This window comes from Onychostruthus taczanowskii, unplaced genomic scaffold, assembly GCF_017590055.1.
Source record: "Onychostruthus taczanowskii isolate IOZ18803 unplaced genomic scaffold, ASM1759005v1 scaffold50, whole genome shotgun sequence".
In the NCBI taxonomy this organism is placed as follows: domain Eukaryota; kingdom Metazoa; phylum Chordata; class Aves; order Passeriformes; family Passeridae; genus Onychostruthus; species Onychostruthus taczanowskii.
In genome coordinates this window covers 3,874,988-3,996,883 of record NW_024502569.1, presented here as the reverse complement: position 1 = coordinate 3,996,883, position 121,896 = coordinate 3,874,988, and the positions used below count along the sequence as shown (strand labels likewise).

Sequence of the window (121,896 nt, the reverse complement as noted above, 5' to 3'; positions counted from 1 at the left end):
TTTGCAAATTCAAAAGCAAGGTCAAAGCAGCAGTAATAAAGCTGTGCCTGAGTTCCTTTCTTACAAGATCTAGATGTTATTAGAAAGGGCATTAAAAATGTCATGAATACAGAGGAGAAAAATGAAAGCTAAGAAGTAATCCAGGAGACTGGGAAGCAGCCAGAAAGAAATAAATGTTAATTAATACCTTGCATCTCAGAGGCTACTTACTTGTATTGATGGAGCAGAAAAAAAGTACTGGTAGAGATAGGTCTGTTTGAAATTAATATTTTTAAAACCTCAAGATTCCATTTTCAGCATGAAAAAAGAACCACTGAATGAGCATGAGTGCAGCTGTATTTTAACAATAGCAAGTAATTTTCCTTCTGTTTTGTTTTACAGTCTTTGAAGAGTTTCCACTTGCTGCATATGTGTTTCAGGAAAAATACTCTTTTTTGGATAGAGAACGAATTTTTCTGAAAACCTTGATAATATTTTGCTTTTAGGATTTTTGTGCCACAAAACCATTATGATGAGTAAAAAGCCTGCTGCTTCCTTCTTTTAGGGTAATGTTACTTAAAGATTTCTTTTCTGTTTACTTTGCTAGTGATCATAAAACTGTCACCATCAGCAGTTCAAAGCTGGCTTGCTGCTTTTTGCTGTGCAACCTGGAGTGATTACAGCACAGCAGTGGTTCACAGCTGTTGCTTCTTACCACGACCGACACAAATACCTCAAATACAAATATTTTTTTCTGAGAATTATAGGAATCCCACATATTGAGGTTTTGTGTGTGGGTTTTTTTTCTTTTTGTGTGTTTGTTTGTTTGGTTGGTTGATTTTTATTTTTTTATTTTTTTTGAAAAGGAGGTGTTTCTGAACGTGCAACTTTGCTGTAAGGCAAGATGTGGGTAACTGAAGTGGTTCAACTGAGTTGAGTTCAGTAAACTTTTGGTTGCTAATTGACTGGAGATGGTGTTTAAAAATTCTACTTTCAGCTGTGATTATTTTTATTGACTAAAAAGGATTTATTTAATATGACTCCAGAGAGAGTGGCTGCCCCTTCAGCTTTCCACAGCCTGAGACACCACTGCCTTGCCGCTCCTCGGGGTCCAAGTGCCTGCAGCCCGAGCCCCCATGGATGAGGGCAGGCTGCTGAGCTGCTTACATCGACTGCTACCCATCATCGCCTGCTCCTCCTCTGCAGGGCATTATTCCATGACCACGGGGGTCTTGCTGACCTTTTCGTTCCATATAAAGGCCAAGCAGAGACTCTGTCGATCTGGATAGCCTGCTGAAAGGGGCAGAGCAGCTGGTCGTTACCTTCATGAGCTCGCCGGTCTTGGGTGTCCTGTGCTTGCTCTCATTAGTTATTGAAGCCGCCCGGGCCATTAGAAACCATTTAGCAGTTGTTCTACCCACCCTGCCCCTCCAAAATCTGATTCACGTGATACTACTTTTTTCATAAAGGCTTTGCGGCGCCTAACAAAAGCCCTCGCGACAGGGATAACCACAAAGGCCGGCAACTCAGGCCCGGCTGGAAGGGGCACATCGCTGGGGCCCGGTCGGCAGCTGCAGCGGCCGCAGTGCACCTGCCCAGCGAGGCGAGAGCCCGTCTGGGTAAACATGGATCCCGTGGGGGCCCGGATGCCCAGGAGCTGGATTCAGCGGAATTGGGTCGCAAGGGCAAGAAAAGGGCAGCGGGGGTGGGCGTGCTTGTGGCAGTCGGGAACGAGGGCAGAAGCGCCGCAGAGGCCTCTTGCGGGCAGAAAATGGGCCGGGGCGGTGCGTGGATGACAGCACCGACCCCGCGGGAGACGTGGGGGAGGCGCCAGATGGCCTCGGGGACTGCGGGGGACTGGGTACCGCTGTCCCGCAGCCGGGGCCGGGCGGGGAAGGGGCGGCTCGAGCACTGAGGGGAAAGGCGGCTGCTCCCGAGGGGCACGTGGGTCTCGGGGGCTGTCAGGGAGCCCCAGGGCAGCCGCCACACCCTGGGCGCTTGGGCGGCCTCACGGGGCCAGGCGGGACACAGACCGGGCAGGGGCCGAAGCGGCGGGTATTGGCCCGCCGGCCGGGAGAGAGATGAAAGGATGCAGGGAAGGAGGGATGGATGAGGGAGGGAGGAGGGACAGGATCACCATCCCTCGCGCCCGGCCACTCGCCAGACCCAGGTGGGGTCGCTGATTGACAGCTGACACCGCCCCCCCGGCACTCTCATTGGTCACTCCCCACGCCGATCAGCGCTCAGCGCCTCCGGGACCTGCTTCCCATTGGCGGGCTCCGCCCCCCCCCGCGCAGGAGTCATAAGGGCGGCGAGGGGGCGGGGCCCGCGGCTGAGGGGCGGGGTGGCAGCGGCTTAGCCCGCGAAGGCAGCGGCGGCTGGAGCGCTGGAACGGCGGCGGCTGGAGCGGGATGGGACGGAACGCGGCGCCAGGTGGGTGCGGGGCTCCGCTCCAGCCCCTCGTAGCCACTGTGCAGGGAGGGCAGGAGGGCGGGCGGCGGCCCTCACAGGGTCCTTTCCCCGCCTGCGAGGAGCGCGGAGAGGGAGCAGCCGCTTTTTAGCGGTCTCCAGCCCGCGGGGATAATCCCGGCGCTGCCCTGCGGAAGCCCCCTTTCTCCTCCCGGCCACGGCGGGGGCGCCGGTGGGTCACTCGGGAGCTGCTGGCTGTGCTCCGCTGGCCAGGGCTGAGCTGCCCGTCCTCGGGCCCTCTCGCCTCAGCTTTGTTCCGAGTCCTCCGCCGGCCTCGGCCCCTCGCCGGTCCCCGGAGCCGCGGGCGCGTTCCCCTTCCCCCCGCGCTCTCGGGGGGAGGCTGCGGAGCCCTCCGTGCGTGGGGTCGGGGACGGGCCCCCGAAGTGTTCCCCGTGTTCCCCGCAGCGCTCCGCTCGGGCAGCGGCAGCGCGGCGCCCTGTGCCTCAGCCGCCCGCCGCGGGGCTCGTTCCCCGCTCGTGCTCGCCCCCAGAGCGGCCCCGCGGCACCGCCGGCGCTTTCTGATGTCCAGCGCTCCTCAAGTGTTTAAGAAATAATCGTCTTTGGCTTTGAAGGGCGCTGGGAGTCCTTGACAGCTCGGGAAGTTTTAAACCCTTCCCCGCCCCACCACGTTTGGGGTTTTTTTTTAATTGTTTTTTTTTTCTACTTGGCTCTTAAGTAAATGTGTCGCTGAGAAGAAGCCTGGAGTCTGAGTGAGTGCAGGCTTGCGAAGACAGGGATTTATCTCAACTGCTCAATGTCTAGCACTGACCTGAAACCAGTTAAAAATGCTTTGTTTATTCTCTTTCTTTCTGATATAGTTAAGTATTCGCTGCAGATAACAGGAGAAGGGCTCATAGTTTTAGGCTGAGCAGCAATCTGTGAAGTGGGGCCAGTGCTTGAGTGATTGGATGCAGTTGTGAGATTCCTTGATAGAAAACACTTCAAAGCACAAATGGTGTAGTGTGTGTGCTGTTTGTGCAGGAATAGGAAAAAGCTGTAGTTCTTTGTGCCTCTTTTGTAAACTGCAGAGAATGAGGGGACAGTATTCCTATTAGAAAAAGATGGGGCAGATGATGAAAGCAGCCAGGAACTTCATGAAACTTTAAATCTGGGGATGAGGAGGTTCTTTTTTCTTGCCTATCATGCAAGACTGGCCTTCTTTTTAAAACTTGACTTAGGGAATCAAAAAATATTACATTTAGAGGAGACAGACTGTTGTTTTGACTTTGGCTGATACAGTATTTTCCATAAACTAATAGCGAGTGTACTTGAAGAGAGGAATGAAGTAATGGAATAAGGCTGCAGTTCTTATCCTCCAGTAGGCTGTCCCACACTACAGTGCTCTGTAGTTCAGATGCGAAGTTATGTGGCCTCTAATACATGGAAGCTGACTTGATACAAAATAGTTACGCTGCAGTAGTGCTCAAGCTGGAAATCTTTGAAAGTTACTGGTTACAGTGCTTGCAAACTTCAGTGATGGAAGATTAAACTCTGTGTCTGAGCCGTGGGACTGAGCTTTGTCAGTTGTTATGCTACGGCTTTTTGCCTTTTAAGTTCTCATCAGAAGAAAATATGCTAAGATGGAAAGACAGTTATCTGCCCACGGGCCCCAAGTCATTCTTAGTAAGAATTAGGATGTTTTATCTGTAGCTATTCATTTGAGACTAGGACCATACTATGTTTCCCTTAAGTGATGTGGAAACTTGACTTGTTTCCAGCTGAATTCTAGGGATGAGTTGTGCAAAGCAAACTTTTTCTGTCCCTTGCTGGAAGATTAGTTTTGTGTTTATATAGCTAGCGGCAGTATGAATGGAGTTATTAGGCAGTGAACACAGAGGTTTTGTTGTACATGAAATAATGTATAATTGAGCCAGTCCTCTTCTCGTTTTCCATGGCTATTTTCCTCAAATAAAGAGAAAATAGAAAACATTTTTTTTATCAGATACTGAAACAATAGTCCTGATTATACTCAATGGTTACAGAAATTGAATAGTCTTTGTTAATCTTCCTATTTGTCCGTGGAAGTATTAAAAATTACTTTACATGCCAGAAATAGAATTGCTTGTGCTTTAAAAAGGTATTTTCATAACAGGAATGAGTTACTGTGGCTTCATGTTTTATTTATATGGTATAACATGTGACATTTTGTAGTTAATAGCAGCATAAACCTGTTTTGTCTTTCAGTATATACCTTATGTGTAAAACATGCCTCAAGGGATCATGATTTTAGGAGTAGCAATATAAACTCCTAGTATGTCAGCTACTCTTTAGTGTGCCTACTTTAGCTCAGGTTTATTTACTTTATTCTTCAATGAGAAGGTACATGCCATTTATTTTTCTGAAACAAGAATAACACTGTCTGTGGGCAATATTGCTGCATGGAGGAAGGAGAAAGAAAAGCCATCATTTGACAGATGATAGAGTGTTTTGAAGTGTCTTATAAAGTGATGAGAAGGACAGGGTTTCTGGAAAGCTAACCAAACCAGAGCAGATACTTTGGTGAAGAATTCCAGAAGAGCTGGTGGTAGTTGAGTGTTTCCATCACTGTATCATTGTGACCTGGACATGAATTAGCTTTCATGCCTTTGCAAGTCTTTGTTTTTTGATTAAACTTCCTGCATGAGCAGTCACATATTAGTGTACTCTTTGTTCTTTTGAGCAGTCTCAGAGCACTGCCTTCCAGAGTTCTCTTGAGTGCTTTGTGTGAGGAAGAAGCAAAAAATACTGCTGCAGGTAATTTCAGTCTGCTCTTGCAGGCAGGCCTGTCTTTAGCTGATGTGTACTTAATGTTGTCTTGTAACTGCACTGCAATCTTGTATAATACAACTCTGCTTGGACTTTTCCATTCAAATGGAATGTGTTATTACTTCCTGGTTCATGTGTGGCTCCAGTTAAAATTATTAGACAAGTTGTGGTCATTACTTTTGAATTGTTTTTGTTTTATTTTTGCTTGCGTAGGATCCTGAGCCACAAGAAGTGTATCACATGAATTGCACTGCTGGTGTAAGATACTGACCAGGCTGTGCGTGCCCAGTGGGTTATGATACTAAGTTTTGTTAATTATCTCAATAGCAGAAATACATTATTATACAGTACTGATGGGGAGCAATTGGTTTTGTCAGGCTAATTTCTTAGTTCTCTAATCTTAATGGCATGCAGTGTGTGGAGATCATTGATAAGATCAGATTACGAATGTCTTCCAGTGTAGGATGTAACTGTACTTCACTTCCCTGTACAAGGAGCATGATGAGTCGCAGGCTGTCACTGCTTCTTCTCTTAAAAGAAAAGGTGGAGGTGGAGGGTGGCTATTAACTTCTCCATATGGAAGGCTCACATGCAGAATACCTGTAATCTAAGAAAAATTAGTGTCTCGACTGAGAATTAAATTGAAGCATCTCAAGCCTTTGCTCTGTAGCAGAGCTGCCACAGCACTTACATTCTCTCCGGAGAGCTTAGTCTGCCTTTAGAGGCAATAATGACAGTAACCTCGAGTTACACCAGAATTATTTGTTATATTTTAACCAAATGTTTTCCTTCGCATTTAAGTATTGTTTAGATCTAAGCCAACCTTTGATAAAAGTTGTTGAAATGTTGCATTGGGTTCTTTTCTTAACTGTAAAGCACAGTTGGTTTTTACCCCTCTTTTGAAAATTCAAATAACTGAAATATTTTTAGCTACTGATGGATGTAATTTCTTCTGCCACAATTTCTTCTTTCTTGGGAAGAAATTAAGAAATTTGTACAAACAGCTGGAGATGAAAATGGCAGCTTTTGTGCTGATTTAAGCTGCAAACTTGGAGCTTATCTTTGATTTCTTCATTACTGGTAGGTGAGGTAGCTGGAGAATTATTTTGAAGACTTCTAAGTACACTGGTAAATATTTGTTGGATTTGCTGGTTTTTATTTGTGTTAAGGATTTATAAGTGTCTGGAATTTCAACATATTGTGAATTAGTTTTTCTTTTCACATACTGAAATATTCTGCTATTGAACTGATGGTGTTTTCTGCATTAAGAAATGACCCAGAATGTATGAAGATTTTTTTTTTTTGTGGACCTCCCAGTTCAGCAGAATTTTAGTTACTCCTTCAAGATTCATGGAGCCCCTTCCTATCTAACAAATATCGTCTCTTTATTCTAACAGAGATTTGGTAGCCAAATTCAGTGATAGGGAACAGCATGAGTTTCTACTGAGTATAAAGCATAGCATGCCACATTTATTAAATATATTGGTTTTGAGTATTCGTTATACTCATGTCACTTGCATCCTTGAACTGATTTACATTTTCAAGTATATGTTTTGGAAGCAGAAAAAATTGAGTGTTATTCAGTACTTCAGCTGATGGATCCCAGGTTTCTTGGGCATATTCACAGTGGCAAGCTGCTTTGCTTGTAACAAGTAATAGTTGGAGAGCTTGTGTATGTAATGAGTGATGCGTAATACATCAAAACATGCTAATAGTAGCCAGTGAACGTTGGAATTAATTTCTTGATGTTGGTTTTGAAATCCCATAGTTGAAAAGGTCGGTATTGAGTGATGCTGAGGAAAGCCATTCATTTACTATGGACTTGGTGTTGTTGTAACAGAGCAACAGGCAGCTGTGGAGACTAATGTGCTAGAAGACAAGGCCGGCAAAGCTTGTTTTATTTTGAAACTTCAAACAGCCTTTGGAAACACTTCTTCAAGAAGTTCTTCTGCCTCATTACATGTGAATGGATAAATGAAGTTTGAACTTGTGAATTAGAAGGGGGGCATTAGTGGCAATGTGGCTTTTTAGTTTGTTTTTCTGCAGCAGTTAGGTCTTGCTGATGAGTTTTCTATAGAATGTTGAAATTCTCTGGAACTTGTATCAGCACAGATTTACTGCAGAGTTATTTCCTGGGAAAGTAGTGTTTTTCTTTATAAAGCTTGGCTGCTGCTTTGAATGCTTAAACAGCTGCAAACATGGACAAGAATGCATCACTTCAAATGAAGCCTTTGATTTCATGCTGAATTTGAAGACACTCTTGTATCAATGTTTTTTGCACATGGAATATTGAAGTTTCTTCTCACCTCTGCCTGCCGGCTTGAGCTGGAGAGGAGCTGCAGTTAAATCTTAGGTCATATTTAAATAGGACGTCTTGGTACAGTTACACAAGTGGTTTGGTTACAGTGTCAGGTTATTTGACTGAATAGTAGGAGAAGGGTATTTGCATTACTAGACAAGCAGATGTGCAAGCCATGTGCTTTCTATCCATTCTTCTTTTGGCAGAAGGAACCAGGAACTAGCATTTCAGCAGCTTCTTTCTTTTTTTCTTTTCTTTTTTTTTTTTGTCCCTAGATGGAGGAGATCCTGTCTCCTTCTGCTCAGCTAGCTTGCTTCTCTTGAAATTTTCCCTTCCAGTCCTGCAGGTCTTGTGCATGTTCACTGTAGCAGTCACTATGTTTATAACTAGTAAAGAGTTGTGAAGCTTGGGCATGGTAAGTGTGATATATCTGAAGGTTGAAAGGAGGAGGTGCAAGTGCCTTCCAGAGGAATGCCTGAGAACACACTGAGGTATAATCTTTCAGCCCTCACATGAAGTGTAGCATTTATAACATTTGCATCTGTCTCCAAGCACTGCTCATGCTCTTGTAGACTCTGCTGAAATTTCAGGTGTCCTTTGATTCAGTATGGGTAGCTCCACACAAGCACATAGTGAATATTAGGAGCTATACCTAGTTATAGCTCAAGCTATTCATGCTGTAAAGACAGACGTGCATGTCTAGTTGCTGAATTTCTGTACTGGATTTGCACTGGTATTGACAAGAGAAGCTTCTGTGTTGGTGGACTAAGTTAAGTGGGTGGTTAAGTTTTTAGCTTTAATGATTTTTATCATTAAAATAGCTGAAATAGCTGCATCTGAAATACTAATGTAACATCATTGGGATTCTGATTTTTTTTTTTTTTTCTAGCATACTTATCATCTTAGGGGAGAAGGTGTGTGTTTTGCAAAGTGCTGTTCTGGTTGCTGTACTAACAGTTCTGAGGTTCTTGGATCTGCAGCTTGCTGTCATGCTTAGTCACACAGCTGGCTGAAGCACTGTCTGACTACCTGGCTTGATGCTGGAGCAGGTTTAGCAATCTGCAGTAATTTCTGTGTCTTGGAGGGTGATGGCAAGTTTCTGTTCAATGGGATTTAGAACTATTTGCAAAAAGTGGGGAGAGGCAGTTAATACTCCACAGTTGGGGAAAATTTCAGACCTTCTGTTGTCTTAGCTGCTTGGAATGGACTAAATATTTTACATTATTTAGTAAATTGGTCCAGTTACTATTTCTGTGCATTATTAATGAAGGACAGAGTCAAATATTGTAACAGACTGAACTCTCATCTTAAACCTCTGGCTTTCTGAAATGTACAGAAATAAATCTTACATAGTATATAGTCCAATCTGCATGTTTCTGTTAGCCATTTTGTCTCTTAATCTGAAACTATGTGGCAGCAGTGAAATAACCACCTTTACTGGGTGGTATGTATTACTGCTGCCTGTGACAGCGACTGCTGAAACCCCAAATTTGTTTCCTTCTCTCCCTATTCCATGCTTTAAAATGAAGCTGTTAAATGTTTTGTGTGCCACTTCCTCATTTGCATTTTCTGTTCCACTTCCTCTTGCTGCAAACGCTCGCTGATGCATTTTTTCTGAAGTCTTTTACTTCCCTTTGAAACTCACTCCTATATCCTAGTACTCCCCGTAAAAAAGACAAACATTATGATGAGCTTCTGTTTTGTGTCATTTCTAGTAAAACCCACTGATGTCTTATATTTAGATAGTGAAATACTTGGAGATGTAAAAAGTCTCCAGCAAAAACCACAACAAAAACCCTTCCCAGTTGCCACGTACATCCCCGAAAAAATTTAAAATGGAGGGAAGTAGATGCAAGACATGAAGTGTAAATCCTTGCCAAGTGTAAATCCTTCTTCCCTTAGCTGAGTGAACTGCTTACTATCAAATTTCTTTAAGCCACAGAATGTTGGTTTTGGCAGGAACATCAGAAAGAGTTTTCTTTCTTTTAAACAGTTGTTGTTTGGAAAACAAGCATATGTTTGGCATCATCATAGACTTCTAAAAGAGGAAAAAGTGATTTTATTTTTAAAACATGTAGTAGAACTGTATTTTCAGCAGAATCAAATGTTAAATGCTTCTGGAAGCTTAAATATAATAGTGTGTCCATACAGTGGGTTGTCAAGGTTGAAACAACAAGCACAGTTAGCCCCAAAGCTGCTAAATGCTAATCCAAGTTTGGCAAGTGTTTTTCTCAGCCAACTGAGCTGAGGAAGTGGGAGAGGCACATAGGCAGCTTGTAATAATCAAGTTTTTTAAAGTGAACTTAAATTTTGAGGTTCAGTTATTAAAAATGCAGCCTTATTTTATACTTTTGGTAATGATGATGTTGACTGCAAGACCTGTGACTCCAAATCTGTAGTTTGAGTATCCCCACTATTATTCATCTTGGTGGAATTATTGCTGTTAGTGCTTTTGAATATGAAGCATTAGAAAGTATACTGAATTAAGTTTTGTGAACCTAAGGGATGACAGTCTAAATAGTGAACAGCTTTGATTTGTTGGTCAAAGATCACTTTGTTCATGCCTCAGAACAATAAGCACAGCATAGAGCAGTGTGGGTTACTCAAATGAGTTTGTGTAGGTTCATTCACTTAGAGGGATAGGCTAAGAAAGGAGAAGAATGACATGTTTTAGCACTGGGTGGGGAAACATCAGGAGATTGAACTGTTAGGGTGAGAAGTATGGATGTTCAGTCTAGAGGAATAAAACTAGTGAATTTAATTTAGGTTACTGAGAGTTGTTATAATCTCTTTAAAATGTTTAACCTGATATTTTAGAGCTAAAATATAGTGGAAACCTTCAAACAAAAGCTTGTCTGAAATATGAAGCTTGAAGGACAAGAGTTCTTTTGTCAGAAGTGTATTTTTGAGGCTTCTAAATCCACTTTGAACAAAATACTAAAATAAATGTAACTGTAGGAAGATAAGACTGTAGAAGTAATTGAATTCTACTGTGGATTAGTTAATTTGCATTATATTAGTAATGTTCTCTGAATACACCTTCCATACTTTTTTTTGCTCATTTCTGCAGGTGTATAATGAAGTGTTCATCCTCTTTTCTTGTTCAAAGCATATAGGACTTGATGATATAAATCAGATTCTTATTGGATATTAAATGAGCAAACTTGGCCAAAGTGGCAATCTTAAGCAGTATGTTTTTTTTGTAGGCTTGAAACAGCTTCTGGTGATTCTGCATATAAGTGACCTGTGGAACAGCTGGCCTATAAGAAGTAGTTTTGTTGCAGAACAGACTTATTTACATGTTAACTTGGTAATAGGCTATGCCTAAATAAATGTCTTTCTCAAGGGCAAAATATCTCTGTACTGTTGTTATACTTGAAAATGAGGTAGTTGTGAAAACATCGACTCTTGAAAGTGTTGAGGGCACTCATCTCTTTAAAAAAAAAGTGTGATTCCCATGATAATCTGCCACAAGGTTTTCTAAAATAACAAAGCCAGTATTCATCTGCACTGTGCAGAAGGAAAGACTGTATCATTTGGGATCAGATGATAGCTTTAAGTGGTACTTCATAAAGGGGGCTTTGGGAAAAATAACAAACCGACAAACCCCAAACATCAACAAAACCTCCAAACAAACAAGGTTCCGTGTCTTCTTGGATGAGCTGTTATAGTTCATTTTACTTGATGCAGAATTTGTCAGAAGTTTTATAACCTGTAATAACATGAATGATCAGCTCAAATGATTGTGGTGCTTACACCTCCTGAGCACTCCTTGGTCAGAGGTCACATCTGAAGAGCTACATGAGCATTTCAAACCGAGGTCAGGTGTGGTAGAAGAGTAAAGGCATCAAGTTCTGCATCTGCTGTGGCTTTACTTGCAACCTTCCACCCATCTGCAGTGCATGTGCTGGTGCTCTTTGAGCAAAAGCTTAATGCACGGCATATCAGTAGTTTTAATTGAGCCTCCCTGTTTGGTTGTATTTTATTCCTGCCCTGCTCTCTGGCCAGCACCAAGCAGCTGTTAAATAAAGAGGGAAAGAGGAAGCCATGTGTCATAGCTGGGCAGCTCTGGTCCTGCCCTTTGGGAAGTGGAGCTGTTACTCTTTAAAGCATTGTGTGGTTTCTGTATTTTATATGGAGGTGGGAAGAGGTGGATTTGAAGCTGTGCCAGGTTTCTTGTGTCTTTTCTCTCTTCCCATCCCAGAATGAAGTGGTCAGTAATATCCAGAATATTGTTGCATCCATTTCCAAATGTAAGCCACACATTGCTCTGGAGCTGTCAGCTGCTGCCTGGGCAGGCATGGCATTGCCCTGGGACATGGCATCCCTTCTTTCCTGTGGCACATCCTCTGCCTCCACTCCTGCCTATATAGGATTAAACAGAATAGCTGCTCTTCAAATGAAAAAAATTCTTGCATGTTTATTGGCAGCCCATGTTTTTCAGACACCAGTTTCCACATTAAATGTTTATTTTTTTTCCCAAAAGTCAAGATATTTTGCATCTTACATGATGTAAATCTTTATTTAACTATTGGAAATCTAATTTATTTATAGTTTTCAAAATGTTAATAGAGGAAGGCAAAATTGAAATGGGTTTTTAGAAGACTGAGGAAGGGATGCAGACAAGAAACCAATCCAGAACAGGATAATTTACCTGCAATCACATTATTATGGAGATATCTGAGATGTATCTGAGATTACTTGTATGCATTAAGTAATTTAGGTTTTCTTTGTGGTCACATCATATCTTAGTTATTGTTTTGAAATCTGTTAATAGAAATTACTTTGTAAGATGCTGGTTTGTGGCCGCTAACTGCCTCTTCTTCCTCCTCCCCAGTAGAAAATACTAAACATGGCTGTGAATGTCATAGTGAAGTAATCTGAAGGATAAGATTTATTGAATTTATGGGAATATGTAGTATGAACAGGTAAACTAGTCTCTTTAGTTAGTATCAACTGTGTGGTGTTGAATCTGATGGTAAGGCAGACCTGGATGGGTTATATGATTAGGATAATGGAGTAGATATTTTTCATTACCCATGTTAAAAAAAGTATTTTAAAATTCCTTTTTATGAAAACAGGTCTTAATTAAAACCATAAAAATCCCATGGTAACAGCAGGCATGATTGTTTTAAGCCACTTCAGCCTTCTTTTCAAAAGAAAAAGTGGACTTTATTTCACATACTTCTGGATTTCTGGTGATTTGTTTGATCTTCCTAAACTGCTAAGCTCCTCTACATTGAGTGAGATTTGAGGTCCAGATCCATGCTAAACTGCTTTAGTTTAACTGGCTTGCAAATAAAAATGTTTATAACAAAAAAGACCCAAAAGAAACAAACAAAACTGTCTGTTGCATTTGGCCCTTTAAAAACAGGAGGAGGGAGGGAAAAAAGCCCTAGAGAAACTGGGATAGACTTGAAACATGTAGCTAATGCTAAGGTATGCATGGGTAAGGTATGTTAAGGTATGAAAGTCTCTTTCAAGAACAGCTTTCCAGCTGGGATGAAATAAGGAGTAATTCAGTACATAAGTTTCACCTGTTAAAATGCTTTCATTTCTGTCCCTCCCTTCTCACCCACCTTATTTCTTTGCATAACAATGTCCTTGATTGAACCCCATAGGTCATTAACTGTTGAATTGCATTGAGTTTTAATTTTATAAATGGTGGCTCTTTAATGATTAATCTGTATGATACCTGTCTGAAAACAATTTATATGGTTTTTAAGACTTTAAAATTGCAGGAAAACCCAAACCCCATGGTTTTCACAAATATCTTCCTAATGATAAAAACGTACTGGTTTTATGAATAGAGAGAGATCTGTATCTGTAGGTACACAGGGCTTTATAAATGAAATAACTACAGCATTAGCTACATGCATACATAGGTATGTGCATATGAGAGAGCTGTTTATGAGAACAGAATGTTTCAGTTGGAAGGCACCTACAGCCCTTGTCCAGTCCATCTGCCTGACTGCTTCAGGGCTGACCAGAAGCTAAAGCATGTCCTTAAGGACATTGTTCGAATGCCTCTTAAACACTGTCAGGGGTTGAGGCATCAACCACCTCTCTAGAAAGCCTGTTTGAGTGTGTGACCCCTCCCTTGGTGATGAAACACTTCCTGCTGTCCAGACTGAACCTCCCCTGGTGCAGTTTTGAACCATTCCCAGGTATCCTGTCACTGGGTCCCAAGGAGCAGAGCTCAATACTTATCTTTTGACATCCCTTCCTTGGGAAGCTGTGGAGAGCAATAAGGTCACCACTCAGCCTCTGTTTCTCCAAACCAGACAAACCCCAAGTCCTCAGCCACTCATTACAGAACTTTTCCTCACAGGCCCTTCTCCAGCTTTGTTGAACCTCTCTGGACACATTCAAGCACTTTCACAACCTTCATAAATTGTGCAGCCAAGAACAGTAGACAGTCCTTGAGGTGAGGCCACAGCAACACTGAATGCAAAAGGGCAATCTCCTCCTTTGCCTGGCTGGTGATGTTGTTTGATGCATCCTGAGATGGGGTTTGCCCTCTGGTCTGCCAGGGCTCACTACTGACTCAGACTGAGCTTGTGCCCACTGTGTAATCCAGATTCCACTCTCTCCCAGTTTATACTTGTGTCTGGCATTACTTTGTTTATAACACAGTCTGGCATTTGGACTTGTTAAATTTCGTGCTACAAATCATAGCCCAGTGTTCCAATCTCTGTAGATCCCCCTCCGCAAAGCTCCCTGCTCCTCAAAAAGCCAAAAGCACCTCCCAGTTTGGTATCACCAGCAAACTCAGTAAAGGTGCACTGCACTCCTGCATCCCGATCATTGGGAAGTACAGGAACAGGACTGGCCCTGGAACTGATCCCTGAGGAGCACTGCTGGGGACTGGTCACCAGCTGGATGTAGCCCCCTTCACTTTACAGCCCTTTGAGCTCTGCCCTTCAGCCAGTCCTTCACCCAGCACACCATGAACCCACTCGTCCTGCAGCTGGACAACTTGTCCAGAAGGATGCTGTGAGAGTATCAAGTTTTCCTAAAAACCCAGAAAAAGACATCTACTGCCTTCCCTTCACCTACTAGATGTGTGACTTTATAGGAAAAGGTTACCAAATTAGTTTATTAGTTATGACTTTCCTTTTGTGAGCTCATATTGACTGTGCCTGATAATTGCATTATTCTTTAAATGCCTTTCAGTATTACCCAGTGTAATTTTTCTTCCATAATTTTTCCAAAAGCTGAAGCTACATTAATAGGTCTGTAGTTTCTTGAATCTTCCTTCATACCCTTCTTGTAAATTGGAGTAAAACTAGATCTGGACCAGCAGGGACCTCTATCAACTCTAAAGACTTTTGGTAGGTGATGGACAAGGGTGCTGCTGAAGCATCCACTGGCTCCTTCAGAACTCTGGGATGAATCCTATCATTCCCCATGGAATTGGAAATATTCAGCTGATACATCTGATCCCTTAGAATTTCAGTGTCCACAAATAGAAACTCACTGTTGCCACACTCATGGTCTTCCAATTTGGGACTGGGCAGCCCCAGATCCATCAGTATTGTGGCTGAGGCAACCTGACCAGCAGGTTGAGGGAGGTGATTTTTCAACTTCTACTTCACTATTGTGAGATCCCACCTGCAGTGCTGCATCCAGCTCTGAGGCCCCCAACCTAAGAAGGATGTGGACATGTTGGAACAAGTCCAGAGGAAGGCCATGAAAATATTCAGAGGGCTGTACCACATCTCCTGTGAACACAGGCTTGGAGAGATGGCGTTGTTTAGCCTGGGGAAGAGAAGGCTTTTTGAGACAGCACAAGAGGTAAGGGCTTTATACTGACAGAGCGTAGATAGGAAGAAGTTCTTTGCTCAGGGGTGGTGAGGCACTGGAACAAGTTGCCCAGGGGTGTTGTGGATTCCCCATCCCTGGAAGTGTTCAAGGCCAGGTGGCTTTGAGCAGCCTGGGATAGTGGAAGGTGTCTGCCCATGGCAGGGGGTTTGGGACAAGATCATTAAAGTCACTTCCAACCTAAGCCATTCTGTAATGGAAAAAACCACTGAACGCCATTGTTTTGAATTCACCCCTAGCAGTCGCTTAATCATCTCCCGCAAGTCCAATGTTTTGTTTTAGACCTCTTGCTATTTATGTACTTTAAAAAGCCATTTTAAGGGATCATAAAGCAGTTCCCAATGGAAGCAAGCTTCATATCTCAGTTATTGTTTTTAAACAAAGGATGTGGCCTCTTAGGAGAACATAATAACAGGGAAGGTGAAATTTTTTCTATACCCAGCTCTACATCACAAAGCATTATTCTTTCTGCTAGGGTAAAGGATGTGCTTTCTAGTCTCCAAACATTAAATCTGAGTGCACTTATGTTTTTTCATTTCTCTTTCACCACCAAGCTGTGGGGAAATTAGCCATGGAGTGGTGTGAGTTGTTGCTTTCAGCTAGATCCAGATGTAAAAATATGTCTTGGCCATGAATGGGATGTGCTGGAGAGAGCAGCTGCTTGCTTGATCCAGGCTGTGACCATCTGCATAATTCCGATTCCATGGAATTCAAGTTGGCTGTCAGCTACAGCAGTGCTGAGTCGTTTAGTAGGACCTTGGTGCTGCTTCCTTCCCTGTTGAACTTCTTTATTGGTGTGGTGTTTTTTCCCCTTTTTAAAAACCACATCAGTTCTGTTTAATTTCTCTTTTTTTTCTGGACATTCTGAAACCTACTAGATTTTATTTCTCAATCTTGAGGTGTCTCATTTGTGGTTTATGTGTGTGTATATATGGTATTTTTGGCTAATGCTTTTCAGCAGGGTTCTGTGGCCTGTGCTGATTCATATTTGTCTTACTCTGCCACTTCTCTCTAACATTATGAAACTGTAGAGTACAACCTGCATGACCTTCTACTATTTCTACATATTTCTATGTAAAAGTGAAGAAAATATTTTGTTCAGCACAAGGTGAAATCTGCTATTTGATTTGAATGTTGGCTGTTAATGACCTGACAGCATTTTTGGATTGATTTTGTCACCTAATTCAGGTACTTTAATGAAGCATTTAGCTTGAAAGTCACATCACCTAGCCTTGGACTAATCCCCTTAATGAACCTACAGGTTTTCTGTCTGGAGTACTTACACAAAGCATCTGTCTAGATGTTCGTGCTTTTTAGCAGTGCCTTGTAACAACAAGAAGTGAGGTTGAATGCTTCAGAAAGTACAATTTGAGGGACCTTTCTATTTCAGGAAACATATTCTTAAATATTAGTAATTGAAAAACTGTGCTATGTAATGCTGGGTGGGTAACAACTGTAATTAGAGAAGCTGTCTGCTGAGGATGACCCATTTTTAGAGTTGTTACATGAGAGTGGGGATCCACTTGGGTAAAGCCATCAGCATTCCTTTTGTGAGGCTTCAGGGAGACAATCTCTACAGGCTAGGAGGGAGCTCCTTGCTATTCTGTAAAGATGTGTACTCTCACTTTCTGGAGAAGAGTGCAGGGCTGTGCTGGAGATGGAGCAGGCTGATACACGGAAGACTTGTACTGTGATATTAGGGTTGTTATCTGTGAAGAATTTAGGGATGGTGAATGCTGCCAGAAAACCTTTTCAAGTGTTTGAAAACATTTTGATATTGATATCCCATCTGAAATCTGTTCCTTTTCAGAGGTATTGGCCTTTTGTCTTTCCTGGTGGTGAAAGAACCCTCTCTTTTTGGATCAAAGACGAGAGCTACTTCCTGTCTCTTGTGGTTGGTACTAGTGATTTGTGGTATAATCTTTGTTTGGCTTCATTTGCAGTAAAGAGTCAGTGCTGACGATAGAAGAGTGTTGTAGTCCTGGACAGGCCTCTTGTTGAGATGCCAAAGAGGTGATAGATGTAGGGATGGTCATGGATCTTACCAGCAAAGAATGTCTGACAAACCACTGCTGTTACTGGCTGGCTTGTAGGCTTGATGGGTTGGCTTTTGTAGATTGCAAAATCTCTGAAGATCAAGTGTTTAACCTCAGATAAATTCCACAGGATGTGTAGGATTTTGCAAGCCTGCTGTTTAGATGGGTTTCCTCTGTCCAGTACTGAAGGATTTCTATACTCAGTCAAGTAGTGAATATTTGTACCATAATCCAGTGTGTGAAATGTAATAAAAGAGTTGCCAGGTACTCCACACAGGTTGGATTTTTTTACTTTATCTGCTTGTGCTCTGAAGAAAAATTTAAAGAACTTGAACTTGTTTGTTCCTTGAAAGGAATCGGTGGCAAAGGACACACTGGGTGTGGTGACTAAGTCTGACTGTCAGAGTGGTTTCAAGAAGATGAAGAGTGGGAAAGTATCCCTTGAGGGCTTGTCAAAGGGCAGACTGCTCTCTGCACTCCAAGTACAGTGTTTATCCCAAGTAATTTTGCATTTCTGGATGTTGTCATGGATTAGACAACAGTGAGTGAATCTTTAATTAAAGACCACCTGGAAAACGTGAGTTGCCATGTCTTTATGCTGCTCCTGTTCTGTGCTCAAATTTAAGACTGGGATATGGAACAATCTAGTTTAGAGATTTAAAGATAAGAAACTTTTGACTTGTCTTGATCAATCTTATGAAAGCTGCTTAGATGCACTACTGAGAGGCCCCTCACTTTTAAGTAACTGATTGTATGGCTCTTGTACAGAAAAGCCCCCATGCCACTCTAGAAATACATAAGATCAAGGGGGATCTAACCACTAATTTATGTGAGGTTCTACTCTTTGAAGACTTCAGAACCTGTCTGGGTTTTCCAAATGTGTGTTGCAGAGTTACAGTAGTTTCTAAGATTGAATTTCATGCTTTTAAGATTGAATACATGCACAAATTTAACAAGGCAAACCAGTACTGAAGTTTTAAATCACTTCCTTTTTTTGTGTGTATGTATTGGTAATGCTGTTACTTGAATTCAAACTATAGTGGTAAGCTTTGGTTCTCCATATATGAAAACATATTAAAAAACCCTCTCCCTACCCCAGAAAGCAGACTTCAAAATAAAATCCCTTTTTCACCATTTTCATGATGACCTGCCATTTGGATACTTTTAATCCTCAATCTGTGTAAAAGTTATGTCTTGCATTAAATCCTTTATGTTTTTTTTCCTGTGGATTTCTGAAGTAATCCTCTGTGTGCCATATAGCTTGTTCTTCAAATTGCTTGCCTATAATATCCTCATTTCTAGGAGTTTTGTTTAGAAAGCTTTAAAACATTGACTTTAAACAAAATTCAGCTGGATATAAATTTCTTATCAGAAGTCAGCGTTACACATTCTGTGTGTCTAAATTCTTATCCTGTTGAAACTGTTTAGTACTTTCTGTAATTTAGTCAGTGAATGCGTCAAATGGGGCACTTGGCAGAGGAGTCAGTGATGTTCTTGATAATGAGTAAGAATCTTTTTATAATGCTTTTGTTGGCTTTTTTTTTCCCTCTTGGGGATTTCATGGGAAAGAAAGAATCCATTCAAAAGGGAATGTGTGTATTTTCACAGTTGGGCAGTAGATAGGTGTTGCTGGACTGTTAACGGTGTACTAAAATATATTTTCCTTCCTGTATCTTGTGTTTTCATCATAGCTATGTATCTTAAATGTGGAACACATAAGAGAGTCCAACACTTTGTCTCTGGTTTATCCTAGGCCTTTTTGAATATACTATTAAAAAAAAAAATCTGATTGCAAAGAAAAGATCTAAAACTTCTTGACATTGACCATGTCTTGATGTTTTTATTTAGCCAGGTAAGGATTTATACTGAAATACATGTCAAGATAGTTGATTTGATTTTCACTGTTTCTTTCCATCACTTTATAGGTTCTATATTGTTGATCTGAGTGAGGAGTTCTTTCATCACAAATTCAGGGCTCCTGTTTATGTAGTGCAGCACTGCAGATAGTGTGTAAATGTAAATGATGGCAATAAACTGCAGCATGTGGACGAAAACGTGCCACTCGTGTGGGGAACTGAGAACTTCCTAAAGTGCCTTTGCTGCTGAGGATAACGTAATGTGTAAATACATTGTCAGAAACCCTGGTAGTACTGGAGGGTTTGAGATCTGTGTAAAGTTCCAGTCACCTTGTGCTATAGTGCTCTATGATGTCTGTTCCATACTGTTGTTAATGTAGTGCTGTTTGCTCTAAAGCAGATTTACTGTTCCTGAGCCACAGGCATGCTTACATCACTGCTGGTTGAAGTCACTTACAGAATCATAGAGTGGCCTGGGTTGGAAGGAATTGTAAAGAACATTTAGTTCCAATGCCATTGCCATGGACACAGCACTTTCCACTAGGTCAGGCTGCCCTTGAACACTTCCATAACTTCTCTGGGCAACCCATTCCAGTGTCTCATTATCCTCACAGTGAAGAATTTCTTTCCAATATATAACCTAAACATACCCTCTTTCAGTTTAAAGCCATTCCCTCTTGTCTTTTCATTACATGTCCTTGTGAAAAGTCCATCTCTAGCTCTCTTGTTGGTCTCCTTTTGGTACTGGAAGTTGCTGTAAGATCTCCCTGTCCAGGATCCTGTCTTCATAGGACAAGGTGCTTTAGCCCCTCTAATAATCTTTGTGGCCCTCCTGGCATCCCTTCAGCAGGTCCATGTCCATCTTATGTTAACTTAGGCAAATAGCTTTCCCCATATAGTACACCTGTCCTGGTAACGAGACCATGAATGAATTGTATGTAGGTGAGCCTTTATAATGTATGTCTTTAATTTGTCTCTAAGCACATAAACGCTTAAGTGAGGACCAAGACCTTGGCCAACTGGTAGATTTTGCGAGCAGGTTAACTATAGGCCAGTATTTTTTTTGGACTAGGTGGTTACTGCACCAGTGGTTAGTGGAATCAAGGTCTGGGCATCTTAAAGTTGTGGTGTTCTGAGGGAGAATGAAGGGATGTGAGCAAGGCAGGTGGTGACAGTGAACAAGCAGGACACTGCTGTCTTGCCTTTGAGAAATCCGTGTGGTGACTTTAACAGTGTCTTGCTCTTTGTCTTTCTTATACATCACGGTTTATAATTGTGTCCTTGAGATAAAGAAGTATTTTTCTTCCTGTAAATTTTAATTGTCTAAAATATTTTGGCAAAAAAATGCATAGTAGCACCTCTTTAAAATTCTGGCAATAGTATCAGCATCCTCTAAGCAAGTGATCTGTTTTAGAGATCATTTTTATATAGTTCTTGCAGAAAGGGCATTAATGCAAAACCCCTTAATTTATAAAAAATTAGTGTATGACTAAATGCTAATCTGTAAGTCACAGTGCTCTCTTGGTGCTAGGAACTGGAATATTTTAATGGAATCATCTCGCTACTTAATTTTTGCAAGAGATTCTCATTGCTTTTTTTTTAGTCTGTTTTAGTGGGTTTCTGTTCAGTATTATTTAATTTGCTGTGAAGAATCTCAGAGGGATTTAAGACTGCTGTAATCTATTACATCATTTTTCCATCCCCACAGTCTTCAAGTGGGTAAATGTTACTTTCTCTGCTGATATTTCTATTTAAAAATTGATTATGAAATAACACAAGCTATTTTGTTACCTTGAAAAAAGCTAAGCTGTATCATGAAATATTTAGCACAAAATGGTTAAAACTGGCTGGATTCTACTCATGCATATTTTACTGAGTTTTTTTTAGCTGATCACTGAACCGAGCCCAACTTTTAATGCATATTTTTAATTATTCTGAAAGGCTGAGTTAGATTTCTCTTTGTTTGCAGAAAAAGCCACCTGAGTGTGCCAGGAAGTTAGAGAGCAGCTGTCTTCTCAGAGGCGTAGACAGTACGGATATTCCACGCTCCTTTTTAAATGGTAAGTTGTTCATGAGAGCTCTTGCTGAACGTTCCTTGTCACTTACTTTGCATTTGTGTAAATCTATTACAAATAGCTTGGATGACTGTGATAAGTCCCTCAAACTGAAGACCAGTGATGAATTTTAGAAACTTGTCCAGAAGGTTTTGAGTTAGCCTTTGGAAGGAGGTTGATATTTTTGTGATATTGAAGATGTGCTGTATTAGGCCCTGAAAAAAATGTCAAAAGCATTGTTCACCCAGGAGACTGGTAGCGTTTAAATACTAATCTTATTGTGTAGAAACCAAAATAAATTTACTTTATTCATGGTTGTTCATGAGCTACTGGATTTATAAATTTGCATCTGTTAATTACTTTTACCCTGTATAATCTGTATTTTGTTGATGTATTGTCTAAGAGATTTAAACTAAATCTGCTGAAGTTAAATGTTTGTTGGCATCAAAGTGCAATGGATAATAAAAGATTTGTATTTATTGATATTAAACTAGCTGTGTGGAGAAATATTTCCCTGCCCCCAGTCTGTCTCAGCTGCCACGCTCAACACCAGGGACCTTTAGATAAGGATTATCTGTTGGTGTTGCTGGAAGAGTAGCACTTCCCTCACTGTGTGACATAAGAGGTGGGACACACCTGGGGGTGCTAATGAAAGACTGTGGGCAAAGTGCAGACAATTTTGTTACAATGAGTAATTCTGATAAGTGTGTGCATGTGTGTATTTACAGGGAGCTGCAGCTTATTGGTATCTGCAGTGGGAGAGAGCAGGGGGAGAAGCTGAAGAGCAGATTTATTGTTCTTCCTCACCTGAAAGGGTGAGGTTAAAAGTAGTGTTAGCTGCCTGTAGGAGAGACTTCCTGCATTGCACGCTACAGTGCTGCCTTGGCCAGCAACCATGGCCAGCCTTGCTTCAAGGTCTCTGAGAAACAGCAAAGTATGCAGCAGTGCTTTAGGACACTGTTGTTTAGCATACTGTTCTCCTGTGTCCTAGAGCTGACTCTGTCTATATCCCTGGCTATGATCCTTCGCAACACTTTCCCACTCAGCTGAAATTCACTTATGCTTGTTTCAGTTTTGACTTCTGGGGATATGCTTGATGATACTCAAGGTGCTTTTCAGCATATATGTTCTGAAAGAGATTGTACTTTAAGTTAGGAAAAAGAAGAATTCTGGAAAATGTGTGCATTCACAATTTCAAGTAGGAAACTATTTTGAGTAATGAGAGAATAAGGAAGCAATATGGTGCACACTGCAGTGGAGAGATACAGCAATAGCTTTTGAAGGAGAAGGGTGAAAGAAAACCCACTCTTTCCCCCTTTACCCCTCTTGCATTACCCATTAAATGGAAAGGTAAATCAATGGTTACATACTGAAATTGTTCAGAAAAAAGATCTCTTGCTGTAAATGTAAAAAGTGGAGGAAGTGTGTCAGGGAAAGTAAGTAGTCTGTAGAAAAAAAAAAGGGTAAATCAAATGGACATATCCAAAATTGAAAATGTGCTTCACTACTAGATTATTAGATTAGCATATTACTTATTATTTAATGAAGCAGTGAATGTTACAGCACTGTTACATTTCAGTTGCGTTTGATGCTGCATGGGAACATCATCTCTTTTATTTACGGGGAGCTATAGAAATTAGTTACTACAGGAATAAGACCCTTGGTTTTGGAATATTTTACCTAGGTTATATATATTAATAAAACTTAAAAAATTATTTTGAGCTGTTTGCTGTTTATTTTTAGTGCAGTTTTATCAAGTGTTTTCTGTTTCTTTGTGCAGTTTAAGCCTAGCTTTCATGTAGAGTTTAATTGAAGTGTCAAATTTTTAACCAGTCTGGAGTTTAATGTAACTGATGGGTTTATAAAGACAATGCTGAACATACTTGAAAATATCATCAACCTTTAAGTTTTTTAAAAAATATTAAAACTTAATTCTAGTAAATGAATTCTAATTTTTGCTTGAACATTGATCATTCATGTATCACAAACGTTTGAATTGGACATACAACTTGGAAACTACCTGATCAATAAAACGTGACACTTGTACTTAAAATAATGGTTGATTTCTACAGAAATGTAATATATTTTCTTTTTAAATTTCTATTCAAATAATTTCACTTGCAAATCATAATAAAAATATTAAACAGCTTAATTCACCTGCATGTATAGTAAGGCATTTGAGTTTGAAATTAAGTCACTCATTTTATCTCTTGGATTATAGTTGTGCCTTGTCTTGCTTCTCTGGATTTCCTACTGTGTTTTGCTAACATAAATGCCCCCAAAGGTTGTCAGGTTGATAAAAACACTATATTAAATGTTTGTAAAAGTTGCGGATTGCTTAAAATGCCATAGTGTGTGAGTAGCATGCACTGGCTTTTCTAAACGTCCATTATAAACCTACAACACTATGGTACAAAAGTGTCTTCCACAAAGAAAGTTAAAGAGCATGCAGTGAGGAATGAAATACCAGATGCAAGGCTTGAAAACAGCCTCTGATGCTTACTAGCCCCAGCTGTCAATTCAATAGATTACCAGAAGGATTCTTTTGTCATCACATACAAGCAATTCTAAGAAATACACCTTTACACTTATTTTGGCAGATAAAAATACTGTGTATTCAGTTACGTTTTTTGAAAAAAAAAAGTTAAAATTATGTTTGTGATTGCTGTGTGGATAATACTCCAGTCTTTAGAAATACTTTTATTGGGAAAGCAGCTTGGATATTTTCAGTCAGGGTTAAACCAAATTTATGTGCCAAGACTTTTGCCTGTATTGTCTGACTTTTCAGTCGTATAATCTGGCTGCTAAATTATACAATTATTTAGTAACTTAAATGTTTGATTTAAAACAAACCATTAAAATAGTCCCCTGAAAACAAGAAGCGTTTCAGAATGGGGCAGACTGAGTGTGAAAAGTAGGTTGGGCAGGAGACAAATATTCTCTGGAGAATGGTGGAGGGTTTTTGGACTACTTGACCAGCCAAAAACTGCGGATCACTAATTGTGTAGTGGTGGATGGGGGGAGTAGCAGGACAGTGTTTTCCCAGTGGTCTCCCAGGGGTGAGAAAAAAACCTATGAGAAAGGCAAAAGTACTGCAGAATTCTTACATTGCAAACGGTAAAGCCAAAATGAGGTGGAACTGGTTTTGGGAGAGACTAACTTAAAACAGGATAGAGAAGTGATCACAGATTTTGATCTTCAGGTACATGCATTTTTGATGAGGCTTTTCTTGGTTTCTATCAGATTTTATTGTTAGGAGAGGCTGAATATTTTGGCTTAGCTCTTGCCTATCTGGGGTTAAACTCTTTTCAGTATGCACTTATTTACATTTTGGACTTGACTGCATGGAGTTGAATTAAATTGCAGCCTGGCAAAATGGGTGTGATGTTAGCGAATTTCTTCTGTGTATTAAAACTGGTGTCTGCACTGTGAGAGCCTTAGCATGCTCATCACATATAGGAATATTCTTTGTTATCACTGTCTGAGACTGGGAAATTTTCATTTCTGCAATAAATGCAGTCATTGGCCTCTTCTCTGAACTTTTCTGTGATTGGCATCATAATAACTTCCCTCTGAATTATGCAGCTAGTGCACAGGGATCTGCTTGAAGATGAGGTTTAAATCTTGGTTGCCTGTGCAATGATTAAATAAATCAGCTTCTAAATTTAACTGATGTAGTTAAATTACTTCTTGAACTGTGTGTAGATTAATCTCTAATGGCTTCATTTTTTCCATATGTGCTTGTAGTCTATGTAGATTACACTGATTATTTTGAAGCGTAGTTAAGAGCCATGTAAGTATTGATAGGTTTGTTACATAATTTGTTGGGGTGTATGGAAGATCCATGTAATCACAGATAACGTTAAATTACAGTCTTTGAGAGCTGGAGTCAATGTGTTTGTGCCTACAGTCACCCTGTCAGTCCATAAAAACAAACTGGTCTCCAGTCACAATGCGTTTTGCTTGGTTTGATGGGATTCTCAGCCTCAGGAAGGGTGCCAACAACCACAGCATTGCCCCTGGAGCCTCATCACAGAGATGGCAATAGCAGTCCTTTTCTGTTTATCAGCCAGTTGGTCACAGCTGTAGTTAAGAAATATATTCCTCTTGGATTGGGGGATCTCATCAGCTCAGTGGGTTTTAAACTAATAATTGCATTTCACAGGAGAAGATTTTATCACCAATATAACAGCAACAGCACTGCTGTGAGGGGGGCAAGTTTGGAGTAGGTTCACTTCAGAATTCAGCATCCTTCTTTGTTTCTGTTGTATATTTAAAGAGAAACAAAAGCTTCCTGAATATTAACATGCCAGGATTTAATTCCCCTCCACCCCCCCGCATTGTTTTCACTTCAGCATGTTTTAGGTTCAAAATCTACTTACTAGTGTTAAGAATGAACATCTAGGAAGTCTTTTGGTTCAAAGCAATTTAATGATAGGAAATAGTGAAAGTATTTTGATCCAGTATGCAAAATATTTTGAGGCAAGGTTCACTACTAACCATTGTGGAACTGGAGGGGTGAAAAACATCAGTTGGGTTTTAATTTCTTTGGAAATAGGTGCCCTAATTGATTTCCAACTGCTTTCTTTAAGTTTACAAGAGACTGCTGTGATCATCAGAATCTAGATGGCTGCCCTTTCTTTTTTAAATTCAGGAAAAAAATTAAAGCATACTTCATCAATACTCATTGCAGTGTTATACTTTTGCTTGTAAATAAAGCATTAACATTTAAAGCTTCCTTGTTTATTATTCGGTTTGTGTATTTCATGAAATGGTCATTTCATGAAAATGCTCAAGCAAGGTCATCCCAGAGCACATGGCACAGGGTTGTGTCCAAATGGTTCTTGAACATCTCCAGTGAGGGAGAGTCCACACCCTCCCTGGGCAGCCTGTTCCAGTGTGCAGTCACTGCACACTGGAGTCCTTCCTCATGTTCAGGTGAAACTTTCTGTGCATCAGTTTCTGCCCATTGCCTCTTGTCTGTTTGTTTGGCGCCACTGAAAAGAGCCTTCAAGATAAAACAGACTGCCCTGAAATTATCTGGTTGCACCTACAAGGTGGCCTCAGCTTTGCATTAAAACAGTTTAAAATGAGGCATTAAATGGCTCCTTACACTTCAAAAATAGAGCACTGAGTCTTTGCAGGTAGCTACCTGGTCTGTAATCTGTCAGCATTTAGTAAGCTAGGTGCATTTTCCTTATTGTGTGGGGAGAAGCAGCATTTACTTCTAAGGGTTTGTGGAAAGAGTTAACATGCTATGGGGTGTGTTGGAAGAGTTTTGATATTCAAATAAGAACACAGCCTTTGAACACTGACAGTGACAGTGGGAGGGGAGTTTGGAATGTGTCTGGGGAGTAGATAGGAAAGGGGGAGCATGCCATTCTTTTAGTTACTGGACTCTTTCTTCTGAGAGTAAGAAACAGTCTTTAAAAATCTGTCTCTGAATAGTAAAAAGTTTCAATAATTTTAAAAAAAATGTTTTGTACCAAATAGGGCAAACACTGGATTGTAAAACTGCAGGGGTGAAAGGATAGTCAAAAGGATTAGTTTGTATCTCTCCTCTTAGCTACCAATGCCTCCAACTCTTGTTGGACCAGCTGGCAACTTCCAAAGAAACAGTGAGACATGGCATGGCAGAAGTGAGGTGTGGAGAGCAGAGTCCAGGCGAGTAGAGGAAAGTGGCTGTCGGGCGTGTGAAGGACACAAATCTTGATTGCTGTGTCAGCAACTATGCACAAAGCAGCGATGCTGGATGTGGAGGAGGAGATAAAGCACTAGCAGCAGGACTCCTATAAAGAAGGAGACAGTTGGACTGTGGCTCAAAGATATGGGCAGGGCATCTTATCATCAGTATAAAACTGAGTGGCTTCAGGTGTTTGGCTGTGGGATGCTGATCAATGCAATTGGGAAATATGGAAGTGATCAGTTCAACATGCAATCTACCTGTTTGCATTTTATGACTAGTGATTAATGGTAAACAGGTAAAGAAATATTCTCTTCTCTGTGAATTATAAAATCAATTTGGATTTAATTTGGATTTTGGATTGAAAACATAGAGAAAATGGTTCCTTAATTTTTTTTAATGGTTTGTCCTTGATTCTATCTTAGTCTCTTGGAAAGAAAAAAGGGACCTTCACAATTTACCAGGAGCTAAGGGCAGCTACTTTACTTGAAATGTGATGGTACCTTTCATTAGATGGAGACTTCTTGTTCCTGAGAAGAGGATACTAATTTTTGTCTTGAGTTGCTATCCATGCTTCTGTTTCAGAGTACTGTGTATTTATTTAAAAAGTACATATTTAATATTTCATTCTTTAAAAATAAATTTGGTTTTAAATATTTATAAGTATATGCTCCTTGTTTCTTTTTATAAGCAAACCACAGAAATCAATGTGTACCAGGTTAGCATTCATGAAAAGCATGTTTTTCAGAAATAGATGGAAAGGATACAGACATAAATGACTTATGTGGCTAACATGATAAGCAGAATTTGTAATGCACACATGGGATATCTGTTTTTCTTCTGTTCAGTAAATTTTTTGTTGACCTACTCTGAGTTTGCTGAGATGCCTACATGGTTTTGGGAAATGTGTCAGCAGAAAGTTCCCGAAAATTGCAAGAGTTCCGAGCTCTTTAGTGTCATTGGTTTGTGTTCCTACTAATAAGATGGACTGGGACTAGAGAGAATGACTTCTGAGGAACCAGCTGAGGGTACTACGTGTAATCTTCGGGAAGAAGGTACTTTATTATTCTGTCTACAACTTCCTTGTGAGGGGGGTGGAAAGGGAGGTGCTGATCCAGCCTGTGTCAGGTGTCCAGTGATGCCTGGGGATGACATAAAAAGCTGCATTAGGGAGGTCTAGATTGAATGTTAGGAAACAGTTGTTCACTGAGAGTTGTGGTCAAGCACTGGAACCAGCTCTACAGAAAAGTGGTTGTGACCCCAAACCCTTCAAGAGTTCAAGAAGCATTTGGACAACAGTTTAATTAGCTGGATTAACTTTGGGGTTGCCCTGTATGGTCAGGAGCGGAACTGGACTATCCTCATGGTTCCTTTCCAACTCAGCATATTCTATGAAGTAAAATCCTTTTAATGTGACAATATTGGTGCCATTTCTTGTAGGAGGCAGTTGCTAATCTTTCAGTTTTGTTACCTAGTCATTTATGCTTAGCTTGCTGTTCGCCTACACAACTAAACACTGTAACTGGGTATGAAATGGGAGTTCAGCTTGAATTGCTTTGTTTTTTGGTTTTCTTTTTTTCTTTTGTCCTGAAGCAGATTGTGTGCTTTCACTATCACTTCCATGCTCTCAGATATAGGGGTAGTAATTCCATAAACTGCTTTGACTTCTTTCCCCTGGATTCGATTTTTGCTGACTTCCAATCTGATTCCAGCGCGAGAAGCAGCTCAGCCAGGAGCAGCAGCTATAACAGCACAAATGTTGAAACAGGAATGGGAAAAGGAATCCATTTAATTAAATCAAGGAGCGGTTGGCTTACAGCTGTCTTCAAAAGCACAACTTTAAATGGAGCGGATCTTCAGGCAATGACTGGGTTTTTCTTCTGAGAAGGAAACATGATTCATCTTGTGGTTGAAACATTTGTTGCTAAGTATTTATGTGATCTAGGTCCAATTTCTGATCCTTCTACAGGTCTTGATGATGCTGACCAGCACACAAGTGGCTCTAGTGCCTCTCAGCAGTATAAATGAGATGCTGCTTCTTGCCTTTCTCATGTTTGGAGAGTAAGTTTAATGCCAGGGTGTACAGATACTGTAGGAGTGCAGGTGTTGGGTAACCTTACTGTAATAGGCTTGGTGACACTCCTTGGCAGTTGCAGCCTTGCTAGATTTAGGCAGTGTATTCCTCTTTCAGTGGGTTTTAGTTGGCTCTATGGCCAGGATTTTGCTGTGTGTTTGACTGACAGTTAGTGAGGAAGATGAGATCCTTCCCAAAGGATTGGGAGGCTGAGTGCATTATAGGGAGTGAGAGGATCAAGGTAACTCTGACTCCTGTGTATATTTTTTTTATTCCTCCCTTTTCTATGGAATGTTCATTTGTAAGTATTGGAAGGAAGCATAATTAAAAAATACTGTGACATAGTTTCAGCCCTAAGATGATTCTTTTTCTTTCTAACCTGTATTTGTCTCTCTTCTTACATCCTGACAAAATTAAAACAAAATAAAACTAATCTTTTTCAGCCTTTATATAGTAAATTAAAGCATGCTGAAACAACATTGTATGATGTATTATGCTGTAGGTCTGGTTTGGACCCAGGATGATATTTATGATGCAAATTCCCCAGATGTGAAGTATATGAACTCTTTCAGATGAGTGTAAAACCAAAACGTTGTCTGTATGGACATATGTGACAGTGTCAGCATCTGATGGTCCAAGGACTGGGAGAGCACTAGATTGGAACAAATATTCCTGTTTCCCTACAAAAAAGAGTGTATGCAAGATGGACTCAGGATCATCACCAGCAGCTATTCTGCTCTGAAGGTGCTTATGCTCCTATTGTACTACACAACTTGCTAATGCAGATGCAGTCTCTGTGAAGTCTTTGAACATCCCCAGAGGCTCACAGATGAAAAAACTGATGGCTCTTGTTGTTCTTTATTGTGGACTCCATGTATTTTGATGGTTTGTGCATTTATTATTCTATGTAAGACTGTTTTCCTCCAAGTTCACACTTAGCATTCACCCACACTTGGCATTGACTAAAAGAAGAGAATTACAAACATAACTATAAATTAGTGTGATGCTTTCAAGTACTCAGTGTTAGGTTCTGAAATAAATTTCATAGTTCCTTATAAAGCTAAGTTTACACTTTCTGTGCATATATATATATATATATCTATATATCTATATCTATCTATATATATATATATATCTTGAAGAAAGACAAAAGTTTCCACAAGGGGTATTTTAATGCACTGATTTGAAATACAGGAATAAAGCAGATTTAAAGAATTTAATGTTGTCATTGATAACCTCTGCATCCCCAGTAATCTTAGCTGTGATTTGATGATTTTTAGCTAGGAGAAAAAGTTGCATAAGCCTCTTCTTAGTGATTATTTGTATGTTGTAAGAATGCCTTTTTTTTTGTTGAAGCTGTTTTCTGGAGCACTTCTATCCTGCCAGCTCCATGGAGATGTGTTGATACAATGCCAGATTTCATGGAACACAACTTTCTTTCCAGCCTTCAAGTGTTGAAAGGGGATTTTTACCGAAGACTAACTGCTGAATTCTGTCTGAGACTCACTATGGTTTTACAGTAGCTTATTTGTCTCACAATGGGAGTTACTGTATGTGTAAGGAGGAAATCTCTTTAATGCTGAAAATGAGGTTTTGTATGCCAGTGTTACTGTATCAAAGCATGTTACTTGTAGTACTGCCTGACGCTGATTTTGGCTTTAACACCCCCCCAAGAAAACGCCAACAAAAAAAAGCAAAACCAAAAAAAACCCACAAAACTCCAACACAAAATGCTATTAAAACCTCAGAACAGCAGAAAAAGAAAAATCTGAGGCAAACATTGTGTTGAATTATTAAGAAGGTAATGGTGGGTAGAACCTTGACATCTCAATTTGTGGTTCTAGCAGAAGAGAGGATCTGTCATAGAAGAGGCAGAAACACCAAGAGAGGAAGTGATGTTTTGTACCTGCTTACAATCTTAGTGTGCCTTACGTATTAATAACAAATATATCAAGTGTATTTAGATTTAAGTTTTTTACTGTGGTTTTATTTCTTTTAGTATTCTCTTTCTGCTGAGAGGTATAAATAGATATCTGCCCATGTAAATTAGTTTTGAGAAAATGTCTTCAGTACTGATAAGGGCAGAAAAAAAGAGTATGGTCTGTCTTGAGTTCTGCTGGACCCCGTGTTACTCGCTTGTGGTTCAGTTGTTGGGGTACAGGGAGCTCCTGTACCTCTGGTAACTGGATGTTCTGCTATCATCTGTAACTGTTACTATTTCATTTTATGAACTGAAAAATTACACATTGCTTATTTCTCACATGTTAAGCAGGAATGGTTTCTGTGATTAACTTGAAGATGTTCTGTGATTAACTTGAAGATGTTAACTGTGTGGAGGAGAGCGAGGAAGATTAGCTGGGAGAGGGAAATATCATCCTTAGTGCTCAGGTTACTGTGCACAGGCAGATAATGTGTGGGAAAGACATAAAATATGTCCCCACCCTGGGAAAATCTCTGACTAGAGCTCAGCCTTCTTTAGGCATCAGAGTGAAATAACCACAACACAAAACCCCTTGTATTAACACAAAAACCCTTGTCTTAACAGGGGACTTTCATAAGGCTGCTTGAGCTTTGTGGTGATTTTTCTGGGGGGTGGTGGGTTGGCTTTTTTGTGTTGTTTCTTTGTTATTTTTTTAAATTGTTTTTTTTTGACTGTCTTGAGTGTTGCTTTCTGTCACTCGTAGTATCTTTCTTGATTTATATACCAGTCCTTGATCACATAGCACTTTGTGATAATGCTGTAGTACAGTAGCTACCAGAAGATGGACTTTGTGGGAACAGATGGCACACTTGGCTCAGGATAAAAATAGTTGGGAATTTTCAATTCACTTAGACTCAGCTGTTGAATACAGACACAAAATATTTAGTTCAGTTTTTCCACGAAAGCACCCAAAATAAATCTGGTTTTCCCTCACATAGGTTAGTTGCCATTTCCAGGTTTCTGGTATATAGGTAAAGTCAGGTGTTGGTAGGAGTGTCAAAATCAAGAAAATTTTTGGTGTGGGTGTAAAGCTTCACCTGGAGGAACTCCAGGGATGTTGCTTTATTTTGTAAAAATTTAAACGTTCATGGGCTGTCCATGTGTTTCCTGACACACACCAGGAAGTTTCTGCTGCTGTTGTGTGGCTGTTCAGATGGATATTAAAGTTGCTTTGACTGCAAAATATTTTAAGGATTGTGATACATAGTGTGGTAGCCTGGAAAAGCATCATTGCAGGTGTTTCCCAGTGGTAAAGTCTTTCCTGCCTGCTGAGAACTGGGAGTAGAGGAGGTTTGTTGGGAGTAGAGGTGGAGAAAGTATAACGGCAATTCAACATTAATCTTAAGTGCTTTTTCTTTTGCTGTTTGACCTACATTATTGGTCTCTTCCATCATCTCTGTGTATCATATGTATAATAAATGTGTATAAATTGTGTGTGTATATATAGAACATAAATGTACACAAAGTGTACTTCTGTGTATATGCATATATGACATCCAGAGGGTTTCTTGTACAGAAAAGGACTATAAGAAAACTTGACACTTCTCTGTGATATTTTAAATTTTGGATTAACTGAATTATGTGAAAATGTAAAACTTCCTTCCATGTGACATTTTAGAGCAACTGCTGGGAATAAAAGAGTTTAAGAACATATTTTTTTTTCTGGAAAAATCCTGTTTTAAAAGGTTTTTCATGGTGAATATTAGATATGGGAAATTGGGAACACTGTGTATTGCCATAAAATGGATATTGTTTGACAAAAAATTCGAATCCTTGATCCCTTTTTTACTTTCCCTTCCAATTTAAGGTTAATTGGAATTCTGAGAAACAAATTACTGAATTTGCTTCTGGTTTAGCTTGAGGTCATTGGAGGATCTGCATGGCATGTTGTCCCTGCAGGAGGGCTGCTGAGGCCTCACCAGGTGGCCTTTATCACATGGACTGTGACCCAGACAGTTATTTCAAGCACTTTAAATCCAGTAAGGCTCTGCTAAATGGGATCAATGTAAGTCAGCAAGCCTAGCTGCAACTTAGGTTTTCCTCATATAAATCAAGGCATTTGCTTCTGATAACCCTTGCTGTTTGTGAAGGAGGAAGGCTGGGACAAATGTACTTTAAATGGTCTGCAGGAGTTATTTGTACGTTATTGTAGTCTGAAACACTAAGAAAAGGTTTGTTTAAAATTGTTTCAATATTCTGAGTTCTTCCAGCATCAAATTGTCTGAAGCAGTGTAAAGGAATTATAGGGTAATGGTTCGTGTCACAGAATTTTTCCATTTCTATAGTGTAGATAGAATGCTACTGTATATAACTCTAAACTCCTAAAAGAATGTGCATCAGATAGCCAAAACAGGCTTAAAGTAAGCATTGCAAGGAGTTTAATGCCGTCATTCAAGAGACTGTTGAAAGAGTCATACTTAGAGTAGTTTCTTAGTGGTGTCTCCTAAACTGAGACATGAAAAGCCATGCTTTGTCTTATTGTCAGCTGAAGAAGGAGTTAGTTTGTAATGATGCTTTTTGGACTGCAGTAGATGGGTAGGAGCAAAGAAATTTTCTTCAGGTGGTGGGATTGTTAATTAAGTACCAATGTTTATTCAATAGCCATTCTCTTGGTTTTGTCATATTCTTTTAAAATTATTATTTGTTGCTTTGTGGTATTACTATGCTAGAAAAATTAAGAGGTACTAAACAGGTGGGAATCAATAGTGTGGCAGTACACAGTAAGTTACTTCAACCATTATTTACTTTTAAGGCTTAATTTATGTTAGCTAGTTCATGGGAATACTTCTGGGGTTTGAGATAGTGGCCTGTAGACATATTCTCAACTGTCTGGGCTGCTGAGTTTTGCTGTGGAAAGTGAGAACTGTGTGGCTCTGTCTGCATAGCAAACTCTGCTCACATCTGATTAAGATCCAAGCCTGTTTCCAGATGACATCTGGAAACATTTCGACCTGCTAGTGGAAGGCTGTTCCTGACCTAATTAGCTTGGTGGTATAACTAGCTCTCTGCTGCTTTGTGATTTTGTTCCTTTTGACTTCATCTGGTTTACACTACTCACTGAATGTTACCATGTAGGGTACTAAAGGTCAAAACAAAATTAGATTTTACAATCTGCTGCTCTTCCAGTCAGTGTTTCGGTACTTCTAAATTTTCATACATGTAATCATTAGGTATTCCAAGTACAAAGAGCTGAATAATTCAGCAGCCGTATGGCTCGCACATGTCAAGATGATACAAAAAGGGGGGGTGATCAATCTAAGTCTTCTTTCCTGTGCTGTAGGACAAAGCACAGCTTCCTCCTCTTTCTGTTCTGTTTCTCCTAGCTCTGGCTGGGTGCTTCTTTTCAAGAAAGAGCTGGTATTTTTAAAGGGTAAATGCCACTTGAGAGGTAGACATATAGTGTAGTAAGGTATTTTATATTTTCATTTCTTCCAACCCTGCTTAAAAAACAAAAGGCTACTACTGTTTCTTTATATGCACAAGCAAAGTATTTTTTAGTTGCTGTACCAAACTGGACAAATGAAATTTAAACGAGCTCCAGCAAATGCATAGTGTGCATCTTTGCTGTAAAGACAAATAATAAAATTAAAGGGAAACAAATGGTGACTCAGTTCAAGACAGAAAGGTCATATGAATGAAAACCGTGTTTTCGGTGCGGCATAAGTACTTTGTGATTGAAACAAGTCCGTTCTTAAGATAGCAAAAATGAAACAAATGCTCTTACATCATTTGAAAAGAGGTTTTTTTCTTTTCTCAAGTGCATGCATAACATTTACACTGTATTTGGTGTTAGTTTAGCAGTGTTAGGTTGAAATTGTAAAATTGATAGTGGTGGTAAGGTTTTTATTATTTTTTTAAAATGTATGAATGCAGTGGAGCAGATGTTCAGAACAGCATGGAATATTCCTTGTTCCCCATCCCACCATCTCTTTCACACTGAGCCATCTGGAAGGGACTAGGAGCAGGATGAGCAGCCATCATGCTAAGAACAAGATTAACGTGTCGGCATCTTTTGTTGATACTTTAAACTGGTCACTGTTTGTTCAGCGGAAAGAAACAATGGGAGGTCTCATGACTCCCTGTGTGCTAAGATCATTCATGTGGCTATGGAAAGAAGGCAGAAGAGAAAATGTCATTTATATTGAACAATTAATAAATTTAATGGTAGTCAGGCTGGACTTAGATCCATACAGGCAGAAAACCAACTTTTCTCCCATTCAGCTGTATTGATGTATTGATGGCCACTTTTTACCATTAAGCTCAGTGTCAAGTAATAGCATTCTGTTAAAACAGATTCAGATTTACTTGTTTGGGAAAAGACTCTGTACATGTGTTTCAGTTCATGCTCTTAATGAGCTTTATTTTTTTACCCTGAATTTTTCTTTTTTACAGAAATAAGTATAGCATGTGCGGATGTCTTTCGGTTTACTCAGTTGGATTTCTTTAGTACCCTTTAGTCTTACATCTCTTGAGACAAAGTGTAAATGTTCTGGCTTAATGAACAAAGTTTTGGTTGGAGAAAAGACAGCTTGTGGTTTAGAAGGAAGGGACTTTAGTCATGTGTGAAGGTGTCCTGGATCATCTGTATTCTGAAACAGAATGAGTAGAAAAGGGTGGGTGGATCTGATGCTGACAGAGTGATTGCATTCAGTGCAGCAAGCTATTGTCTTGTGCACTCTGTGAACTTCTGTTGGATTTCAGGTAAGCAGATTTGTTTCTGAATAGATATCTGAGTAACACCGAGTGTCAAGGAAGTCTGAAATGTGTTAGTGAAGGAGAAATTGGATTTCAAAGCTTACTACGTAGGTTCAGTGGTACCACAGTGTATTTCTTGCATTGTTTTGTGTTTCTTTCAAAGAAGAGAATATTAAGGAATGGAAATCTGAAATCAGATTCAGGAAGGCTATTTCAAAATGAGATGCTTAAAATCTGAAACTACTACTGTAGTGCTGTAAGCTGTTCTAAGGGAGAAGATAATCAGAAGAAAGTGACACAATTCAAGATACCAGCTTTCAGATCTCTGTTTTCAGCATAAAGATAAGCATGAGAAAAGTAAGAGAGGGTAAAACTAGTTAAGGGTTATGCATAGATGTTCTGGGGAAAGCTTATTCTATGAAGAAAAGGGGTGATGGAATTAAGTAAATATTCATGTTTAAAAAAAAGTACTTCAGTATGACAAATATACTGTGTATATGCTTCTCCTGTATTTTTATGAAAATATTAAGGCATGTTTAAAAAGTATAAAGATTTAAGTGACAGGAGTTAAAAAATCCAATGCAATTTACTGGCAAAGATATTTGCATATTGGGCAGTGGAAAAAGTGCTGTGAGTATAATGGCAAAGTCCATTAATTTGAATAGTGAGAACTTAATACAGGAGATGCATTCTGTATTCCATAGTTATTTTGCAGTTGGGCTTGAAAAGTTGCCTACTTGGAAATTGAGATAAAGCAGTGTTAACTTTTCATTAAGTGACTTCATTAGCAGAGAGTGAGAAATGCTTTTATTTCTTCCTTGAACAAGGATGAAGCAATTTAATTGGGTGAGATGTATGTGATCCCTTATTTTGGAGCAGGAGATGAAACTTCATCATAATCTGTACTTCCTGATGATAAGCTTTTTATTTTCTTAAAAACTGCTGTGAAAAGTGTTGTGAATGGGAAGAATTATTCTTGGGATTGTGGCTTTGAAATGTTACAGTTCTGTTGAGAGGAAAAAGTTAATGCAATAACTTTGAAGTGGTCCCTCAGTCTTATTGGGGGACTCTTACTTGGCAGTAAACTGTAGACACAAGTATTTAAGTAGGAGCTGATGAGATTTTGACACTATCAAAGATGTCAGGTGACCAAAGATCATCTTGAGCTACAGTGGGCAGGTAATGCAAACATGGGGTTGTAGAACAAATGGGAAAAGACCCCAAAATACTCATCCTGGAAGCTGTAGAGAAAATAAGTCAAATTCTGACATCATAGATGTTGATATTAATTTAAAGCCTTTTATATTACAGTCTGTAGTGTCAAAGAAAGAATAGCTACTTAAAAATTTTAGGTTGAATGATCCTCAGGGCCTCTTTTCCTGCATTTGTGAATGTTATCTGTTCTATGCATGTTTATAGTTAATCTGAAATATTGAGAATAAATGTAAAGTACCTGTAAATGTTCACTACTGTGAAGATCTGTTCACTTTTTTCTCTCCCAACTTTTTAATTAATGGAAGTTCCTGAATTAATGCCTTCACCATTTAATGGTTCTGCAAACTTTTGTGTTGCAGGCCCACTCTGTTAATAGAGGTAGCTATTGTTCTGTTTCTTACAAGTCTTTTGGAGATATGAAGGGATGACTAGGAAAATGTACATCCATACAATGTTAGATTGCAGATAAGCAAAACTAATTACCATCCTTCTCCTGTTGTCCTTTCTCTCGTCATTACTTAATGTCTTGATTTCCTTCATAATATCACTGGACCATAAAATCTGCCCTGAAGATCTCAGCACAGACAAAAATTCTGCCAAAAAAAGAAAAGAAAACAAAACAACCGTCCAAGTTGGTGAACCTTCAGAAACAGCTCATTGCAACAGACATTGAAGAGCTCTATTAAAGAAAGAAAATAGCTTTAGGAATTTCTGTGCCCTTTTCATCATTGCTGGTACATAGATTGGTATGATGCGCGAGGAAGATGAGAAGTGGTGGTCTGATGCTGAGAGGAAAAAACCTGCTTTCATTCCAGCCTTGCCTCTCGTCCCTTTCACGCAGACCTGGCAATCATGAGGAATATCTGTGAAAACGATGGTGATAGAATTGGCTGTATATTAAATTGCAGTGAGGAGGACATTTTCTAGGCACTTCACTTTACATATATTGTTGAAAGATGTGGTTTATTGTGGATAAGAAATGTTCTTAATTTTTAATTATCCTTAGGAAATAGAATTCTGTTAGATTTTGTGCATAGTTATATCAAAAGTCCGCCCTTGCATCACCAAACTCCTATCAAAATCAAGTGAGTTGCATTAAAAATTATGTGAAATGTGAAAAAATATGTATATTAACTAAAAAATACAATGTCCCTTAGATTGGGTTAGCTCTAATAAAAGTAAAGTACTTGGTACTTAAAGAATGATGGTGGTTTAGTAAAACAATATTTTGTTTTGATATTAATTGCATAGTAATGTGGCTGAGAGAGGAATTGCATACTTGATAGAATTCGAATAGCTAGAAGAGACTATTAAAAATTAGTCTTGTTTGGATGCTTTTTGATAAAAAAAAAGTCTGTGGTATTAGAGAGCACTGTGAGACAATAACTGATGGCTAAATATTCTGCATTGTTTTGCAGTACACAAAATGTGGATTCAGATTCTTGTTGGAATAAAGCCAGTTAAAAAAAAAGAAAAAACATAAAACTTTAAAAAGTACAGAAAAATGCCATTACAGGAATCTTGAATTCAATAATTTCCATAATATATGCTAGTTATGGTTTGTTTTTAACTTGTTATTACTGATCAGGTAGTAAATGACATTCAGAGATGACAAGTAGGAAAGGTTCACAAACATCAGTTTCTCGGTCGCTTAGGATAAGGAAAAACCAGAAAGGAGCATGCATTACAGGCATATTTATTCCTTTCCTTCCATTGGAATAGGAGGGGATAGCAGTGTTTATTCTCCATGTAGCCCTTTTCTTTCATCTCATGAAGGATGAAGAGCCTTTGGAGAACATGGAGATCTGTGATAATGGCACCTCCTTGGGGGGACAAAAAGGGAATGGGAGAGCATCTTGAAAACTGGTGCTTGGGGTCTTTCACCTTTCTGCTTTCTCTTCTGTTCCAATTTAGCACATAACGTGAATCTTGAAGGTGGGTGATGGCAGGCTATCTAGAATTACAAACCTGAACAGGAAAATGGGCAGTATTACTAAATTGGGTATCATTCAGAGATGGAAATTGTGTGTTGATTTGACTGTTAGGACACCAGATATGGGAAAACTTAACTGTGTGTAAAGGTTTTAAATGTTGAAATGCCCTAGACATGGAGACTGTGATTAGGAGGTAGTGTAACTTGATTGTGTGGCTTGATGTGAGCAAACCAGTGGTATTTCTCTGGTTTTGATGAGGTGAAATGCAGTTCTAGATTGAGACACTGCAATTTAGGTGAGTGCCTATCAGAGCTTACGCATGAGGTGTTTGAGCACACTGTGTCATTCTTGAATCTGTCAAGAGATGCAGGGATTTGGTTGCTCTCTGGGCTTCTGCTGAGCTCATATATATGTAGTCATACAAATTGAGGTGCTTAATTCTGAATGGATTCCCATCTGGTACATTACTCATGGCAAGCTGTGTATTCAGTCTGTCTCGTTTTTCTTCTCCATAGAAAGAGAATTATGGTATGTTCTCTTTTTATAGAGAGCTGGGAGATTAATCAATGGAAAGCTCCAAAGCTCTCTGAAAAGAATAGACTATATTCAGGGAGAATTTAGAATTGATGTATAGTAAGGTCTTTTTCATGGTAAAATGTTCAGCTTTGTCATATTTTACTAGAGGATATAAGAAAAAATCTCTGAAGAGTTTAAGAAAGGGATTGAACAGTGTCTTTGAGAAAATGTAATAAGTAAACATTCACAAGTATGGAGGCTGTTTAATTAATTGGAATTTATTTTGTGGTATTAGTGAATATGTAATGAACTTAAAATAAAGAACTATGGAATTCAGGTACGTTATTTTTAGCACTCGTGTAAATTGCAGTGCCTTTTGGGGATGTGAAAGGACAAAAGGCAGGTTTGGGGAACAGCTGGTACTTCAAGTTTTTGCCAGTAGCTCAAATATTTGAAAAATCCATCTTGTCTCTTGTAATAGCTGTGCTCTGCTGTTGTTTGGAAAGATTGCACATGGTGTTTTTCATCTTTCAAGTTTGTTCCTGTACATCTGCTCTCTACGTGATTTTCTAAGAATCTGACTTGCCAAGGCAGTGTCAGACTTCTTGCAAGCAGTTTAACAGCTGCTGTCCAGGGCAAGGCAGACTGAGTTGACCTGGAGTGGTACTTCTGTGGCTGTGGGGGAAGCATGCAAAGAAAAGCAAAAATGCTTTGATTAAGTCTTCCCATAGCACACTTGCCTCTACAGCAATGAGTACTGGGATAAGTGCCTTCTAACTTTAAGACAAAAGGCAAGTTGTTATGGAGTTGTTATACAAGTTTTTATGGGAGGGGGAGAGAGAAAGAAGAGAAAGGGAGGTGAGAATACTGAGGAAGTGTGCAAAATCTGAATTTTAATGGGTTGATCTAAGCTAATTCAAGCTTTTGATGTCCTGTCCTTTCAGAATGTGTGTGGAAATTGAGTTGCTAATGCCTGGAGGCTTTGGAGGGCAGTGTCCATTTGTACTCCAGTCACAGTTCAATCCAGCCAGATGTCGAATCTGATCCATGTCCAGTGAGGCACTCATGGGTTTAGTGAGTTGTGAAGCAACATCTCACCCTCTTAGTTTTTCTTTTCCCCCCTTTTGACTCCTCTAATTTTTCTGGTCTGATACTAATGTTTCATACATTTCCATTTCAGCCAGTTGTATATGTGCAATATAGCATCTTTCCAGAGTCTTGTGCTTGATGCAGCTGATGGTTTAAAGGCAGCTGTCAGGTGTAGGTGGCCTCACAGTGGAGATGAACCTCTTTATCCAAACTATAAGTTTTTGGTTTCATTGTGTACTTAGATGGGGTAAAATGAGTAAAAAAATTACAAACTTAGCATTGGGACCAATCTATTGCACTGACATAACTTCTGAAAATAATAATTTATTTGCATTAGATTTTTCAGTTATTTGTGGATGGAAGTTTTTCTGTTTTGGGCTGGAGTTGTTTTTTTTTTTTTTTTTCACGGGGCTAGTAGGGAGCTGTGTTTCAGATTTGTGCTCAACCCAGGGTTGATAAATTAGAGGTGCTATTGCTGAGCAGGGCTTACACAGAGCCACAGCCTTTTCTGCTTATTGTACTTTGACATTGTCAAGGAGAATACTGGGGTGCTTGGGAGATTTGGGAAGAGACACAGCTGGGACAGGTGACCCAAAATGACCATGGGAGTATTCCAGACCATGTGACATCATGCTCAGTGTATAAAGTGAGGAGAAAAAGGAGGAAGAAGGGGGGATGTTTGGAGTGATGGTGCAGTACTTTGGCTACCCAGGTCACCATTATGTGTGATGGAGCCCTGCTCTAGTGGAGATGGCTGAAAAGCTGCCTGCCTGCCCATTGAATTAATTCCTTGGTGTGCTTTTCTTGTGTGGGCAACTTTTGTTTTCCCTATTAAACTGTCTTTATGTCAACCTATGAGTTTTCTATCTTTTACTCTCTTGATTCTCTCCCTAATCCAGCTGGTGGGGGACAGAGAGAGCAACTCTCTGGGGGGCTTGGCTCTTGGCTGGGGTTAAACCATGGCAGAAGGGAAGTTATTAAATCTCTGTACTGCCAAATTGAATATGATTTCTAAATGCCAGTGTATTTAATATAGTGACATCACAGTGTATCTCTTGTCTAGAAAGAAACTGGGACTGAGTGTGACTCAAAACAGGTGGAAGATGAATGTGGAAGGCAGTGGAATTGCCATTGCAAATTCTTGATTTCTGCTCCTGGTAACACACTCCCATCAGTCTCTCATGTCTCTCATGAGGACCCTGTCATTCAGAGGCTGTTTTGTCTTGATTCCTTGTCTGACTTCTTGCTACCTAGATTTTGAAATTAATTTAGCCTCACTTCTTTAAAAAGGATTAAGTTCATCTGAGTTGTGTGTGGTGAAGAGAAAGGTGGTTGTGCTTTAGTAGTAAGGACACAAGCTTTTTACTTAGTAATAGGTTAATATCTGAATAGGTCTGTAAGTGTTTAATTCAGTTAGGTAAAGGGTTTAAATTAGAATAAACTTAATGCAGTTGCAGAGTTCTTTTTCTCTGATTAGGAGTAGGTAGTGGATTGCTTAATTTGTTGAATATATTTACTCATTGGTGTTCAGTTTACCTTTTGGAATTAAACGTCAAACTGAAATGAGGTTGCTACATGATAATTTAAATCATGCATTCAAATATGAAAGTTGTTTATTTTCCCCTGCCCTCAGCCGTGGTGTGTGCTTTAGCCTGCTCTTTAGAGAAATGGGATTTCTTGTGTTGGTCTGTCACTCCCCTGGTAGCTCTTGAGCATACTGGACCATTTCGTCAGTAAGTGACAAGAAAACAAAAAGCTCAAACTGCAGTTGTATGTTTTCTTCAAATTAGCTTTTACAGGCAAGAAAGAACACTGTGTGGAGAAGGGACTGAAATAAGAGCTCCTGGTGGAAGGCATTCTGATTGTACCCAGTGTGGTAGGTGTTTCAGGAGGGAGCAGATGCTGAGCTGGGCAGTGCGCAGCCAGCTTCCAGCTGGGCCCAGGGTGCTTCCAGTGGGCTAGTGAAGGAGTTGGGTGAACTGCAAGAGCTGAGGGCAGGGGGCAGCTCTGAGAGTGCTAGACAGAAAGCCATGGGAAAACCAGCCTTGTCATATAATTAATTTAGCACTAATTTGTGCTCCTTTTATTTCTTACAAATTATGTTTATATGAAATGCATTTTCACTGTAACATTCACATTACAGTGGAAGAATTCCTCATAATGATTCCTATTTCGCAGCTCCAGTGCACTAGCCTGTTTGCAGAGTGTTGGTGCTAGATGTTGCTCTTCAGTAATAGTGAATTTCCAGTTTTGACTTACTGTTCAGAAAAGTGTCTGCAATGGATATGAAGTAGTATTTTGAAATATATGTGTTTGTAGAGGAATACAAAAACATAGAACAGAAACAGGAAGGTTTTTTTTATCAAATACAGAAATGGTTCATCTGTTACCTCTGATGTGTTGTGTAAAATTTAGCAAACTCAGCTAACCTTAAATTCTAACATATTCAAATTGTCTCATATTAAGAAAGAAGAGCAATATAATTCAAGACTACTGCTTAGGAGTCATGAGCTTGTTCCTTCCTGACCTGTTATGAAATAGTCTTACAGTTAAATAGTTTCTTTTTGTTCATTAAGGCTGTTAAGCTTTTAGAAATGTTCTTGAGAATAAAATATTTTAAATTTCAGGCGGAAGTAATTACAAAAATTACTGTGCAACATTTGAAAGACAAAAGGATTTTTTAATTTACTAATGTGATTTTAATTAGAGAAATTGAAAGGCTACTTTAATTGCTTTAATACAGCAAAAAAGAAATTTTCAGCTAAGTCTTTCCCAGATGACTATGTCCTTGGTAATAATGTAATTTCTTGTTCCAGAAAATTTCCATGCCACATGCTTTTAAACAGAATATTATTCATGAGTAGAACATGGACATTGAATTGTTGCTGTTAAAAATGTAATCAAGTTGACTATTGTGTTTGTATAGTTTTAAAGAACTGCTTTAGATGTTTTTGTTATATATTGCTTCCCTTTTAGGATAATTCTGTCTTGGGCGTCCTTGCTCTCAAAGCTGCTCTCTGCAGGACAGTGTTTTCCATGCCATTGTGCCCTTTTTGTGATGCTTTGAGATCTCTTTTTGTGTTTGTTTTCCCCATCTGCCGTGGTTTAGGAATGGTACTCCACAATTTAGTTCTCCTCCCGAGAGAGACTTTCCAAAGCACACTGTCATTTGCTCACTCCCCTTCTCCCCCTCTTCTGCCCCCCAGCCCCGGGTATGCACAAAAGGCAAAGATCATAGCTTGAGATTAGAACAATTTACTGGAAAGCAATGAGATAAGAAAACAAACAGTAGCAGCAACAATATTAATAAGAAAAATGTATAAAAAGAGAATTATTCACGTGCAAAAATGCTCAAAAAATGCAGAGCCTGACTTGACAGAAGCCAGGTTGTTCCTGACTGTAGAGGAATGCACTGACTCTTGGAAACTGACTCTTGGAGAGGAATCCCTTTTCCCTGCCTCTGGCAATGATGTGAGATGGTATCAAATAACAAAATGTCTTGGTCCCTCCCCTTGGTCTGGGCTGGGACCAAGACATCATCCTCATTTATTTCATTTCTCCAAGAAAACCAGTTCTGACAACCTTAGTTTTCTCAGATGAATGTCTTCCTGCATCTGGCATGTTCTCAAAAGCTGTTCAGTGAATGCCCTTATCCCATTTAGAATGCCATACAGCTCCACCTGTGGAAAACCATCTTCTTCCTCATGCAGCCCTGATTCTGAGAGGCACTTGCCCTTATGTGTCAGATGAATTTATCATTTTTACTGAAAACTGTCAGAGCTGGGGTAGGTCGGTGTCTGACGTAATTGAGGGCTGTAGTGCTTGGTCGGTCTGTTGGTGGCCAGCTTGCCAAGGCAGGATGCCAGCCTGCTCCAGACAGTGACCTTTCCTGCCACTCCTGTGGGGACTGCCAGTTTTTTCTAAATGCAAATGTGCACTGAAGTCCAGTGATTCTGGAACTGCAGCACAAGTCTGTGCATACAGTAAATCTTACACCAAGTCTAAGGCAGAAAGCCTACATTGCCTATATTGCCTTTACTCTCTGCTGCTCTGCAGCACTCTTGTCATATTCTGGCAGGAGTGCACAACTCTGGTGCCCTAGTAGGAATTGTACAGTATCTTACAGTGGGAAGGCTGGAGCAAGGCTTTAAAAGAAGAAAGGTGAAGTACTTTTTGGAGAAAAAAGACTGAATGTGTGCTACACTGGTTCAGAGCTCAATTTCATTTTTGTAAATGTCATACATATTTGTTTGTAAATTCCAGATTGTGAGCCATGCCTTTGGTGAAAAGGAACATTGAACCACGGCATCTCTGCCGAGGAGCTCTGCCAGAGGGAATTACAAGTGAACTGGAATGTGTAACAAATAGCACCCTTGCTGCTATCATACGCCAGCTAAGCAGCTTAAGTAAGTATCTGTAACTTCCTGCAAGTATTTGATTCATGATGAAAAGCTTTGAGATGGATTGTTTTAAATAGCAAAAATATTGTATGGGACATTACCATTTATATATTGTAATAATATGCTATAATAGTAATTGCCTTTATGTTCTTCTATATTTTGAAGTTTATTAAAAACCCAACCCTCTCCCCACCCCCAAACCCCACTCTAAAAAACAAATTAACAAAAAAACAAGCAGAAAAAAAACAACTACCAAGAAAAGCCCCAACCAAAAGACCAGAACATAGAAGACCAGGAATTTTTCTAAGTGAGAGAAATTAGTGCAAGAAACAAGACCAGCACTTGAGTTCTATAGGATTGAGCCAGCAAACTCTTCTGCCTCTTGGCATCAAATGACACATTTGACTGAAATTTTAGTTTTTCGTAGTGTGCTAGTATTTCTTAAGCCTTCTCCTTTATAGATATGTATGCTCAATTCATATGAATGAAATTAAGTGCCTTGAAAGGATGCCATTTGCTGAGCAGGCTACTCTTGATGCAGGCTAACATCAGCTCTGTTGAGAGTAGCCTACACATCACACCTGTCAGGTGACACCACCACTAGCAATTCTAGAAGCATGACTGGAGCATTTGCAAGATGAACAATATTTTTGATGAAAGGGATAAGAGATGTTTTTCAGACAGTCTTTAACAATCAGCAGCTGTTGTTTGTGCTGATAACGCTGCTCCTAGAAAAGAAATTACTGCTTCATCAGTTGCTTCTCTTTGTAAATAGACGTGGTTTTAAAACTGAGAGTCTGTATGGAGCTCAGACTATGGGGCCCACTGGTGTCTAGTTCATGATGATAGGAAAAAGCCTTTGCTTAGGGAAAGAGGACAAGAGACACAGCATTTCCTCTTTGCAGTAGTCAGGGATTTAGGGATTTTTCTGAGCTGGAAGTCCATCTGAATCATCCTGTGTAATGAGTATTTGTAAAACTATCACCTGTGGTAGTGCTTAGATCTGTTGAAATAGGGATTACACCTTCTTCTTGACCAATGACCTTTGGCAGAATATCCCAAAATGGAAATTGACCTGTTTCTTCCTTTTGATACCTTCTCATTCTAGTGTGATGAAAAATAATGAAAGGTGCTTTCATCTTGTGCATTTCCATAATAATTTGTGATTTTGTTAAGTCTTTATCCTGTTCTCCTGGTGATATCTTTTCGAGGTTGAAGTGTCCTGATCTGTAAGTGATCTTTTTGAATAAAAACCATTTTGTATTTCTGATCACTGTTATTTCTGCTTTGAATATGTAAGTTAGAGTATGCTGTGGGTTTTTAAGGTGGAGTGTTGAGGACTTCAAATCATATATTCAAAAGAGACTTCTGTTTTATCATTATTGCCCTAGGAATTTGTAGAATTTTGATTGTTTCTAAGCATTGAATTATTATTTTCAGATAAGCTTGCAAGTGATCCTCTGATCTGTCTTGAACAGCACCTTATGATTTAATGTCTAATGTTATGTAGAATTACTTTGTGTTTGCATTGTCATTGAGTTTCATTTACTGTTTTCTCAGACAGTTGCTCAGTAGTGCCATCCTTAAGTTTCAGAAAAGTGAGAATGGCTAATGTTCTAATTATACTGAAGAATACCTCATTTTGAATGATAAGGCCTCATTTTGGTATTGTGCTATGATTGTCCAGATGTGGAAAATACACTTTTTACTTGTCTGACTTGCTAGGAATGGGTACAGCTTTCATTTATCCAGATTTGGTCTTGGGGCTAATCTGTTATACCGTGTATTTAGATCCTCTTATGATTGTTGCCGAGGAACTGACTACTTATATTCGAATCCGGCAGTTTTCCCTTAGCAGATTTCTAGGGTCATCTGAAGTCTTTGTAGACAGCCCCTAAAGTTCTGTTAGTGTCAAGTTAAAGATCTGTGCAAATAAATGATGTGTCCTTAGTCTTAACAGATGACTATGTGGTATTTAACAAGTGAAATGTACCACTGTTCTCATCCACAGTCTGAAATATGTCATGTTTGCAGAGGTTTTTTTCTGCAGACAGCATTTGCTTTGCCTGTCTTTTGAGCCAACTGGGAGCAAGGAAATGATCACAGAAAAATGCTGTGCTGGAGCTGAAGTAGTATGTCCTGCTGACTGCATCAGAGCTGGTTGGTGTTCCCACAGCTTGAGGTGTAGAGCAAGCAAGTTCAGGTCTATCTTGCAGTCACACTCATTTTTTTAGTGTTGCACTGTGAGCTGAGTGTGGATTTTAAAAACTGGCAGGTCTGTACTGTTGCATACAAGCTTGGCTTGCTTCTGCCTCTGTTCTGTTTGGGAGATGTGAACAAGTTCCTATCCAAAGGGAATGTGCTCTCAGGAGAGCTTTTTCTGTATTATGTTTTCAGATTTGGGTTCATTTCCAGCCAGCTGGCTCAGAGCACAGGCAGAGTGAGCAGCATTTTGTATGACGCTGTGCACTTTTATGTAAGGCAGAATCTTGTCTAGGGGATTCACCTCCACTTGGGAAGAGAGAATCTGCTGGAGGGGAAGGACAGGGAGCATTTGCAGCCAGTACCTCTAAGTGGCATGGAGGAAGTGTAATCTGTGGAGACTTGGAAGACTTTTTTTTTCATGCAGAGAACAATATTCACCAACTTGCCTCCTAGTATTTTCTTGGGTAGATTGGCCATTGGCTGTTTTCACTAGTTTTCGTGCAGACCTGAGTGCACTACATCCTCCTGTGTCGCTTTCCTCTGTAGTGCTGCTGAACCAGGCTGGGTTGGAAAGGCTGCTTTTTTGCCATTAAGTATCATGCTAGAGGTGCTGTGAGAAAGGAGATGGGAATCAAGACCGAGTCAGTAGCACCCTACCATTTCTGCATCTTTAAAAAAAGAGGAGGGGTAAAGCATGATTCTTATGTTGCTAGTTAATCCAGTTACAGTGATTCCACCCACTCGTGGAATCACTGTGTTACGTAGTTGGAGGGAAACTTGGAAGGAAAGACTGCATAATTTCTTAGGTGGATTTTTAAATTAACGTATAGGTTGGCCAACACCTATTGTTTTTAAATTATTGTCTTAGAGTACCAAAATCAGCTCTTAAATTGAAAGACATATTTTTTCCTGCTTATTTTTGTTTTGTTAACGATCTAATTTAAACAATGGCAACACAGAAAACACTTGAAGTATTATTTTATTTCTAAAACTTCCTGCATCGTGTTAATCACAACAGCGTGTCCAATACTGCTTTACCATGTCACTGTTTTCACAGACAGGAGATTGACAATCTGTCTTTCACATGTTCTGGGCTAGCAAGTGTTGAAAAAAAATCAAATATTAAAAGAAGTATGATCCCACTTTGCCATCTGAAAGATAACTGACAAACATCCATCTCCTTGACTTCTCTAGGGGTGATGTGTTTAATTCTAGGATGTGGCAGTCCTCTCTCAGCAGGCTGATTTCAATATATTAACATAAACTAACATCTATTAAAATTGATTGAGCTCTGAATACTGGTGGCTGAAGAATGTAATAACTGCTGTATTTAGCTGAAGAATTGAAAAGCTTATTTTTTCCATAGCCTGGAATAACATCTTCATTTGAAGCAACTAAATCAAGTGGGGATTATAAGTAAATTTCAACTAGCTGCTGGGAACACTTAGAGAACACTTCTAGTGTGAAGGCAGTTCACTGGCACGGGTAGCCCAGAGGAGTTGTGGAGCCTCGATCCTTGAAAATGTTCAAAACCCAGCTGCTCAGAGTCCTGTCTCATTGTGCTTTGAGCCTGGAATTGGACCAGATGATTTTGAACTTCAGCTCTTCTATGGCTGTGTGTGACTTCTGTTTTGGAGGGGCAGGAGATTAGGCGCAGGTAGATAGCATACCTTTCTTATCCATCTTCCACATATATATATTAAGCAGAGCTTGCATACACTGACATATCTTAACATTTTGGGTTAGTTATTGGCTGATCTTACACGTAGTAATGAAAACTATTACTGGTAAAGTTCTTCATTCAAAGGCCATCACTTTTTTTTCTTGTGATTGATTCACAGTGTTTTCAGATAACGTTTTAGTCTAGTTGTTTCCTCTCCCCTCCCAGGTAAGTGACCAAGAAAAGGCCAGATTGTCCTGTTGATTTCCTCAGTGTGGCCATTTTTTTACAATGAGTTATTATCTCCAGATGTTCACAGAATGGGATCTTAACTGAAATTTTCATTGTATTTTTACTTTTCTCTGTCAAGTATTAAGGTTGCTTATTGGACCGACTTAAAATATCAATAATGGCTGCTTCGAAAGTCCCTGTCCTTTAGGCATAGTCCATATTCTTTCAACTAATTGGAAAGTTTTACTCACCCCCCACCCCATCCCCTTCCATTTCTGCTCTTCAGACTCTTGATACAACTCTTGATACAGGTCACAACAAGATGAGCTTAATTCAGAAGTAGGGTTTTAAAATTTGTTTTTGTTTAAAAAGCATGGTTAAATGCAGGAGGCAGGACTTTTCTTTCTACAAGGATTTCTTGAGTGGGTTGGGCTGCTGAAATAGTAGAGGGAGACATCTTAAATGAAATATCAGTATCTGGGTAGGAGGGACCATCAGTTCAGTGAGTGGGAGCAATGAGTTTGGGTGAAATCTGAAATTTGTAGGGAAGTTCTGGGACGGGTGAACTATTAAATTGGGGATCTGGAGCCACTGATCTGGACTGGATGAAAGTGGTGGAGTGGGGCACGAAGAGAGTCAAAGATGAGTATGCCTAGTCCTGTGGGAGGACTGGGAGAAGAATGGCCAAGAACAATGTTCTGTGCATCAGGGAGGGATTTGGTTTATCATGTGGCACCTTCTGTCCACTGTAGCACTTTCAGGGAAGGGCCTGAAGCTGCAAATCTGTACCAAGCACTGGTGAGGCCACACTTAGAGTACAGTGTGTACACACTTAGTGTCCAGTTCTGGGCCCCTCAGTTCAGGAATGACATTGAGGTGCAGGAATGGATTCAGAGGACAACAGAGCTGGTTAAGGGTCTGGAGCACAAGTCTGAGGAGCAGCTGAGGGAGCTGGGGGTGTTGTGCCTGGAGAAAAAGAGTCCTTCTTGTTCTCTACAAGTGTCTGAAAGGAGGGTGTAGGCAGGTGGGGGTTGGCCTCTTTTCCCAGGTGACAAGTGATAGGATGAAAGGACAAAGTCTTAAGCTGCTTCAGGAGAAGTTTAGGTTGGATGTGAGGAAGAATTTCTTCTCAGAAAGTGTGATTAGAAATTGGAATGGGCTGCCCAGGAGATTATGGAGTCACCATCCCTTGGAGGTGTTTAAGGAAAGACTGGATGTTGCACTTGGTGCCATGGTCTAGTTGATGTGATAGTGTTTGAACATAGGTTGGACTCAGTGATCTCAGAGGTCTTTTCCAACCTAATTGATTCAGTGATTTGGTGATCTGGACTGCATTGTCCCCTGTCACAGTGATTGAGAACATACAGCAGGTGAAAGGGAGGCTGAAAAGGTTGTGCACCAAGTCCAGTGTGGCCATGGGTAAATGTGCTCAGTGGCCTCTGACCCTCTCTCAAATGATTCCAGGGACAGCAGCATTTGCAGTTGGCATTTGTAGAGGTAAGTGGGCTGCTGTTTTTATCTGTTTAATGGTGTTTTAATTTTGATGTTGGCCTGTGCTACTGTGGATTGCAAGATTTTAATTTCAAAATCTACTTCAGAAGCTTTTATTGACTGCAGTAACTTCAGGCCTTTTCATCACAGAGACAGGTTTTAATGCTCAGTTGTCTGTCAGCTGGCACTAGCTCAGCTACATAAGGATTAGAATTTGTAAGTCTCCCTGTGTTTTTAAGAAGACTGCTAACCAGGATGTCCAGAAGAATAGACTTCAGGCAGAATTTATGGTATATTTTGACTTTTTTGTACAAATCTTATGCCTCAAATTTTGCTGAATGACAAACTGTGCTGTTCTAATCCTACAGCTACTGTGTTTTATTATATTTCATGATACTGAAGCCATTTGTCTTGTGTTTTGTAAGCCACTAGCAGAGGGATTTCCTTGTCTATTTCTTACACAGGCAAACATGCTGAAGACATATTTGGTGAATTGTTTAATGAGGCCAACAGCTTCTACATCAGAGCAAATTCCCTCCAAGACAGAATTGATCGCCTTGCTGTCAAAGTCACCCAGCTGGATTCAACAGTGGAAGAGGGTAGGTAATTGCATGAAAGCATTGAGCCAGAAGTGATGTTGACAAGAGCACAGCATTTAATTGCACAATAACCTCTGTGTTTTCAAAGTAATACTGTAACAATATTTCATCTTGTTGTCTCAGTAAGGCAAGCTGGGAGTAATCACTTTAGCAGAGCAAGTGAAAGTATTCTTGAGTCAAGAAGCCCTGTAGTAACAGAGTCATTAAGCTGCCTTTTTCATGAGGAAAACATTGAGTTTGTGAGTGTAGTAAATCATAAATGAATAAATATAGACCTTACTGGGAGTAAGTCAGAATAGTGGAAAAAGTTTGGACTGGGTGTCCCTATCAGTTTCAGAGTAGGGTAATCGCAAACTGCATTAGTACATTAGTCTGTTCTGTGGTCATCAGAGATCATGTAACTCTGTATCTAAACAAGGCACTGTGTTTGGATCAGCTAGGTGAAATTCTTTAGGGGGTTCTACTCACTAGAAACTGTATTTCCTTTAAAAATATTTCCCACTTATGAGCTTGGTGGTTCATTTCATAAATACACAGTAAAAACAAAGGATTTAAGTAACATCATTGTATTGTTTGAAAGCACTTATTTGGGTAGATAAAGCATTTCTCTGTCTAGCTTTCAAAGCTGTTAGCGTACATCTTGGCCTCCATGCTACCTGTCTGAGCCAGCCAATGCCTGTACTTCCTGTTTAGATGATTCCTGACATTTAATAAAATGTCAAAGCTTTTTATATCAGTACAGTAGTGTAATATTGACTTAGTAGTAGTTAATACTGCTTGTGATATATTTAATAGTGCTATTTATATGGCTTATATATTTCATGTGCCATTCAGATTTTTGTAGTTTATATATTTATAGTGCAAATTATTAGTGCCAACATTAAATTTTAGTGTTGATATTTAATAGTATAATGGTGTAATATTTAGCCTTCCTTTTTTAGCTGCTCACTGTCTGGAAATTATTACATGTTGTCATTTTATGGTTGTGGAACATACTAACTGTTAGACTATCACAGTTGCCCACAGAATCTGTAGATGCCCTGTCTCCAAAGAGACCTGATTAAGTGAAATGTGTCCTTGTCCATTGTAGGGGGATTGGAATGAGAAAATCTTTAAGATCCCCTCCAAACCAAACCACTCTGATTTTTTGGTACAAGCACCTGCATTTTGCTGTCTTAGGAGACAAGAGCTATATGGGAACATAAACTAACCTCTTATGGGATCACTATTCAGCTAGGTTTTTGAGGCATATCGTGTTGGTACTATGAGCAAACTAGATGATATTAATATACTGTACTTTTGGAAATGGCAGTTCTCATCTTGGTTTTGCTGGGTTTTTTTTCTCCCCCCCCTTTTTTTTTTTAATGCCTCATTAATGTCTCATTAGTGTTATGCAGTACCACCCAGCTAGTTTTCAGAGTTTGGAGAATAATTAAAAGCAATATTTTGGAAGGGGAAACTTGTGTGTGGACTGAGAATTTAATCAGTGTTTATTTTAAATTGACAGCAGTTGTTACTCTTGCATTACTAATCATGCTTCATATTAATAAGCTGTATATACAAACTGCTGTCACCTTAGTGTCAGTAGCAAGTTTTATTAGCTGTTTCACTGTGGAAGTTGAAGTCTTTATCATAATTTATTGTACTGTCAGAAATAGAATGTTTCTGGATAGCTTCGGCATTTAAGCAAAATGTCAATTGCAAGGTTGTTTTAAAAAGCCCTTCAGATTTGATTGCATCAGTGATTTCTTATATTCTTAGCTATAACTAATACAGTGTATTTTAAAATAAATGAGGTTAAGTTTTCAAAACTATAGAAATAACTCATTCAAAATATCTCCAGAATTTTTTGTGTTCTTTTGAGTGTCTTCCATCAAACAAGAATGAAACAATTCAGATATATACATCTAAAAAATCTGTTTGAAATACCTTCTACTTACAGGCAGATTTAAATGGAAAGTACTTCCAGAAATGATACTCCAGATGTTTTGATACTTCAGATGATGTGAATAGGGGAATGAGTATTAGACATTAAATATTCTAGTTTTAATTTTTTGCTGTTGTAGAAGTTACAGAAGAAACTAATTAATTCTTGGAATGAGAAGCAAGACCTCAGCACAGATAACAAAAATATTTGGGCAGAGAAGTCTGAGTGGGATTTGGTGTCCACTATGACAGACAATAACAGTGTAAAATTTCATCCCTTTGTCTTTTTTCAGGTCATCAGTATACTACATTTTTGGCTGTTACTGTTCATTTACCTTGTGAAATTTCTCACAGTTTGTCCTTGAGACTCAATAAATTGGATGTATGGGAAGAAGTATTAGATGAAATGCCAATGGGAATAAAAGGAGACTAAGCTGGTGCATTTTGTTTGCACAAGTCCTACAGTTTACACTCTTATAAAACACTTGGATTGAATCCAGGGGTGGTCAGTGTCATTGTAGACAACCCAGTGAAGACTTCAACATCCTCTTCAACTGCAGTCTAAAAGCTGTATTTCAGTGTGCTTAGGGGTGAAAGACGACATCAAACGCTTACTGCCGCTTTTAAATTGTGATTGGCCTTTAACTGGATCTTCTTTAACAATATTTGCTGCATTTCATGAAAACTTGTATTAAGAGTGAAAGAAAGCCTTGATAAAAGTGACAGGAACAATTAAAACCAACTTCAACCTTTCATTTGAAAAGAAAGAATGAAAAGGCTGGTGTCATTTTCCCCAGAGCTGTGTATGTGAAAATATAAATTGAAAGTACGAGAGTGCAAGTATTTCTCTCTGTAAAGATTTGATAAGAACTTAAGAGCAAGGAGTATTTAGTTATATGGAAAGACATAGGAGTTGAAAGAGAGTGAAATAAGAGGAACTCTGTCTCTCTGTCTCTCAGGAGGTTGTTGCAGCTGTAATTTAATTATACTTAGAATGGGCTGGAATATGTGTATAGGTAGCATGTGCAATTATAAAACACACTGTGCCAGAGGAATACCAGGCCTTGTGTTTCAGTCTTGAAGCCAGTGTTTCTGCTGTTAAAACTCCAGGATAAACCTTATAAAAATGGGAAATGGTTGGACATCTGCATTCAACAGCATTCTTGCATCATCTTCCAAGATACAGTCAGTGGTCCCATTATTTTAAGTGAGGTTCTGGACCAAGTGAAACTTAAATTTGTTTCATTATGGTAATTCTTGCATGCCTTTGCACTTAAATATCAGGATTATCCACTAAGGAAAAACCTGTCTTTGTGCTAACTTGCTGAAAATATTTCAAATAATTAGTGAAAAAAGGATGTTGTGTATCCACTTTCACTCCTTTCAGACATATGGTAAATGTATTTCTGTTTCTACTAGTATCCTTACAGGACATCAACATGAAAAAAGCATTCAAGAGCTCAACAGTTCAAGACCAGCAGGTAGTTTCAAAGAACAGCATTCCGAACCCCGTGGCTGATATTTATAATCAAAGTGACAAACCACCACCTCTGAATATTCTTTCACCTTATAGGTAAGGAAATATTGATTGTTTACCTTCTTGTACTTTACCCTTTATTTCCTAATTGTATTTCCTAATAATTATAACGGAGGGAAAAGCTATATTGATTATTGAGATTTGATTTTTCAAGATTGATAAAACTCAATCTGCTAACTAAACAATTTATTTCTTTTTTAAGAATGGTGTAGCACAGCATTTTCAGTGTATTCTATTTGTAAGAATAAGAATTTTTAAGTGCAAGGTAAATGTGTAGGATTTATGAATAAAGGATGTGTTTTTGCTGTTGCTACAGACAGTGGTGGTATTTGTTTGTGGACCTTCAGTTAGTAAGGGTTGTTATTGATCAGCTTGAGGCTCAGATGATCATCAAAGGTACGTTTTCTGGATTTAAAAGATACTAGTTCATGTATTTTTAGCTTTTCTTCTGCTGCTTTTCCAGGGATGATAAGAAAGATGGATTGAAGTTCTATACTGATCCTTCCTATTTTTTTGATCTTTGGAAAGAAAAAATGTTACAAGATACTGAAGATAAGCGAAAAGAAAAGAGGAGACAAAAGGTAAAAGCAGAAACATAATAACACATTTGTACATTACAATTTTATGTGCAGTCGTCCAAGCGTAAAAATTTCCAGGTCATACTTAGTTTGTGTGCATGGAAAGATTGTTCCTCTTGTGTGGCTGTAGATTCAGTACATTCCATTTTTATAGCTTGCCCTGTCTATTTTAAGAAGCAGCAAATTGAATTTTAGGAGTGCTGTGGTTATCTTCCAAGATGCTGTTTTGACTCCTTTGCCAGTATCTGTTTATTGGTACCCAGAGAAATGGCCCTCTTATGCTCCAGAAAAAGACATTGTAATGGAGAGAGGAAAGGAGTTGGAATTAGAGTTTTTTCCATTCCAGTGTTCCATTTTTTCCATTCTGATTTAAAAGGAAAAAATACAGATGCCTTTATAAGAATTTTTAAAATCACTTGAGCATTTCTTTATTCCTATAGAACGATTTCTACAAAACTACTTATATATATAAGTTACTTTTAGACTTTAACTTAGGCAACACATCCTGCTTATTTCTATCCATGGTATATTTTTTTGTAGATTTTAATTGTCTTATTACAGTCTACAAATGCAAATATGCTCAATTCCAGTCATGTAGTATTATAGCCATACATCACAGAAATACCCCTTGAGAAATTCTAGCTGAAGTACTATTTGATTTGATTAAATATATGCCAAGTCCAACTAAGAAAAAAGCAGCATAGACTTGAGTCTGCATGGATAAACTTCACTTTGTGATGGGAAGAAATCTGAGGTTTAGCTTTCCAGAAGATGGTTTTCAAACATTTCATGTCCTGTGTCCTTTGGAGAGCAAGATGGTTTGGGTGGAATGTGTCCCAGGCACTTTGTTCCACAAGTTGCTGAACCAAATGTCCTTTTTCTTTTATTCTTGTCCTTGTGGTAGCAGTAACCAGAAATGAATCCAGAGCATTTATTAACAATATGATAGCTGAATTTAAATTTTCAATCTATTAAATGAGAATTCTTTACTCAATTTGTGCTCTACAGAAGCACAAAACTTGATAGTTGTTGAGAAACTGTGCAGGTGAAATAAATGTGTATAGTTCAACAAAGTACAAGCTAGATATCCAAATGCCATCTTACTCAGCTGACCAAATGCAGCTAGTTTTTAACCTCAATTTTTTATGTGCTTGGTGAAATCTGAGAGTAGTCCCTGCACCAGAGAATCAGTTTTCCAGTATTATTTTGATAATTTGCCCTAAGTGCTTGAGCTGTTGCAGCGGGAGGTTTATGAGCTGTTTAATTTTCTTGCCTCAAATATCATGCTTTTTGTTTCTGTATACAGTTTAATTGAAAATATCTGACAGGGATCCTCTGATTTGACTCTTTCAGGCAGTCTTTTTCTGAAGAAAAAAGTAATTTTAATCCTCTAAGTTTAAAATCTAGTGTAGTCTATTTTTTTTACTTTCTGTAGATCAGTGTCTGAGAGTTCAGTGTAGTTTTGACTTGGTATTTACCAGTAGTATTCTAAATTGAATGACTGTAGGTAGGGCAGTTGTGATAAACAAAGGATAAGCTGTTCTGATTTGCTCTTTATTGTGCTGGCTTTTTATCTGAGAATAACTAGCTATTCTAGCAAGTAAAAATTTCTAAATTGGAAGGCTTGTATTTCAGAAATCATTCTTGATGACTTGTGTTTTGATAGGCTTATATAAATTTGTGGTCAGGAAGATACTCCAGTGTCATGCTTCCAGTTTTTTGAAAGTATTGCAAATACTTGCTGAAGCTGCTTTTTATTACTAGCTCTTAATTCTTTATTAAGGTGCTTGAAATATTGTTTGCTAATTCTTGATGCAAATATCAAACTTACAATTAACGCATCACTGTTTGAAGGCTCTAATATGTTTTGTGTTCGCTGAAATAATTTCCTGCCAACATGAATGACTTGTTTTCTGGCCTAATCTACAGCACCCACTTGTCTGCCACAGCTTCCATTTCAGTTAGTTTAAAAATGGTAACTCCTCTTAATATTACTTTAATTTTCTGAGAAATATTTCCAGCTGTAATTATCTAGAAAGGCTTCAGCTCCCCTAGAACTCTGTCTCTTTGCCCTGGGTTGTAAAGCTAGAGCTGTCACCATTGTCAAGGGAATGAAACTGCTACTAGAACAACCTAAAACTACTCTTGGAGGTACATGTAGCTTTGTCAGCTGCTAGTAATAGGGCTGCCCCACTGATCTGGAGACATTTAATGTTTTAGAGATGTACTGATATAATATTTAATCAAAATATTGGTACCAGTAGGGTTTAGTACTGCTTGAGTAAAAAGGATTCAAGTGCATTCATTAGGCTGCTTACAGATGCTGATCTGGAACAACCTGTCCAGCTGAAATCTGATCCAATTAAAACCAGCTAAGCTTTGTGCTTATTTTTCATTGTTTATGCATCCACATGTATAAACATTTTTTAAACTTTTTAAAACTTTTTATATACTTTTTTCATAAAAAAAGCTGATCTCTTTAAAACTAAACTTCTAAATAATAAGCAACAACTGTAAGCAGTCATGTAAACATCCATGACTGTACAGGAGTTGTATCAAAATTATTGTCTTCCCAGTAGCATCATATATTGGTCAAAAGGTGAATATTTCTTTTATTTACAATCTTGCAAGAAATAGATAGTTGTGATCCCCAGATGACAAATTGTTGTTCTGAAAGAAGACAAAATGAAGTGTTTTCAGTGAAAATGCTTACTTGAGCTTTCTTCTGAAATATAACATGACTTAGCAATCAGGATAAAAGTCAAAAATTAAAAGAAACCCAAAATATTTGCAGCAAATAATTGAAAAAGACAGATGAAAATCTTTTAACAAGCATATATTCAGCCATGGCAATTAGCAAAACTATATATATTTAAAATAAAGCATGACTAAATCTTGTGTCCTTTCTGCTCCAAATCCTCTGTTGGCAGAATTTGATGTGAAAAAAGTGGTTATCAGAAATAAAAAGGGTGTGATTCTAAAAAGTTTGTGGAGGAAAAATATTTTGGGAGAACTGATTAAAAACCAAGATGATCATTGTTATTAAACATAAATCAGACCAAAATTTGTTTACTGTAGAAATGAGCAAGAGTTGTAATAACATTTGGGTGTTGAACTTCAAGAAGTCTTTTCTGACATTCTAAATGTTAGGAGGGTCAGCAGGTCCCTCATGCAAATATGCATGAACGAGCAAGAGATCCAAAACAAGGACAAGGAAGCCATTTGTTAGTTTTTTGTTAGTTATGTAATGCCAAACACATTATTTCACAATTATTTACTCAGTGCTCTTTGACAGTTAGAGTAAAAAAACCTGTGTTCATCTGTGATTAACTTTTTCTTGAGCTGGCTTTCCAACTGGTATCCCTTATTTCATGGGTCTAGATTCCCCAGTAAAAGGCTTGCCTACCAGAATTTGACCAAGCTTTTCTCTTAATACAATTCACTGACTGCATTCTCAGAATACCAATATAATTCTTTCCTGAGAAACTATTTTTCTAGCAGCCAAAAGCCTAACACCAACCTACTAATAGATCAAAGGCGTAGGATCCAGAGCTGATTGAAAAAAACCCCTATGCTCTCATGAACACTGTAAAAAGGAGTAGCAGACCCTTCTCAGTCTGAATTGAGCAATCTTGTTCATTTTTTTCTGTAGAACCACCAGTAGGAGTTTTATATTCATACTGAGTAGTCAGAAGTAGGTGAGTACAACATTTCCAATGTGTAAAAGCATTAGGTCCAATATGAGGAGATCTTGCTATCAGTGAGGTAGAGATAAATAGCAATGATAAACACTGATGTTGGTTGAGCCTGATGTTATATTGAAGGGTAAAAGCAGCCAAGTTTGTCATGCACCTATCAAGCTGTAATATTCTGCTGGCCTGAGTATTGCCTACTCACTGCAGACAGAATTAGTGTAATTCATTTTTATATCAATGATGAGGAGAAACTAGGAGGAATTTCAGTAGTTAATTAAATCTAAGAAGAGAGAGGAAGTTAAGACAAACAAAAATAATTTCACATAGACTATGGAATAGGAAAGTGTGTCAAATTTCTCCATACTTCCCCTGACTCTGTTGATTGTGACCATAATGAATAACCAGAATAGCCCTGAGTTTATTTAACATTCTCAGAAGTTTGATTTTCAGGAGATGAAAATTAAAAGTGCTTCATTGTGGTCTAAATAAAAGACATGATGTCAAAAGAAGTTTAACTTTCTGGCTTTTGAAATTGGTCCCATTTCTGTATTAGGAAAACCAGGAGATTGGCATCACAGTAGCACATGCATCCTTACAGAGCAAAGGCAAATCAAAAGTCTTGCTACTAATGAGGTTCATAGCGTAAAGGCATACTCTTTAGTGCAGAGAAATTTTACGAAGACTTGGCTTCATCTGTAAATCTGGTCTTATATTCATGCACTCTAACTGCATTTTAACCAGCTTTTTTCCTTTCCTTTTTTCTCTCTCTTTGCATGCTTTATTTCTTTTGTTTGGACATTAGGAGCAAAAGCGTATAGATGGCACCACCCGTGAGGTGAAAAAGGTTAGAAAAGCCAGGAACAGACGCCAGGAGTGGAATATGATGGCATATGACAAAGAGCTTAGACCTGACAACAGGTTGTCTCAAAGTGTGTACCATGGAGCATCTTCCGAGGGATCACTGTCCCCAGATACTAGGTCTGTTTACAGCAAAGCTGTTTGTTATACCACAGTTGTATGTTCAGCAATACTGAGTAGAATTAGGTGTTTTTACAGGATGGGAATAGTTAGACAAAACATACAATGCATGTATAAAACATTCTTTTCAAATTTATTTTGAAGTGTAAACGACATAACAAATTCTGTAATGATTTTTTTTTCTTCCTCAGCTTCACATGAGCATTTTGTCCTCTTAATGTTATGTATTGCAGGGAAAAAAGTGTTTGCTGCATGCTTTGTGTTTCATCTTCAGTAGCTGTAATTACAAAGCATTTGAGCCTCTACTAGATAATGTCAGTAGCTCTTCCTTAGTGTCTAGTTTGTTGTTTGGTGCCCTGCTGGTAGCTTAATAAATATTTTTCTGTGATCTACTCAGTCGAGAATACTTTTGCCTGTAAGGAATACTTCAGTGGAAGAAGAGTTCAGCTTTTTGATGTTATATTAGTCTGAAAACCAAGCTACAAAATCAGATGAGATGCTACTGCTTGAAATAACAAAAATCTCTGCTTGGAGATAACGCAGCAGCATTTGTCTTCATTGACTGAGATTCCCTTTGAGCTCATTGGGAGCTACCTGATGTGCAAGTCTTAGTTTTTGCACTAAGCTGGTCTCACCAGAGGATTTTCCCACTTATTTTCTCTGTGTGTTGTGATTAAGTACTAGTGGTAAGCATAGAAATAAATAGGGTCCACTGGAAAAAGTGTTTAAATTGTTGAATGGCTAAGTTGAGGAGGCAGCTACCGCAGCAAGAGTGTGGAATGATGCCTTTAGTCCACTGTACAGTGGAGATTAAAAGATAAAAATCTGCTCAGAACTTTGCAGTGTTGTGGTCTTTGTGAAAAGTAATGAACTTGTAATTGAAACACAGTATTTGATATTGCTATTGGTCTTTCAGTAATGTATTCAGACTCCCTCACTGTCTAAAAACTGTTGTTTGTTTAGTTTTATTTACAGTTTCTAATGCAAAACTTTGTCTCCTGTTAGTCTTAATGAAACACTGCAGACTGACTAAGCTTTACATAGGTTGATCTAGCAAAAGCTGTGGATTTTTTCATCAGGAGTTCTGTTTCACACTTTTTGAGTCTTTTTTTCAGGTTTAACACTTTGCCTCCAGATTCCCGAGTTTAAATTATCATATTGAAATGATTTGTTTTTATCTTCCAGCAATGTCAACATGTATTTGGCTGTTTGCAGATATGTGGTATTTGCAGTCTGTGGGAATTTTTTAAGCAGAAATTGTAGGATGCGTCTGTTGGGTTTTGATGTTGTTTGTGTGACAGATACCTTGTACTTATATTATGCCTTTTATATTTTATAAATTATGGAGTATTTTACATTTCAGTGAATCAAACATTTGAGATTGAATCCTGAAATCTGTTTTACATCCATGAAGTGTTAATTCTGAGAATGGTAGTGGGGTGGAGAGAGGGCTTTCTATTTTTTCACCTTGGAGTAGTCTTAAGCTATAAAAAATCCACACATATAGAGAAATATGTAATGGTTTGAGAGACATTTTCATGCTGCCAGCTACTGCATGAGCAGTGTTCTGTAAGTCAGGTTCCAAAGAAGTGCATTTGGTTTTACTGTCATTTTTTTCTACTGCTAAAGTAAAAAAAAAAAAAAAAAGAAAAAAAAAAAAATTGGTCGTATATCTTCTAGTTTACTAATTGTAAGACTTAAGCATTAAATGTTGACATCCCCATGTTTGGACTGTGGCAATTTACAATGTATTTGTTATACTTATTGTACTTTAGAGAGAGAAACACAAGCTGAATCCAAACAGAAACCAGCAAATTAATGTGAGAAAAGTAAGAACAAGAAAAGAAGAGTGGGAGAGAAGGAAAATGGGCATTGAGTTCATGAGTGACGCAAAGAAAATGGAACAGGCAGGAAGCATGAAAGAGGACAAAATGCCCAAAGGGTTTGTTATTTTGTTTTGCTCAAAGCCCTGGCTTTTTGTTGCTTACCTTGCTTCCAGTCTCACCGATAAGTGCATCAGTTCCCTGTGTTCACTAAAAGCCAGGCTGCACCATTGTTCATTACTAAAACAAGTCTTCACAGTAATGGGATGAAAAGATCCTTTTGCTCCCTCTCTTGGGCTTATTTGACAGAACATCCTAGACTTTGTATCTTTATGAACTCTCTGCTCAACTAATACTTACATTTCCCAGTTTCTTTAAGCCTTTCCAACAAAATTAATTGTGCGAACAAAATAAAAAGCATTTTCTAACTTTCAAAATTGTTTTTCTGTGCATTGGTAAAATATGTTCTTCTGCATAATTGCAAGTGCTTGTAGTATTGCTTTTCTTTTTCTGCTGCCACTGTTAACTTGAGGCAGGCTGGTAAGTATTGCTATTTCAAACAGTGGACTGTCAAAATCATTGACAAAAACCATAAGCTTCATTATGGCTACTAAAATTCTTGTGCTTTCTGTGGACTTAAAAGAGAAAACTTCATAAGTTTACTTGATAAATCGGGGAATCCTCTTGCAAGAAAGATAATACTGATTATATTCTTTTTCGCTTGTTTTGTCAGTTATTTAGATAATGTCCTGTTACACTCACATAATCTGTTCTTCTGCATCAATTTACTTTAATTTTAGGTCCCACGCATCCGATGTTACAGATTATTCTTATCCTGCTACTCCGAATCATTCCCTCCATCAGCAGATAGCAATGCCTTCCTATGGAGCAGGAGATAGTCCACAGTACATGGCAGCATCCCAAAGCCACGAGCATGAATACAGACCACCCTCCACCACTGTACGACACGCCACTTTAAACAGACCTCAGCAACCACCTCCACCTCCACCCCAGCCTTCAGATGGCCAGCACAGCTCAGTACCTGTGGTACCAGCAGAATATGGGTAAGTCTGATTTATTCTAGTAGATTCTTGGCAAAAGCAGAGGAATGTATGTTTTTCATAACCGTTGTAACGTGTAATGCATCAAAGAAAGAGACCCCAAATACGTTAGTTACCTCCTTGGGGAGGACAGAAGAAAATTGGTTTAGTTTCTGTGTATGAACTGAATTTAAGTGAAGAAATAGTGAAAGCAGAAATAACCAAGTTTGTATTAAATGAAACATGTATTGGTGAAGTCAGTATGATTGTAAAATATTAAGGGTGCCTAATACAATATCGAAGAAGGGATAATTTTCCTTTAAAGTAGGAAGTAGTTACAGGATATTTTAAACTTCAGGAAATGTGCAGAAGGAGCATTGTTGATTGTGATTAATCTGGCAGTCTTTGTTGCATCCCTGAAATCCCTGAAAGGCATTTTTAGAGAAGCTTGTGACAGAATTGGAAGGGGTCTCCTCAGACACAAATTCCGTACTGCCACAGGAGGAATGCTGCTTCTTAATTCAAGACAGAGATTTATGAGATGCCTGTGTAGATATTTTGCCTGAATGCATTCTGAAGGAGGGCTTGCTCCAGGGTTCTGGTTCTCCTGTTGCAAGAAAACATCTGTTTTCTAATAAGTCTGTGTCTGTTCTTTTGTGTAAATAGCTTAAACTTTCAAGCTGTAACCCCAGGAAAGTTGTAGTCATTCTTGCCTGTGTTGTTTTTTGCTATTCAAGTCAAGGTTTGTCATCCTTGCTTGATCCTGGGATAGCCTTTGCCTGATTCATGGCTATCGTGCTGCAGATGACTCAATTAGGAGGGACTGCTCCAGCCTGCCCTTTCTCTGTTGTTTACAGTGTGTAAGACATCCCGGTGCTTAGTCCTCAGGTCCATGACTGTTGTCGGGGTCTTGCAGTTGTCATACACTGGCATGTGCCACTCAGTGTCTTCAGTCACTTTGCTTCAGCTCCTGTCTCCTGTATCTAGTTCTTTACCTACTTCATAACGCTTATCAATTATCTTTTCTTTTTTTTCTTTTCTGATTAAGATTTCTTTCAATGACATTTTAACAAAGAAATGAGCTCTTCCCTGTGCCTCCTATTTAAAGAGCCAATCAAATGTATCAGTTTAATTAAATGGTATTTAAACTCATTAAATTTGACCGAAGAAGCACATGAGATACATTTACCTTTGGGTAAATATTTCCTTTCATACTCTGCACTGTTCTCCATGTCTGTGTCCTCTATTACCTCTTGACCTTCTATGGAATTGAAGGATATAGTCTGCAGTTTTCTTGGTCCCTTCTTCTTCAAAGACTTTGTGCTTAACAGTCCCACAGAGTAGATGTTTAATAAGAAATGAGGCTTCATACTTAACTGGGCAGGAGAATTAAGATAAAGAAGCTCACTTTGTAGCATGCTGAAAGGACATTGCTTTTAACTTCAATATTTGTCTTAAATCTCAATATATCAGCAATATTTGACTATTCTTACGTGTATAATCACTTGCATATTTAAGTCACTAGTTTAAATGGCTTTTGATTTTTGTTTTACCTGCGGTTGGATGAGTGCAGTTTAAGGGGCGATAATTTTGTAAGTTCTAACTTTGAATGCATTAAATGTTTTTGTTCTGTTTTATATAGGATGCTCCCAGCTCAGATGGTGGATTACTACAATCCTACAGGTCCTCCCCCTCCTCCTCCCCCTCCTATGATTCCTTCAGCACAAACTGCATTTGTTAGTCCCCTTCAGCTTCCTGTGCCACCTTCCCATTCCGGACTGGTGACTGGCTCTACATATGCAGCTACTCATCCTCCTCCTTCTGGTGGGCTTGTTGTCACTGCTCCTCCTCCTCCTGGCCCACCTCCTCCCCCTCCAGGCCCTCCTGCTGCAGGTGCATCCCTCTCTTCCTCCCCCATGCACGCTCCTCCGGTGTCGGAGGCGAAGCAGGCACCGATGAGCGATGCACGGAGCGATCTGCTGGCTGCCATCAGGATGGGTAAGTACACACTGAGTTTTAGGTATTCCTTTTTTCAGTGAGAGCACAGTGTTTTCCACTGAAATGAGTTTATGGCTTCTTTTCCCAGCTGGGAAGATTTCATTAGCCACAGGTACCACACACCTATTCTGACGCTTGTCAGCCATGAGATTGGATCATTTTCTAGCACCTAAAGCTGCACAGCTTTGTCAAGCATGTTCTAGTGTTTGTGTGGACATAATCTAATGAACACATCACTTGTGTTCATTATGTAGAGTGCCAGTACATGTACATGGATTTTTGCTTCTGTTCAGAAGAACTGAATTACCCAACACCAGGCTTCAGCCCACTGATTTTTTAACCAGTGACTTACTCTTAACCAGAGCTTTTCCTGACCTTGCTTACAATATGGAGCTGTAGGTCTAACAGTATTTCCAAATACAGTTTTGAAAACTTTCATCTTCAGATCAAAATGACCTCTGCAGTCTTGGAATATTTAGCTTCAGCATATTGTTGACAGTTTTAGAAGTCCAAAAGTATTCAGTCTCTGAGAATTATTTCCAATCTGTCATTTTTGTCTTTCCCTCTTCCTTACTCAAGGAGGCTCTCTTCTCTCAATGCTTGCTTTCTTTTTCCCCCTCCGTCTTCCTGAGTATTTTGTAAGGATACAACAAACCAATAACAGTGTCAAATATAAAATCTCTTGTCTGGAAAGCTTTGTCTGAGAGTAATTGTCTCTGCAGGAATTCAGCTGAAAAAGGTGCAGGAGCAGCGTGAGCAGGAGGCGAAGCGCGAGCCCGTTGGCAATGACGTGGCCACCATCCTGTCGAGGCGCATTGCCGTGGAGTACAGCGATTCCGACGACGACTCCGAGTTCGATGAGAACGACTGGTCAGATTGAACGTGGTCCAAGCCTGCTGGCAACTACATTAAATACTTGGCTTCAGTGATTGCTTTGTTAGCAAGATGTAAAGCAGGATGTTGGCATGTGTTAAGGCTAGTGAAGGAAGTACTAAAATTGAATTGGTATTATTCAGAATGCTGTAGCTTAGCAACTCTGGTAATAATGATGTGATTATGCTTATGCAGATCAGAAACTTGTCTTACTTTCAGTATTTACTGCATAATACTTAAGTGCCACTAAATGTAGCAACTCTTGTGCTGCGTGCAAAATATGATGCAGTTGTTGCACTGTTACAGAACCAGCATTTTATTTTACTTTCCTGTTATTGAAGGGATAAAATATATTTTTTTGACTTTACATCTTACTCTTTTAATTATGTAAGCAACTTAGATACTTGTGAATTGGTCTGGTTGTTAATCTTTGAGGGCAGCTACCTGTATGGCTGAGTGAAGTGTTGAGTTTCATAAATGTGACTTCTAGCTTTTTTATTAGGTACTAATTATGCCCACCTTAGTCTATTTTTAACCACTTTTGGGCTTAAGTTTTTATGCATACAGAATTGATTTTATACTATCTTCCTTTTTATCTTAAAAATGTAGCAGATGATGAAATGTATACTTTGAAGAATGACCCCACATGATCCAAAAAGAACATTTGGTGAGCAAACAGATATGTCTGTAACGGTACCAGCTCTAAATTGCTGGCTGTTTGTTGGGAAGAGTGTTGGGGGGTCTCTGCTGGTAGCAGATGCATGTCTGTGTTATAAATGGAAATGAAAATACCTGTAAAGCTTTTCAGTCTTAATATAAGATCAACTGGATGCAGAATAGACCTGATGGAAACCCTGTGGCTGTTGCAGTGCAGAAATGCTACTGCTATTACTAAAGATTGGAACAGTCTGGATCTAGCAATCAGATACATTTCACAAGTATTAAACTTGGTCTTTACGCCTGTAGGTATAAATGTGTGTAAATAAGTTCTGTTGTTGTTGATTTGTACATGTGTAGTTGTGTAGCACATTGACTCAGAACTCTTATTTTGAATGTATTTCTTTCCCAGTACATCCCATGGATAAAACAGGAGCAGTTAAAGCAGTTTTGATGGCTGTTGGGGTACTGTGCCATATATATATATATATATATATATATATATATATATATTTACAGTCACTTTGTCCTTTCCTAGGCATAGTTGCTGCCATAAAGCCTGCTTTGTCTGTCTCTGTTTTCCTTGTTTTCCATTTTTTTATCAGCTGTATGGTATTAAAATGGTTTGGTTTGTTTTGGGTTTTTTGTTTTTTTTTCTTTTCTGGACCAAGAGTCAGGCTGCTGCTCTGCCTAATGAGGCTTTTAAATTTTATTCATAGCTGGGGAAGATTTCTTTCCTTACCAGATTACAGTTTTAATCTTTGTAACAGAAGTCTGTGTAATTCCAGGTCTAACATTTGGTAAACCTCCTTTGTTCTGTGAGGCACCCCCATCTGTTCTTAAAATAAGTATGTAAAATAAAAAGAGAAATGGAAGGTGATTATCTAACCTGTGTTTACACCATTAACAGTTTTAGTCCTGAGAATGTAACAGTCTAGCAATGTTTGCATGCAAACTGTTGGCTACTGCATTGCTGTTTAATCTGCATATGATTTTTCAATCCTTGGTGGCTGCCTTTATGGTAGAGGGATAACGTGCTGCCTCAGGGCTGGTGTTAAAATTTATCACACAAAGTATGACCAATCTCTGCATAGTGGTGAGCAACCACTGCTCTTGGTAACCAGGGGCAGCTGAAGGTACTTGATAATCTCTGTCCCAGTTGCAGCTGGTTTTGTCTTTGCCTTAAAATGCAGAGCTGAAGTGTGCTTTATTTTGTGTCCTGGAGTCTGAGGTCTGTGTGTCCACCAGGGAAGACAGAATTTAGGCTGTAGCCTGATGGTGGCTTTCAGCACTGTGTGGGACATGGCTTGTCCTTACCATCATGGTGTGCTTGCACAGTGGCCCTGCAAAGTGATTCTTGGGAGAGGAAGCTGAAGGTACAACTGGGACCTCAGTGTTACATCACTGCATAGGTGGTGAGAGCACTCTCGATGTTCTTTTGATACATGCTGAAATGAAATGTTTCAGCAGAAAGTTCTTTCCAATCTACTGAAATTTGATATGACAGAAGATATATTTTATGAGCACAGAAGTTGGTGTGTCTGAAATTTTGTAATTTGTGCTTATTTTAAATAACAAGCATTAAACAAGCAATCAGTTGTGACCAGTGAAGATAGTGTAGATTTTTCAGTCATAGTAGCCAACCTGTTTTTCTGAACCTGCAATGTTGTCATTTTCTTTTTGGTATTTTATGGAAGAAATGTGAATTGAATTTAGTGATGTAAACACTATTCTAGGCTGTTTTTATCAGTTTTATCATACTTCGGGTTGTGAATAAGTAACAAATATGAATAAAATCTCACTTTTGAGCCTGTGTTTCTTTCCTTAGATTAGTAAGATTTTGGTGTTAATCTTTATTTTAACTTACCAGTAACAGAAGTGAAAATGTTAGACTTCCAAATGCTATCTCTGATCCCAAAGCATGATGTTCCTGGGATGAAGGATGGAGTCTACAAAACCAGATTCCTTTGAGGTACTGCTGCTCCTGCTAACATCCATACTTGGTTCTTTTGCAGACTTGATTCAGGCTCCAAGTTCGTGGCTGGTCTAAGCAGGTATGAATTTCCCTACAGGTAGCTTTAGGGATTTTTTTTTCCCCAGTGAAATGTGTTAAAGGCCAGCTCTGCTTCCAGAAAGAATAAGGCAGAAAATACAGGTTACATCAGCAAATCTTCTTGCCCACTTTTTTAATAAGAAGTTGTCTTTGTAGGTTAGTGACACCCAGCACAATACTTTAAAATACAAACCCATGTAGGCCTACTAGAAAAATACTTTAAATTTAATCTTTTAATTGTGATCAGATTAAAGCCAGGAGAGGCTTTTCATCCTGCTGGGAAGAACTTACATAAACCAATTGTGCAATATAGTAGGTTAATTGTAAATTAAACAGATTTGTTTATGCATCTTAGACTTGGTTGTTTCTTGGGAAAATAAATTAGTCTTTATTCTGTTCAACTAAAAACCCCAGTACCTCTGGCTCTCAGTTCTTCCTTCTCTCAAATTTCCCACTTTTTGATTTGAACTTAATTCAAATAATTTAGACTAGAATTCTTAGACAGCAATTCTACATAGAAACTGAATATGCAAGCTTGAATTTTTTTGGTTCAAAGGTTCTCTTAGTAAAGCATTTTAAGTGCTTGTTGTAGCTTGGTTTGAGTTAGGACTGATGGTCACTCAGCATGCTGCTTCTACAGCTTTTGTGGTTGTCCTTTCAATTTTAAAGAATTTTCATGGAACTAAACTGAAATGGATTTTTGGGTATTTGAGATTTCTCTTTACCAAGACGAAGGGAGGAGAAAAACACCTTATTGAAGAGGGGATGCATGGTGTTGAGAAGAAGCTCCAAACTGAGCTCATTTTCAGTATGCAGATGGAGTTGGGAGGAAAGGAAATGTCTCCTTGGAACATTAGTGTTTGATGTATTTTTCAGCTGTGTTCTTTCTCCTGTGCTGGGCACTGTTTTAATAATGAAGAGGTGTTCTTTTCCTCTTGGAACATCATAAGGGTACAGCAAAGATGTAATTTCTAAAAGTGTTTAAAATCTCACTGTGAACTGAACTGAGTGTAAACCTGATAATAATGAAGACTTCATTAGAATCCTGTGGCTGGAAGCTGAAGTTGTACAAATTAAATTTTGAGCTGAGGTATTAGTTCCTAGCCAAGAAGTAAAATAAATATTGGAACAGCTTATCCAGAGATGTTTTTTTACAGTGAATTTTCTTCAAGGTGACATTACACCTTTTCCTTCTGAAAAACCACACAGAAATTCAGCCTGCTGTAGTCTGCTTTGGGAAAAAATGCTTGCCCTGTGGGGGTGTGGATTTTTACTTCTGAGTCTGAAGCATTCCTGCTAAGAGTGAGTCCATACATACATGAACTCAAGTCCAAGGATTTTTAATATATTGAGGCGGATCTGCATTCAGGTGCTAAAACCTGAATGCAGGTGATACATAGGGAATAAAAATAAATTATGATCCCTGCTAGAATCCCTCAGGCCCTCGTGTCTGCTGCAGAACAGTCATGAGAGACTTGAGCTTATCACTGAACACCCTTCCCAGTTTCCTTGGACTTGAAAAGAAGTTAGGCTACTCCAGAAGGACTGTGGGTTCCCAATTGCCCATCTTTTGTTAAAAAGATGAAGAGAAGGAACAAGAACCCTGAGAAAAAGAAGTCCTTTAGGTATAAAGCAGGGAGATGGAATTTCGTATCTTGCTTTGTCTACTAAAATGCAAAGAATCTCTTTTCATGTGCTGTCAAGTCTGTGTAAGTTTTTCTGCAGAAATGTGTTCTCATCTGTGGGTGACATAGATGTCCACTCCTACAAGAGAGGAAAGTGCTCTCAGGTTTTTGCTGGGCTGAGCTTTTCAGCTATGTAAGAAGACAAGTTGCCCCTAAGATTCTTAGCTAAATATAGTAGTCTCTTGGAGATTATTCCTACTGCTGCAGATAGAGAACTTATTATCTGATTAGCCAGAGTAGGGTGGAGTTCTGTGCTTTTCTCTTGTCAAGGGGTTATGTGCAGAGTGATTTGGAGATTAGAGGTGAGGGCCACTGTTCTCAGATGTCTCAGCAGCTTCTCTCAAGCTGTTGCCTTTCTGAGTCACTCGCATTTCAGTCTCTCTGTGCTGTTGCACCACGCGAAAACGGCTCTGTTCAGCAGTCACTTGTTGCCAGTCAAGTGTAGGGTAGAGGAGGGAAGAGGGGCCTGGGGATCTGCCTGAGTTACTCTACTGCCAGTTCATACTGGACAGCCTGTCCTCTCTGTCTGGGGCAGCAACTCTAAACAGAAGTCCTGCCAGCTACACTGAGGGGGGTGGCAGAACTCATCTCTTTCCTCTCTTCCTGGAAATCAGGTGCTCTCTTAGTATCTGCCAGTGCTGATGAATTTTTTAGTGAAGTTTTCCTGAGTCATCCTGCTGTTAATGTTTGATTTCTCTAGTGAGTTTAGCTTTGTAGTCCCTTACCAGTCACCTTCTCTCCTTTCTGAGCGGCCCATGCCCGCCATGGCCGGTCACCCTTCACAAACTGGATACAGTCACCAGCCATGGAGGCAGTGTCCTTGCTCTCCTAAACTCCACAGCCCAGCACGGGCTGTCACCTGCAGCCTGTCCCTCTGCCTCCTCTTCTTGTGAGTCTAGTCCTCCTGATTTTCAGTAGATGGTTTGCACATTACCAGCCAAGGATATTCCCCTTCCCTGTTTCAGCAGGACCTGGGTTTGGTTGGGTGGCCATGGTGTCTTTCCCTTGGGTAGATCCTTGTTCTGTGAGTGTACTGGTACAAGTGAGTGTTAGAAAAGGTGCTGATTCAAGGCACAGGGCTTTTCCTCTCCATGGGGGAGCATGATGGTAGTAGGAGCATGAGGGTAGTAGGATTTATTATAGAGTAACACTTTATCACTAAGCTAAGCCTTTCTAAAGTTGCTGCTTATCCGAACCATGTGAGGCCTCACCTTATCCTCACTTGAGACGCTCCTTCATGTTTGTTTGTATTTATTTTCTCGGTCTGGTTTTGGGGTGTTTTCAGCTATACCTGTGATGCTTTAGGTTTTAGCTTTTATATTTTTCAGATTCTGTACTGCTTTAGTGTGTAGTTATGAACTTCATATTAGGGGATGGTAAACTCTCTTTACAGAGTAGGTAGACAAAACAATTTCCTTTCCTAGCTTGGGACCAAGGACAACTAATCCAAATCTCAGGCCCAAAAGCATAAACAATGGTGGACTGAAGAAAGAAAACCAAGAAGGATGGGACTTCATAACCTAAAGCTATAATTAGACAATTTCATAATGGACCAGAATTTACAAAAGTGAGGGATCCCATGACCAGTTGTCCATTTTGTGACCATTTTGGTTCATCTTGGATGTAGCCCTGGCTGGGCTCTTGTACTGCCCAAGGTGTATCCATTGAGGCCTTTTAATAAATCCCTGCTTTATTCTTTAACTCTGTCTAGCCTCTGTTCTAGGTCAGCCTTCACAAGGCATCACCTGGAGTGGTTTGTTTTTCTGTTCTGTTTGTGTTTCATTCCAAATTTACTATGCTTCCTAAAACTCTCCTTAAGTTGTCTTCACACAGCTGGGTACACTGCTTATGGTTGCCATTATGTTGTAATTATTATTTCTGTCTTTGAGGAAGAAGGATTTTTGTTTGCTTCATATGCTCAGAATGACAACCAAAGTTATGCTTTCAAGGATGGCTGTTAAAGACTCCCCACAAATTTATTTCTATATAATTTGTATTTATGGCACATTTTGCTGTAACAAAGGTTTAGAAGCTTTGCTTACAGCAGATGGTAAAGTTTTTGTATTGCTGTATGGGTTTTATACTTTTATATATACTTTTTTATATACTTTTGTATAGGTTCATCAGAATATTTAATCTGACTGTGTTGAGACTGTTAAGATGTATAATGTGTGCAGTGCTTGATGTGAGCTTGATTAGTTATAAATGTCTGCAGTTCCTTGGGGCATGTGGGGTTTACGTTAAATACCTGGGTTCTGCTGGCTCATTGCTCCTCCCAGTACCAGTCACTGATTTGGCATAAGTGATGCAAAGCACCACTGTGACATTTCACAAATGTTTACAGAAAGATAAGCAAGACTGCTGCCTTGTACTGATGCCTTGAGAGGCTGACCTGGAGCAGAGGCTACACAGTGTTAAAGAAATCAAGTAGGTATTTATTGAAAGGCCTTCAAAGGACACACCTTGGGCAGTACAAGAGCCGGCCAAGGCTCTGCCCAAGATGGACCCCAAGTCACGAGTCTTCACACATTTATAAGTTTTGGTCCATTTACATATTGGGGTTCATTGGCAAATTACAGCTTCAGGTTATGAAGTCCCATCCTCCCAGATTGCTCTCCTCAGTTTGCTGTTGTTTATAGCTTATCGGCCTGAAGCTGCAATGGTGTCCTTGGTTTTTGGGCTGGAAAAGGATTGTTTTGTCTAACTAAACTGTGAGAACTTGCTAACACTTTATATGAAGTTCAGAGTCACACACTAAGGAAGTACAGAATCTGAAATATATGAAAGTTAAAACTTAAAGCATCAGTACCCAACCGACTGCCATCAGCCAAATGCTCACCTGAAAGAGTCTCCCATTTTTGATCATCTCCTGTATTCTCTTCAAAACACCCAGTGACTATCATGACAACTGATGCTTTTAAAATTTTTTAAGAGCTATCTTTATTCTATAAGTTGACATAGTCTGCTTAGAAAACTGAATTTAGGTCTACAACAGGCTTTTAAGTAAAGGATGCTGCATCCCTCTCTGTGGTGCCCTTCCTGTCCTATATTATTTGCTGTGTTTCTAGAATTTATGTGAATAATTTATATGGCTTGATAAATTTACTTCATACTTAACTGAAAGAGATAATAAATCCTTACTTTAGGGATTTTCAAACCTAGTTAAAATACACCAAATAGTGAGGCAGCTGCCAACAGCTGGAATTATTTGAGAAGAGATGTGGGAGTTGTCTGTAACATTGCTGCTTATTTACTGTTTTAGCCAAGAAAAAGCATTTAAGCATGGATGCCTCACTTACATGGGGAGAATAACAGCACAGATCTGTGGCATTCTTCTGTCTCTTAAATGGGAGGTAGAAAATAAAGATTTTTACAACAGAGATGGGGAAGAAGAGAAAGATCCAGAATTTTTTTTTTCTATTCTAAACAAATGGAGAAAGTGCTTCAGTGAAATTGATGATACTTCTCTTTGTTTTATCTCTGTACAGAAGCCTCCAAATGGTGAGGCTACGTTTTAACCTTTTCCCTGAAGATCACCTTCCCTATTTTATTCTCTTCACCTTATCAGCTGCAGTATGCAATGACCTTTCTCTTTGATTCAGCCATCTGCCTGCCTCAGCTTTTATTTCCTTCACTGATCAGATGAGACATGAGGGTACAAATGGCACTGGCAGAGCTGCTGGTCTCGGTACCTGATTAGGATGAATAGACTTAAGCTGACATTTTAAATAGTAAATAGGTCTTTTTTAAAATTCATGAATATAAAAATTGCTTAAGTAGTCTAGTGAGCTGATAATGTGTTCTGCTTAGAAAGCAAAACATACTATACTCAGGGTGGTAGGATATATAAAAAGAATGTGTGGCTAAAGGACATCTCTAAAGTGCTGCTCTGTTTTAAGGCTTCCAGATGCGAGCTTTGCACAATTGCTGCAATTACCAGCCTGCTGCAAGTATTGCTTCTTTCTGGGTTTGGGCTGCAACCATTTATTCTCACCTGACTGCTTGAATGCTAACAGGGGTATCAGTGCTGTCAAAAGGATGCAGAAAGTGTTGTTGCTTTAGGAAACAGGATATGGAATGAAATGGAGAGCTAGAGGGATGGAAAAAACAAAATTTCCCTCTGAGAACATCAGTGCTCTTGGCAGGACAGAACAGAACTGAAGATACAGCAGGCACCATTCATTTCTTAGCATGGCAGTTAAAGAAAACAGAGCTTGAAAGCTCCAGGTCTTGTAATCCACAGCATGGGGACTGTCTCATGTGATCAGTCTTGATGGCTGAAAGTGCAGCCTAGACAGCCCTGCTGTCAGCTGCCAGTGAGACCATGTGCAGGTCACTCAGAAGTGGGGCTCAAAGGGAGCCACTCTATAGACCAGGGCACGGCAGGTGCTGGGCTTCAGTTCTGCTTCATGCAAACTGAATGCCTGGAGCTGTAGTGAGAGCAGGTCTTGTGCCTGCCTGCATCTGGCGGGAATTGAATTCACGTGCTGTTCCATGATGGGAATTACAGCATGGAGAGATGAAGTGAGCAGATTTGCTTCCAAAGTGCTTCTAATCCAAGCTAAAGTACTGGTATAGACTCCAGTGCGTGTGCTCTGCGTGTGACTGCCAAACAGCCCCGTTCTCGTGGCTGTTCACCCTTCCTTGCCACACTCCATGCCTCCCGCTCGCTGCTGTTGCCATCCTTCAACATCATCTGTTGCTCAGCCTGGGAGAGGCAAACACCCCTATCTTTGTGCTGAATGTCTGGCAAAGTGTTGGCAGTAGCTGAGGAAGCCTTGCTAATGAGCGGCTGCTGCTGAAAGCAGCGTGGTGCAGCACCTCTCCTACGCAGCCTGAGCAGCAGCCGAAACAGCCGCCTTCTCTGGAGCTCATCCTGGCACACGAGCCAAGTAGGATTTACTAGATAGTAAAGATCTGTTGGCTGGTAATTGCACTTTAGTGTTTGATTTACATACAAAGCCAGGTAAGGCAGAAAGCGTGAAAATGTTTCAAAATGCTCATTCGTCAGTTAGGAATTCCCTGCCCAACGAGATGCTTTTTTTACCCAAGAGAGGAGTCTGGCACTTCGCTCCTGCAATGCTGCAGTGGTGGTGGGAGAGCTGCAGGAGGGCACTTGCAGCTTTTGGATCGAATCTACTCAATAGCTGGGAAAACACTATGTTTGAGCTTCCTGCAATTCTTTGTGTCACTTTGACAGGGAAAGGACATGCCAGGAGCAACCTTCCACTATGGACTGCACTGGACTTCTCTCCTCATCTTGTACCCAAAGCCTTAAGATCCTGTGACAGGAAAATGAGGTGCTGCTGTAAGATTTGTCCCCTGCAGACCCACCAGGTAAGAGGGACAGTCTTTCCGTAGCAAGAGACTGACCTCCAGTGGACAAACGGGGCAATCATAAGAGCTTGTTCGAATTAAAATTTAACTGTATGAAGACAGAGAGAAGATGAAGAAGTCTGAGTTAGAGAGAGGGAGAGACATTCCTTTAAATGTCCTCACAAGTCCCCTGAGCCTGCCCTGGTTGTGAGGTGATGAAGAGGAGGCCTCCAAGGAAGTTGGGAGAGGGATATGAATTGCTTAATGTTGGATGTATTAAACTTTTAATTCCCAGAAGCACAGGGGGCTTGAGGTGAGAAGGAATCTCTGGAGGTCATGCTGAAGCAGGAGCTGTTTGCCCAGGGCCATGTCCAGATGGCTTTTGATTGTCTCCGAGGAGTGAGACTCCACAGCATCTCTGGGTACCTGTGCTAGTGCCCAGCCAGGGTCACAGTGAAAGAGCATTTCCTGATGTTCAGAGGGATCCTCTTGTGTGTCATTTTGTGCCCATTGCTTTCAGTTGGGTGCTTGAGCTCTACAGATACTGCCCATCAATGCTTAATAACTGTGTTGCTGTGAATGCAGTGCTTGAGTTAAAAATCATGAGTCTTTTTACAGGGAAAATGATGTGTGATTAGAAGTGGATGTGCTGTTCAGCTTCTGAGTGACAAGGTCATAGAAATCACTAAAGAAAAGTTGCACAGCAAGTTTCATCAGGCTTCCAATGGCTGGAGCTGAGCCTAATACGAAACTAGAAAACCTTGATTATTCTCCAACTTTACTTGGGTGATGTGCTTTGAATTTCTCCATGCAGCGAGGTTTTCTAAAGCCTATCAGCAGCCTAATGAGAAATAATCTGAGGGCCTTGCTGGTTTTGGTAAGGCTGTTTTTCAGAGGTGAGAGTTTTGTGGCTGCCTTTTAGCAAAGGACTGGAGGGTCAGAACGGGTTTTTGGCAGAATTAAGTTTCCCCACATTCTGTTGTGTACAGCACAGGTTTGGATGGGGAGGTGATTTGAAACCCATCCCCTAGTCAGGAAGGGAAATATGTTCAGCAACAAGAGCTAATGCTGTTTCCTTAGACTCCAGTGCTGCTTCTTTGTGTGGTGGAAGCCACTCTTACAGAAAGCCTTTCCACTGCTCTTTCGTAGGATCACAGGCTAGTTCAGGCAGGAGGATGCCTCAGGATCTCTCCTGTGCAGTGTCCTGCTCACAGCAGGGTCAAACCAAGCTGCTCCAGGCTTGATGTGGCCCCCGATGCCTACAGTAACATTTGGCTTTTTCCCTCCAGTGTGTGACAAGGACATTCATGGTGGGTTTAAGCTTTCCCCTGCCAAATGATTGAGACCACAGTCTTTATCGCTCTGAGGAGGAGAAAACAAATGCCTTCTGGTCACTAAGGGAAGAGCACATAGGAAACACCTCACTGTGGTATGGGGAGAGCGGTTGGCAGTGCCCACGTTCCCTGCTCCCCACGTGTGTGCTGGGGGAGAAGCTGGCTGGGGTGCTGCGTGGGAGACCTTACCATGTGGATGCTGCTGCTTTACTTTCCCTCTTCGGAAAGTTCTCCAAATATTTGAAGAATTTGTGTAGTTGGTAGGTGAAAGACATTGCTGTCTTCCCCTGTCCTCCTCAGGGGAATAGAAGGGGGGGTAATTATTCCCCCGGGACAATGATGGTGAGTGATGCTTTTTGCAGCACTGCTGTGTACACCACTCCTCTCACAAGAAATACATCCCAAATTTTCCTTATGGTGTTTGATGATGTGCCTGTAGATGTGAGTGTTAATGGGCAAAGGCCTACCAGATTTCACTGGGTGTTAGAAAGAAGAAAGAGCTGGGTGTTCACTGGTTATTGCCTGGAACTTGCCTGTTGGTATGAGAATTGATCAACCCTTGAATGACAACTAATCTATATTGTGAAATATATTATACAGTCTTTAATTTACATAGAGATGAAGTCTGCTTATTGGGAGTGGAAATCAATAATGGCTTTTATATCATTCTCTGGGTAGAATATTAAGTCTGAAATTCCATAATATCTAAACTGCATCAAGAGATTACAAGTCAATAGTACTAATAGCATAAAAGGTTTTATCATTTTATCCTCTCTTAATTTGACATATCTGCTGTTTCCAGATGGGGTTTTTGTTCTTTCAGAATGAGAAATGTGTTCGTCATTTTATTACTGTTTGAGGTTACAGGCAGAAGCTTGCAATGCAGGCAGAGCATAAACACAGAAAGAAAAAGTGGTCTAATCTGAATTTGAGGGGTAGTTGGTGGGCAGCCACATTATCTGAACAGGAACCTTGGCTTTTTCCTGATTCAGAGACCACCCATTTGCTATGGACCAAGCCATACTCAATTTAACACTATACTGATACCAAGCAGGGGGTGGATTCAGATTAAAGCCAGTCTTCTCTGCAAAGAACCCCTTGCCAGTGCATTCCTTCAGCAATGGTGTAATTCCCAGTCCAGCATCCATCTATGCTGTGTCTTGGAAAGGCAGTGCTGCCACTATATATTTTTTGTTCTTTTCTTTGAGCTAACTGGAGCCATATAACAATCTGCTTCAGCCATTCTGAAGGCTCTATTTTGCTATAATTTGCTTTGACTCTGAATAGATGGGAGAAGTGAGAGTGAAAGAAAACATTTCAGTCAGAACAATGTCTCTTTTCAAAGGCATGTCACTACAGGAAATACAATTTAAATTGGCTGAATGGCCATGGTTGGTACATAAAACCTTGTGCAGTGATTCACAGTAGCAGAGCACAGTGAACACGATGTGCTGGAGTATTGATACTCCCTGGCTGTTTCTCTGCACCTTCTCCAAGTTGTGCTAGTTTTCTTTCACCCCCTTTGCCCCCCCATAAATGCTCTCTCTTCTTCTGTATGATGAATACAGCCATTAGTCCAAGATTAACTTTATTCAGGTTCTTTACATCACTTCTTCTCCTCTGGTTTTAATCAGCTTGCACAACCAAGTTAGGTCTGTCTTAATTTTTCTGTACTTGCAAAGGTGCAAGAAGAACCAGCAGGTGCACAAGGACTGAAGTAGGGGGAGGAGGATGACAAAATTGTGGGAGTTGGAGGAAAATAGGTGGCTTTTCAGATGGGCTGATTTAATAGCTTGAAAAACTACCTTTTTCAGAGAACATGTAATGACTTCCAAGTAGTTTACTCAAAACTGTGACTTCTTTAGACTGAGGTTTTCTCAGAATTTCTTGGGGATTAGAAATTAAAGTGCTGAGCCTATTTGATTAATAACCTTCTGTAATGCAGCTGCTTTTGTGTGTACAGCAAAACCATGTACAGACAGACAACTTTTTTTCTATAAAACTGCATCTCTACAAAGATTTTTTTCTATAAAACTGCAGCATTTAAAGCCTATATCTACTATGCATTCCTTATTTCCCATGCTGTCATGAGGGATTAATTTGATTTCTTTGCTTGTGCTCTATCTAGGCAAAAAAATATGGAAGAAAACTTTAGATACTGCAAATTTTATTAAACCTAGTGATATTTTCTAGGAAAGAGAGCAGATTCTGAATTATTTCTTTCAAGGTAATTAATGTGGCTTATAGATAATTCTATTGAAATTCCTAGAGTTTATGAATTGTACAGTTATCATATTTTCCTATCTCTGTAGATCTCTAGCCAAAACAAATTCCAAGGCTGGAATTTTGATTTGTGTTTGCATTTCAGCTCTGCCAGATGACTGCTGTTTCTTTAAGTGAACCAGACTAAAAAAAGCCTCATGTGAACAGGTGGCAAGAAATAGAGCAGACAGGATTCTTCTCATCATTCTGTTCCTAGATTGCCTCCTCAGCAGTGAATCTCTTTTAGGATTCGATGTAGCAACATATGTATTTTTCCTGGCCCACTAGTATTTTTAATAATTCCAGGTCAGTTTAAGAGTGGGCCTGAGGAAAAGCTTATGCACATCCAGAGTTTCAAATTTCACTTGTAAGTATTGAAGGCTGGAAGCTTCAGCCATGGAAGCATGGCTGGGACAAAAGCAAAGTCAAGAGCAATCTGAAATGGTTCAATTGAATCTGTGCTGTTATAGCAGAGATCTGAAAAGCTCTTAGCATCCACTGAGAAGGTGACTGTTCCTGAAAGATCGGATTTATTTCAAACATTATAGAAGTGTTTGTGATTATCTTCATCTGGGCACTCGTGAGAGTTGCCGTATTACTAACTTATGGTATGGGGCACGGTGTTGCAAAGATGCCTGGTCTCTGAAAGCAGATGGTTTGTTATGATACCGCTGATGCAAATTATGCAATGAAGCCAAAAAATGACTCAGCACTGGATCTGGTATGAGTTACTGCTCTTGGTAGCAGCACTGGCACAACTTGACAACAAAGGGACCTGGAAACAGAACTGCTGTCTCCCTGCAGTGCCATTCGAGGAGGAGATGGGCATTCCAGAGCTATATTTGCTGTCCAGATATTCCAGGCACACGCAAAGGGCGTAGATCATACAACTGCTATGGATTTCTTATCACTCTCTGTTGGAGAGGTGCTTAGGGTTCAGTTTGCTCTGTGTGTGCCACCTAGTTGTGATGCTCTCTGTGTCTGCACTGACCTTAGACAGCCTAGGCCTACTGCATATTCAGCATTTTTCCCTTTTCATTACTTTTTAACCAGTCCTGTAGACTTCCCAGGTGTTCTTTCAGCTGTCGACTCTGCCTGTGCCACAGCTGCTGCTGCTGCGCCTCTCAGTGTGACCCTCTCTGCTGCTCACTTCAGGCAGAGGAAGAACAAGACTCAAGAATGGCCTGTGAAATGCAAATTACTCTGCCAGGTAGGAGAGCAAAAGCAAAGCAAATGAGGGTGTCTTCTAATTAAATGTAATGACAAGGAGGCCAAAGAGCATCCCCTGCTAATTCCTGAACTACTTTGGCAGGAGGCAGACAGGAAGCAGAAAGGGAGAAGAGCATACCTGCTAGAATGGGACAGGGAAAAATAACAGGACAAAAAGGGAGGTGGCACTGCAGCTCCCCCTGGGCTTCAGTCAGACCACCACTGCCCCACTGCTCACACCAGGGCTGCCCTGCAGCAGCTCCTGGTGCTTGGCTTCTCCTCGGCAGAACACTGCACAAGCAGTCTCTCATTAGTAGGCAAATCTTTTGGATGAGATAGCACTGTTACTAGCTGCTCTGGTTTTAATCTGTTCCTAATGCTTGCAGGAATATGCATGGGCCTAAGAAAATTTTAGTAATGTGGTTTCTGTAATTCTGTTTTATTGGTTATATAGAGCTGAGGGAAAGCCCTGCTGTCCAGGGAATTGCACTCATAAAGACAAAACTTCTTCCTTTGTTTATTTCAGTTTGTCTTTCAAGTGAGAATGTGCTCTGGTGTACCTCAGATCAGCTTCTTGGCAGGGCTCACACACGATTCTGTGCTGTAGCAGAGGTAGGGGCAGGTACCCTGCACAGCTGTGTGCAGCTCTGCTGGGCTCTGGAAGCTCCACTTCATTTTGTGGCTCAGACCCCACTTGAGAAAACACCAATGCCAAGCACCAAGTTCCCCCAGGAACTCTCCTCAGCTGCTCCTTCTCCTGTCAGGGAGCAGAGTGATGATGGACAGGCTTTACCTTATGGATGGGTGTAAATGTGTGACGCTATTATTTTTGGTACATCTGAAGTTTCATGACGTTTCATTTCTCTGTTGTTAGAGATGTTTCTCAATGTCTCTCAATTCTCCATTGTGAAATGCATTCCATGTGGGAGAGATTGTCCACACACCTTCATTTCCAACAGTGTTCAGGGAATGATGTGAGCATGTGTCCCCCAAATCTCACTTTCTTCTACATCTTCCTGAGAACTTCCCTCCTACCCAAAGGGTGGCCTTTGGTGGTCAGTAGAGTAACCCAGGTCAGAGAGCCCAGGTTTATATGGCAAGGAGGGACTTTTTTTTTTACCCAGTTCTGTGTGGGTATGTTTTCTTCCCCCTTATATGAAAAGTTAGGAAATAATGCTTTTCTTTTAAGGTGAAACCTGGCACAGTTTATAACCCACATTCTCCTAAAGACAAGCCTTCCCCCATCCATCCTCATCCTCAGGCTAAGTGATGACTCTCCCTGGCAGCCTCACACCCTCCAAGGCTGAGTTGCTGAGGATTTGTAGGGCACCTTCTGCTCTCTTTCAGGGTGGGCTCCCTGAATGTCACTCAGGAGTCAGTACTTGGGGTTTTCAGTGACCAGCTGCAAATGAACTGGGGACAAGTTTCTCTGTGGCTGATGGAGATGGAAGCTGCCAGGTGAGCAGGTTTTGGCTGGGCAGGATGGTGGCAGGCCCATTGTAATTGGTCCAGATGGAGACTTCCATCAGATATTTTTTGTGCGTGAACGTTTCTTAAACATTCATGCAGTATAAATCAGGGAAAAGTTCCTGTTGCTGATTCAAGACTTTCAATGAATCTTTTCAACAGGACAAAAGCCTAAAAGCAGCTTGACCAGGATTCCTAGCAAGAGGTTTTACAGGTGGCTGGGACACTGACAAACAAGCTGTTACTTCATTTACTCAGGTTGTTTGGTCCACTGTAAAGACAGAGCGGGAACAGGCATTTCTATAAACAGTGGATGTGTAGTATTTTATTCTGTTATAGCAGCAAAATTGTATTATATCTAGAGAGATAATGCCAGACATAATCATACAGAAAATATATTAAGGAATATATATTAATTTAGCAATGCACCAGCTGCCATAGAAAATATTCATGTCATAACCATTAGTACTTGATTAGTAATGCTGGCAGAAGCAGATTTTTTCCTCCCTTTTTTCCCCCCTTGTGACTTCAGCATTGGTAGTCTTGGTGACTGGAAGGCTCACTCCATCCAGAAATTGTGCAAGCTTTTCCTTGTAACCTCAGTCCTGTGAAGGACAGGATGTCTTTAAGTTTTGTGTTCATGGTTCTTTTCCAGTCCGTGAATAAGAGTCAAACATCAAAGGAATAATGGATCAATCACCACCAACTAGACTGATACCCTCAAATTATTTTAGAGTAGATAAATAAAGCACAGCGAATTCATAATTGTGATTGAAAGTTGTATTTTTTAATCTGCATTAAACACAGGTTTTCTATTATTCTAATGTGAGGACCAAGGTATGTTGTGCCAGGTACCCTGCAGACACAAGGTTCTGCTTTAACTCTTCCAGATGATATGGGCCTGCAGACTTGAAATCTGCCTACAGCTCGGGCTGGAATTGAGTGACTGTGAGCTGTTTGGTTTGACAAAGAAGATGTTTTAATGGTGTTAGGAAATTTTTCCCACTCAGAATCCAAATGCTAATGCTGCCTCACGCTGTAACTCTGATGTTTCTGCTGTTTTGGTTTATCTGTTGAGTAGACTGACACACAAGTGTTAACTTTTTCTTTTAAATACTGTCTCTGATATGACATAAACCCACTGTGGGCCAGTGAAGATCTTGGTATAATTTTAATTAATTTTATTTTCAATGCTTATGCCTCAAGGCAGATCTTTTTGTAATGTCTGAAATTTTAAAATATGTTACCTTCTGTGAGCACCCAATGTTATCAATAATAGGGGAAATCCTTAAAATTATGAAGGGCATAGTGTAAAAAGGTGAAAAAAAAAAAAAAGAAAAGGCTGGGGGCCTGTTCTTTCTCTGCCCTTCCTCTTTGGAAGGCACCAAAGTTGTCTGTCACTGCTCAAGGCAGCAGATACCAAGAGGTACAGGAGGAAGATCCAATATGTAACTTGTGGAGGCTGTGTCAAGGCCTCTGCTGTGACCATGGTCATTGACTCCTATTGTTTAAGTCCAGAAATGTCCACTAGATCTTTGAGCCAGACCACCAGTATTTTGTAGGCTCTTTTAATCTGCCAGTCATTTATTCTTCTACTAAATTCAGTGGTTTGTGCTTGGCTCAAGCCATTTCAGTAGCTGATCTATATGGCAGGAGATGGAGATCCCCCATTTCCTAGGGAGTATCTTCCAAGGCTTGATCTCTATCTACCTCCTTGTTATGAACTAAAAATAAGACAAGGAGTAATGGGTACAAATTGAAAGATGGGAAATTTAGGTTAGATATTAGGGAGAAATTTTTCACTGTGGGGCTGGTGAGACACTGGCACAGATTGCCCAGAGAAGCTGTGAATGCCCCAACCCTGGCAGTGTTCAAGGCCAGGTTGGATAAGGCCTTGAGCAGCCTGGTCTGGTGGGAGGTGTCCCTGCCCATGGCAGGGAGTTGGGATTGGATCATCTTTAAGGCCCATTCCAACCCTTAACATTCTACAATTCTATGATAATGATCTGTCAAGGTTCAAACCTTCCAGATCATGGTGTGGACACCCACAGGCATCTCTCACTGTCCATGAGAACCACAGGATAGTTCAGGTTGGCAGGAACCTCGGTAGGTCTCTGGTCCAACCTCTGTCTCAAAGCAGGGTCAGACCAGGTTGTTCAAGGTTTTATCCAGTGGCTCTTGAAAACCTTCAAGAGAGATTGCACCACCTCTCTGGCCAACCTGTGCTATTGCCTCCTCTTGGGATGGGGAAATACTTTCTCCTTATATCCAATCTCTTTATATCCAGTCACTGTTTCACTTGGGCCTACAGGCTCTCAGCATGCACCATGTGAAGATCCTGGATCTGTTGCCTTGATAACACCCTCACAAGCTTTGTTGGGCGTTTGTGAAGCCAGATCGTCTCCAGGCTCAATGAGCCAAGCTCCCCAAGCATCTCCTCACAGGCTGTTGTGCAACCTCTGACTTACCTGTAGGGGTGTGTGTTTATAAAACAAACCTCTAAACACCCAAATACAGCACAAGATGGTGTCAATTTGTTGAGCAGACTGACCTCTGTTGCCTTGATGACAGTTTAGGTATTATAAACCCTTGGTAGGTTAAAGGACAGATGTCTGTATGCTTTGCATAAATGTCAGAGCTTCCCATCAGTTCCTCTCTAGTGATTTCATCTGCTAAATTTGATTTTATATCAAATCTCAGGCATCAACATTAAAATCCTTTCCTCCAGGCTGGTCCAAGCTGCGTCCCTCTCAGCTACCCTGCTGGCTTCCAAGCCTTTTTTGTCTCACAGTGATCTGAAATACCATCTCTGTACCTCACTGGCTACCCAGACCTCTTTCTCCTGATGCAGAAACAGAGGGAAAGCAGAGCTATCAAAAAGTTTCTGCATTGCTTCCTGAATTCTTTTGCAATGCTCACTGTACATAAGATGAGCTCTCACATAACACCAGCTCATTACCCCACTTATTTCTGGAACACCTTATCCCAGCCGTGATGCAGTGCACTCAAAAGCAAAATCCTGCTCTTCCACTTACACGTTTGCTCTGCTTTTACCATCAGTGACAAACCCATAATCTCTCCTGGGCAGGATTCTGTTTCGAGTTCTGGTTCTCACAGTCAGCTGCTACAACACAGGGGCAATTACAGTGCTTGACAACTGCTGCCAGGTGGTTTTTAGATGGAGTTTTAAGGACTGCTTTTGACTCGGAAAGCTGCAAATGGCCTGTGACCTTTCTGCAGGAAATTGTACCTCTGCTGCAGTTGAACCAGTGGATGCTGGTTGCAAAATATCTCTAGGGCTCCAGCTTCACCAGGAAAGAAAAGCATCTGGTAAAACCCTCTTAGAAGCGAGGCTTTTAGTAACTTTTAATGGGCCAAATAAACCTTAGGCCTCATAGGTTCTAACCTGATGCACTGCCCAGAAACTCTCAGTTGCTGTCTCTTCCCTTGGGTTTTCCCTGCCTCAGACTGGAGGCATGTCTGCAGCATGCAAGGGGAGGCACAGTGCCCAAAGCTCTACAGAATCTGTGAAGTATCCCTATCTCTCCCCTGCCCCATTACTGGAAGCCTTTCAAATTGCCGTCTCTTTTTTTACACTGCTATTTGCTTCTGCATCAGCAGAAGGCTGATGGCAGCCTGTTTTACACTCCAAAACTGAAACAAGGCAATATTATGTTAAGCTTTACAACTTCTGTGTGGTGGTGTGCTCTTCCAGGTGATAAAAGCTACTGAGAGGGAGACATATAGGTGATATAATGTGATGTAGCCTAGCTGAGGAGTGGAAATTGTTCAGAACTTTTAAGTAAATGTTAAATTCACTGTAATAATTTCTTTTATACATTAATCCCGCAAATGCACAGTGACAGAGAGCCCTAGTCTTATCTGCCACATTCTCACAGCAAACACTTAGGGAAGCAAGAAGGAAGACCAGCAGATATTTGTGTTTGCCACATGTTTGATATGACCTCTGTGCTCAAGTTGCTATCTGTTGTGAAGCACTTTATGGGTGTTTGTCAAGCCTTCTGTATCTTTCAAAACAATATTGCTACTTTATAATAAAAGGTCTGAATTATTCTGTACACGGCCTCACCTTTCCAGGAACACTGACATCTTTACAGGTACTTAGCTGCTGCTCAGGATTTTTGCTGCTGATTTCCACTACGGGGGCTGGAGCCCTGCTGACTTTTGTCTCTGAACAGCTTTCCAAGAGGAAGCGCTCTCCACAGCGATGCAATATCATGCAAGCTATTCACAGGGAAACTTTACCTACGGCTGCAATGCAGCTGTGTCTGATGTGATATTTTGACACAAGGGGAAGACCTGTGCTCGGGGAAGTCCTTTTATCATATGATTAAGCTGTCATTTAAATGGTGTAAAAATAACTTCTAAGCAGAGGAAAAAGAAACAGTCTTTTTGCAAATGACTGCTGAAGGTGAGGTGATTGAAAGGGACATAGAGCAGCATTTTGTTCTGTTTTTAACTTGTCTTTAATGAAACGCTCTATCATTTTGTGAAGCAGAGGAAATTATGGAGATTCTGCTGTTTAGATCTCTGGAGACAGATGTATGTGATCAACGACTGCTCACTAAAACAGCCTCTAATAGAATCAAGGAGCAGCAGAAAAACACTGAAGGGAAACTACCGAGCTCTGAGGAATGCGTTATCTCATCTCTGAAGAAGAAGACAACATTCCTTGGTAAGGCAAGGAAATACACTGAATTGATATGAGCTGGAAGCCAACAAGCTTTGTGCATACACTCCTACAGCACAGCCTCGCTGCATGTCTACAGGGCAGGGCTGGTGTCTATCAGCACCCAGCTAGCCAGGTGAATCTTAGAGAGAAGATGCACCACGGATGGCTGAGCAGCAAACATATCCTGGACAGGTGAAATGTCTGTTCCTACACCTGCTCACAACCTGGGATCACAAGGGAAGGAAATCAGCCTCCCTCAACACTGCCTGCTGCTCTCTGTCCTGCACACCCACCCTCCCCAGACCCCAGGGATGTGGTGACCACAGCAGCAGCAAACAGCACACCAAGGAACACTCTCTTGGCTACCCCTTCTGCCAGCAGAAACACGTGATTTTAGCAAATGCTGCTGCTGCTGCTCCTGGGGAAGGGGCGGCTTCTGAGCGCGATTCCACAACTGACACGCAGCTGCTGAACGGGAGCCAGCCTGAATGCCCCTGTGATGGCAGACACGGGGGTCTGCAGATCTAACACCAGACTCATCTACTGGCAAGGCTGACTGTGTTTTTGTAAAGGCTGTGCACATGCTGTGGCTGGGTGGAAGGCAAACACTTTCCAGAAAAGGTGTGATGAATGAAACGGACCAAATATTAAGAAACCATTTTTCTGTGACATCTTTCTAGGAGAGGGTAAAAACCCTAACCAAAACTGACATCGGCACAGAGAGCTCCAGGGACACTAATATAGGCTGGTTAATTAAACAACAAAAACCTGTTTCATTAGTTCTCACAAAAAGCTGTGGAGGGATTGGGAATCCAGCATTGACAGTAAGTCCTGGAGCCCATCTGAGCAAGAAACAAAGGTGCAGAAAGATCCAAAGCATCAAGGGAGGGATGAGCTGATGCCTTGTGGCCCTGGCTCAGTGTAACATATGCTACCTTGCCAGGCAGGGAACTCAACCATATCTGCAGAGTTATAGAGCAAAGGGAGTGGCTGCAGGCTGGGCAGGGACCAGCCCCTCCACCCCAACAGTCCCTGCCTCTAGGCCAGGGCCAGTGGGAAAAACACTGGAAGCAGTGGTGCTATCCGACCTGCTTGGATGTCAGGGAATGTTTTTTTGTTGGGCTATACTAGCAAATAGCAAATATTTCCTTCTCCAGCCTCAAGCTCTTGCAGATTCATGGTTTGCCATGCTAATTTCCATGTAAGTCCTTGCACTGCATCACCAGTGGCACCATTGAGGAATTCCAGCTCTTGGAAAAAACAAAAGAGGAGCTGGAGGCTGCGGCAACTGATGCCAAGTGGGGGGGAGGGGGGTTAGGGGGAACAAGAACCAGCCCCCTCTTTGTCACCCCTCATGTAAAGGTGAAAGAGTAGGAATAGCCAGGGGATTGAAGGAAATCTTGAGGTTAGTTTGAGATTTTGGAATCTTCTGCCACCATTTAGACCTGTCTAATGCCTGAAACTGGAGCTGTGAGGGCTCTCTCCCGCTTTAGTTTGCCATATCCTCTCTATTCCCCCTGTAAGCTGAATGATTTGGAATGTGTTGATCCTTGTTCTGGAAACTGTGTGTTTTTGAGCTTGACAGCTCAAAATGATGATGATGGCAAACTCAATGTATCTTAGAAAATGTGTTTATATAGGCTTTCAGTCAAGCACCATTTAAATGCCATACATCATGATAAAAATGAAGGTGAAAGCAACTCTGCTAGGCCACTGGTGGGAAGGCAGTGTCCTGGTTACATTAAAATATCTTTTGTTGTCAGATAAAGAATGTCTGCATTGAAGGGCCACCAGCTTCACAATTAGTGCAAAATATGGGGATGAAAGGCTTTTGCAGATATGAAAGAAAATCCCAATAAAATTCACAAGCAGAATGTGCTCAGGTAAGAGCTGATCTGCATGCAGTAACCAAGTGTTGGGTGTAACGTGCTGTACAGCAGTGGGGTTCCTCAGCTCACATCCACATTAGAGGAATCCAAAGTAGTACCAACCCCATGGAGCAGTTTTGTCATGAGGAAGACATTTCAATTAAAAGAAAAAAACTGAAAAGAAAAAATAGATTTGAGTTGCTAATTTTAAAAGCAATTTTAGAGAAAAAGAATTCGATGTGTATGATTATAGATGATTTCAAAATAACTTTAAAATGGAGGATTTTTAAAATATCTGCAAATGGAGTTGTCTTTGTCATACATGCCAGATTGATTATTTCTCCTATAATGTTTTCAGCAATGAATGTAAAATCTCCATTAACTGCACTGGCCTCACACTTTGCATGGACATCAAAGATTCATGGTATAGGACAGTGGTGAGGTAGTAGACACTCTCTGACATCCTGCTATAACTAAGACAACTCATGCAAATTTAGTAAGAAGGTAAGATGTGCTGCACCATGTCCAAAAGTCCATCCAACTCAGCATCTCATCTCTGGTGTGACTCACACACACTTAAATGAACCCAAGAACAGGCATGCACATCTGGAATGACGCAGTCAAGCATCCTTGAACTGAAGAACACTGAAACGACACTTTTTCATTTCCACTTGTGGGCCTCATACAACAAAACTTGTTTTGCTTACTGTAGCATGGAAATTATTCCACGTCCTGACAGCTTTCAACTGTTTAATCCTTATAAGTACAGTGGCCATTTATTATTGGCCACATAAATTGCATACCCATTATTCATAATTCTGTTACCTTTATCAAATACATCCTGGTCACCACTGTGCTGCAGTCCTTTGGGATACTGTTTAACTTCAAAGAAACAAACTGGGTCTCTACTCCTGCACCATGGTACCAGCTTCTTCTTCTCTGGACAAAACAGGTGGTGCCTAATGCTGATGTAAGAGGTGGAGAGGACAGGTCTGGTAGAAGTAAACATCCCTAAGATCTCCTCCAGGATCCATCTGACATGTGGGACTGTAGTCCTACACAGTATAAAGGAAGCAGTCTCACTGTTGATCACTTACCTGGATATCTGTCAGTCGCTGTCCCATTTCTTTCAGAAGCCACATTTCAGTGGCTATGGTGCATGACAATCTCCTATGGTCAGAGATGTAACTCATTCCATCAATTTATGTGCCTGGGAAATAAGATGGGTATGCAAGAAAACCATTCAGAGGAATCAAGTTATACATTTTATACAAAAATTTAATTTGGAAAAGGAGACAGTCTGCTGTTTTCTTTTAGCCTGTCTAAAACAGTCAAAGTGGAAATAGAGAACTGTGATCATGCATCTGATTTTTCAGTTACTTAATTCAAGGACTAGGACTAAACTTTTGAAAAAAATCTAGGTTAACATAGTTTCTTACTTCCATATGAACTTTTACCTCTCCCAGTTAATGGCTGCTAACACAAATATTAAGTATTTACATCCATTCAGCACGACCAAATGCAGATCCTCTTATAACCCATACTGCATTTTGTTCCCCAAAAGTGAGTGTATACAATGATAATAAAAGGCAGTGTGTCAGAAGAGAGTGCAGTATAGATAAATTAACTTGAATAAGAAAGGTAGACATGGAAGGTTACTCTGGCTTCTTGAAACTCTATGTTCAAGAACTCCTGTCAGCTCTTCTTTCAGAGTTTTTGTCTGTAGTGCCTGGTATTTCCTTCTGCAGTGTTGTAAATGCAGGAGATCTACAGAAATTCAACTAAAGTTTGAACATCTGAATTTAATCCCCCAAGTTTAGTCAGTGTCATCTGTCATCTCTTTGCACTGGAACACACTTAAATCTTATATTTGTAGAAGGATAAAATTTTGTTATTTGAAACAGAATGGGGAATTCAATGAAATGAAACAAACAACCGTTCTTTTTTTAAAAAGAAAAATTTATTTATGGCTACACACACCACATATAAAATTAACATTTAACTGAAACATGTAATTGTTTCAATCATTTATGACTAAACACAATGTTGACTACAAAACTGTACAGTTTATATTTAATAACCAATTCTTACAGCATAGTGCAATTGTAACATTTTATAAAGAAAATAATTTGTGCCTTTTTTAAATAAAGTGCATTAAATTACTATCTTGTATACAACAAGAAGCTCTGTAGTTGCAATTCAAAGCTTTAAGCTTAAGGGAAACTGAGGCAAAGATGTTTCACTTCCTTTAAAAATCACTTCATACACTGGCAAGCCATGGTTCAAACTTCAACCACAGTTAAATTAAAAAAAAAACAAAACAAAACCAAAGCAGACCAAAAACCTAAATTAGTATAAAAAATAACCACAGGCCTTTATGTACGAAACCAGTAACTGGTTCTCCCATGAAAAGCACAACATGCAGGATTTCAATCCACCTGGCTCCTAGTGAGATGTACAGCATGAGAACCATCCTCCATGCAGATGATTTACTAAAGCTTTTAGAACTCAGCATGGAACTACACTTCCAGACTGCAGTATCAGGTGTCTACCTGAAACATACAATGCTTCCTAGGAAAAGCTCCCTCTGAGGATTTGATGACATGAACATGGGAAACCACAGGTTATTTTTAATAGCATTTGGCAACAAACAATGTGGGGGTCTAGTTAGTAAGTCTAGAAAATTACAAGTGGTTCTACTAGCCCAGCTATTCCAAATTTCACGGCCCAAAATTAAAGACAGAGTTAACAGCTGTATTTCAGAGGCATACTTATAGCACTTTTCCTATGAAATTCCATTTGTAAACACATTTACAATCAACTTTTGTAGATTTTGGCTGTGACAGTAAAGCTCAGACCAAACAAAGGAGGGCTTTAGCCCCAGAGAGTAAAAAGCTATAGATATCAAAATGGACAGAGGTGTAATGTGTCTCTCCAGTAACAACAACAAAAGCAAGAATGCCCATTTCCTTTGGCTGGCTCTGGCTGAGGCCCAACAGGAAAGTCCATATTCTTCTCCTTCATACATATATGGGACTGCTATCAGCTTCAACAAAAAATATATCTGAGCACATGCAAGTAACCCTAGAGACTGCCTAGAGACTGCCTAGAGACTATTTTGCTGTATGTGTAATCCAGGCAATTTACCTGCCTCTTCAGCTGCAATACTCATTCCACACTTTTGGCACAAATCACACACACTGTTCCTGCATTCTGGAAAAGTGCATTTTCTTCCTAGAGGGACCAGCCTGAGTTCAGCACCAGATTACTGTACCTTCAGCTGCTCAGCTCTGGGATAGCTGCCGTGTCATAAGCTGAGTGCTGGAGCATGCTAACTCCCAGCAACCACTCACCCTCCTCCCCCTGGACTAAGGAAAGTCTCTGCTTACACTGAGAGGGCTATACAAAAGAAAAGATTTGGCTGGAATGTGATTGAAGAAGGCTCCCTGATTTCTATCATGTCTTCAGAAAGCCCTGTGCTGAGAGCAGAGCTCCCTTCCAAACCCATCAGGAAAGCCTCATCTCTGTGCTCTTTTCTCCTGAGCCCTCTGGGGCAGAGGCACCACAAGGACGACTGAGTGTTGATCATATACTGAGGGACTACATTGTCAGAGGGCAACCAAAGAGTGGTAACACAAAACCCCACGGATGGAGCACAACTGCCCACACTCCACAGGGACACAACCCTTTTGCCCTTTTCTGGATGTGGGTATTTCCATTTTCGAAGGGCCAGGTCATGCTGCTTTTAATTGCATACTATAAAATATCTCTCCCTTGAAAGCAGGGGAAGCCAAATTCCTCATTATTTTTATGGGTTTATTCTTAGTGAACACTGAAGAGGAAAATTCTATGGTGGCCATAAGTAATCAATGCATTAGAGCTATATACCTTGGTCCTAAATCTTAGAGGTCCTAGGCCTTTTACCCAGAAAACCCCTGAAGCATATATGTAATTTGTGCGCCCTTTAAAAAATGAATGCATAAATCTTTTTAGGTATTCTAACATTAGCATCAGCCAGTGTAAAATGTCCACCTGTGTCCCACAACTGTGTGGAATCATGATCTGTGCAGTCCTGTTAGCAAAGCACCTATGGAAGACAGAAAAAGAGCAAGAGAGAAAAGGGAACAGTGTGGAAAAAGTTATAACTGCTTTATGGACTCATGCTTGTGAGGCCCATGCAGGTATCTTCCTGCATTCTGTACCATCCGTGGTCATGGAAAACATTCCTGTAATCTCAAAGATGGCAGTGGGATTTGTCCAAATTAAAGAAGAATTTGCTTCCCTTCCAAAAGCTCTTGCCTGTCTTTGTTTGCTGAAATATCAATTACTGCTGAATCTTTCAGTGTTTGCAAGACTTATACAAATTGGGCAATATTTTTGTTTGATCATAAGAAACTGCCAAGCAGAGAAGTTACACTTTAACCACATCCACAATGAAGGTATAGAGCATGATATATGGCATGTCATACATATAGAAACTAAATTAAATAATCATAATTATGTATAAATATATATATATATATTTAAATATGTAATTATGCTATTTAAAAGTGATAGCTCATCATACTTAATCAAGTTAATGGCATACTAAAATACTCCAAGAAACTGTTTCTCTACTCAGCATGTAATATAACTAGTATGTTATTTCCTTTTAAGAATGAGTTTACACTTAAAAGAAAAAATTTCAAAAATCTATTTTGTTGGCATCTGTTTCTTAAAAGGGAAAGCCCTCTCCATTTTCTAAGGTAAATCATTGCAGGATGCAGTCTTCAGCATGTGCAGTTGGTATTGGCTTGCTTTTTCCTTGAGAAACCAAGAAGGCTGTGCTTGAGAAACAGGAGCCTGTGCTCAGGCATCATGGTAGATCATACGGTTGGGATCAAGTGGTTAGAGAAAAAAGAATATTACCAGTGTAAAGAAAACAGCAGCAGGACACTTGCCTTCCCTTACCACAGGTGAATCAGACATTTCCTGTGTAAGGGAAATGCTCACTGAACTGGTTCAATGAAAAAGGGCTGCTGATATGTTTGAAAGGGTTTTAACAAACTATTAAAAACTTTGTAAATCAGCTTTTACCTGGGAATGCACCACTGTACTTATAAGAGGCAGGTACTTAGAATCACAGAATAATTTATGTTGAAAAAAAACTTTAGGATCATTGAGTACAACTGCAAACCAATGTTTGCCTTGAAACAAAAGGACCTGTATCAGACATCTTATTGCTGGGGCTGGGGTGGTGTGGAGGTGAAGGAGAAAAAGAAAAATAACCCAACCTGTAGTCCTACAGCACCAGTTAAAATATTTTAAAAAAAATAAATCTCCCCATCCTTTCCACGGGGCACTGAATTAATCTGCATCACAGCAGTGGCACACTAATTAACTGCAATATGGTTTCATCTAACCTACATTCAAGTTTGGATTTTCCCTTTTCTTGTATAAGAAGTTTGTATAACAGTGAAATGTGCAACTCTTTCTTCTTGTGGTGCTTACAAGATCACAACAATTTTGTGAATAAGCCACAGTATGAATTTTAAAGCAAAGGCATGCTGTTGTCAAAGAAACGTTTACTACAAAGTTACAGGCTTAGCTGCTCCCCAAAAGGAACAGAAATACATAAAGACTTACTGAAAAATAATCTTCTGGTGGTCCTACTTTGAATTTTCAATATTTTTCCACAAAAACCCTCTTCTGATTTCAAGTGGGGCCATACAAGACTGTGCTAACAAGACAAGTAATAATCAAAATAAAATATGGGGCAACATTTTCAAGGAAGGGATACCTCACTTCTGATCACATCTCCTCCTCTCCGCTCTCTGAGGAGCGCTCACGAGGGGCAGCCGCAATGCCAGCCCCAAGGACACGGCACTGCTGCACCACACCCCGGAGCAAGGGCAGCCCCAGGGGCACCCCTGGGGGCTCTGAGTACCTGGGCTGAGCTTCCAAATGGACAGTTCCCAACACCCTTCTTACAGGGGTGCATTTATCCAAGCATCCTTCCTGGCCAAGCTCAAGCACCAAGTGATTGAATCTGGCTGATTCACCACGCCATAAAGACTTCCATCTCTCGTCTTTCATCATCCACTTAATATGAAAGTAGATATCCTTGCAGTCCATTCAGATTTCTGATCCATTATAAGGCACTGCATTTTCTTGATCTGAAGAAGACAGCAGCACCCAGTTTTAAAGTGTAATTTCCTCTTGTACCAAAAAAATATTTCCAGTCAGGAGACCTTTCAAGTTTATTGGGAGTACCATCATTCTTTTCTTGACAGATGAGGGAGATACACATGCCTAATTTATCTTTCCTGACCTATTGCATATTCATGAGATATAAATTATACCTCTCCTTTATAGTTCCTTCCTTTTAGCTCTCTATAAGCAGAGATTAAGAGATCTTATTTTTTTTCCTCCACAGAACATCTCTGGACTACCACTAAGCCCATCTAGAACCATTCAGTATCCCAGATGAAGTGACAGGATTGCTGCTGGGTTTTTAAATAGCAACTGCTCTGTCCAATTCTTATTTTTATTTATTTATTGTACATAGAAAAAACAGACCCTACATAGTTTCTCATCATAAAAGCCAGGGCCAACATTTTGGAAACATTATTCTGAATGTTACAGAATCACTTTTTTCTTTTCTTTTTTTTTAAGTAATGAGTGTGTAGTTATGCTTCATGGGCTTGATTTGTAGCAATGCTATTTTACCCCAACTTCCAGTCACACTTGCTTATAAGGTTGCTTATCACCTTGGGGAAATGAAATCACATGTATTTTATTTTTTAAAGCTAAAAAGTCCTTAAGAAAACAAGGCAAGAGAATAATAGCTCTTTGGGGGCAGCATGAGCACAGGTCTCTGCCAAAGTTCACTGCTGTCCATGGAGGAGTTTTAGCGACTCCAAGATGCCTCAAGGATGGTCCCTGAACACTAAAGGATGGATGCAACTGCTTATGTCACTGAGTGTCCATGGTAGGAAGATACAGAAGCAATATCAGAGCTTGCTTCCAAAGAGCCTGGGTATTGGCAGGGGTTTTCTTCACTGGTATCATAATCAAGCTCGCTGCAGAACAGGCTAGCACCATTTCTCAGTCACCCTGATGAGCATGACCAATTCAGGTATTCTCAGGATCAAGTTATAACTGGAAATCTTGAACACTATTAATTTATCCACAGAATGCTGTACAACTAAATGCCAAAAAATGAGAAGAATAAAACTCCCCAATGCAGTACATAATTATTCCAGCAAATAGCACAAATTCAGGATCCAAGAATTTAGGTAAAATGTTATTGCTGTGTAATTGTATTCAGGAATTCAATGCTTATAAAACAAATCAACCAGAAATAATGTCTTACATTGGTCTGATAGGATCTGCTTAACAAAGGAAGACTTATGCTTACTAGAAGTCCTTATGCAAGTTGCTTTTTTTGTCTAAAGTACATATTGCTTCCTCTCTATTGCTCTGAGTTTACTCAGCAGTTTATAGTATCCACATCATGGAGGATTTTTATTGCTCTTGTCCTAAAAACATATTTCTTCTTATTGCTGAAATACTACTATTGGGGGAAATGGTTAGAAAAAAAAAGAAAAAAATAAAAAGAAAAAAAGAAGACAATTTAAAAAATCTTCTCCTAAGCTTTGAGGATGAATGTATGAAAAAAACTGACCACAATAAATTTTTCCCATCAGGATACAACCTGTTACTAACTTTGGGCCAAGTGTGTTAATAAATAAACATGAACTTCAATTCTTTAAACTAAATTACATCTTAAAGAAAAAAAATGACCTTTTGTCATTACAATGGAGATATGAAAGCTACTTCACTGTACACAGAATGGTGAATCTAACCCCTCTGGTCTCATGCATGGCTGTTGTTTGATGGGACAACAAAATATCAGAAACTGCAAGCTGGCTGGATTTCTGCCAGTTCCAGGAGGACCTTGGATGGATGCTGGCACCTGACCATACAGCACGGGGGCCTCCACTGTCACTCTGAGGGGACAGCAGAGAGTTGCTTAGTTCTGCAGGGTCTGAAAGGTGGCTGGCTGTCAAGCAGTTCTTCTGTGTGAGCCAGGTAGGCAGCTCTGCACCACAGCTCTGCCCCACTTCCAGAGCTCACTCAGAGGTGTGTTATGTAGCACCCATCCCGGTGCTGCAGACTATAGTAAAGTTTGGCCTGGCAGCGGCAGGCAAACCTAAATTCAGTAGGATTTTCCAGCCTATGCTGCACAGCCTCAGTTTTGGAACATATTTCTAGAAGAGGCAAAATCTTTACTGGAGGTCACAGCAGTATCTTTGGAGGCAGAATCATGTTTCTCATCTCTTTGTGGTGGAAGGTAACCATGCACAACTCCTCAAACAAGGGCAAATCACATCCCTATGAGCCAGCTTTGTGGGATTGCTATAATTAATCCTTCTTTCCTCCGTTTGACTTGCTCTGCTCCTCAGGAGAGAAGCTTCCAATTACAAATCTCTCTGCTCTGGCACAAGGAAGAGGTCGGCTCCCCCGGCACTCTGGAGAGCCTCTGCAGAATTGAGCAGTCTGTGGAGTGAGGAAGATGACAAGGACACGAGGTGAAACTGCATGAGAAGAGGGAATGACATTATCTCCCTCTGTGCTGTTTTTCTCTGGCTTCCCTACCACACAGGTGTTGCCTAGAGAAAAGCACTAATGCCTATGAGGTTATCCAAGAGGATGAGAACACATCTGCATAAGGAAAACAACAGTTGCCCTCAGGACTGAATTTTGGTCACAGTTGTAGCTGCTCATCTTCATCATACTTTTAGGAATTTGATACAGAAGAAGAAAGAAGGGAAAAAGCAGGGGGAGCAAAGTTTGCATTACTTTAACTTTTTCTTTTTTTTAAAGTGCCATCCTACATGATTCAACCTCTCTACATTATTCATCTCATGGCTTTCACTGCCATTATTTCCCAATAATTTGCATACTTGGAAATCTGCACACATATGTATCATGGATATTTATGAAGTGAGTATTTCCTATACAAAAATTGTAAGAAAATTCAGTGACTAGCATTTCAGTAACATTCATAAGTAGATAAAGAACACCGATATCCTACACTGAGCAGAGGTCATAGTCTAACTTGCTGAGCATCTGTAAATCACAGGGAAGCCAGGGGAGCTTCAAATTCACAGCTCTACTGGGTCATGCCATGCAATTATTATTAAACTAATCAGATTACCAACTAAGAACCAAATATCATGAACCAAATAAATAATGGAATTTAAACCCAGCAGTGCAACCAAAATTAATTATTGCTCATAAAAATCTCTACAGAGCCTTGTTTACAGACAACTCACATTTGAGATTCAGCTTTGTGTATAGCATATGATTCTTAACGTCACAGAAACTTTGCCACAAAAAGCTACAGTCATCCAAACGTCCATGTGGAAAGGACAGATTCCATTTGGAAAAATCCAGACCAGCAGCGCAGTTGTCTCTACTATCTCTACTACACAGGTATATTTTTTCATCGAACTGTAAATATTGCTATTTTTACACTTGAGTTTTGGATTTTTTTTTTTTTTCAAATGGAAGGTATTGAAGCAACAACACAATATGCTGACTTTGACATTCGAGGGAGTATAATCTCCTGCTGATGCCAGGGCATGAACACTTTGAGCTCCCATCAGCACCAATGGAAGCGGTGCTCTAAACTCCCACGTGCTGACATGAGGGTACACTGTAAGTTTCATGCAGACAGGTGCCAGGGAAGATTTTCTCTCTGACAATCGAGTAGTCTTCAAATCAGAAAACAATGCTTTATTTCTAGTGCATTTTAATGTGGCTTCAGTGGAAGGTTAGAAGCAGTTTGAAATTTAACCGTTCACGAGAGGAAGCTCTGCTTTCTAGACCAGAACTATAATGAAGTCCTATAATGAAGTGAACAGACATGTGTACAGTGCAAAAAATGAAACTGCCAGAAAAGGAGAAAACACTGTTTCATCTTGCAGTCCTGGTTGCATATAATTATGAACCAGATATGCTTTGAGAATTGTTAAATGTCAGTATTTAAAATTACATCGGAGAACAGCGAAAACAAATGGTAATAGTATTGACTTGGTAAAAAATGTAGGGGAACCATTTGATGTAGTGCTAAATATGTGCTGTGAGCAATCTACAGATTGTTTTTCTCATACTGTTCTGAAAAGATAAACTTGTCTGAGAAACCTAGTTTTCAATCTATTACAAATGCATAGCTGAAAGAGGCCGTATTGTTTCGTCAATTTCCAAGATACCCCCGTCAGTTCTAAAATCAACAGCACAGCTCCAATGTCCCACATGCAAGTGAAAACGTATGTCTGAGTTTTGAAAAGGAAGGCAACGCCTATCTCTTGCTTTAGCATCCAGCCAGAACACATGAGAGAACAGGTAACTCTTGAAAACAATTGTCAACCTAATTCATGCTGAGATGTAAAATAAAAAGCTGCACAAGTACTTTCTCACTTCGAGCAAATTCGTTGCACTGATATTATTACAATAAATTCCATACAAATCAATTGGCCATTATTTTGAAGAGTATTCTGATGATATACAGATGGGGTTACAGGACTTGGTTTGGGTTTTTTTTCTGTTTAAAAAAAAAAAAAGAGGAAAAAAATATCCAAACAACAGATTGTAACATGCAGTATGACTAAACTCAATCACATAAAACAATTTTAAAGAATTATTCTGTTTCAATCTAATTTTAATTAGAAAACTTAACGTAAAATCATGGCAAACATGGCAAAGTCTGGGTAATATGACAAAAAGACCCTGAGCAACATTATAAATCTGTTAAGAACACTGATTATTTTGATTTTGGAAATCTTCCTTAAACCGCTTGATTGATTTCGGTCGCTGGGGTTTTCTCTGTTTACAAAAAGGTCAGTCCATCCTGTGGTTTTTATGTGAACCCATCCCACACCATTTAATGAATGCATCTAAACCAAAGACAGAATGTCTGGAAAGTAACATGTTAAGGAGCGGCCTCGTGGCTGCCAATCAGACATCACTGGGTGATCTTGCCCTCTGAGACAGGTTAGAAGGAATGCAGCCACAGCAGACGAGCCAAAGTGCTTTCTGTATCTCCTGGTTTCTAAAAGCATATATGACAGGATTGATGATGGAATTGTAGGTAGCTGGCAAGAGGGTGGCATAGGTGTATATAGAAGGATAGGTGTAATCTGCTATTAAAGAATAGAGCGTAAAAGGCATCCAGCAAGCAGCAAAAGTCCCCAAAATAATGGCCAGAGTAGAGACTCCTTTTCGGGTGGTCACATAGTGGGAAGTGGCCAGGAAATGGTGTTGCAAGGCAATCTGATGGGCATGGCGCATCACGATTTTACAGATCTGAATGTAGAGCTGCAGCATGAGGGCAAACATAAGCAAGAAAGAGACCGAAAGGACAGCTGCATTATTTTTAGTGAGTGGTCTGATAACACTGCAGGTGGATTCATCTCTGAGGCAGTTCCAGCCCATTACAGGCAGCAGTCCAATACAGATAGATGCTCCCCAGAGCAATATAAGCATGACATAGGTAAAAGTGACAGTCCTCTCTGAATTGTAAGTCAGAGCGTAATACAGGGAGAGGTAACGATCAACAGTGATAGCCAGCAAGCTGCCAACAGATGCTGAGAAAGAGGCAACAATCAGTCCAATCGTAACCAGTTTCGTAGCTTCTGACTGCAGAAGGTAGGCAAAAACAAAATTGATGATCAATCCAATGCCTGCTAAGAGATCTGCCAGCGCCAGGCTGCCTATCAGGAGGAACATGGGGGCGCGAAGACTGGGATTATGGAAAATGATCAGAACCACAATGGCATTTTCGCAGGAGATAAGGGTCCCTGAAGTACACAAGACAATGTCCCAGGGGTTTACCAAAAGCTCTGGCTCAGGGTCTACGGCAGGAACCAGGGAGGAGCCTGCAGATGAGGCATTCTCTGTAGAGCTGGCTTCTACATGATCCTGAGGCAGCCAGCTCAAATTAACCTTCAGATCTTCATTCATTTTAACCCCTGTCTTCTTCAACAGAAAGACATTGTTTTTAATGTTCAGCCACAGCACTGGATACATCGCCCCCCCCGGAGCATGCAACGCCCTAGACAGCAACACCAGCCTGATGTGCAGGCAGGCACTTGTTACATAAATGTGACAATAGAAAATAAAAACAAAACCAAAAAAAAAACGGGGGGGGGGGGGGGGGGGGGGGTGCTATTTAAAACTGCCCGAGATCATCCTCCAAGGGACGGATGCACGGAGGCTGGGTGATCCTTAGGGTAACCTGCCCAGGGAGGGGGCACGGGCGCGGGAGGCAAGCCATGGAGCAGCTGAAGCCCCTCCAAGCGCCGCGGTTCGGGGTGGGGGCTGCGGGGCGGTGTGAACCCCGCCAGCCTGCAGCCGCGGGGCTCTGCTGGCCACGGAGGGAGAGGGCAGCATGGGGAAGGACGAGGGGAGGCGGAATACCTTTCACCGACCCCCAGTGAGGAAACCCCGCCCGGGCTGGGGGGAGAGTAGGGCGATATCCTCTGAGAACTTACAAACTCGACGCAGACACCATGCACACACACACAGACACACACAGATCCCCCACGCACCCCCAGCGGCGGATCACCTGGGCTGTCCCCCGGCGGCTCGGAGGAAGGATGGATGAAGGCAGGAGGAGGAGGAGGAGGCACGGAGGGGTCGCCGCGGTCCCTTCCAGGCGCCAGCGGGGCCGGCGCCGCGCGCGCGGTGGGGGGGTGGGAAGCTGAGGGCGCAGCGCAGGTGCGCGCCCCCCGCGCGCGCGCGCAGGGCGTGTGCGTGCGCCTGGGTGCGAGCGAGGGAGTGAGGGGGCGGGGGCGCGCCTCGTGCCCGCGCGCCTGCGCAGGTGCGCGCGTGGGAGGCGGTGAGGGGGGAAAAGGGGCGGACGCCCCCGGCCCGCTCCTCCTCCGCGCCCGAGGTACCGCCGCGCCCGGCCCTGCCGCCCCGACCGCCCGCTGCTCCGCGGGCACCCGCCGGCTTTTCCCTCGCAGCAAGAGCCGCCTGAAATGATTTAAATGAAAATTATCCCCGTACCGTGGGGCTGGTCAAGTGTCGGCGGCACGGGTTTGCCCAGGGAGGTTGTGGTGTCTCTGCCAATGGAGGTAACTCAAAAGCTGAGGACATCGCTGTCCCTGGTAGTGTTCGAGGTTGGGTAGGGTCCTGAGTGACCTGATCCTAGTGGGTGGCATCCATTCCCATGGCAGGACATTTGAAACTAGATGGTCTTTAAAGTTCCTTCCAACCCAAACCATTTCACAGTCTGTGATTCTGTGGTCCTGAATGACCTGTTCTAATTGGCAGTGCTTTGAGAAGTGGGGCTGGAGGAGACATCACCAGAGGCACCCTGGAGCCTTACCTTGCTGGGATCCTCTGGTCTACAACCATATGAAAATGAATCATATATGCTTGAATCGATTAGGTTGGAAAAACCTCTGAGATCATTGAGTTCAGCCCATGACGGAACACCACCATGCCAACCAGACCATGGCACTGAGTGCCACAGCCAGTCTTTCCTTAAACATCTCCAGGGATAATGATGCCACTGCCTCCCTGGGCAGCCCATTCTAATGTTAAATCACTCTTTCTCTGAAGAAATTCCTTTTCATGTCCAACCTAAGCCTCCCCTTGCACAGCTTAAGACTATGTCCTCTCATCCTGTCACTTGTCACCTGGGAGAAGAGGCTGACCCCCACGTGGCTATGACCTCCTTTCCAATACGTCCTGAATGACCTCCTCTAACTGACCCTACTTTGAGAAGTGGGGCTGGACCAGACCACCCCCAGAGGCACCCTGGAGCCTCAGCCATTCTTTCATTCTGTGGTCTACAAACACATGAAAATGAAATTATGGTTTAGAAGATATAAAAGAGTGATGCCCAGTGTCTGGTCTAGAGAAGGAGCTTCTGCCTGTAAAAGGAGCCTGCTGGGGTAGCATGGGCATGGGGATGCCTGCCATCTTTGGATGGTGACATTAGGGACATATGGGCATATTTACAAAGGTGTTAGATATTGAGTAGTGAGGGCAGGCCAGTGGGACTTGGTATGAGTTGGAACTAAACTCGGATATAGGCCACTGGGTCAGAGGAGCTGCACCAAACAGCTTTAAATGTCAGATACAGATGGTTTCTGCACAGAAAATAGTCTCTCAAGGTCCTCTGTACAGTCAGTGGAGAGAAGTGTGTCCTCCAGGGCATGTCAAAACAGTGGGATAAGTTGGTCTACAGAGGAGCCTGGGAAATTTGAGGAAAACATACTTTGTCCTCATTTACACCACTATACACCTAAAACCCTCTGGAGAATCAGGCCCTAGGGAATGACTGGAATCTGGATAGGAGATTTCCTTCTCCCTTGTTGAGTTATGGACTCAGCAAGTCTGCATGGTGCTATCCTTCATTCAGATCAACCTCAGTCACTGGTGCTAAGCCTTGTGAAACTTTGCTGGATGACTCAAGATGATTCATTCATATTTCTGGTGCCCCTCCTGCTTTATAACAAGGACTAAAAATGGATATCACCTTGCTGCTGATCATTGTCTTCTAGTTTTATGCAGTGATTTCGTATGTGACAGTGTGACAAATACTTTCCTGTGATCTGGACTGAATATGTTTGGTGTGTTTCATCATCTGTCACTCTTCCATTTAGAACAGTTGCAATAAAAATGCAAAAGCTTTTCTTCAAATGTTTTAACATTTGTTTCACAAATGGAAAAGACAAGCATTTCAATTGAGTATTTTAATTTAGGACTTTGGAGAGCTGTGTTTATTCACTTATTTGATTTGTGAATTATTCCCATTCCAATTATAACACATTATAAACAAGCTAATGTTTTTATCCTGTATTGCAGGATATTGCCAGTTTGTCACTTTTTCCTGAGATGATGGACTGTCGTCATTAGGGCAAATGGCATTGGCATGGATTTCACCCCGTGAAACAGAACACTTATCACTTAGAGGAAAATCTCTGTTTAGGCAATATGAAGATTATCAGATGCAAAAATTAGTGATAGGTCATAGTTAAAGAGCTTTTGTACCACTGCATTGCTATTTATTTCTGTCTCTCATGAACCTGCTGATAGAGATGTTTGCTGACCCTCAAGCTAGCACAGAACAGCCTAGTGCTGGAACTGGAGGCAGAGGTCAGGCTGTGCTGGCTCTGGACCCAGGATCTTAGGATCTGTGTCTGACGCTGTGACTGCCATGGTGATGTACAAAGATACTCTGGCCCAGCTCAGGTAACACAACAGGACTTTGCATAATAATGGCATATCCTGAGGAATATATATGCCTGTGTGGGATAATATACCTGTGGAGTCTAGTGCTCTTTTCTGTCTTGGTCATAGCCTGGAAGTTTCTCACTCTTCAGGCAGTCAGTGACCTGCTGTGTCCAGGAGGTTTGGATGTGAATTCAGGGACATGTCCTTCTTTCCTTCAGGTATCTGTGACTGGCAAGACATGGCAATCTCCTCACCGGGGACCTGCCCCAGCCATGTCCTGAAGGGCAAGTCTGCTTCCAGGACCCCATGTGACATGGAAGGGGGGCCTCTTCATACAGCTGAGGGATGAAAAATGTCATCTGCTCCATTGCCTTCCTGATCTGTGCAGTAGGAGCATCAGGCTTTGGGATGCATCCTGAGTTACCAGCCAGTAACTTACAGAGCTATCCACAGAAACGAAACAGAACCATTCAAATAGAAAAATTATCCTGAAATAACACATTTGACATACATTTTTCATATTGGTCCCTACCATCTAGCAGGCCTCTCTTCAGGAAATCCAACAGGGTCCCATGCTTCTTTTATTCCTCCCTAAGCATCCCCTCTGTATTCTTAATTTCTGTGTTTTGACTCCTAGTCTTTCATCCATATGATCAAAACCACCCTGAAGGAGTGCCTAGTCAAGTGTGTCCTCATTACCTGGAATTAGTTTTCCTTTGGATTTTATTTTTCCCCATATGTAGTCTTAGAGTAATTTAAATATAATTAAGAAAAGAAAGTTCAGATTCTGGTAACAACTCTTGCAGATAGTGATGGTTTGCTGTACAAAAGTGTGAAAAGCCTAAATATATGACAGCAGCCTGTGTGCATTGTAGAAATGGCTTTTGTTAGAATTTCCTTTCAGGAGATTTCATCTTCACATTGATTTAATCTTTAGTGTTACATGTCATTTAGACACTCAGACCATGTAATGAGCCAAATTCTTCCCATGCACAGAACTGTGCAGTTATTACTGATTTTTCACAATCTTTGAACCAGCATACTCTGGGCACTACACACCCCATTTAACCTTTGTTTTTTATTTTAACTTCCTCTTTTTTTCCTGCCCAAGTGAATCAAGTGTTGAAGTCTTCACTTATTTTTTCTGAATTGCTAGGCAAGTTGGAAACAATTAGGAGCATAACTAAAGTAAGGGTTATATAGAGAATATTTTGGGTTTATTCTAAATCAGTCTTTGCCCATTTCCAAAGGAAAGAAAGAGAATGGAGCATAAAAGAATACTTGCCAATTTATATCAATTTAATAGAAAATAAGTCTTGTCACACAGATATTATTACAATGGGAAGACATATTTTGTTCCTTCACAGATGCAACAGATTTTTGAAAGGCACTTGTCTTATCATATGCCATTATAACAGAAGTGCCAATTTTCATTAAAATTCTTATGAAGGATATTAATACCTGTTTTCTTACAATCTCTTAAAAACACCAGCTTCCAACAGAGCCTGTGCCTGACTTGCACTTACTCCATAACCCACAGAACCGGTAAAGAATGGACATGTTATAAAGACAGGTGGATATCATGGTAAACAAAGAAGATGGCAGAGGATTCGGGGTGAGGGGGGAGCTTTTTTCATGCAGCTTGTTCAGACAATTATTTTTTAACATATACGGGTATAAACATAACTGTAGTTCTAAGAAAAAAAATATTTTACTCATTCCTACATTATAGGGTACCAAGTATGGGACAGCATTGATTGTGAATGGGAAGTAGCTGGTTGTATATGAGTTCCCTGTGCAGAGCTGTGACAGAGGGTGCTGTGATAAAAGAAGAATCATGATCAGAAGCAGGGAAATAATTATTTTTTCTGGAAAGGGAACTGATGAAATCAATATCTGAAAACTTCATACACTCCAGGTCAGTGTGTTTTAAAAAGTACTGAGAAATGAGAGTGAATTAGTAGTAATTTCATTTTTTTCCTTTTTGTGGGCCATTATAGCAAGGAAAAATTTCTTATAACTCACCATTTGTTCTCTTCAGATGAAAGAACATAGTACTCTGATGGTCTGAGATGTTTGAAAACAAACCCTTTTCTCTTGGGCTCTCAGCAGTCTCGGCTGCTCTGAGGAGTTGTCCTATCCTGATGGGCTCTTTGCCCATGTCTGATAAATGGCTGAGTATTTATGGTCCTCAAAACTGTCTGTCTTGGGGACATGTTTCCCTGCAAGTATATCTTATGTTTTTCTTGGTATCTAGTGTCTCTTTCCTGCTCCCTTTAACACAACAAACTGTTTTTCTTCTTCTCTTACATACTTTGAATAACTTCCTTCTCTCTCTCTCTTTTTTTTTTTTTTTTTTGGGGGGGGGGGGCGGGGAGTGGGGAGGTGTGGTGATTTATCATGGGTAGATTATTCTGGAACTGAAGAAAGTGCACTTTTATAAGCTGCTTTTTGCTAGTTTTTTATTACATGGACAAAACCGGTTTTCATTACAGTCTTCACTTACTAATTGGGCATAAAGCATGAGATGAATGAGTAAGAAGCACTGAGCTTCTTTAGAGCCCCACAAAGTACTTGGAGTTCTTCAAAAGACCACAGAGGACATCAGGGAAGAGAAAACAAGGCAGCATATTAAAGATATTAAAAGGTGTATGTTGTCCTGGGAAAATTTAGTGCTACAAACCCCTATATTGACCAGGCTTAAGTAGAAAGGCTTTCTTGCAGCTACATTTGGTTGCTCTGTTGGTCAGCAAAGTAGTATGCCAAAGTGGAAAGTTATTTGAGGCATGTTGATTATTTTGCTTATTTTATAAGGAGATAATGGGCATCATGGCTCTTAAAAGCATGGAGAGTATTTCTGGGAGTATTCTGAAAAGCATGTCCAGTTGTAATAGATACTTCTCTGAAGGTTAAGTGACAATGTTGTTGAGACATATAAATGATTATTTGAATGTTCATGGTTGCACCTTGGTGGAAATTGTGGTAATAAGGCTTAAAGATATGTTATCAAGATCACAAATGCCACTAAAAAATTATTGAAGTCAGATGTGTTACTGTGCATGACATGGGAAATGTTAGCTGTGCGAGGAGGTTGGATGGAGAGGTTGCAACATGCACTCCTCCTGCAGAAACATTAGCTTCATTGTCTGGTTATTACTTTGTGTTACATGGGATGTTCAGTGAGAAGGGTTTAGCTGTGAGCTTGGTTGGTGGCAAAATCCATTGAATGGAAGAGTTTAACTTCCTCTTCTGTGTCAAATCAGAAAATGTCAGAAAGTCTTTGTGGATCCAACATGTCTTTCACAGAATTATCACCTCCATAGAGGTGATGCTTCACTCCAATCCATGTAATCAATTAGAAGTTAGGTTGGTTTTTTTTTCCCCTGGGAAAAATCCACCAAAAGAAAAGGTTTGCATTTCCACTCTGAATGACAACACCTTTCTGAATTGTTTGTTTATAAATACCAGTGTCAGACATTTGGAGAACCCAAGTGTGTAATAATGCAAATGCAGTTTAGGACAGGTCAGACAGAAGTTTAATTATCTGTGATGGTGTGGAAAAGTGGGGAGCTGGAAGCCATCACTGTTAGTTTTTACTTGAAAGGAATATTCTTTTAGTTACTATAAACTTCTTAGCCAGTCCTCTCAAATCTTAAATATTAATATGGGTACCACATATGACCATGTCTCTAGAGCAGCAGTAGCAGAACTGCTTTTAAGTTTTCTACCAAGACATCACAACAAAGACAAGTTAAAAATTGCTTTTTTTTCCAGCCAGTCACCTTCATAAAAAGGAAATACATGTGTGTGTTTGTGTGTGTGTGTATTCCTTAGGGAATGCATGAGTGAAAGAAAGCATTCTGGACGGGAGCAGAAGCTATTCATCCCACTTTATTAAAAGAGAACACATTTAGCCATGTTAAACTTCCCTAGAGTAGCATGCCTAGTCTCACCTCTTTACCTGACTTTCCAAGTAATTTCCTGCCTTGGTCAGTGTTCACCACCCTACTTATTTTTCATAGGTTATTCTCTTATTCTCCAACTCAGCCCTGTCTCTTTGTATTCAGACTCAAGCTATGTCCTTTAGTTTATGACACTGCCTTTCTCGACCCCCTGCACAGTTATAAGTCTTGCCCAGTCCTCCATCACTGAGGCACGATTCTATCCAACCTCAGCAAATGGAGCCTTCTACAGCTGATAACCATCCAAAATGCTGCTTGCAGAGGTCACTTACCAAGAGCATTGCTTTTAACAATTTAATCCTCTCTTAACAACTTTCCATTGACTGTGACCTCTCAAACTTCAAATATGAAAGTATAATATTTTGAAGTATATAACTTCAAATATGAAGTATATACTTCCAATACCCTCCAGGAAACATTAAATTTAGTATTGAGATGTTCATCACCTGTAATGAGCTTCTGAAGCCGTCCTCTGCTACCTACTGAACACTTCCTTTGACACTTGGCACGTGTGTCCTGTAAAACATCTTTGTCATCACCTAATTATCCCCTCTCAAATGACTGTTTAAGCTGTTGACTGATTAATTCAAATGAAAGATTTATTAGATGTGCTATTACAGAGGTCAGACTTGTTGATTCAAAGATATACTTTAGTCCTTAATGTTAGGAATCTCAATGATTTCTGAGTTTTATTTGATCTTTGTGCTGTGTGTGCTCTGTGTCGTATGTAGCTGGGTATACTTGTTACATTATACTTCTGTGTATCATGTTTCTAAAAGTGTTCTTATTTTGTATAAAACAGATATATTTTTAAATTAATTTTTGTGATATCTAAAGAAATAGCCTCTTGAGAATCCTCCTGCTTCTCTGACTGCTTTTGCTACTGAGCTGTTTAGGCAGCATCTTCTCATTTGGCTAATACAGACCAAATTTGTACAAAGAAAAAACCTGTTATTACTGTTATTGCTGGTGCTGGACATTAGACAGCAGACCATGATCCCAGTGACAGATAATGAAACATCAACACGTGAGCTTCTTTTTGATTGCTTTCAGGATTCCCTCTCAAAGGCAGAGCTGTGGTAAAAATTAGAACCTCTGTTTCCTATTGATTCATCTTACATTCCCTCCCACTCTTCTGTTAAACAAATAGCAATTGAAAAAGTTATTATTAAAGTACTTTTTGGACAATACAGCAATACTGAAATTTTAAGAGCTAGGTTTGCTTTCTTTTGGGATGCCCATCTCAAATAAGAATAAACAATTTCTTCAAAAATGTTGTAATTTACAGACATGTATTAACAAAATCGTTGGACTGGATGTTTAAACTCTGAAAGCTGCAGAGGTCTCTAAAGCAATTTCTGTTTCAGGAGAAGAAAGGGTTTTTTAATATCTGTAGACCTAACTATAGCCCATCATGAATTATAAACTAGATCACAAGCTTCTAATATTTTACTATCTGAACAATGACCCAGAACAACCTCTTTCTGTGGCCATAAAAGTGATTAATTTTCCTGGATCATTCATCCATAGAAGTATTTCACCTAAGATGACCAGTTTCTGTAATTTCATATTTTCACCTAAGATGACCAATTTCTGTAATGAGAATAATTCCGAGTTACAGATTTCTGAAGTTCACAGAGAACATATCTATTCACAAATCAATTATTTGTAACCAGTATCAGTTCCTACTATGGCATTTATATGCTGGCATGCTATTTATAACTCACTCCTATTTTTGTTCAGTGATCATGCTTATAATGATTTTTTTATACTAGCAATTGTTCTAATTTAAATTTTCAAATTGGTGATTTTAAAATATGCATACTAGGGTTGAAATTAAATCTTGAAAATTACATGCTTAATAGCATGTATTGTCTGAAAATTAGTGTATTGTCATATTTGTTATAATGCTGGTATTTCCCTAAATGTCAAATATGTTATACATCTGACATTTAGAAACTGTGAAGGAAAGAGGAATGGTAAAACACGTGACCATAGAGCTGATAATTGAAATGTGGCCTTATAAATCCAGGTCTATAGGGCTGCTACCCTGGTCATAGATGCAGGAGGTGTGTGATTAAGTATCTGAACCTGTGAAGATTTATAAGGGCCATCATTTTTCACAGCAGTCATATGAAATAAAAAATAGTACTTGAAAGACAGATTGAGAACAGGAGGAAAAGTGTGATGGACAGAGCTGGTGGTTCATCATGATTTCATTTACAGGATTGCAAATCTGTAACTGCTCAATGTCACCTGTACATATTTGGGTTCATATTTGTAGTTGTATTTTGCATCTGTTCATATTTGGTATTTAATAATCCCACAGTCCTGGTTGGGTATGCAGGGCTGGTGCAGCGATGGTGCAAACAGTGCAACTGTACAGCTGCTGTACCCTGGGAACACTGGGCTGCCTTGGATTACCCTCATGGAACAGCAAATACAGGCCCTGTAAATACAGCCACTGTTTCTGTTGCAATAAAATGTAGGAGGAACTCCTGAGTACAGCATCTATTCAGAGACCTCTGTCCCCTTGCCTTTAAGAGGGATGAATATGCAAGGAATTCCTGAGATGAAACGGTTGCTAGAATGATGCCTGATTATGATGAAGATTCTATCCTTCAGTCTGATGGTTTGCAGTGTAATTTTATCTGCTCATTCTGCTAAAAATTGCTCACTAGGGAAATTACAACCACTAAAAGCATTTGGGGATTTCAAGCCTGGTAGAATGATTTTCCTCTCATTTTTCTCTCTCTGGCAGGGGTAGAAATACAGCACTTCTTCACAGGCTTGAGAGGAAAGAAGGGTGGGACAAAAATCATTGTAAGTGGTTCTCCTGGGAGCCTTCCCTGAGGAAAACACCAATTCTGAATCTAAAGTAATGCTATTCCAGTGCCTTTGTGTAAAATTAGTCCATACTCATAGATTAACACTGTAGCAAACTCATTCCCAGCACTGAAGAATCTAGCCTTGCTTTTTGTATCTTTATTGCTTTGTTTAGCTCTGTGTTTAACAGGCTTGCCACAAAGGCTGCTGTAATCCTTCAGGTTTCAGCTGTTTGCAGGAGAACTGCTGTATGTGCCAATAACCACTGCAGAAATGGCCTGACCAGAAGCTGTAACAATACTCTGTCCACATTTATGGATGCAGTGACTGGTACGTTTCTTCTTTCCATCTTTCTTCCTAAAGCTCTGTGGCACAGGGATGGTTTATAGCACACAGAACAGCACAGAAGGTAGCTAAGTGGCCAGATGAAGGAGTAAAATGCTGACCAGCTGTAACATGAGAAGTTTCTGAACTCCTGTATAATGGCTATGGTATGGAAAAAGTAAATATACCTGTGCTTACATCCTTGCAACTGTAAAGTTCCTATGGCAGAAATGCTCCAAGCCATGAACTGTAAGCATTCTAGTTTAAGTATTTTTTTCTTCTTCTTAGATGTTTTTGACTAATTCTATGGCTATTCATTGTCAGCTTGATATTAGCTTGTGATTACGTTATTATTTGTGTGCTGAGCAGGACAAGCTGTGAGTACAAAAGCTGTGATACTCTGAGCTGCAGATGTGTTAGATCCTGAGTGGAGCATCTAATGTCAGGACCTTGAAGTTGTTATTGCTCTTAATTGTCATAGCACTCTGAAAATTCAGATAGGCAAGCTGCAGAAGATTACACCTTTTGGGGGTAAAAAATATCTTTGTAATATTTTGTCTAAAGTCTTTTAGTATCAGAGCAGCTCTTGGGGAAATTCAGTATGAAATAGGTTAAGCAGAACTACCTTATATTGATGTAGGCCAAGTCAGTTCTCAGTGACATACTGATGCAACATTGATCTAAAACAGGTTTCAAAAATGTTGGACTGTGGTTATATCTGTTTGCTGAGTACACACAAGACAGGGAGATCTGGATCCACCATCTGGTAAACACAAGGCATGTATGCTGATCTGAAAGTGCCCCAATTATGACTGTAATTAGCTGCTTGAAATGGGTGCTTGGAAATGAGACAAGTGTAGTAAGTGAGACAAGAAGAAATAGCAAGTGCATTATTAAGCAAAGCAATGAGTTAGAGAGCACGTGGTCATCCCTGATAGTAGGTAGCTGATAATGAATAGGAAAATGTGTGATATGTTGTAAAGAAAAAATGAATACATATTGTAATAGAAGCTGGAATGCACAGTTGTTGGTCTCAGACTGGTGGAGGGTTTCACCTCTCTGTCTGTGTTTTGATTTCTAATTTGCCATGCTTTTATGTACACTTCTATAAGTGATTAATCTTATAGTCCTAATTTTAGTCTATATTTCAGAATTCAAACCTGTGGCAAGTGAAAGAGGAAAATTCTGGACTACTCAGTAACTAGACAAGAGTAGGTAAGAGACCTATTTATGAGAGAAAATGATCTAGCAACCAGTAACTGACCCAGTATATTTTCATTTATGCCTGGAATGTGTTCCCTTGATTTTTATTTTCCTGGGGGTTTATTTTTTGATTTTTTTCTCCTTTTTTTTCCTTTTCTTTTTTTTTTTTTTTTTTTTTTTTGTTGGTTTTTTTTGGTTGTTGTTTTGTTTGTTTTGGTTTTGTCTTGTTTTGCTAAGTGCATCCTTCTGGATATGGATATTAAAAAAAAAAAAGGGAGGAACATTATATAAATCACTAAATCACTGGTGCTCTTGTATTGTTGTTTAACCCCAGCTGACAACTAAGCACCACACAGCTGGTCCTTCAATCCCCACCCTTGTCAGAAGGATGGTGGGGAAGAGAATTGGAAAAGTGAGAAAACATCTGGACTGAGACAAGAATGGCTTAATAATTGAAATAAAATAAAATAATAATATTAATATTGATAACTTGTAATGAAAAAGAAGATCATTTATAAAAGAGATTAATAAAACCCTAGCGAGATAAGTGATGCAAATAAAAAAACAATGACCAGTGCCCAGCCAGCCCCTGAGCAGGAGCCTCCAGCCAACTTTCCCTCTAGTTTTTATGCTGAGCATGACACCATGCTCAGGGATACCCCGTTGGTCAGCTGGGGTCAGCTGTCCCTGCTGTGTCCCCTCCCAGCTCCTTGTGCACCCCCAGCCCACTGGCTGGTGGGGTGGGGTGAGGCAGAAAAGGCCTTGACCCTGTGTAAGCCCTGCTCAGCAGTAACCACAACATCCCCATGTTATTACAGCACAAATCCAAAACACAGCCCCGCACCAGCTACTGTGAAGAAAATTTCCTCTACCCCAGCCCAAACAAGAACATCTTGATACAAAATGTTAAAGCACACTTGCATCCGTTTTCAAGATACAAATGTTGGCCACTAAACTGAGACCTCCAGGGACACGCCCACTGGTTTGTACTATTTATGAGATATGTATTATTTATTTGACCTAAATATTCGTGTATGCCTTTCCATCACGTAGAAAGAGCGCGAGAGATATTACAGCCAGTGTATTGACAAGCTGCCTGGAACCACTCGTCTAAACCATAGGAACACTCTGCTATGCTTTTTTTTTTTTCTTTTTCTTTTGATTCTGTAGCTGCTGTGGTGTAGTTGTGTATCTGTTCTACAGACTGACTGTGGTCTTTTATTTCAGTGCTTTGACATTTCCTTGCCTGTACACTATGTAAACCCTGGTGACCAGAGTAAACAAGGTTTGGAATACATTTATTTTAAAGCATTTTGGTTCCTCCTTAAGATTGTAGATGTAGGAGCGGGCTCATTAGAAGTGAGTCAATCTGAATTGATTTCAGAATAAGTACAAATGTTGAAAACCAGCCAGGTTTGGTAAAGAAAAAGAAGGAATATTCCTCATGTGTTTCTCAGCTATACCACAGCATACAAAAACAAGTCCAGCAGAAACCAGAACTTTGCCTGAAATTCATAATTGATTACCTTGGTTATTGTCAAATCATTGTAAAAGTGAAATAAATAAAATCATTCACTAAAAAAACCAAAACACTTTGGCTGTGACTCATCTTCCAAAATGTGGAATACATTTAATACTAGTTTGAATAGACCTATGGTTTGGCCACCCTTTTTCTGTCTCTTCTAAACACCTGTTTTCATTTAGCTGTACAAGATGGACCACAATTCTGCACTTAGCTTTACACTCTGAACAGCTCTGCTGAAATCAGTGATAGCAGCTGACTTTGAACACAACTCACAGTATCACACTTCATTTCTTCTGGAAAAGAAATCTTGGGGAAAAACTACAGTGTAACTAGTCAAACTGAATTTTATAAGATGACCGCAACACACTTAAAACTCAACTATGCTCTTGTGGCTTCATTCTCTCCTTTCTCTTTGGATGCTAGCTCATTGCTCCTGCCCTTGTATTACTTGAAAGCTGATATATTTCATGCTGAAGCTCCAGGAAAGATTTGTGACATGGGAATATTTCAAGGAAATAGAAATAAAGAAAAACAAATAAAATTATATTTGACAAATTAACAAGATGGTTCCTTAAATCCTCATTTTTAGTTGATTCGTTGGTACATATTAGTCAAGAAATCCAGACTGGTTTTTGACCTGCCTGCTTAATTTTCTGTTCTAGTGGATTAAAAAGAAAAAAAACAACTACATGATCTACCTATGTGTTTGATGACTTGCTGCATGCAATTTAGAGTTGTTTATAGTATTCAGCCCTGTCACTAGATTTACCATTCTCATACATAATAATTTTTTCATACATCATTGTACCTATCAAGCATTTTCAAACAAGCTACTTTGGTCTGCATCTGTAATAGCTGTGTTATAGAATTATTGATAGGTTAAACTAATCTTGCAGTTTCCATATTGCATCAAATCCATCAAAGAAGATTTTTAGCAAATGCTTATTTTATTGTCTTGCCCACTATTTTATGTTACACAATAGTTAAGATGTGGTCTTGACTTTTGAGAAATATGAAAAATAATGTTTTGCTGCATACTTTCTTTGTTAACAAAGTCCCTATGCACAGGAACAAAATTAGTGTCTTGTATCTTCTAGCCCTCCAGTTTCTCCGTGTATCTAGTTTAGGGTGAGATATTGTCTGAGTATAAATTCAACTGGATTACTTTAGGAAGGACCAGTCACTCTGAAAGTGATTTCTTTTCTTTTGCTTTGTGATGAGAGGAACCCAGGTTAATAATTCAGATTAAGAAACCAAAAGTTCTACGAGATGAACCTCAGTGTTTCAGCTCCTCCTCTCTGAAGCAGACATGGTAGCATTACCATGCCTCAGGAAGCTGCCACAAGGATGCTAATAATGCTGAGATATTTATGAGTCATAATTGAAGCTTATATGAATATAAATATTTATCTCATGTAAAAAGGAGAGCTTCTGTCTCCATCCAATTGAGACTTCCTTGTAGTTTTGCATTTACCAAATATATTTTTGCTACCATTTGGTATTAGAAATATTTTGCATATAAAATGTGGGAAATCTGAATTTTTACATAATTTTACAGGCTTATTTAAAAGCAAAAATGTAATGATATGTATATTACCAAGACTTCTAAACAATGGACAGACCTTTAAACTGTCTTACTGCATCTTAAAAAATAAGCAGCAATCCATCTTACAGCTGGGAAAAGTTCCTCTATGAAGTGCCACAGCAAAGAGGGATTTGAGAATTTCTAAATATGGTGTGGAAATTTTTCCATCGACTATGGAATTTGAAGGGTATCTGCATTCTGGAGTGCCATTTCCAGCAGTAATGTAGTGAAACATGGACAACTTGAATGAATCATGATGATCTCATGTCACCTCACAAAAACAATAGGAAGCTGCATAATCAAAAATTGTGTTAAGCTGGAGAGAAGCACTTCAGAAAACTTTCCTAAGTTAATTTGACCTTTTTTTTTTTTTTTCTTTGTGGTAACAGGCTGCATGGAAGATGACTCAATGAAATGTCCCAGTATGAGTCATTAGAGCCAAAGAAGGAAAACAAGGCGTTAAGTGGCACATTGGATGGCGACCTCTCAAGTCTCTCTGATGGGCTGTGTTGCTGTTCCATGTAACTATCTCTCTGTTTAAGTAGGAGTGGATCTCTGGTGAAGCTGGGCTTCTGAAGCTGGTTCCTTCTCCAGGTGGATAGTACAGGCTGTGTGTGTATGGGGTGAATATTGGTGTGGTGTGCTTCAGGGTGAGTGCGCTCCTGCATTTGCTACAGCATTCCTGGTGCTATGCCACTTAGTGTTATGTCACTTAGTGTTATGTCACTCATCACTCTTTTTTTTTGTTCTTATTGCAGCTCAGTGACTGGTAAGTTCAGAATTAATGTGCAGCAGTAACTCCCCATGGAGCATATATTTAAGGCCAGTATTTCAATATCAGAATCCCATAGGCACAAATTAAAACCACTCTCCTTGCAAGATTTACAGCTCTCCTTTTGATTAGCAAGACCCAGGCATTGTTTCCTGAAATGTCAGTTTTGCTGCAGCTCAGTAATGGATGTGACACTAATTAAAGAAAGCAGAGGAGACAAAAGCATTGCTGTTGTAACTCTGGCAAAGCTGCAGGCAGATATGTATTTGACTCTAGTGTTGCACTTTGGATACCTGCACAGAGCAATACTTGCGTCTGTGCCAGTAGTTTGTAGAACAGGTTACTTCTCTTTTGTGGTACTTTCTTTTGTATTATTGGCAGTGCAGAGGCATTTAGCTTTTTTTCCCCATGGAGCAGGCTGTATGCTTCAGGGAAAGCACGTTTTATTTAATGTGCATTTTCCTGTGGAGCAATCTGGTTGTCTGTCTTTACAATGAGAATAAAAGAAGTCTGAAAATCTTGACTGAGAGCCATGCGAAAAGTAGCAGAAATCTCTGATACAAACGGGATGGAACACATGAGAAAGAGGGTGTCAAAAGTCTGTATGTCCTCACTAATTAAGAGGAAATGGTCTGTACTGCTGTACTTCATGAAGGGAGCATTCTATTTCTGTATAACTGGCTACAGACTTTTTGAAACAACCAAGACATGGAGAGAAGGCCCTGACCCTCTCAGATTCTCTTTTCTGTAGCACTGACCTGACAGCTGGAGCTGTCAAGGTGTAAACTGAACTTCCAAAAGTGCCAGTAGCTCTGTATGAAAAATGTAAACATGGATCACAAAATTGCTGTAAGGGAGAATTCAGCCAGTCCTTGGAGTCTGGAGGCCCTTTGTTCTATTCCCTCTGTTTATAAAATTTTGAGCAGGTTTCTGATGAAGTGCTGCCTTAGACATCAAGCCCAGAAATCAAGAAGTATTTTTAACTTTAAGGTTGTTGGGATTCAGTGCCTTGAACAGGTATGCACAAAGTGCATGGATGGGGAGATTAAACGTAGCAGTTTGTTATTTTCCTGATCATGAGTCTTTTGTAGGATACATTCTTAAGGTGGTAAGGGAGTAGGTAACCGGGATTTACTTGGCTGTGACAACAGCCAGTGCTGAGTGAAATGCTTGGATAGACACAGGTTCTAGAAAGCTGCTGTGTTTTCCTCATTAGCCTTTTTCAACCCCTGCTCAAACAGTCAGATTGCTTTAGAATTAAGGTCAAAGTTAAAAGAAATGGTTAGTTCCTCCATAAATCAAAGATATCCAGACAGGAAAGGAGAAATTCCTCCCTGCAAATGTAGCATGGGAGTATAAAACAAAGAAAATATGCATAGCTTAAGCTCTTTTAGGTAAAAGAGGAGGGTTACAAATGCTCCACTTACTTACTTGGCACATTGGCTGTGTGATGAACGTGCATTCTCCATCTCTCTTGACTGGGAGAGATGGAGAAAGGCAGGTTACTTTATAGAGACATATTTCAATACATATCTGTGCAAGCATACATCATGTGTGACATGCAAGGGATAGTCTTTTGCTTTCTAGAGAAGGAACTAAAACCTCCAAAGAAAAATTTTTTGCACATCTAAGTGGTCATTGTCCCAGGGTCCTGCTTTTAGCAAGCAGCCGACCTGGGTTCCCTGTAAAGAAATTGCAGAGTTAAATATTTTGTTCATTTCAACATTACTGCAGTGTTTTTCAGATGTCTTCTGGCTGGTGTCATTACTGGTTGTCACAGCATGCTTATTACAGCATTGCAGGGAGCTGTTGCCACTACAGAGCAAAAGCAAGGCTGTCTGCTGTTCCCTACCATGAGGTCAGTGCTTTACTGCTCAGTGCAGGAAAGACAGACTGCTGTTCAAATAGAAGTGTCCAGCACTGTCTGTAATAGTAGAAATGGTTAATTGTGCCATGAATAAAAATGGTGAAAACATAAAATTCTGGAAGAGCGGCCTTTGTTTCCTTTAGGTAAATGTGTTCAGCTGGTTCAGGTGAAAATTGTACTGAGCCAGGATCCTGTTATTATCCCTCTTCTGCTAACTTCATTAATAACTCAGTGCTGGCAAGTATAATTTTGTACTGCTTACTATACAATGATGCAACACAGGGCTTACCAGTGAAGACAGTGGAAGGCATAACAGATGGATGGGGGAAAAAACACTCCAAACCAGATGAGCTGGAGAACAGGTGGTATGTGTGAGAAGGGAGGAGATGACAGTGCAGCAGGTTTTTATAAACCCGATCATTAGTTTGGCTCATGTATCTGTTTACTAGGTATGCTCAGCTAGAATGCATAATAGAGCTCAGTCTGGAGGCATTTAAGTCCACAGTGGCTTGGGGAGGGAGGAACATATGAAAGGCAGAATCTGAGAAAGTTCTGACAGGAGGGGGAATTAAGCTTTTGAGCAGATTTTATCCTGCAGATTCTTGAGATATATTATGGTAGCAGTGAAAGTAATCTCTGGTTTAGCTGAACAGAGAAGCTGTCCTCACTCACTGAGTAGGTGAGTTGGCCTCTTGGATCTTTTTTTATTGTTTTATTGTTTTTTTATTGTTACTCGATGACCCAGCTGGCAGCTTTTAGTCTTCTCTTTCAATGTTTAATTAATTACATATGTTTCCCGTGGAGATTCATTACACAGCTTGACTCTGAGTTGCTTTTCTTCAGTCCTCTCTTCCGCACAGTTAGTGTTTATGTGGCTTTTCCTCATAGTAATGTGTTCTGCAGCAAAGTATATCTATTTTCTCTTAACTAAATAGCAGCCCACAAGACAGAGTGGTACATAGCAAAGGTAGAAAGGGAAAAGCGATGAGAAAGGGAGTTTATGAAAAAATGTAATATCCTTCTCCTATATCCAGAAGAATTGTTCCTCTTTTGTTTAAGCAACCAAGTGAAACATCTTGAGGGGTAAGAAACAACCGATTCCCACCATAAATGAACTGTGAATTATTTTTCAAATAAGTTTTTTTTTTCTATACCATATCTGATCCTCCCACTGGTGGGAGCAGAATGTAAGAACCTGTAAACCAGAAACCAACCAATTCAACTGAGTGTTTATCATCTGTGTTTGTTTTTTTTTTGGATTATACTTGTATTTTGTTTAGCCATTCTCTAACAATAAAAGAAAAAGGTGAGAATTTTGCTGATTCTTACTTTCAAAGATGCAGATTTTAAGACATATTCTGCAATATGTCAAGAGCAATATGCTCTTGACATATTGCAGAATAACATAAAGTCATGCTAATGATGAGACTGCTGCTCTACTCACAGGCAGCAGTAAAAAATGCAGGGGCAAAGCCTGCAACCTCAAATATTTGAAATCATGACTTGTACATCTAAACTTTGTGAGAACAGCCTTCATAATACTAGGTACTTTCTAGTTTATCTAGTAATAAATTGTGTTTGTCTTATTTTTCCGCTGTCTTTCAGCCTTTAGGATTCCCACAAACATGCAGCCCACATTTGTAACTAATGCGCTGTGTTTTCCACATACAACAAGGAAGTTAGAAGTGCTGAAATTATGTCTCCATTGAAGTCTGTAAAAGTGTCTATCTACTTAAACATTTTACTATCACTTTTTTCCATGGTAGACGCATGACCAAGAATTCTTAGCACAAATGCCATTCTTTTAAATGTGATGAACACCAAAGGCTGAGATTGAGACCATCCTGCTCTTCCTTTGTCTTATTGGCTACTGTTATCTCTAAGCTGTGGTGCAGAGGACTGTCTTCATCTATACTGCACTGTGTATCATACAATGCCACTGGGATGTAAATAATAAACAATGATGATAAAAAAATTCAGATAACTAAATAGCTGCCTCTACCTTTGTTGCTTTGAGAATTTGAGATCTTGCCTTTAGTAGGCAAGTTTCTTCTTTTTTTGAAATTAAGCTTTGTACCTTATGTTTGAAAGATATTGTGGTTACTAAGACCCCAAGAGAAATTAAATTTTGCATGGTTTAATTTGAAAAGTTGCTTCTTTATGCATCCAAACTGCTAGTGCCAATTCCTGAAATTTTGTTGGTGTTTGGGGAGGGAACGCAAACAAGCAGAAATATCCAATTTATATTTCAAGAAACCCAGGAGATAAAATGTAAAAAAAAAAAAAGGAAACAACATGAATCTCAGATATACAGAGGTTCCATGAGCTGCTACAGAAACCACCTATTTAAAGTCATGATATTTTATAAATAATCCAGCAAATTCTGGAGCATGTGTATTTCCCTGTCTATTGTTCCCATGGGACTTTGCTTGGTTTGATATGTACTGTTTTATATAGTCAAGTAAGAAAAGAGTGCCAGTTTTTGTGTTGAAATACATGTGACCTGCCAGCAATCAAACGCCAGCATTTTTAAGAAAAAAGTACATTTTAATTTGTGAAAGGCATGTCTCAATCACTGAAAACATGGCAGCGAAAAAACTCCAAAGCTTTAATCAAAAAAGCTACATAATAAAGGCAAAATGCTGGACCTTGAGCTGGATGTCATTTGGTGCAGATTTGTTGAACCCTCATGCTGGTTGCCAGGATAGAGATGTGATGCATGTTTCTGTTTACGTCTCTGGTTTTATTTGGATCTCTTTATTTTTTTCCCTCTGGGGAAGTTGTTCTTTGACCCAATCATTTTTACAATGCAAGCAAATATCTGCAGTAGCTATTTTCTAGCTGAAACAATTTATTTTCTTATTATTGCAAACATTAACTAGGCTCAAATGGGAACTATAACAAGGTAATACTGTAAGCTTTGAAATAAGCTCATTTGAAAAGCTGAGTTGTTGTAGGAAGCCTTTGGTGTAAAAAGAGGTACAGCAGTAAAATATTTTTGAACTTCAGTCTTGAACTTAATTCACAGGTTGTTCTCAGAGAAGGCACTTCACTGAAATCTCTTTTCAGTGTGCTTCTAAATTTCTTATTGTACTGTACCAGCCTTCAGAGAAAAAGAAGAAAACAGAAAGAGAACAAGCAGGTTTTGTTTCTCTCTCTTCCCAATATCTTTATGCTTTTGTAGGGAGTGAGGCGAGGGTCCTGCTTGACATGACAGCTTTTTCCTTTGTTTTGAGTCAATGCCCTCAGAACCACAATCACACTATCATCAGCTATTATCCTCCATCCTCTATGAACCCTCGTTGTCCTCACTCCACTGAGAAACATCTGCATAATTTTTCTCTCTATGCCCTCTTCTTTCCTACCTCTGCCCAACCACTATATCATAGCCAATGTTTTCTTCCCACTCCATGGGTGCTTCCCTGGGCCCTCTGCCAGCCAGTGGCTGCCAGACCCACGCCTGTGTATACACACTGCCAGGCTGTCCTTCAAACAGGAGCGAAGTGGGAAATTATAGAAACAAGCTTCCAGCCATCCACTGCCTGTGTCTGCACAGGCCTGTCAAATCAGCCAGCAAAATACTACAGGCAGCACAGGCAGGATGAAAGTGGGAAAGAAATGACCTCCTATCAGCTGATGTGCTGCAACTGTGCACACAGTCTGTGGCAGAAGCAAATCACAGCCACAAGTCTTTCCTTGCAGACATTTACCAGCATCAGTGCAGATAGCTACTGCAGGGTAGCTGACACACAGCGACTTGTCACTGCCTGGTAACTTGTCTGTATGCCTGAGGCTTCTCATTTTTGGGCATGTTGCTAAGGTACATTCAAGTTAGCCGTGGTAGGAGAGTGATGTTTGTATTTGAAAACATGTCCTGAAAACACAGTGTCTCAGAGAACTGCAGCTAGAAACCCACTGCATAAATGTACTGGTCTGATCCTGCTGCACAGGGAGCATGAGGGGCATCAGTCCTGGTACAGGAAACTCTACAGGACAAGGCAGACAAGAGGGCTTCATGTGATACTGCTTTGTGTGTAACTTGCTCTGTCTTTTTTTCCTCTGTGTGCCACCAGTTTGGACATGGACTAGTCTTTGCAAAGCCAGGAAATTCATTCTTAGAACCAACCAAATGCCAAAACCCCAAAATGTTTATAACCCTGCTGGTGTCTAGATTGTATCTGCACAAAACAATTGTTTGGGCAGTTGGCATGCTTCAGTGCCAAAACAGAAACTTACAGCAGGAAACAGATGTGGGCCAAGAAGATTGTAGGACCTACTGTTACTGGAGAAGTTTCTGTTCTGTATCACTGATTTCCTATTTGGAATTCAAAGTTCAAACCAGGTCACTCATGGTTTTTTGCACCTCTGGTCTTCACTGTGTTTGTATCCTTCAGCCAAAGATTTCAGTCCTCCAAGTTCTGCTGCATTTTATAGTGAGAAAGTGAGCCCTTGCAGTGGTTTCCTGAGTTTTCCTAATATTTTGCGTGCCCATGTACTTCAATCTCACACTCTTGTCTCCATCCTAATTTTTTGAAATTTTTCAACTCAGATACTTTATGAGACTTTCAGTT

The 121,896-nt window shown here is 40.0% G+C and overlaps 2 protein-coding genes across 2 annotated transcripts; one reads left to right on the top strand and one right to left on the bottom strand.

Annotated features, from left to right (window-relative positions):
- Window positions 1–2,342: 2,342 nt before the first annotated feature.
- On the top strand, window positions 2,343–65,786 carry WASF3 (WASP family member 3). Its single transcript, XM_041416059.1, has 10 exons — window positions 2,343–2,412; window positions 21,178–21,268; window positions 44,713–44,855; window positions 50,901–51,035; window positions 54,381–54,534; window positions 54,962–55,079; window positions 59,574–59,749; window positions 62,373–62,636; window positions 64,255–64,610; window positions 65,333–65,786. Exons 3-10 carry the CDS (start codon window positions 44,723–44,725, stop codon window positions 65,488–65,490), a joined length of 1,494 nt encoding a protein of 497 aa, XP_041271993.1. The 5' UTR covers window positions 2,343–2,412; window positions 21,178–21,268; window positions 44,713–44,722; the 3' UTR covers window positions 65,491–65,786.
- Window positions 65,787–99,031: 33,245 nt separating this feature from the next.
- GPR12 (G protein-coupled receptor 12) lies at window positions 99,032–100,102 on the bottom strand. Its single transcript, XM_041416067.1, has one exon. It carries the CDS (start codon window positions 100,100–100,102, stop codon window positions 99,032–99,034), a length of 1,071 nt encoding a protein of 356 aa, XP_041272001.1.
- Window positions 100,103–121,896: the final 21,794 nt, after the last annotated feature.

Excerpts from the sequence above, each read along its gene's own strand:
- WASF3 (XM_041416059.1), top strand. The coding sequence starts at position 44,723 with ATGCCTTTGGTGAAAAGGAACATTGAACCACGGCATCTCTGCCGAGGA. Across the intron at positions 44,856-50,900 it reads ACGCCAGCTAAGCAGCTTAA|GCAAACATGCTGAAGACATA; the intron begins GTAAGTATCTGT and ends TTTCTTACACAG. Across the intron at positions 59,750-62,372 it reads TCACTGTCCCCAGATACTAG|GTCCCACGCATCCGATGTTA; the intron begins GTCTGTTTACAG and ends CTTTAATTTTAG.
- GPR12 (XM_041416067.1), bottom strand. The coding sequence starts at position 100,102 with ATGTATCCAGTGCTGTGGCTGAACATTAAAAACAATGTCTTTCTGTTG.